The 144,179-nt window shown below is 44.8% G+C and overlaps 3 protein-coding genes and 1 pseudogene across 7 annotated transcripts in view; 2 read left to right on the top strand and 2 right to left on the bottom strand.

Annotated features, from left to right (window-relative positions):
• LOC126076066 (DNA dC->dU-editing enzyme APOBEC-3B-like) overlaps positions 1 to 8,788 on the bottom strand; it is a 16,162-nt gene extending 7,374 nt beyond the window's left edge. Inside the window, exons 1-5 of the mRNA XM_049884456.1 lie at positions 8,680 to 8,788; positions 5,491 to 5,647; positions 3,555 to 3,828; positions 2,978 to 3,092; positions 1,671 to 1,745 (exon numbers count right to left, since the gene is read on the bottom strand). Of these exons, the coding sequence (XP_049740413.1) occupies positions 1,671 to 1,745; positions 2,978 to 3,092; positions 3,555 to 3,828; positions 5,491 to 5,647; positions 8,680 to 8,711 (653 nt within the window). The 5' untranslated portion in view covers positions 8,712 to 8,788. The remainder of the gene's footprint in view (positions 1 to 1,670; positions 1,746 to 2,977; positions 3,093 to 3,554; positions 3,829 to 5,490; positions 5,648 to 8,679) is intronic.
• Positions 8,789 to 37,576: 28,788 nt separating this feature from the next.
• Positions 37,577 to 42,545, top strand: LOC126076494 (DNA dC->dU-editing enzyme APOBEC-3G-like; annotated as a pseudogene).
• Positions 42,546 to 43,993: 1,448 nt separating this feature from the next.
• Positions 43,994 to 136,733, top strand: LOC126076067 (DNA dC->dU-editing enzyme APOBEC-3A-like). Of its 3 annotated transcripts, none has more exons than XM_049884458.1 (5): positions 43,994 to 44,181; positions 45,029 to 45,185; positions 135,633 to 135,897; positions 136,328 to 136,443; positions 136,704 to 136,733. In XM_049884458.1, exons 1-5 carry the CDS (start codon positions 44,144 to 44,146, stop codon positions 136,716 to 136,718), a joined length of 591 nt encoding a protein of 196 aa, XP_049740415.1. In that variant the 5' UTR covers positions 43,994 to 44,143; the 3' UTR covers positions 136,719 to 136,733. The 3 variants fall into 3 exon arrangements, with proteins under 3 accessions (XP_049740415.1, XP_049740416.1, XP_049740414.1); XM_049884459.1 differs by lacking the exons at positions 135,633 to 135,897; positions 136,328 to 136,443; positions 136,704 to 136,733 and adding exons at positions 46,816 to 47,080; positions 48,002 to 48,117; positions 48,377 to 48,555 and having other exon boundaries at positions 44,058 to 44,158; XM_049884457.1 differs by lacking the exons at positions 135,633 to 135,897; positions 136,328 to 136,443; positions 136,704 to 136,733 and adding exons at positions 46,816 to 47,080; positions 48,002 to 48,117; positions 48,377 to 48,555 and having other exon boundaries at positions 44,068 to 44,181.
• On the bottom strand, positions 60,337 to 69,901 carry LOC126076068 (DNA dC->dU-editing enzyme APOBEC-3G-like). 3 transcript variants are annotated; one of them, XM_049884461.1, is made up of 5 exons: positions 69,703 to 69,790; positions 68,112 to 68,184; positions 63,434 to 63,584; positions 61,609 to 61,891; positions 60,337 to 61,175 (listed from the first exon to the last, which is right to left on the bottom strand). In XM_049884461.1, exons 3-5 carry the CDS (start codon positions 63,578 to 63,580, stop codon positions 61,027 to 61,029), a joined length of 579 nt encoding a protein of 192 aa, XP_049740418.1. In that variant the 5' UTR covers positions 63,581 to 63,584; positions 68,112 to 68,184; positions 69,703 to 69,790; the 3' UTR covers positions 60,337 to 61,026. The 3 variants fall into 3 exon arrangements, with proteins under 3 accessions (XP_049740418.1, XP_049740419.1, XP_049740417.1); XM_049884462.1 differs by lacking the exon at positions 68,112 to 68,184 and having other exon boundaries at positions 61,609 to 61,732; positions 69,703 to 69,901; XM_049884460.1 differs by lacking the exon at positions 68,112 to 68,184 and having other exon boundaries at positions 69,703 to 69,801.
• Positions 136,734 to 144,179: the final 7,446 nt, after the last annotated feature.

The following is a 144,179-nucleotide window of genomic DNA, read 5'->3' as shown; positions in this document are numbered from 1 at the left end:
GGATGGCGCAGGACTGGGCAGTGTTTTGTTCTGTTGTGCATAGCGTCACTATGAGTTAGAACTGACTTGAAGGCACCTAACAACAACAACAACAGGACAATAGGACCTCTCAGGCCAGGATTTGAGGACCTGGACTTCAAATTTGCATCCAGAAAACTGTCTGCTTGCCTTGTGTTATGGATTGAATTGTGTCCCCCAGAATATGTGTTAGCTTGGTTAGGCCATTATTCCTGGTATTGTGTGGTTTCCTCCATTTCGTGATTGTAATTTTATGTTAAAGAGGATTACGGTGAGATTGTAACACCCTTACTAATGTCATATCCCTGATCCAATGTAAAGGAAGTTTCCCTGGGGTGTGGCCTGCACCAGCTTTTATCTTACTAGAGATAAAAGAAAGTGTAGGGAGCAGAGAGCAGGGGACCTCGTACCAGCAAGAAAGCAGTGTTGTGTGCAGAGGGCGTCCTTTGGACCCAGGGTTCCTGTGTGGAGAAGTTCCTAGTCTAAGGGAAGATTGATGACAAGGACCTTCCTCCAGAACCAACTGAGAGAGAAAGCCTTCCCATGGAGCTGATGCCCTGAATTTGGACTTCTGCCCTACTTTGCTGTGAGGAAATAAATTGCTCTTTGTTAAAGCCATCCACTTGTGGTACTTCTGTTATAGCAGCACCAGATCACTAAGACACCTTGTCACAGGTCAACCAAGGACCATCAGATACAAAACCCAGAGCATCTTTATCTAAAGGATGACTTCCTTAGCAGCCACCTCAGATTCGAGATTTCATGCATAGATGACTCCCAAATGAACCTTTCCCTGTCACTCCACTGATGTCCCTGCCCAACACATCCCACTGTGCCCAGGGGCCACGGGAGGGGCACTGGGGTTATAAGAGTTTTAACAGCTGAAATACGGAGAGGAGCTTAGAGGCTTCCTGTGCATGGCACCCTCTTTATCTCCATCTGTCCTAATGCTCCTGGGGCCACTGCTGATGGTAGATGCCAGAACAAGCTGTCCCCTGCTAGGAAGAGCATTCGGATCCACACAATGGGGTGCTGGTAAAAGTCACAGAGCTAAGACATCCCCCCGGCCTGAGAAGCAGGAAGGAGCCATGTGCTGTCCAGCTGAGAGAACGGAAGGTGTTATGGATGGAAATGTGTCCCCTGCCACCAAATATGTTTGGAATCTAAACCCCTATAATGGTGGCTGTAATGTAATCCAATCTAATGTAATCATCTTCCGTAAAGTAACCTAATGTGTATAATCAGTCAGTTGAGATGATGCCAGTGTAGGGTGGATCCTAAACCTAATCTCTTCTGAGTCGTATAAAGAGCAGCACAGACACAGGCAGACACAAAGTGGAACACAGACGCCATGAGAGGAGTGCCGCGGAACACCTGGGGCCATCGACAAGTTCCCTCATTTGGACTTTTAGCTTCCGAAACTGTGAGAAAACAAAATCCGGTTTTTAGAGCCACCCACTTGTGGTATTTGTATTACAGCAGCACTAGGTAACCAAGACAGAAGGTGAGACTGGAAATTTTGCTGGTGATTCTTGCAAGGAAAGTCATCAAGCGTGTGCCCTTTGAGACAGGGAGCATGGACATGTCCTGGGAGTGAAACTCACTGGGTTTGACAGGGCATCAGGGAGGTCTGTGTGGTACTTGAGACTGACCTTTCTCCTCGTCCATATTCTTGAGGCGGAAGAGTGCTTCCGAACTGGCCATTTTGACTCCTTGATTCTGATGACCTAGACAATCAAGTAATGTGTCACTCGGACATCTGTGCCCCACTGTGCCTCCCCCATTTGAGGAAATAGGGGAGCAGGGAGAAGTCGGGACAAATATGATGAAGTAGCTGGAGAGAACCACCTGGTCCTGCCCTTAGGCATTGTGTCCAGGGACCTGTCCAAACCGCAGTGGGTTCTGGGGACAGGGGTAAAGGGAGGAACAGCAGCTATGAGTGGGCCCCAAGATGTTCTCCAGCATGATTTTCCGCATTTATTCCAACCTGAATACCTTCCTTCTTCTATTTCCTTCTTCTGTGACTGCCTGCCTAGAATCACACCATATTAGGCTGAACTCTTGCTTCTTCTTGGTGCCAGTCATGTGATGGCAATGGTTGGGTGTCCCAGGGACCCTGTCTGGCACCTCTGAGCCTGGTTAACTTCCTCTCACCATGATCTCGCTGTATTTGCTTCTGTGGTCAAAAGAGTCAGGAGCTCACTTCCTGTTTTGCCTGGCCTGCCCCAGCTACCCTTTTGCTGCCCTGTCCCGGGGGTCCTTCAAATTTTTATTCTGTGTTTTGGAAAAGGTCTGATGGTCTCAGGCCTCATTTAACCCAATCCTACTTTTTTCTTAAAACATATTTAAATGTAAACTTAGCCATTAAGGTTTTCTTCCTCTCACTCTCCATCACCATCCCCAAGCCATATCCCATTACAGAGCTGCATGTCTGTGAGCAATTTGGGAGTGGGATAAAGGACGGGGAGAAGCAAGGGTTGGGGTATTGATGATGCACAGAGTGGAGGAGGATGGGATGGGGCCGGAGGATGCAAGAAGGCTCTGGAATGGTTGGCATGTCAGGGCCATGGCAAGAATAATATAGAAAGACAACACATGGACCCAGGCTCCGATCCCTCCCCTGCCCGCTCAGTCTTTTCCACCAAGGGTCCTTGTTCTCTGATGACTCAGTCCGTCTTGAAGGATGTTTCTCCAATTTTCCAATTTCCGTACTTACACATGTTCATGCCATTTGCTTTCAGTTTAACAACAATATTTGGGTAATATGCAAGATGGAAGGAGCCAGGGCAGGGGGCTCTGTGAGACCCTAGGAAGTGGAGGTGGTAGGAATTGAAGGAACTGGGGAGAGAGTTGGGGTGACAGCAGGCAGAGGGGAAAGCCTCAGAGACGTGAAAGAGAACGAGAGGGAGGGGCAGGAGATGAGCGGAGGGAGGGACATGGCCCAGAGGATGGCCCTCACCTGTGAATGTTCTTAAGCTCAGCGTTCCAGTCCTCAGAATTTTTATCCAGGTTCATCCAAGGCTGGAATGGCTTTTCCTCATGGTTCACAAAGTTTTCCCAACAATATTCAAAGTCTGAGATGAAAAACAAACAAACAAAAAAACCTGTTGCCGAGGGGCCCTGGTGGCGCAGTGGATAAGAACTTCGCTGCTAACCAAAAGGTTGGTTCAAACCCACCATGGGAGAAAGATGTGGCAGTCTGCTTCCCTAAGAATTACAGCCTTGGAAACCTGCTGGGGCGGTTCTACTGTGTCCTATAGGGTCACTATAAAGGTCTGAGATGAAAGAGGGGAGTGAAGAGTCAGCTCCCAGCAGGCCTTGCGACCCGACCCTCCCCTGCCTTCCTTGAGAACCAGGTCCTGTCTCAGCCTTCCCAGCTCCCTTCCCAGCTGGCACCCTAGGTCCATCCACTCCTTACTCTGGTCCCTCTGCTGCCCTGCCCCCGCCCCTCCCCAAGTGCATTTTCCTGCCCACCGCCCTAGGGCGCCTCTCACCTTTTTTTTTTTTTTTCTCTAGTGCCATCGAGTCGCTCTCACCTTTAAGAGACATGATTTTGACCTCCGCCCTTGCCTGCGACAGCCTGTGGAGCCCTCGTCTGTTCTCTAGTTTCTTGGAGAAGTAGAGGCGGGAGGCAAGGATGCGAAGCCTCACGGTGCCGTGTGACTTCAGGAAGTTGGCCACTTGGTCCGCGCAGCGGGAGCAGGGGCTCCAGGATATGTACCAGGTGACTTGGTAGCACTCTCCAAGGCGGAGTCGCTTGAAGAACCAAGCGAGGAAGACCAGTTCTGCATGGTGGCCTGGAGGCTGGTCCTTGGAGAGACAGTGAGGGACAGGGTGGGGGGGGCGGGGCTGGGAGATGAGTGGGTGGAGAAGCAGTGTGCTTGAGGGAGGGGATAAGTGGAGTGGGGAGAAGGGACCAGGACAGGAGCCCCGGGGGCATCTTAATTCATCCCTTCTTTCTTCCTTCTCCTCCCTCCTTCTCTGTATTCATCCCTTCCCACATTCATTAACTCATCCATTAATTCTCTCATTCATTCATTCAACAAGCATTCTGAGTTCCTGCTTGGGGCCAGACCCCAGGCCCAGGCTTGTTCTCTGCTTGCTGTCTGCTGGGGATGGCCACAGAGCTGCACTGTCCCATTAGGGCGCCACTAGCCACATGTGGCAGCTATTGAGCATTTGACACATGGCTCGTCTGAATGCAGAGGAGCGGTTAAGTGTAAAATATATACTGCTGTTTAAAGACTTAGTACAAAAAAAAAAGGATGTAAACTATCCCGTGAAGAATTTTCATATTAATTATAGGTTGAAATAATACTTTAAATATATTGGACTCACTAAATTACTGTCATTAATTTTATCTGTTTCCTTTTACTTTTTAGACTGGATACTGGAAAGTTTAAATTACATATATGACCCCCATTATGTTTCTAGGGGAAACCCTGGTGGGGTAATGGTTAAGTGGTACAGCTGCTAACCAAAGGGTTGGCAGTTCGAATCCGCCATGCGCTTCTTGAAAACTCTACGGAGCAGTTCTACTCTGTCCGCTAGGGTCACTATGAGTCGAAATCGACTCCATGGCAGCGGGTGGTGGTGCTGGTGGATGTTTCTAGGAGTCCCTGGTGATGCAAAAATGGTCAAGCACTTGACTACTAGCCAAAAGGTTAACATTCAAATCCACCCAGAGGCACCTTGGAAGACAGGCCTGGCAATCTGCTTCTGAGAGGTCACAGCCTTGAAAACCCTATGGAGCAGTTCTACTCTGCACACACAGTGTTGCCTGCAAGTCAACTCGGCACCTAACAACAACAACTGTCTTTCCACTGGATAGTGCAGCTATAGCGCAACCCCCAACCCCAGCCCACAAATGGCTTCCTCCCCCAAACGTGCTCTGCAAAGTCTCCAGTCTGGGTGGAGGTGAGAGGGCAGGTGTGTGCTGGGACACTTTGCAGTTGTTAGAGGTTGGTGCTGGGGGCTGCAGAGCGGTGGTCCCTGCTCCAGTGGCTGCTGACGCTCTAACAAGTGCGGTAGTGATCACCTTCTGTCCAGGCTCTGAGCAGGCTGTGGGGCAGGACAGGAGGGAGGTGTGGGGTCCTTGTCCGGGAGGGATCGGGGTGTGGTGAGGAGGGGCGGCCAGCTGGGCATGCAGCAGACTTTCCCCAAGTCTGTTAGAGGCAAAGCTCCATTACAAGGGTTTGTAGAAGAACTAGAAGACGCTTATGCTATGGTTTGCTGAACAAAGCCTTGGGTGATAAGTCAAACACCCTCTTTTATCAGGTGGCAGTAGAGGCAAGCAGGGACGTAGAGGGCCAAGGACTGAAGAAAATGTGGGAGGAAAAATATGCAATTGAGAAACCACCATCTGGCATTTTCCTTCTTTCTCTCTCTCTCTTTTTTTTTTTTTTCTTTTACTTTTCTCATTCTCAACTGGCTTAGCTCCTGCCTGGTGTGTGATTATAGTCTGGCAGATACCTGGTTTTGAAAAATCCCAGAGTCAGGGAAGTCAGGTGAGGGCAGAGTATTTGTTTTCACTTCGAAGCACAGGTAGGTGGAATTCCGGCCATCGGCTTTATGTAGGTTTTCAAACTCAGAAGTGAATGTATCTGGACATAAAGTCTTCATTGGCTTTCTGTGGGCAGAAGGAAGAAGCCTAAAATGCAGAGAGCTTTCCCTGGAGTTACTCCAGGCTGCTGTCTCCTGAACACACATCGTTGGACACACCTGGGGGCTGTGCCTGTGGCCACCCGTGAGTCCCCTAACTGCAGAATTTCCTGCTGCCTTTGAGGTCAGGAAGACAGGGAAGAGGAAAAGAAGGGGATGATGCCTAGGCTGCAGGAATGAGTGACCTCTCCCACCTTGGGCTCCAGGTCTGGTCTTTCCAATACGACACGCCCCCCCAACAACCTCCAGTTTTCCTGCCCACTCATCCCCCGACCCATGAGAAAAATGTAAAAGATTAACAAAAACCCCTTCACCCCAAAACAATGGCTTTGAACATTTCCATTCAATTCTTTCCAGGCTTCTCACCTATGCATTTTTTTTTTTTTAAGTTGGTTTAACACCTAGGCTCACAGAGCAATGGAGAGCACAAACTACTCTTCTAAGTGCTTTTACGTATATTGTTAGGGTAGATACAAATTGGAAAAAAAAAGAAAAGAAAAACAAAATTAATTTTCCCTGATTCGAAGGGGAAGGAGGTTTTTTCTATTTTTTTCTTCCCAAGAGCTTGTAAATTCTTTCTCTGCCACTCTTAAATGTGCATAAATCCTGGTAGAAGGCTAAACAAGCTTCTTGCCAGTTTTACAGCCCAGAAATATTACCTCAAGGACGTGGGAATCCTTTGAAATGTAACCATCGAGACAGATTACATCTGTCTTGTCTCCCTTCTTTTGTCACCTCTGTCTCCCATGTTTCATGGATGGGTAGGAGCCTAACATCCAGGGGCACCCTGCTCCAAGTCACAGAACTATCTCCTGTCTTACGGATATGAAAAGCTTATTTTTTCCCTTTGGATAAAGACAATTACCAAACACAGGCGGCTACCCCAACTACTAGACAAATTTAGGGTGCATTATGTTTGAGAAGGAGCCCTGGCGGTGCAATGGTTAAGAGTTCAGCTGCTAACCAAAAGGTCAGCAGTTTGAATCTACCATCTGCTCCTTGGAAACCCTATGGGCAGTTCTACTCTGTCCTATAGGGTTGCTATGAGTCAGAATTGATGGCAACTTTTTTTTTTCCGCCATATGTAAGAAATGGCGCCTTTAAATCTTACTTGAGAATAATTGTTTATCTTAAAATATGTATCAATGGACTTGCATTTACTGGGTTACAAAAACGGCAGGGGCGTAGTGAGGGTAAGGAGGACTCAGGGGTCATCTCTAAGTTGCAACCCCCTCCCCCAATTTCAAGATGAATAGACATTGATAGCCACGACCCATCAGAAGAAATGCCTTCCTCCCCTCTTGTCCAGCTGCCTCAGTCAGGCGCATTTCATATTTGTGGTGTGGCAGAATGTCATTCTGTACCTTGTCTGGGACCCCCTTGGACTTGTGCCCCAAGGTAAGTGTCCCCCTCTGCCTCCTGCCCTTGCTACGCCTGCTTCTGCTTCTACCATGCTTGAAGAAGGACTTTGGGTCATACAGGGTTAATAGAAACTGCTTGGTGGCGCCCCCTCTTCAAGTGGCGTCCAGGGCACGTGTCATACCTGCCACATCTTAGATAAACCCATTGCCTTCAAGTTGATTCCAACTCATAGCGACCCTATAGGACAGAGTTAAACAGCCCCATAGGGTTTCCAAGAAGCGGCTGGTGAATGTGAACTGCTGACCTTTTTGGTTAGCACGCCACAGCTCTTAACCACTGTGCCACCCAGCCTCTGAAAAAGGGTCAGATTCCTTTCTGTCTCTGTGATCTCTTTAGCGGATTGCCTGTGATACACTGTATTCTGGTTTAATGCTTATTCAAGAATTAAATGGTTTTCGTTCCCTTCTACCTTTTCTGGGTTGGAAGAGTAGATTTTGTTTTTAGTTATAATTTCCCCAACGATATGAACTCACTCAACCCTCCCCAAATCCTATGGAGCCATTCCCTCTTTATAGATGAGGCAGCGGAGGCCCCGAGACATGGGCAACCTGCTCAAGTCACAGAACTAGCAAAAGATGGAGCTGGGACCCTGTGTACAGCAACTGTGTTGTGTGATGGTGCAATTATGGAGGTGGCTTTCTTTTTTTACTTAATATTACAATGTGAGCCTTTTTCCTTATCATTACATTTTTCTTAAATTCCATTCTTAATTGCATAGTTATAGAACGGGAAGCGTGAGAGCTTACGTGGTAGACACGTTGGGAACCTTCTGCACCTGACTTTCTGCTGACAGTTGGGGTAGTCTCAGAAGAGGTGATTTATCTACTTGCCTAGAAGAGCTGGAAACCCTGGTAGTGTAGTGGTTAAGTGCTATGGCAGCTAACCAAGAGGTCAGCAGCTAGAATCCACCAGGTGCTTCTTGGAAACTCTATGGGGCAGTTTCTACTCTGTCCTATAGGGTCACTATGAGTCAGAATCGATGCTATGGCAGTGGGTTTGGGGTTTTTTTAGAAGAGCTATTCCCTCCTCCCCCACCCTCTACCAGCACCTGGTGTTTATAGCTGTGAAAATGTCACAGAAATGCACTCAAAGTGCTTTTGACAAAATCCACCAGTGCCTTCAGTCATCCTTTAGTCGCATTCTAAGTGTTCGCAGATCACAAGAACTTGAGAAAGGCGGGTAGAGAGGGCAGCCTGGCAGAGAGCCAGCCCCTGAAGGAGACAGTTAAGGCAGGGAGGGGTTGGCCCAGCCCTTGTGGACTTTCCGGCTGAGAGGCTTCTCAAAGAAAGATCAGGGCTGGCAGGGGGTGTTGGGAGAAGCATCTATTGAAATCAGCAGTGGGGGAATCCTCAGAGCTGGGCACAGACCCTACAGGGGAGTGAGTCCCTCAGAAAGGAGCTCAGAGAGGGACAGAGCTGAGTGCTGGGACTACGGGAGAAGGGGGGATAGGGAAGTGGAGGGAGGTCAGGAGGGTTGGGGGTGAGGGACAGAGGCAGGAGGAGGCCCTGGGCAGAGGTACAGCAGGAAGGAAGAGCCTGCAGCAGAGAGAGGGCCCAGGGGCAGGGCAGGCAGGGGTACCTGGTTCCTGGAGTCTGCGGTGAGCTGGACATGGGCCTGTCCCTCGGCGCTGGGCACTCCGACTCTAGTTCCCACTCACAGGGCTGCCTCTGGCCTCTGGAAAGCCCTTTATCTGTGAGTGTCCTTCCAGGTCATCTGAGCATTGGCCCCACCCCCTTCCTGCTTCAGGCCCTGGTGGGAGGGTACTGGGTAGTTTGCTTCCTCAAACTCAGATCTACTCTCCCTCAGGCCCTCAGGTTTGGTAGGGACTGCCCCCTCCCCTCACTGTGGAGAGGGCCGCCTCTGGGCAGCTGGACACAGTGGAGTTGCAAAAGGAAACAGAAAGTAAATGATGCCAGAGAGGGGGAGGTGGGCTCTGCTGTGCCGCCTCCAGACCCAGGGGGAAGAGAGCAGGGCAGAGAATCCGGTGCAAGGGCGGATTACCCAATAAGCAAGGTAAGCAAAGGCTTCTTTGTGCTTACTTACTAATCTGTAGTGAACAATTTCACATTTTTTCACCACCTCAAAGATTCTGTTTCTAGGTATGGCTGACATCAGCCTCTCCCAACCCCACAAAGATGTGGTGAAACCCATATGGTGAAATTGTTCACTACAGATTAGTACGTAAGCACAAGAAAGCCTGTGCTTACCTTGCTTATTGGGTAATCCACCCCAGCGCTGAGCTGTGCCTCCGCAGTTGTGCTCAGCACCTGCCTGTTGAATGAGTGGAAGTGATGGGGGTGGTGGGAAGAGCAGACAGCGAATCTTCCAGCACAGTGGAGGAGAATGGACTGGTGTGCTTTGAGCTTCTAATTCTGGGCCAGGTCCTTTGCATAAGCTCCCTCCTCTAACCTCCCAGCTACCTGAGGGCAATGGAGAGGGTTGACTCTCCAAGTGGTGTTGATGAGGATGCAGGCTCAGAGATGGCTAAGTGACTTCCCTAGGACCAAACCAAATAAACCAAACCTACTGCCGTCAAGTCAATTCTGACTCATAGTGACCCTAAAGGGGAGAGTAGAACTTCCACATAGAGTTTCCAAGGAGCAGCTGGTAGGTTCGAACTGCTGACCTTTTGGTTAGCAGCCGTAGCACTTAACCACTATGCTACCAGGTTTTCCAGCACACAGCTGTAAATGGCGGAGCTGGAATTAGAACACAACTCTGTTGAGCCAGGGCTGCTAACCAAAAGGTTGGCAGCTCAAAACCACCAGGTGCTTCTTGGAAACTCTACGGGGCAGTTCTACTCTGTCCTATAGGGTCGCTATGAGTTGGAATTGACCCGACGGCAACAGGTTTGTTTTTTGGTTTCCTTTTTGGGCTTTCTCCACAACACCAGCCTGCCTCTCCCTTTTCTGACCACAAAGTCAGGGGGGAGGAGACATCGGTCTTAAGAGGAGTGGGCTTGCTGCTCACACAGGCCTCCAAGTGTTGTTGGTTTCAACCACCCACTAACCTATTACTTTCAGGTTGATCCTGACTCATGGGACCCTATAGGACAGAGTAGAACTGCTCTGTAGGGTTTCTGAGGTAACGTTTACGGAAGCAGACTGCCACATCTTTCTCCCGCAGAGTGGCTGGTGGGCTCGAACCACCAAGTGCTTGGTTAACCGTGGAGTGTTTAACCACTGTGCCTGCAGGGCTCCTTAGTTTAGACTAAAGAAAAGTGAAACATACACTTGTCCCTACTGCCTTCACACATGCTTACATGCATGCACACACGTGCACAAACACGTGCACACTCATACATGCACAACATGCACGCACACGTATGTACATACTCAAACTTGCACAATACACACACATGCACACACGCACATGCTCACATGCAGTATACACACACACACACAAACACACATAGCTTTCTGATGGTCTAAGTCCCTCTAAGGATAAAACCCAGAATATTTGGAGGGATGGGTGTACAGTGTATCTTTCAAATAATATTCCTCAATATTTTGTCCCTCAAGAGGATTTCGTTCCAATTGGAGAAGTTGTGATCTCTGTGGAAGTTCTGGTAATGGCTGAAGGCGGAACCCTATAGTGAGGTTGACACATGGGTATTAGGGTGTGTAACAGCACCCCTGTCTGGTGGAAAGCTGCCCTACCACCGCAGACGGTAGATGCATACAGGTTGAATTCAGATAAAGTTTCTGTCGCCATTCAAAACAGATAGACAAAGGGTAACAACATCAATGGAAAATACATCCTTTCACTGACCAGAAACAGTTACTTCTTTGAAGAAAATATAATGATGGCCCTGGACCAAGAAGGCACCCCAAACCCGGAAATAAGGTGGCAGCCAAGCACAGTGGTTGAGAGATATCAGCTTTGAACCAGGCAGACCTGAGCTCTGCCCTGTCCTGTGTGACCTTGGGCGATTGACTTCTTGTCTCTGGGCCTCTAACATTCCTTATCTATAAATGCAAATAATAATACCAGTCTTATAGGGTTATTGGGAAGATACAGCCCAGTTGCCGTTGAGTTGATTCTGACTCATGGTGACCCCATGAGTGTCGGAGTAGAACTGTGCCCCATAGGGTTTTCAATGGCTGATTTTATAGAAGTAGATTGCCAGGCATTTCTTCCAAGGTGCCTTTGGGTGGATTCAAACTACCAACCCCTAGGTTAGCACCTCAGGGAGTGAATAGTTTGTACCATCCAGGGACTTCAGGAAGATACAATGTGATAATTTATGTAAAAACTTAGCACAGTACCTGAAATGTGAAAAGCTCTAAAGAAAGGTTAGTTATTATTATTAGTCACAGTATATTTTGTTTTTATTCATTCGAGTGGACCAACCAGCACAACCTGCCACGTATCTTCCAATGTGACCTTCCCAATTGACGTTCCCATTTGTAATTCCCTGTTTATTAATAAGGTTGCTTAGTTTTTTACATTTTGTTTCTTCTATTAATTGCCTGTTTTTCTACCAGCAGGTGTGGTTTCATTGCACTGCAAGATTCCCCCAGCACAATTGCTGTTCTCAGAAATTGATGGCGTATTATGAAGGCTTCTTAAGAGATGTTCAACCTTGGCCAGAGAGCCTAGCAGCAACGAACTGTGGGCTATATCACCAGGGGTGGGAATTGAAACGATTCAGGAAATACTGGGCTGAAACAGCTTTCTCATGTCACAGAAGTAGACCATGGGGAAGCCCTTCTTCCCAGGCCCAGGGTCTTCTCTAAAAGGTCCTATGTGTATCTCATGTGTCTGGAAGGCACAGAGAGGGAAAGACCAGCATTCTTAGTGAAGTCTTTCCCGGGTAAGTAGAGACAACCAAAAGAAAACAGCAGCAGCATCAGTTTAGTAATAGACGCATGCCCTTTCCCACCTTCTTCCTGCCCAAGCCTGTAGAGGAGGAAGATGCCTGATGAGGGAAGGAACAAGAGTCTACAAGAACACATCCCTCCCACTGCAAGGCCTCAGGCTAAGCCTGGCTGGGCTTGGTGGAGGGAAAGAAAATGAACGTTGAATGGGATATGTACTGAAGTGTTCAATTAGCCTGGACTTTTTGATACCCCAAAGTGACCAGGAAGTTACAAAATCTTCCCAAGATGTTCTTAAGGGATGGTGTTTTAATTATCTAGTACTGCTATGACAGAAATACCACAAGTAGATGGCTTTAACAGAGGTTTATTCTCTCACAGCCTAGGAGGCTAGAAGTCCAAATTCAGGGTGCCAGCTCCAGGGGAGGTCTTTCATGCTGTGTCGGTTCTGGGGGAAGGTCCTTGTCATCAATCTTCCCCTTGTCTGGGAGCTTCTCAGCACAGGGACCCTGGGTTCAAAGGATGTATGTTCCTGGCTCATCTTGTTTCCTGGTAATGAGATTCCCCAGGCTCTCTGCCTGCTTCTCTCTTTTATATCTCAAAAGAGATTAACTCAAGATACAACTTAATTTTGTAGATGGAGTCCTGCCTCATTAACATCATAGAGGTAGGATTTACAATGCATAGGAAAATCACATCAGGTGACAGAATGATGGACAATTACACCATACTGGGAATCATGGCCTAACCAAGTTGACACACAGTTTGGAGGGGACACAATTCAATCCATAACAGAGAGAAAAAGGAGTTACAGTGCAACACTACAGAAGCCAGTAAGTGGAGGAAACATAAAATCTTTCCATATTTGTACCCCATTGATTTCACACTGTCTTAGTTATCTGGGCTGCTATAACAGAAATACCACAAGTGGATGGCTTTAACAAACAGAAATTTATCCTCTCTTCAGAACCTGCTATACAGCCATGATAGTCAAAACAGCATGGTACTGTTATGACAGATACATAGATCAATGGAACAGAACTGAGAACCCAGACATAAATCCATCCACCTAAGGTCAGCTGATCTTTGACAAAGGACCAAAGTCCATTAAATGGGGAGAAGACAGTCTTTTAAATAAATAATGCTGCCAAAACTGGATGTCCACCTGTAAAAAAATGAAACAGGACCCATACCTCACACCATACGTAAAAACTAATTCAAAATAGATCTAAAACCTAAAATGATGAAGATCGTGGAAGAAAATATAGAGACAACACTAGAAGCTCAACTACATGGCACAAATAGAATACAAACCATAACTAACAATGCAAAAACACCAGAAGATAAACTAGATAACTGGGAGCTCCTAAAAATTAAACACTTATGCTTATCAAAAGACTTCCTCAAGTTGGCATCTCCTGTCTGGAGGGGGGATGGGAGGATAGAGAGAGTTGGAGGCTGGAAAAGGTTTCACGAAAGGAGAGACTGGAAGGGCTGACTCATTGGGGGAGAGCAAGTGGGAGTAAGGAGTAAGATGTATATTAACTTATATGTGACAGACTGACTTGATTTGTAAACGTTCACTTGAAGCTCAATAAAAGTTAATAAAAAAAAAAAAAAGACTTCCTCAAAAGAGTAAAAAGAGAATCTACAGAGTGGGAAAAATTTGTGGCTATGACATATCCAACAAGGGTCTAATCGCTAATACTTATAAAATACTTAAACATCTCAACAACCAAAAGACATATAGTCCAATTAAAAAATGGGCAATGGATATGAACAGACACTTCACCAAAGAAGACATTCAGGCAGATAGCAGGCACATGAAGAAATGCTCACAATCATTATCCATTGTTGTTTTAGGTGCCGTTGAGTTGATTCTGACTCATAGCGGCCTCATGCACAACAGAACAAAACACTGCCCAGTCCTGAGCCATCCTTACAATCATCGTTATGCTTGAGCTCACTGTTGCAGTCACTGTGTCAATCCACCTCGTTGAGGGTCTTCCTCTTTTCTGCTGACCCCGTGCTCTGCCAAGTATGATGTACTTCTCCAGGGACTGATTCCTTCTGACAACATGTCCAAAGTATGTAAGATGCAGTCTCACCATCCTTGCTTCTAAGGAGCATTCTGGTTGTACTTCTTCTAAGACAGATTTGTTCGTTCTTTTGGCAGTCCACGGTTTATTCAATATTTTTCGCCAACACCACAATTCAAAGGCGTCAATTCTTATTTGGTCTTCCTTATTCATTGTCCAGCTTTCACATGCATATGATGCGACTGAAAATACCATGGCTTGGGTCAGGCGCACCTTAGTCTTCAAGGTGACATCTTTGCTCTTCAACACTTTAAAGAGATCCTTTGCAGCAGATTTACTCAGTGCAATGCGTCTTTTGATTTCTTGACTGCTGCTTCCATGGCTGTTGATTGTGGATCCAGGTAAAATGAAATCCTTGACAACTTCAATCTTTTCTCCATTTATCATGATGTTGCTCATTAGTCCAGTTGTGAGGATTTTTACTTTCTTCATGTTGAGGTGCAATCCATACTGAAGGCTGTGGTCTATGATCTTCATTAGTAAGTGCTTCAAGTCCTCTTCACTTTCAGCAAGCAAGGTTGTGTCATCTGCATAGCGCTGGTTGTTAATGAGTCTTCCTCCAATCCTGATGCCCTGTTCTTCTTCATATAGTCCAGATTTTCAGATTATTTGCTCAGCATACAGATTGAATAGGTATGGTGAAAACAAGCCTGACGCACACCTTCCCTGATTTTAAACCAATCAGTATCCCCTTGTTCTGTCCAAACAACTGCCTCCTGATCTATGTAAAGGTTCCTCATGAGCACAATTAAGTGTTCTGGAATCCCCATTCTTCACAATGTTATCCAAAATTTGTTATGATCCACACAGTCGAATGCTTTTGCATAGTCAATTAAACACAGGTAAACATCCTTCTGGTATTCTCTGCTTTCAGCCAGGATCCATCTGACATCAGCAATGATATCCCCGGTTCCAAGTCCTCTTCTGAAACTGGCCTGAATTTCTGGCAGTTCCCTGTCGATATACTGCTGCAGCCGTTTTTGAATGATCTTCAGCAAAATTTTGCTTGCCTGTGACATTATGATATTGTTCTATAATTTCCACATTCAGTTGTATCACCTTTCTTGGGAATAGGCATAAATATGGATCTCTTCCAGTCAGTTGGCCAGGAAGCTGTCTTCCATATTTCTTGGCGTAGATGCGTGATCACCTCCAGTGCTGCATCTGTTTGTTGAAACATCTCACTTGATATTCCGTCAATTCCTGGAGCCTTGTTTTTCTCCAATGCCTTCAGAGCAGCTTGGACTTCTTCCTTCAGTACTATCAGTTCCTGATCATATGCCACCTCTTGAAATGGTTGAACATCGACTAATTCTTTCTGGTATAAGGACTCTGTGTATTTCTTCCATCTTCTTTTGATGCTTCCTGCGTCATTTAATATTTTCCCCATAGAATCCTTCACTGTTGAAACTTGAGGCTTCAGTTTTTTCTTCAGTTCTTTCAGCTTGAGAAACGCCGAGCATGTTCTTCCCTTTTGGTTTTCCATCTCCAGCTCTTTGCACATGTCATTATAATACTTTACTTTGTCTTCTGGAGAGGCCCTTTGAAATCTTCTGTTCAGTTCTTTTACTTCATCAATTCTTCCTTTTGCTTTAGCTGCTCGACATTCGAGAGCAAGTTTCAGAGTCTTCTCTGACATCCATCTTGGTCTTTTCTTTCTTTCCTGTCTTTCCAATAACCTCTTGCTTTCTTCATGGATGATGTCCTTGATGTCATTCCACAACTCGTCTGGTCACTGGTGTTCAACGCGTCAAATCTATTCTTCAGATGGTCTCTAAATTTAGGTGGGATGTACTCAAGGTCATATTTTGGCTCTCGTGGACTTGCTCTGATTTTCTTCAATTTCAGCTTGACTTTGCATATGAGCAATTGATGGTCTGTTCCACAGTCTGCCCCTGGACTTGTTCTGAATGATGATATTGAGCTTTTCCATCATCTCTTTCCACAGGTGTAGTCAATTTGATTTCTGTGTGTCCCATCTGGTGAGGTCCATGTGTATATAGTCCCCATTTATGTTGGTGAAAGAAGATATTTGCAATGAAGAAGTCGTTGGTCTTGGAAAATTCTATCATTTGATCTCTGGCATTGTTTCTATCACCAAGGCCGTATTCTCCAACTACTGATCCTTCTTCTTTGTTTCCGATTTTCACATTCCAATTGCCAGTAATTATCAATGCTTCTTGATTGCATGTTTGATCAATTTCAGACTGCAGCAGCTGATAAATATCTTCTATTTCTTCATCTTTGGCCCTAGTGGTTGGTGCATAAATTTGCATAATAGTCGTATTGACTGGTCTTCCTTGAAGGTGTATGGATATTATCCTATCATTGACAGCATTGTACTTCAGGATAGATCTTGAAACGTTCTTTTTGACGCTGAATGCAACACGATTCCTTTTCAAGTTGTCATTCCCAGCATAGTAGAATTATGATTGTCCAATTCAAAATGGCCAATACCAGCCCATTTCAGCTCACTAATACCTAGGATATCGATGTTTATGCAATGTTTATACATTTGCCATTAGAAAAATGGAAATCAAAACTACAATGAGACACCATCTCACCCTGAAATTACTGGCGCTAATTAAAAAAAAAAAAAAGAAAAGAAAATATCAAATGTTGAGAGGCTGTGGGGAGATCGGAACTCTTATGCGCTGCTGGTGGGAATATAAAGTGGTACAACCACTATGGAACATGATATGGCACCTCCTTAAAAAGCTAGAAATGTAAATATGATCCAGCAATTCCACTCCTGGGAAATAAGAGCTGTCACAAGAATAGGCATACGAACAACCATGTTAATTGCATTAAAGCAGAGGTCCTCAAGTTGTGGAAAATGCCACTGCCTCAAGCAGCTTACTGGGCCTGCCTCGCAACTTTGCTTTAGAATCTTAGCTCCTTTGCTGGGTCTGCCTCACAATTTTGCATTGGAATCCTAGCTTCTTTGCTTGGCCTGCCTCGCATCATTTTATTCGAATCCTAGCTCCTTTGCTTAGTCTGCTCCATAAATATCCTGGCGATGCATGAAGTTATATGTAAACCCCATTGCATCTGCGTAGTATGATTAAGAATGTTGCTGATGTAACTTGTATGAACTCCCTACTTGCAAACCCCTTAAAAATAACTTTTCCCCTCACCCTCAGGGAGCAGTGTTGGCAGCAGCAGCTCCAACTGTCTCCTTTAGTTGTACAATGACAGGAAGGTGCCTTTCTAGTCTCCCACCTCAGTCTCTCATTTATTGGCCAATACAAGTCATGCTGAGCCGAACCTAAGGTTTCCACCTGGTAACAGCATCATTATTTACGATAGCAAAAAGATCAAAATAAGCTAAATGCCCATCAACAGAAGAATGGATAAACAAACTATGGTACGTACACACAATGGAATACTACGCAATGATAAAGAGCAATGATGAATTTACAAAACACCTCACAACATGAATGAATCTGGAGAGCATTATGCTATGGAAATAAGTCAATCACAGAAGAACAAATATTATATGAGACCATTATTATAAAAACTCAAGAAAAGATTTACTTACAGAGAAAAACGATCTTTGATGGTTACGAGGAAAGGGAGGAGTGGGAAGGGGAAATCACGAACTAGATAGTAGAAAAGTGTTAACTTTGGTGAAGGGAAAGAACACACAATATAGGGGTAGTCGGCACAACTTGACCAGGGCAAAGTCATAGAAGCTTCCTAGACACATCCAAACACCTCGAGGGACCAAGTTACTGGGGCTGAGGGCTGGGGACCATGGTCTTGGGGGACATCTAGCTCCATTGGCATAACAGTTCATAAAGAAAATTTTCTACATCCTACTTTGGTGAGTAGCATCTGGAGTCTTAAAAGCTTGCAATCGGCCATCTAAGATACATCTATTAGTCCTATCCCGTCAGGAGCAAAGGAGAATGAAGAAAACCAAAGATACAAGGAAAATAGTAGTCCAAAGGACTAATGGACTACAAGAATCACAGCCTCCACCAACCTGAACCCAGAAGAACTAGATGGTACCCAGCTACCACCTCCAGCTGCTCTGACAGGGATCACAATAGAGGGTCCTGGACAGAGCAGGAAAAAAAAATGTAGAACAAAATTCAAATTCACAAAAAGAGACGAGACTTACTGGTCTAACAGACTGGAGGAACCCCCAAGACTATGGCCCTTGGACACCCTACTAATTCAGAGCTGAAGCCACTCCTGGAGTCCACCTTTCAGCCAAAGATTAGGCACGTCTATGAAACAAATGGTAACACACACGAGGAATGTGCTTCTTAATTCAATCAAGTTTATGAGACCAAATGGGCAACACCTGCCCAAAAGCAAAGACAAGAAGACAGGAAGGGACAGGAAAACTGCATGAATGGACATAGGGAACCTAAGGTGAAAAGGGGGAGAGTGCTTACACACTGCAGAGATTGCAACTAATGTCACAAAACTATTTGTGTATAAATTTTAGAATGAGAAAAAAAGAAAGAATTCTATTCTTTCACAGTTTAGGAGGCTAGAAGCCTGATTTCAGAGTGCCAGCTCTGGGGAAGGCTTTCTGTCTGTGTGGGCTCTGGAAGAAGTTCCTCACCTCCTTTCAACATCTGTGGGCCTGGAGTTCCTTGGAAATCTCCATGTGTCTTGGCATCAATCTTCCTCTGGGTCTAGGAGGTTCTCAGTGCAGGGACCCTGAGTTCAAAGGACAAACTCTGCTTTCAGCTCTTCTTTCTTGTTGGTAGTCAGGTCCCTATCCTCTGCTCACTTCTCGCTGCTTTTATTCTCTTGTAGGGCTGTGACTCAAGATACATTCCACTGTAATCCTACTTCATTAACATAACAAACATAACCTAATCTTCATTAATATGACCTAATCCTGTCTCATTAATGTAATGGACAGCTCACTCCCAAACTGGACCATAACCACAGACACAGAGGCTAGGATTTACGACACATCATAAAATGGAGGACAACTACACAATAATGAGAATCATGGCCTAGCCAAGTTGACACATATTTTGGGGGGACAGAATTCAATTCATGACACACACTGTCCAATAAACTGGCATCATAGCTTTCCAGATTTATTGCGATTCAGTTTTAAGAATTTTCTTTTAATTTCTGTAACCGTCATATTTCTTACTTCCCCTTCCCACAGGTAATGTTTGGCTGTATCTCTTCTCTCGTTTATAAGACTTTCCAAGTGCCGTTTATAATAACTGAAAATGAAACTCCCTTTGATCTTCTCAATTGATTCTGCTTTTTGGTTTTGTTTTCTTTTTCATAAACTTCTCTTTTTCTTCTTTTAAATTCCAGCCTTTTCCTGTTTTGGGCTCAACCTTGTGATTTTCTGCCTTTCCCATTCCGCTTGAGCTCACACCAGAATTTTCTATTGCTGGCTTCCAGTAATGAAGGCAAACCTAATGTCATAAGCCTCTGAAGTGACGTCTCAAGGCTGTGATTTTTTTATTTTTTTTTATTTTTAATAACTTTTATTAAGCTTCAAGTGAACGTTTACAAATCCAATCAGTCTGTCACATATAAGTTTACATACATCTCACTCCCTACTCCCACTTGCTCTGCCCCTCTTGAGTCAGCCCTTTCAGTCTCTCCTTTCTTGACAATTTTGCCGGCTTCCCACTCTCTCTCTATCCTCCCATCCCCCCTCCAGACAAGAGTTGCCAACACAATCTCAAGTGTCCACCTGATATAATTAGCTCACTCTTCATCAGCGTCTCTCTCCCACCCGCTGACCAGTCCCTTTCATGTCTGATGAGTTGTCTTCGGGGATGGTTCCTGTCCTGTGTCAACTGAAGATCTGGGGAGCATGGCCGCCGGGATTCCTCCAGTCTCAGTCAGACCATTAAGTTTGGTCTTTTTATGAGAATTTGGGGTCTGTATCCCACTGATCTCCTGCTCCCTCAGGGGTCCTCTGCTGTGCTCCCTGTCAGGGCAGTCATCGATTGTGGCCGGGCACCAACTAGTTCTTCTGGTCTCAGGATGATGTAGGTCTCTGGTTCATGTGGCCCTTTCTGTCTCTTGGGCTCTTAGTTGTCATGTGGCCTTGGTGTTCTTCATTTTCCTTTGCTCCAGGTGGGTTGAGACCAATTGATGCATCTTAGATGGCCGCTTGTTAGCATTTAAGACCCCAGACGCCACATTTCAAAGTGGGATGCAGAATGATTTCATAATAGAATTATTTTGCCAATTGACTTAGAAGTCCCCGCAAACCATGTTCCCCAGACCCCCGCCCTTGCTCCGTTGACCTTTGAAGCATTCATTTTATCCTGGAAACTTCTTTGCTTTTGGTCCAGTCCAATTGAGCTGACCTTCCATGTATTGAGTGTTGTCTTTCCCTTCACCTAAAGCATTTCTTATCTACTGATTAATCAGTAAAAAACCCTCTCCCACCCTCCCTCCCTCCCCGCCTCGTAACCACAAAAGTATGTGTTCTTCTCAGGTTTACTATTACTCAAGATCTTATAATAGTGGTCTTATACAATATTTGTCCTTTTGCCTCTGACTAATTTCGCTCAGCATAATGCCTTCCAGGTTCCTCCATGTTATGAAATGTTTCAGAGATTCAAGGCTGTGATTTTTAAATCAAGACCTACCCCCAGAAAAGGAGAAAATTCTTGATTTCTGGAACCCAGCAGCCAGGAACCTGTAACTGAGCATGTGTCTGCCCAGCCCTCCAGGGGGCACCAGGGCCCAAGTATGACTACCACCAACTGTTTGGGAAGAAATTTTGCAGATGGATGGGACTTCCAGAAGAGCAGCCTGAGAGTGGAGACTGCAGAAATTGGGACAAGGCTCAGGAGGATCTGGACATGTGAGGCCGTAGGAAAAGGGCAGATGTGGAGAGAGACCAGAGCTATGACTGAGATCCACTTGAGCTCTTTAGTGCCCTGACACAGCTCTCAACTCTCTTCCAGATCCTCTGCTTGTAATGTCAGCCTGCAATGACACTGTGGGCGACCCTTGCTTGGGCATGATGCAAACAAACAGTTCAGGAAGCATCTCAAAAGGCACAGGTGGAGCATATCAAATAAAACCCAGAAATAACTACTGCAGGTGTAGTGGTTAGAACATGAAAGCATATGTGCATGTTCTAAGCACCTCAAAAATAACACTCTTTGCTGAATCGCTAAAAGACACACCCGGTAATGACTCAGACTGAGAAATGATATAAGAATAGGTGGCCCAAAACCACCTCTGAGACCTCCACCTTGTAGCACCCTCCTGGATGGCTGGAGCCCTGCCCCATTCTCCACCCCTGTGTGGTTGACATTCCCCGGCTGCTTTACTCCAACTATCAGGTCCAACCCATATGCATGTGAAAGCTGGACTATGAATAATGAAGACCAAAGAAGAACTGATGCCTTTGAATTGTGGTGTTGCCAAAGAATATTGAATACACTATGGACTGTCACACCCACGTGTCTGTCGGTTTGTCGTACCGTGGGCACTTGCGTGTTGCTATGATGCTGGAAGCTACGCCACGGGTATTCAGATACCAGCAGGGTCACCCGTGGTGGACAGGTTTCAGCTGAGCTTCCAGACTAAGACAGACTAGGAAGAAGGGCCTGGCAGTTTATTTCTGAAAAGCATTAGCCAGTGAAAACCTTACGAATAGCAGTGGAACATTATCTGATATAGTGCTGGAAGATGAGGCCCCCCAGGTTGGAAGGCACTCAAAAGATGACCGGGAAAGAGCTGCCTTCTCAAAATAGAGTCAACCTCAATGACGTGGGTGGAGTAAAGCTTTCAGGACCTTCATTCACAGATGTGGCGTGACTCAAAACGAGAAGAAACAGCTGCAAATGTCCATTAATAATCAGAACCTGGAATGTAGGAAGTATGAATCTGGGAAAATTGGAAATCATCACAAATGAAATGGAAATCATAAACATTGGTATCCTAGGCATTAGTGAGCTGAAATGGACTGGTATCAGCCATTTTAAATTGGACGATCATATAGTCTACTATGCTGGGAATGACAACCTGAAGAGGAATGGTCAAAAAGAACGTTTCCTTGGTATTTTCAATCACATCATATGCATGTGAAAGCTGGACAATGAATAAGGAAGACCGAAGAAGAGTTGATGCCTTTGAATTGTGGTGTTGGCGAAGAATATTGAAAACGCCATGGCTTGGGATAGGCGCACCTTAGTCCTCAAGGTGACACCCTTGCTGTTCAACACTTTAAAGAGGTTTTTTGCAGCTGATTTGCCCAATGCAATGTGTCTTGATTTCTTGACTGCCGCTTCCATGGCTGTTGATTGTGGACCCAAATAAAATGAAATCCTTGACAACCTCAATGTTTTCTCCATGTATCATGATGTTGCTTATTGGTCCATTGGTGAGGATTTTTGTTTTCTTTATGTTGAGGTGTAATCCATACTGAAGGCTGTCGTATTTGATCTTCATCAGTAAGTGCTTCAAGTTCTTTTCACTTTCAGCAAGCAAGGTTGTGTCATCTGCATATTGCAGATTGTTAATGAGTCTTCCTCCAATCCTGATGCCACATTCTTCTTCATATAGTCCAGCTTCTCTTATTATTTGCTCAGCCTACAGATTGAATAGGTACAGTGAAAGGATACAATCCTGATACACACTTTTCCTGACTTTAAACCATGCAGTATCCCCTTGTTCTGTTCCAATGACTGCCACTTGATCCATGTACAGATTCCTCATGAGCACAATTAAGTGTTCTGGAATTCCCATTCTCTGCAATGTTATCCATAATTTGTTATGATCCACACAGTTAAATGCCTTAGCATAGTCAATAAAACACAGGTAAACATCTTTCTGGTATTCTTTGCTTTCAGCCAGGATCCATCTGACATCAGCAATGCTATCTCTGGTTCCACATCCTCTTCTGAATCCAGCTTGAATTTCTGGTAATTCCCTGTTGATGTACTACTGCAGCTGTTTGTGAATGATCTTCAGCAAAATTTTGCTTGCATGTGATATTAATGATATTGTTCAATAATTTCTGCATTTGGTTGGATGGCCTTTCTTGGGAATGGGCATAAATATGGCTGCCTTCCAGTCAGTCGGCCAAGTAGCTGTCTTCCAAATTTCTTGGCATAGCTAAGTGAGCATTCCCAGTGCTGTATCTGTTTGTTGGAATATCTCGGTTGGTATTCCGTCAATTACCGGAGCCTTGTTTTTCACCATTGCCTTCAGTGCAGCTTGGACTTCTTCTTTCAGTTCCTGATTGTATGTTACCTCCTGAAATGGCTGAAAGTTGACCAATTCTTTTTGGTGTAGTGACTCTGTGTATTCCTTCCATCTTCTTTTGATGCTTCCTGTGTCATTTAATATCTTCCTTGTAGAATCCTTCAGTATTGCAATTCAAGTGTTGATTTTTTTCTTCATCTTTCAGCTTGAGAAATGCTGAGTGTGTTCTGCCCTTTTCGTTTTCTATCTCCAGGTCTTTGCACATGTCATTATAATACTTTACTTTGTCTTTTCGAGCAGCCCTTTGAAATCTTCTGTTCGGCTCCTTTCTTCATTATTTCTTCTATTTACTTTAGCTACTCTACATTCAAAACAAGTTTCAGAGTCTCATCTGACATCCATTTAGGCCTTTTCTTTCTCTCCTCTCTTTTTAATGACCTCTTGCTTTCTTTGTGTATGATATCCTTGATGTCATTCCACAACTCATCTGGTCTTTGGTCATTAATGTTTAGTGGGTCAAATCTGTTCCTGAGATGGTCTCTAAATTCAGGTGGGATACTTTGGCTCTGGTGGACTTGTTCTAATTTTCTTTAGTTTCGTCTTGAACTTGCATGTGAATAATTGATTGTCTGATCTGCAGTTGGCCCCTGGTCTTGTTCTGACTGATGATATTGAGCTTCTCCATCGTCTCTTTCCACGGAGATAGTCGATTTGATCCCTGTGTATTCCATCTGGTGAGGTCCATGTGTATAGGCACCGTTTATGTTGGCGAAAAAAGGTTTTGCAATGAAGAAGTCATTGGACTTGGGAAATTCAATCATGTCCTCTCCAGCATGATTTCTATCACCAGGCCATATTTTCTGACTACTGATTCTCTTCTTTGTTTCCAACTTTTGCATTCCAATCACCAGTAATTATCAGCACATCCTGATTGCATGTTTGATCAATTTCAGACTACAGAAGTTGGTAAAAATCTTCAGTTTCCTAATCTTTGGCCTTAGTGGTTGGTGGGTAAATTTGAATAATAGCCGTATTAACTGGTCTTCTTTATAGGCATAATGGCTATTATCCTATCACTGACAGCATTGTACTTCAGCATAGATCTTGAAATGTTCTTTTTGAACATGGATGCAACGCCATTCTCCTTCAATTTTTCATTCCCATCTGTCTAGTTATCTAGTGCTGCTATAACAGAAATACCACAAGCGGATGGTTTAACAAACAAAAGTTTATTCTCTCACATTTAAAGAGGGTACCAGCTCTAGGGGAAGGTTTTCTCTCTCTGTCAGTTCTAGGGGAAGGTCCTTGTTATCAATCCTCCCCTGGTCTAGGAACTTGTCAGCTCAAGGACCCATGTCCAAAGAATGCACTGAACTTCTGGCACTTCTTTCTTGGTGGCATGAGCTCCCCCTGTCTCTCTGCTCACTTTTCTGTTTTAGGTCTCAAAACAGTTTTTCTCAAGATACAACTTAATCTTGTAGGTTTAGTCCTTTATCATTAACAAAACTACCTCTAATCCTGTCTCATTAACATCATAAAGGTAGGATTTATAACACATAGGAAAATCACATCAGATGACAAAATGGTAGAGAAATACACAGTACTGGGAATCATGGCCTAGCCAAGTTGATACACATTTTTTCAGGCCACGACTCAATCCGTAACATTCCTCCCTTTGGGCCCCCCAAAATTCATGTCCTTACCACATGTAAAAGAGATTCACCCCATCATATCACAGCAAATGTCTTAAATCAACTCCAAGTCTAAAACTAAAAAAATTCCTCTTCGTCCGTGATATCTAGACTACAAGTTATCTGCTTCCAAAGTACAATGGTGAATCAAACACAAGCAAGACATTTCCATTAAGAATTGAAGAAATTAGAGGAAAAGAAGGGACAACAGGTACAAGACAGCAGAACACATTATATTAGCTCTGAAGACTTGAAAGTAACCCTCTGTCCTTTGAGACCATTTAGGCAATGCCCCTGCCCCCCAGACTCTGTGTGTTGGCCATGCCCTTAGCCCTGGGCTTCAGCTTCACCTACCAGACCCACTGGAACAGCAACTCTACTCTCTTGCATTTGGGTTGCCCCATTCTCCTAGTCCATTGAGTGGCTTCCCTACCCTCTCGGCCTTGGCAGGTCATATTCTTCTGTCCCTTGGACATGGCAGCCCCATCACCTCAGCTTCGGGGAGTGGACATGGCCCCATCCTGCTGGCACTCGTGAAGGGCAGCCCCACACTCCAGAATGCATTGGTGAAGATCTGACTCTTTGAAACCTAGGAGACTGTAGTCTCCCTCTTTGAAGCTCCAGAGGCCATGGCTCTGCCCTTTGAGACCCCTGAGATCATGGCCTTACCTTTTGAGACTGAGGCAGCTCTGCTTCCTGTGACCCTTGTCTCTTCAGCTTCTGCTCCCTGGTTCCTTGGCCTCTAGGCCCCTAAGGTCTTGTCACTTCTGCCCTCCTGATGCAAGTGCTTCATAGCTCTTTAGCTCCACTGATAAATGCCTGGAGACATCCCACTCACCCAGGAAGCCTCTTGCACAAAGGCACTCAACTCTCTCACTCTGTGGGTCAGCTCCAGCACTGTTTAATGCTGGTATCTTGGTTCTGCCACTGCCAATTCTTTGCTGTTTCTTCTCGTGGTCTGTGCCATCTCCAGTGTAACAGCTCTTCTCACTTCCTTATGAATTCTCACCAGAATTGTCTTTGATGTCCATAATTCCACCAACAGTCTCTTCAAGACAATCTAGGCTTTTACTATCAGGCACTTTAAAATTCTTCTAGCCTCTACTCATTCACAGTTTCAGGAACTATTCCACATTGTATGCATCTGTTAGAGCAACACCCCACTCTTCCAGTACCAGATTATGTCTTAGACATCTAGTGTTGCTGTGACCGAAATACCCACAAGTGGATGGCTTTAACAGAGAGAAATTTATTCTCTCACAGGTTAGGAGTCTAGAAGTCCAATTTCTTCCGTTTTTAATGGAAATGTCTAGCTTGTGTCTGTTTCACCATTGTACTTTGGGAGCAGATAACTTATATTCCTGATTTCACAGAAGAAAAAGAATTTTTGAATTTTGGACTTGGAGTTGATTTAAGGCATTTGTTATGATATGATGGGGTGAATGTGTTTTACATGTGGCAACAACATGAATTTTGGGGGGCCAAAGGGAGGAATATTATGGATTGAATTGTGTCCCCCCAAAATGTGTAGCAACTTGGCTAGGCCATGATTCCCAGTATTGTGTTCTTGTTCACCATTTTGTCATTTGATATGACTTTTCTGTGTGTTGTAAATCCTATTTCTATGATGTTAATGAGGTGGGATTAGTGTCAGTTATGTTAATAAGGTAAGACTCAATTTACAAGATTAGGTTCCGTCTTAAATCAATATCTTTTGAGATATAAAAGACAGAAGCAAGCAGAAAGACAGGAGGACCTCATGCTACCAAGAAAACAGTGCTGGGCAGCAAAGTGCTTCCTTTGGATCCAACATTCCTGTGCTGAGAAGCTCCTAGATCGGGAAAGGTTGTTGACAAGTACCTTCCTCTAGAGCTGATAAACACAGACATCCTTCTCCTGGGACTGGAGCCCTGAATTCAGACTTCTAGCCTACTAGACTGTGAAAGAATAAACCTCTGTTTGTTAAAGCCATCCACTTGTGATATTTCTGTTGGAGCAGCACTAGATGACTAAGATAGCAGCCAAGCTCTCAATCACTACACCACCAGAGCTCCCAGTAACACCATAGACATAAAATATACAACACATAGGAAAATGATTTCTGATGACAAAATGGTGGACAATCACACAATACTGGAAATAATGGCCCAGCCAAATTATCAGACATTTTTGGGGGACACAATTCAATCCATAACGCTGGCATAGTAGACCACATGATTGTCTGATTCAAAATGGCCAATACCCACATGCACAATGGTCCACAGTCTTTGCATGCCTTTTACCCCTGCAGGGAATTTTGTGGCCCATTTCATCAGCTTAGGCCCTCGTTGTCATAGTGCAACAGTGTATGTGCCTGAGGCCTGACTTTAGCTGTGTGGCCGAGAGGCAGATTTTTGATGTTTGACGTTGCTAACCTATTAAGCGGGGTTCTCGCTGACCCATATCAGGGGCCTGAGGACTGGTGGTTCCACCTACTCCACCTAGCCACCTGTGACAGGGGTCCGAGGATAAGTGGTGCCTCCCAGTCCTTACAGCCAAAAGCACTGGGTGCCCATGGTCCAAATGCAGAGCCCACCCACCTGTGAGTTCTAAGGAACAGGGACACACTTTTCTCACAGACACTCGGGGGACAGTTGTCAGCCCCCTGCCTTGCTCAGAGTGTGATCCCCTGCTGCAGCCAGATACCCATGTGTACACCAATCACCCCTGCTCCTCTAAGACTGTAGGTGACAGCCTGTACCACACACTTAATGACTGGCTACCTGGACACCTGAGCTGAATCCATACAAAAAAAGTGAATGGAATCCTGGTTTCATATACCTGGTAACATCTCTAGCTATCGGGTGACAGGAAGTCAGAGCTTCAAAGGCACCAATAATCAAGCTATCTCACTTGAGCAGCCCATGTGGGCATATGAAAACAAAACAAAGCAAGAAGCAAGGGCATAGTAATCAAACATAAAATAAATTAATACAATAACTCATAGATGGCTTGGAGACAATAGTCAATATCAAATCACATAAAAAAGCAGACCATGATCACTACAACAAGTTCCCAAAACAAAGAATCAAGGAATCTTCCTGATGAAGAGGATTTCCTGTAATTACCAGAGGTAGAATACAAAAGCTTAATTTACAGAACTCTTCAAGAGATCAGGAAGGAGATCAGACAAAATGCAGAATGAACCAAGGAACACACAGATAAAGCAGTGGAGGAAATTAAGGAGGTTATTCAAGATAATAATGACAAATTCAATAGGCTGGAAAAAATCGATAGAGAGACAGCAAACAGAAATTCAGAAGATGAACAATAAAATTTCAGAATTAGACAACTCAATATAAAGTCAGAGGAAAAGAATTGAGGAAATGGAGGGCAGAATTAGTGAGATTGAAGAAAGAACAGTTGGTACTGTTATATTCAAAGAAAAACCAGACAAAAGAATTTTTAAAAAAATGAAGAAACTCTAAGAATCATTTGGGACTCTATCAAGGGAAATAACCTACAAGTGATCGGAATACCAGAAGAGGGGAGATAAGAGAAAATACAGAGAATTGTTGAAGATTTGTTGGCAGAAAACTTCCCTGATATCGTGAAAGATGAGAAGATATCTATCCAAGATGTTCATCGAACTCCACATAAGGTAGATCTTAAAAGAAAGCCACCAAGACATATTATAATCAAACTTGCCAAAACCAAAGATAAAGAGAGAATTATAAGAGCAGCGAGGAATAAACAAAAAGTCACCTACAAAGAAGAGCCAGTAAGAATAAGCTCGGACTACTTGGCAGAAACCATGCAGACAAGAAGGCAATGGGATGACATGTATAAATCCCTGAAGAAAAAAAAATTGCCTGCCAAGAATCATATACCAGCAAAACTGTCTCTCAAATATAAAGGTGAAATTAGGACATTTCCAGATAAACAGAAGTTTAGGGAATTTGCAAAAGCCAAACCAAAACTACAAGAAATACTAAAGGGAGTCCTCTGGTTAGAAAATCAATAACATCAGATAACAACCAAAGACTAGAACAAAGGACAGAGCAACCAGACATCAACCCAGATAGGGAATCACAAAAATAAATCAAGATTAAAAAAACTCTCAAAATAGGGAAACAACAATGTCATTCTGTAAAATACAACACCATTAAATCAATAAAGAGGGACTAAAAAGTGCAGTCATAGATCTTGCACATGGAGACAAAGTCAAGGCAATATAAAGAGATAAAAGTAAACTTAGAAAAATAGGGGTAAATATTAAGAAAACCACAAAGGAGACTAACAATTCCACTCATCAAAATAAAATATAAGAAAAACATAAAGACTCAGCAAAAAAAAAAAAAAAAAAAAATCAATAGCAATGAAGGAAAAAGACAAAATATAAAGAAACACTATTCAGCACAAAAAATTAAGTGGAAAAAAGAAACTGTCAACAGCATACCAAAAAAAGACATCAAAATGATAGGACTAAACTCATACCTATTCATAATTATGCTGAATGTAAATGGACTAAATGCACCAATAAAGAGACAGAGAATGGCAGAATGAATAAAAAAAAGATACATATATATGCTGCCTACAAGAGACACACCTTTGACTTAAACACACAAACTAAAACTCATATGATGGAAAAAACATATCAAGCAAACAACAGTCAAATAAAGAGCAGGAGTGGCAATATTAATTTCTGACAAAATAGACTTTAAAGTTTAATCCAGCACAAATGATAAGGAAGGAGACTATACAATGATTAAAGGGTCAATATACTAGGAAGATATAACCATAATAAATATTTACACACCTAATGACAGTGCTTCAAGACACATAAAACAAACTCTAACAGCATTGAAAAACGAGATAGACAGCTCCTCAATAATAGTAGGAGACTTCAACACACCACTTTTGGTGGAAGACAGAACATTCAGAAAGAAGCTCAGTAAAGACACGGACGATATAGATGCCACAATCAACCAACTTGATCTCATAGGTGTATACAGAACTCTCCAACCAACAGCAGCCAAGTATTCTTTCTTTTCCAACACACATGGAACATTCTCCAGAAAAGACTACATATTAGGTCATAAAAAAAGCCTTAACAGAATCCAAAACATAGAAATATTACAAAGCAGCTTTTCTGACCGTAAAGCCATAAAAATAGAAATTAATAACAGAAAAAGCAGGGAAAAGAAATCAAACACATGGAAACTGAACAACACTTTGCTCAAAAACCACTGGGTTATAGAAGGCATTAAGGATGGAGTAAAGAAATTCATAGAATCCAATGAGAATGAAAACACTTCCTATCAGAACCTTTGGGACACAGCTAAAGCAGTGCCCAGAGGTCAATTTGTAGCAATAAAAGTACACATCCAAAAAGAAGAAAGGTCCAGAATCAAGGAATTATGGCTACCACTTAAACAAATAGAAAGAGAGCAAAGAAAGAAACCCTCAGGGACCAGAAGAAAGCAAATAATAAAAATTGGAGCAGAATAATTGAATGAAATAGAGACCAGAAAAACAATTGAAAGGATTAAAAAGACCAAACACTCGTTCATTGAAAAGATCATCAAAATCAATAAACCGCTGGCCAAACTGACAAAATAAAAATGGAGAGGAAGCTAATAACCTGAATAAGAAATGAGATGGGCGATATCACAGCAGACCCAAAGGAAATTAAAAGAATCATGTCAGATTACTATGATAAATTGTACTCTAACAAATTTGAAAACCTAGAAAAAATGGAAGAATTTCTAGAAACACACTACCTACCTAAACCAACACAAACAGAAGTAGAACAACTAAATAAACCTGTAACAAAAGAAGAGATTGAAAAGGTAATTTAAAAACTCCCAACAAAAAAGAGCTCTGACCCTGATGGCTTCACTGGGGATCTCTACCAAACTTTCGGAGAAGAGTTAACACCACTACTACTAAAGGTATTTCAGAGCATAGAAAAAGATGGAAAACTCCCAAACTCATTCTATGAAGCCAGCATATCCCTGATACCAAAACCAGGTAAAGACATCACAAAAAAAGAAAATTACAGACCTATATCCCTCATGAACATAGATGCAAAAATCCTCAACAAAATTCTAGCCAATAGAATTCAACAAGATATCAAAAGAATAATTCACCATGACCAAGTGGGATTCGTACCTGGTATGCAGGGATGGTTCAATATTAGCAAAAAAAATTAATGTAATCCATCATATAAATAAAAGACAAGAACCACACTATCTTATCAATTGATGCAGAAAGACATTTGACAAAATCCAACACCCATTCATGAGAAAAACTCTCAGCAAAATAGGAATGGAAGGGCATTTATACAAAGCCAACAGCCAATATCATCCTAAATGGAGCGATTCTGAAAGCATTCCCCTTGAGAATGGGAAACTGGCAAGGATGCCCTTTATCCCCACTGTTACTCAAGATTGTGCTGGAGGTTGTAGCCAGAGCAATTAGGCTAGATAAAGAAATAAGAGCATCCAAATTGGTAAGGAAGAAGTCAAAGTATCTCTATTTGCAGATGACATGATCTTATACACAGAAAACCCTAAGGAATCCTCAAGAAAACTAATGAAACTAATAGAAGAGTTCAGCAGCGTATCAGGATACAAGATAAACACATAAAAATCAGTTGGATTCCTCTATACCAACAAAAAGAATATCGAAGAGGAAATCACCAAATCAATACCATTTACAGTAGCCCCCAAGAAGATAAAATACTTAGGAGTAAATCTTACCAGAGATGTAAAAGACCTGTACAAAGAAAACCACAAGACACTGCTGCAAGAAACCAAAAGAGACCTATATAAGTGGGAAAACATACCTTGCTCATGGATAGGAAGACTCAACATTGTGAAAATGACTATTTTACCTAAAGCAGCCTATAGATACAATGCAATTCCAATTCAAATTCCAACGACATTTTTTAATGAGATGCAGAAACAAATCACCAACTTCATATGGAAGAGTCCCCAGATAAGTAAAGCATTACTGAAAAAGAACAAAGTGGGAGGCCTCACTTTACCTGATTTTAGAACCTATTATACAGCCACAGTAGTCAAAACAGCCTGGTACTGGTACAACAACAGATACATAGACCAATGGAACAGAATTGAGAATCCAGATGAAAATCCATCCACCTATGAGCAGCTGATATTTGACAAAGGCCCAAAGTCAGTTAAATGGGAAAAAAACAGTCTCTTTAACAAATGATGCTGGCATAACTGGATATCTATCTGCAAAAAAATGAAACAAGACCCATACCTCACACCATGTACAAAAACTAACTCAAAATGGATCAAAGACCTAAATATAAAATCTAAAATGATAAAGATCATAGAAGAAAAAATAGGGACAATGCTAGAAGCCCTAATACATGGCATAAACAGTATATAGAATATTACTAACAATGCACAAACACCAGAAGAGAAACTAGATAACTGGGGGCTCCTAAAAATCAAACACTTTTGCTCATCCAAGGACTTCACCAAAAGAGTAAAAAGACTACCTACAGATTGGGAAAAAGTTTTTGCCTATGACAAATCCAATCAGCATCTGATCTCTAAAATCTACGTGATACTGCAAAAGTTCAACAACAAAAAAACAAATAACCCAATTAAGAAATGGGCAAAGAATATGAAGAGGCACTTAACCATAGAAGACATTCAGGTAGCTAACAGATACATGAGGAAACGCTTATGATCATTAGCCATTAGAGAAATGCTAATCAAAACTACAGTGAGATTCCATCTCCAACAAGGCTGGCATTAATCTAAAAAACACAAAATAATAAATGTTGGAGAGGTTATGGAGGCACTGGAACACTTATACACTGCTGGTGGGAATGTAAAATGGTACAACCACTTTGGAAGTTGATTTGACACTTCCTTTAAAAAGCTGGAAATAGAACTAACATAGGATACAGCAATCACCCTCCTTAGAATATATCCTAGAGGAATAAGAGCCTTCACAGGAATAAATATATGCACACCCGTTTTCACTGCAGCAGTGTTTACAATAGCAAAAAGATGGAAACAACCAAGATGCCCATCGACGGATGAATGGATAAACAAATTATGGCATAGTCACACAATGGAATACTACACGCCGATAAAGAACAATGATGAATCCATGAATCATAACATGCATGAATCTGGAAGGCATAATGCAGAGTGAAATTAGTCAGTCGCAAAAGGACAAATACTGTATGAGACCACTATTATAAAAACTCAAGAAAAAGTTTAAACACAGAAGAAAATATTCTTTGATGGTTATGAGGGTGGGGAGGGAGGGAGAGGGGTATTCACTAATTAGATAGCAGACAAGAACTATTTTAGGTGAAGGGAAAGACAGCACACAATACAGAGGAAGTCAGCACAACTGGACTAAACCAAAAGCAAAGAAGTTTCCTGAATACAACCAAATGCTTACAAGTGCAGAGTAGCAGGGACAGAGGCCTGGGGACCATGGTTTCAGTGGACATCTAGATCAACTGGTATAACAAAATGTATTAAGAAAATGCTCTGCATCCCACTTTGGTGAGTAGCATCTGGGGTCTTAAATGCTAGCAAGCTGCCATCTAAGATGCCTCAATTGGTCTCAGCCCACCTGGAGCAAAGGAGAATGAAGAACACCAAAGACACAAGGAAAATAAGAGCCCAAGATACAGAAAGGGCCACATAAATCAGAGAGTACATCAGGTTGAGACCAGAAGAACTAGATGGTGCCCGGCTACCACCAATGACTGCCCTGACAGGGAGCACGATAGAGAGCAAGTGACGGAGTAGGAGAGCAATGGGATGCAGACCTCAAATTCTAGTAAAAAGACCAGACTTAATGGTCTGACTGAGAGTGGAGGGACCCCAGAGGTCATGGCCTCCAGACTGTCTGTTAGCCCAAGACTAGAACCATTCCTGCAGCTAACTCTTCAGACAGGGATTGGACTGGATTATAAGACAGAAAATGATACTGGTGAGGGGTGAGTGACTTGGCTCAAGTAGACTCATGAGACTATACGGGCAGCTCCTGTCTGGAGGTGAGCTGGGGAGGCAGAGGAGGACTGGAGCTGGCTGAATGAACACAGGGAACACAGGGTGGGTGGGAGGAGTGTGCGGTCACATTAGGGAGAGAGCACCTAGGATTACATAGTAAGGTGTGTACGTTTTTTTAGGAGAGACTGACTTGATTTGTAAACTTTCACTTAAAGCACAATAAATTAAAAAAAATAAAAAGTGCCCAATACTGGTCCATTTCAGCTCGCTAATGCCTAGGATATCAATCTTTATACGTGCCATTTAATTTTTGACCACTTCCAATTTTCCTAGATTATTACTTTGTACATTCCATGTTCCAATTATTAATGGATGTTGGCAGCTGTTTCTTCTCATTTTGAGTCATGCCACATCAGCAAATGTGCACCTATCATCCAAAAAACCCCAAAGCTGATGTCATCGAGTAGATTCCGACTTAGCGATCCCACAGGACAGAGTAGAACTGGCCCAGGGGGTTTCCGGGAGCGCCTGGTGGGTTTGAACTGCTGACCTTTTTCGTTAGCAGCCATCCCATTTAACCACTACGCCACTAGGGTTTCCTGAAACTATCATAAAAAACCCAGTGCCGTCTGACCCAGCAATTCCACTCCTAGGTATGTACCCAAAAGAAAAGCGGGAAGGCGAACAAATACTTGTACACCAATGTTCATTGCAACACTATTCACAATAGCCAAAATGTGGAAGCAATTGAAATGCCCACCAACAGAGAAATGGATAAACATACATGTACACATGAATGGTGCACATATACATACATGGTACCTACATACAGTGGAGTATTACTCAACCGTAAAGAGAACTGAAGTTCTGATATGTGCTACAACATAAACGAACCTTGAAAACATTATGCTAAGTGAAATAAGTCAGCCATGAAAGACAAATATTGCCTGACCCCACTTATGTGGAATATCTACAATTGGCAAACATACAGAGAGCAAAGTGCATTGTGGTTACCACGGGTTAGAGAGAGGGGGAAAGCTGGAGCCACCGCCCAGGAGGCTCTGAGTGTCTGCGAACAGTGATGGGAAAATTTGGAAATGGATAGTGGTGATGGTTACGTAACATGATTGATGTAATTCATATCGCTGAATTGCACATGAAAAAAAATGGTCAAATGGCAAAGGTTTTGTTACATATATTTGTACCAAGATAAAAAAAAGTTCACTGAAGATGGGAAACCTTTACAAAGTGCTTCGCCCTGAGAAGGTCCGAAGGTGCACCTATACTTGTGGCACAGACACAGTGGCCCTCACACCCCCATGGTCCCTGTCCGTTCATGGCAGATTCCAAGTGTAGAGGCCAGAGGTTACTCGGCAGGCTGTCCTTGCCTCCCATCCACCTGTATAGCCTGGGGAGGTGTACTGACTAATTGACTGACCTCAGGGCCTGGGAGGAGTCGCAATGCCATGGTGCAGTGGGGCTGCAGGCCAACAGCCAGCCCCAGTCCACAGGACACAGGGAGATTGAAAGAGTCCCAGTTAGGAGACTGGAAAAGCCCCGAGAGTATGGCCCCTAAACACTCTTTAGCCGAGTAATGAAGTCACTCTTGAGGTTCACCCTTCAGTCAAAGATTAGACAGGCCCATAAAACAAAATGAGAGTAAAGGGGCACACGAGCCCTGGCGCAAGAACTGGAAGGCAGGAGGGGACAGGAAAGCTGGTAATAGGGAATTCAAGTTTGAGAAGTGTCGTGGGGTTGGTTGGTAACCAATGTCACAAAACAATCTGTGTACTAATTGTTTAATGAGAAGCTACTTGGTTCTGTAAACTTTCATCTGAAGTATAATTAAAAAAAAAACGAAACATAAAACAACAAACAAACCTCTGTGTTGCTGATAGTTCCCACCCTCAGGACGGTGAGTGACAGGGTAGGGTCTGAGGAGACTTCTCCCTGCACCAGGTGCCCAGGGTGGGGCAGTTGTGTTCTCTGGCAATATGTCCTTTTCTGGTGCATGGGGGGAGAGTGAGCAGGAGAGGGGGCTGATAGGAGGCCGGAGCAGGAGGCCAGAGACTAAGGGGGGCCAATTCCGTGGGGCCAACCCTGCAAACACCTTCCTTCCAGGCTGGTCCACCGAAGCTGGGAGAAGGGCGCAGGGAGGGTGTGGGGGCTCTGAAAGGAAGGTCCTGCTCCTTTGGGATGTCCTTATGTAGAGCACAGTGTTAGGGTCATGCTGAGCTGGGTTCACGCCACTCCACTCCACCTTGGCGACAAGGGCTTTCCCTTTCATTTCTCATTTGTCTCATGGCTATGAGATACCTCAGTCTCAAAGTTGCTTTTATAATAAAATCAGAAATTTCCCTCAAGGGCCAGGCATACAGGAAGAACTTCCCCACCCCCACCGTCCTCCACTTGGCTCCCAGCATCCAGCCTCAGTCACGTCATAGCTGGGGCTGGTGGTTCTGGGGATGCAGGGAAGGTCCTGCCTGGACGTGCCCTCCGGCGGCTCAAAGTCCTGTCCTGTTGGGTCTCCTCCAGGGGTGGACAGTGTCCCCTAACGCCCTGTTTGCAGAGCGCAGGTGTCAGGGCTAATCTTAGTGTTGGGAGCAGAACCCAGGAGACCATAGTTGAGTTGTGTGGCCATGAGGTCCTTCCATGTAGCAGACGTGAACTCAGTGGCTGGTGGCAGAGCAAAGGGCACTGCTCAGATGTGTCCTGGTGAGTGAAGCAGGGCCTACTGTCTCCCACTCAGCTGTTTGTTGGTCCCTCTGACACTGTACAGGCTCCTGGGAGTTGGAGGAGGAGCAGGAGGATGCAGGGCCCAGAATCAGAGAAGAAACTGAAGACATGGAGAGAAGCACAGCCCTGAGGTCCAGGGACCCCACCCTCCTGGTCTCTCTCCTCCTGGGGCTCCTCTGGGGCTTCCTCGGTGGGGACCCACTCCCCTCCCCTCGGGGGCTCCTCCCCTGACTCCTGGGCCTCATCCTCTCTTTTCCTCGCTCTCACTGGTCTGTTCTGGTCCAGCCATGACCTCCCTGTGATGTCACGTCATCGTCTCCAACCATGTCCTCAGCTCCTGGGTGGGACCCTGCGGAATCGTCCTCCGGCATTGCCCTCCAGCATTTCTGCTTCAGAAAGGCCTGGGAACGAGGGGAGCAAAGGCAAAATTTTATTTTTATTTTCAGCTTTATGATTGTTTTCATAAAGCATTATTTTCATAATTAGAAAAAAAACCCTTAAGGTTTTCAAAAAGAACACTCTGGCATTCTTTCCCCTGTTGGTCCCTCTCAGGAGTGTACTTGGCTCTGATGCACAGTCCAGCAAGGGTTAAATCTGCAGGCGAGGGACAGGAGCCCCATTGGGTCCACTTCCAACAGGGACTTGGGTCATCTGAAGCCAGGACAGTGCAGAATGTGAAGCCAGGAAGGGTGACCAACTCCACCCAGGGCCGGGGGTGTGGGGCTTATCAAAGTATCTGAGCACCTGCACCAATTCTTGGGAGCCTCCAACAAGGCCAAGGAGCCCCAAGGACTGGGATGACTTCCCCATGAGCATTCAAAAAGGGTTAGAGGCGGCTGGGTGTCCTCCAGCACAGTGAGCAAAAAAAAAAAAAAGGTGGAGGGGATGGAGCATGAAGGGGGAAGGGGGCCCAGAAGGAGCCTCTGAGTTGTGGTATTCTCCTGCCTTTTCCTAGAGACCTGATGGATGTAGTCACATTCCAGCTGAACTTTATAAATGATCTTTCAGTCCAAGGCCAGAAACAGGCCTACCTGTGCTATGAGGTAGAGCTCCTGGACTGCAACTCCAGGGTCCTACTGAATGACGATAGAGGCTTCCTGTGCAACCAGGTGACTGTCTCAGCCCAGCCAAAGCCAGGCAGGATCTGTCCCTATCCAGGGACATCGCTGGTAGAAGGTTCTCTTTTGTACTTGGGCTGTTCCACAGTTTCTCTCACCGTTGGACCCTGCAAGACTATCCTGGAATAGAGTGGAGATGGGATCTACTCAGGCATTGCGATTTGGTTGGCCTCAAGACACACATCGGCAACAAGTCACCATGCCCCAGGCCCAAAGTCACCCATGCTCCGTGTCTCACCCTATTCGCCTCGGAATGCCCCCAGGATGGATGGTATCAGAGTTGCAATAGACAACCGGGGCTCTCTGCGAACCTGCCCAGGACCCGTCATAACCCCAGTACTGCCCCCAGGTGGAGAGCAAAGAGCATCTTCACAACATTGAAATGTGGGCAAGAAGGGCCTGCAATGGTTCATATTCTGTGTTCACAAGGCCCAGGTTCCCAAATGTCTGTTTCCTGGTCTTGATCTTGGCAGAAGAGAAAGCCTGAGGCAGGTAGAGAGGAGGGAGGCGGCCCAGACGAGGGCAGAGCCCACAGTGCGGTGGGGTCAGGTGTCATCGTTATTTGTGGAGGAGCAGGGATGGGCCAGATGGAGGGACCCTGAAGCTGAGGGACATTCCTCCCAGGCCCCTGCAGGGATGGCCTCTGATTTGGAGGCTGAGTCTCTGCTGGTTCTGGCCCAGGTGCAGATGCTCCTTCTGGTAACATTGGGCTGAATCTGGGCCTTGCAGGACCCCACTCACTGCTGGGAGATTCCTTCAAGGGCCCTGGTCCCCACACCTGCCTCATCAGCTGCACTTGGTCCAGGGATGCCCCATGGCCCCTTCTCACCTCACCTGTGACACCCTTCACACTCCTCTATCATCTGTGCACTGTCGTAGTGGCCTGGCTGGGTCCCAGTCCCTGTTTGAAAATCCTTTCACTGCAGGTGGGACAAATCTCCCAATTTCTATCAGCACACCAATGACTCTGCTCCCATCACCCAGGCCCCCACCTTGGGGAGGGTCCTGCGGGGCCCCTGGTCCTCAGTGCTCCTGCACAGGGAGCTCTTTTGACAGAGTCCGTGTCACCCTTGGGCTCAGCACAGGTGAGGCCCAGAGTAGAAGCCTGTGGAATGATTGGTGTGAGCAGGTGGGGTGGTGGGTGGTGGCAGATGGCGGAGAGCAAATTCCCATGAAGGGAGCACACCCAGTTCGATGGCATTAGCCCAGTGACCTTGGGGCTCCACTGGCTTCCCCCCTCCTCCGTCCTCCAGCTCTTCATCTCCTTACTGCAGTATCAGGATGACAGGAAGGTCCATGAAGGCACTGGCCTTGGGTGCAAAATTAGAGGGAGCCCAGAAAAGTCAGTAATCAAGATGAATACTATTTTAATGCAAGATGAATATAATCAAAATTAAGCAAAAATCCCATGATGACCAAAATATACACATCTAGGTACAGAGACATCAGTAATAGTGATGTGCTGAGCCAAAACAGGCACAATAACACTGATTTGTCATTTCAACACTGCATTATGGTATTATTCACCCTGACGACTGTCCTGGTGGCACAGTGGTTAAGCATTTGGCTGCTAACAGAAAGGTTGGCAGTTCAAATCCTCCAGCCGATCCTTGGAAACCCTATGGGGCAGTTCTACTCTGTCCCACAGGGTCACTATGAGTCAGAGTCAACTCGACCGCACTAAGTTTGGTTTGAGTTACCACTCTCGAATTTTGTGCTAGAGACCTTGCTTCACTTGCCTCAACCTGTTCCCAGCCCTCCTCCTGCTCATAACAAAAAACCTAACACTTTTCTTTCTTTCTAGCTCAGAGTTATTTCTTCAGACAGGCTGTCATGCAGAGTTGTGCTTCCTGGACCAGGTTCCTTCTTGGCAGCTGGACCTGGTGTTGTGCTACAGGGTCACTTGGTTCATCTCCTGGAGCCCCGGCCCTGACTGTGCCCAGGAAGTGGCTGCCTTCCTGCGGGGGAACAGCCATGTGAGCCTGAGCATCTTTGCCTCCTGCATCTATGACTGTGTGGAAGGATATGAGGAGGGGCTGTGATCACTGCAGGGGGCCGGGCCCGCATCACCATCATGACCTCCACAGGTCAGCGTGCAACCCACAGAGGTGGGCAGGGAAAGGTTCATGAGAAGTTGCTAGAAGGGGTGGGCAGGAATTAGAATCCCTGGTGGAGAAACCATTGTTGCTGCCAGCAGAGCTGATGGGAGACTGAGGACAAGTCTTGGGAATCTAGAGGAAGAGAGCTCAGGGGAGGAGATGAGGTCCAGGGAAGAGAGGGAAGGTGGTTGGAAGGGGAAGAAGGATTTGGGGGCTTCCAAAAAGAATGAGATTCTGGCTGGATCCAATTTCAATCGGAAGAAAGGGTTTGAGGGGGAAGCTAAGTTCCTGGGGAGGGAAGAGAAAGTGGAAGATGGAATTGATGATGCAGAGAGCCTGTCCCTAAGACTCTTACACCTTTGTTGACCCCTGAGGCTGGAGGTGAGTTTATCTTCCTCCTCCCTCAGAGTTTGGGCACTGCTGGAAAACTATTGTGGACAACCAGGGAAGGTCCTTTGAGCCCTGGAATAGGCTGGATGAAAACAGTTCCTTGCCACGTGGGTTCCCAACCTGTCCACTGCCTCCATCAGGACCAGGGAGAGTCTCTATAGGAGGTGGTTGCAGGATGGGATCTCAAGTAACAACATCATCCAGGTGCGACATCCCATCACCTTGGTCACTTTCTGTTGTTAGAAGGAAGTCACAGGACCTGCCACACTCAAAGGGAAGGGACAACACAAGGTGTGAACCCAGTGGGAGAGTAACTGGGTCACCTGAGTCTGTCTGCCATCCTTCCCAATGGCTGGTGTGTGGTCTGCCCCTCCTGCCATCTGAGTCAGGAGAGCAGGTAGGGCTTCAGGAATAATGACAATGACAACAATGGCGATAATGACAACGATCATCGTAACTGCAATACAGCTTCTTGTGAGCAGAGGAGTTCACAGCTGACAGGGGCCAGAGCAGCTACTGGAGCGCTACCCTGTAGCTAGGAAGTGGACGCAAAGGCTTCAGAGCCTGGAGCCTGCAGTGACAGGGGATAGGGGAGGATCTCCAGCACCAGGCAGTGAGATATTCCCTCCTCTGATTCCTGGGCTGCCTCATCCCTGGCTCATCCTCCCTCTCTGAGGCTCCTACTCTGACTGCCTGCTGGGCCTCCACCACTCCCCTCACTGTGAGGTCCACAGCCCTGTGGCCACCCACCCCCTCTGCTCTCTCCGGGTCTTTCTTTCACCTCTGCCCTCCCCCTCACCTCCCTGTGGATGCTCTCTCACCTGCTGCCCCATCTGACTCCTCCTCACCTGGCTCCTGGCTGACTGCCTCCCCATGGACCCTCCTCCACCCTCTCCCCCAATGTCTCAGTAGCTGCATCAGTGTCTCCTGTGGAAAGCCTTCACGTGGACACTTTAGAGACAGAAAGAGCTGAGTTGGAACCTGGGCTCTGCTGCTTTTGCTGGGGACTTGGGCTGGTGACATCCTCTCTGGCCTCAGGCTCCTCATGTGTCACATGGAGACACTGATAGTGAGCGACCATGCAGGAGGGTGTGACAGTTAGATGACGATGTACCCAGGGTGTTGGGTGAATGGGATCTCAGCAGAGAGGTTACCACTGAGACCCAGACTGCAAGGAACCCAGGGAGAGGACAGGCGACCAGAGCTATGCCTGGCGGGGCGGGGGGGGGGAAGCCACCAAGAGGCAGAAGGAGGAGGGAGGCAGCTCCAGGAAATGACACAATAGTTGACAGAAAGGAACGTCCTCAGAATACCCCTGACACACCGAGGACCTACCACTGCTTGGCCTGAAAATCAGAAGATTTCCACATTTCTCATGGTGGGGGTGGGGGTGGGGGTGGGGGAGAGGTGCAGGAGGAAACTTGTCATCAAAACTGCCTCTTCGGTTTTGATTTCCTGGATCTGACCATAGTTCTGCTTCTGTCCCTGGAGCAAGTAACTAAAACATCAACAAGATGCTATTGTTTGGCTGAAAGGACCTACCTGGGGACAGGAAGGGCTACCCCAGGAGTGCAGACTCTGCTCTCTGCGCTGCTGGAGGGTGGGGTTCAGGGGAGATTCACCTCACTGTCCCCAGGGCCCCATCACAGAGCTTTGCCAGGTTGTGGGAGCCCCTTGGGGGCTGACAAGGAACTGACACTCCATGGGACACTGTGGAGACCCTGGTCTGGGACCATCAGCATGTTGTGCATCCTGGCTCCAGCAAGGGAGGGGACTTGCAGAGGTGGCAGAGCTGGGACCTCACACATAGAGCAGGACCCTGACTGCTGACTCTGTGGGTCAGCTTACCCAGCCCCTCTGCCTGGGGTCCTGCAGCCCTGTCTGTCTCTCTGGCCCCAGTTTGGTCACCTCTGGGCACTCCATTCTGTCCCCAGCGTCCTTACAGGGAGAGAGTAGATCCCAGGCAAAGCCTGCACCTGCTAAGGGGTTCTCGGCCTGGCTCCGGGAGGCAGGGACCACTCCCCTCCTGTCCCCACTGACCCTTTATGCAGCTATGGGGGAAAACTCCAGCAGGACATCAGAATTCTCATTCCCCAAGTTCTGGAAGCAAAGGTAGCAAAGGGGTGTGAGCTACTGAATTTCTTTCCTCTTTTCATTTTTAAGTAAGGGGCACACACTCACTCAGTGGTATGAGGGCTCAGTTTGGATGCAGAGTTAATCCCTGGGCTCCCTTTGTGCCTTTAGGAAAAGGTGTTCTCTCCTGGCACAAGGCAGCCCGGGAGGGGGCGGTGTTCACAGGACCACCATTGCCCCTAGAGAACTAGCTCTAGTGGATGGGGGATGGGAGAGGGAGTTCAGCCCTGCAGAAGGCCGCAGGTGAACTGGGAGCTCCCTGCGGCCTCAGGGTGTGGCCTTGTCACGTTGCTCATCATCGTGGGGCTCAATCTCAATGAAGATCTATCCACGCACCTCTGGTCACCTTGTGATGGCATGCGGATCCTGAGCCTGGACAGAGTCCCCGGTGCACCTCTGCCATGGGCAGGGTCCTCGCCTCCCTCTCTGTGTGGAGAGACCTACCCAGGTTCTCTTTCCATTGATAATGCAGGTGTGTAAGGTGTTATGGAGAAGGGAATTCTGGGCAATATCCCTGCCCTACTTGCTTCACACATTTTCTCAGGTCCTCTTTGTCATCCAGTTAGAAGGGTTACTGATGGGAAAATGTTAGATGCTCAAATCTCTAGTTCGTGGACCAGAAAGTGAAAAAAGCCCTGCCCCTCGGTGATGCTTTCCCAGCACACCTGAGCTGCAGGTGAGGACGTGAGGTCCTGGTGTGGGAGCCAGGACCTGGGCTGCCGAGTCTGGTCCCTCCCACTGCTCCTTGCACCCCTTCTTTCTGACCCCTGCCATCGTCCTCAGTCCACACACCAGGGCCCTGTCCATCGAGTCAACACATCTGGAGGGGCTGCCCTGTGCCAAGGGACAATCTGTGCGGGGTAGGTGGCAGGGTCCAGGGGAGGGCAGGAGCCTGGCTCTGCACTGCACATGGGGGCTGGGACAGGAATCCCTGCACCTCTGCTCCTGGCTCTGCACTGCACATGGGGGCTGAGACAGGAATCCCTGCACCTCTGCTGGCCTGGAGGGGAAGGAAAATTTGGAGGCCTTGGCCAGGGTGTGTGCTTTATTTACCTCCTGCCTCCATGTGCCCAGTGTGAGGCCCCAGGCGAGTCACATCATCCCTTGTATGTACCGTGGGTAAAAATACCCCTCTTTCTAGTTGGTATGTAATAAGATGGGTAACACATTGAGAAATTTCAGTACTTTTTTGTCCATTTCCCTTCCTGGAGCTGAGGTGAGCCCAACTGCCTGCTTCTCACACCAGATTCCCTGCACTAGGCACCCACTCCACAGGTCCTCTCAACCCAGCATCCCAGGTCCCTGGGACAGGGCACACCCTGTGCCGGTCACTGTGAGAGACCCCAGGGCCAGCTGCCCTGGAACCTACCTTTTGGCAGTGCTGTGCCCTGTGTCAGGGGCTGTGCCTCTGGCTGTGGCACCTGTCCACTCACCTGTCCTCTCAACACCCCTCTCTTTGGCCTCAGCTGCCCAGGGTCACCTCATCATATCTAGCCCACCTTCCCCATCATCAACCCACGTGCTCCAGGAAAGCTGTTGTCAGACTTGGGAAATCAAAACCAAAGTTTCCAGATGAGAACTCCAGGAACATGACAACTGGGCAGAGCAGCAGTTCCTTCTTCTGTGACACCAACATGGGTGGCATGAGTGTCCTGCGTCAGGGAGTGGGTGGCGACATCATCATGAAGTTAGCACTTTCAGGTTACTCTGTTGACATATAAGAGCATCCCAGGGAGGAGGACCACACGCTGGGAGCGGGAGGAAGCAGAAGACGCAGAACCCAGAACCGATGGAGGTGATGGAGGCAAGTGAAGCCCCAAGGAACAGGTACCCACCCTCCATGGCTCCTCTCTGCTCCTGAGCCTCCTCTTCCAAGCCTTCCCTGGTGGAGTCTCTTCGCCTCTCCTCTGGGTCTCCTGCTCTGGCTTCTGGGGGCTCGCCCCCTACTTTCCTTGTTCTATCTGTCCTGTCCTGGTCCAGCCATGATCTCCCTGCTGATACCATGTTGGCATCTCCAGCCCGACCCCAGCTCCTGGGCTGGACCCTGTGGAGTCATCCTGGGTGCCCTGTCTGTCCTCTGCTATCTGTGCCCCAAGGAAGCCCTGGCATTTCTGCTTTGGAAAAGCCCCTGAGCTTGGGCTAAGGATCTTTTTTTATATTCAGCATCATATTTTTGTTAAAGTGTTATTCCTAGAATTAGAGAAAAATCCCTAAAGTTATTTGAAAAGAATACCCTCTGGCATTCTCTTCCCCTCGGTGCTTTCTCTCAGGAGTGCATTTGGCCTGATACACAGTCCAGCAGAGGTTAACCCAAAGACAAGAACAAAGAGCCCCATTGGGTCAGCATCTAGCAGGGACACAGGCCAGGGATGTGAGCCCAGGGAAGGTGGCCAGTCCCACCACGGGGACGAGGTCTTCATCAGAGTGTCTGAGCACCTGCACTGACTCCTGGGGGGACCCCAGTAAGGCCAAGAAGCCCCAGTGAAAGGGCTGAATCCTCCATGAACCCCTCAGAATGGGTCAGAGGTAGGCTCGTTGGCCTCCAGTGCAGTGAGCAGAGGCCCTTCTCTGCAGGTCTGGCTGGGATGGGGAGGAGAGGGAGGGAAAGGAGCATAGAGGGTCCAGGAGGAGTCTCTGAATTGTGTTTTTTTGTTTTTTCCTGCTCTTGTTCTAGAGACCTGATGGCTAAAGGCATATTCCTGACTGACTTCACAAACGACCCTTCACAGTTTAGGGGGCTGAAAAGGACCTACCTGTGCTACGAAGTGGAGCTCCTGGATGGCAACTCCTGGGTCCCACTGGACAATGGCAGGGACTTCCTCTCTAATCAGGTGATGGTTCTAACCCAAAAACAACCAGGCAGGGCCCTTCCAAGACATTGATGGGCAGAAGGTTCTCAATGTACATGTGTGTCCCACAGAGGCTCGCTCACCTTTGGACCCCACCACCCCATGGGTCTGTCCTGGAGTTGGGTGGACATTGGATCTGCTGTGACAGACTTCAGGTCACACATTGGCAACAAGTCATCATGTCCCAGACCCAGGGTCACCCCATGCTCCAAGTCTCACTCCACTCCCCTCAAGATGCCCCCAGGGTGGATGGTATCAAGGGTGTAATAGACAACAGGAGCTCTCTGGACACCTGCCCAGGACCCATCATAACCCTACCACTGCTTCCAGGTGGAGAGCAAAGAGCATCTTCACAACATTGAAATGTGGGCAAGAAGGGGCTACAATGGCCAATATTCTGTGTTCACAAGGCCCAGGTTCCCAAATGTTTGTTTCCTGGGCTTGATTCTAGCAGAAGAGAGAGCCTGAGGCAGGAAGAGAGGAGGGAGGCAAGCCTGACCAGACAAAGCCCACAGTGTGGTGAAGTCAGGGGTCAACAGTATTTGGGAGATAGAAGGGATGGACCAGGCTCAAGGGTCCCAGAGTCTGAGGGACATTCCACTCTGGGCCTTGCCAGGACAGCCTCTGGCTCAGGAGGCTGAGTGTCTGTTGGTTCTGGTTCAAGTGCTGAGTCTTGGCCTGCCAGGACCTCACTCACTGCTGGGAGGTTCCTGCAAAGGCCCCGGTCCCCACACCTTCCTCATCAGCTGTACTTGGTGCAGGTACGCCCCAAGGCCCCTTCTTACCTCACCTGTGATACACCGTCACACTCGCCATAATCTCTGCACTGTGGTAGTGGCCTGACTAGGTCCCAGTTCCTGGTTGAAAATCCTTTCACTGCAGGTGGGACAAATCTCCCAATTTCCATCAGCACAAAATGACTCTGCTCCCATCACCCAAGCCGCCACCTTGGGGAGGGTCCTGCTGGGCCCCTGGTCCTCAGTCCTCCTGCTCAGGGAGCTTTTTGACAGAGTCCATGTCACCCTCGGGCTCAGCACAGGTGAGGCCCAGAGTAGAAGCTTGTGGAATGGTTGGTGTGTGAGCAGGTGGGGAGGCAGGTGGGTGGGGGATAGATGGAGGAGGGCAAATCCCCTGAAGGAAGCACACCCAGGTCAATGGCGTCAGCCCAGTGACCTTCAGGCTCCCCTCCCGGTACTTCCTCCTCCCTCCTCCAGCTCTTCATCTCCTCTTGCAGGGCCAAAACGACGAGAAGGCAGAGGAGGATACTATTTTAATGCAAGATAAATAATATTTTAATGCCACATTTAAATAATGAAAAGTAATGAAAACAATCTCATGATGAACAAAATACCCACATTCTAATTACAGACGGATCAGGAACAGTGGTGAGCGGAGCCATTTTGGAAGTGAAGCAAAATAAAAAGTCATCCGCACCGATCCTGTTCTCAATACCACATCACAGTACTATCTACCCTCATCGCTGTGGCTCGGTCCTTCCTCAGCTCCCTCTGATTTTGTGTTGCCACTTGCCTCATCCTAGTCCAGCCCTTGTCCCTGTTCACAAGTGACCTAACACTTTATTTTCTCTGTTCGGTCTGCTCCTGCTCCCCAGCCACGCCGCCATGCAGAGTTGTGCTTCCTGGACCGGGTTTCTTCTTGGCATCTGGACCTCACGAAGCGCTACAAGTTCACCTGGTTCCTTTCCTGGAGTCCCTGCCCTGACTGTGCCCAGAAAGTGGCTGCCTTCCTGGGGGGGAACAGCCACGTGAGCCTGAGCATCTTCGCCGCCCGCATCTATGATTGCTACTCGGGATATGAGGAGGGCCTGCGCTCACTGCAAGGGGCTGGGGCCCATGTGGCCATCATGACCTCCACGGGTGAGAGTGGAACCCATGTGGGGTGGAAGGAAGGTTGGAAAACGGCTGTGGGAAGTTGCTGGAAGGGATGGGAAGGATTTAGAATCCCTGGTGGAGAAGCCTTTGTTGCTGCCAGCAGAGGTGATGGGAGACTCAGGACAAGTCTTGGGAGTCTAATAGAAGAGAGAGCTCAGGGAAGGAGATGAGGCCCAGGGGATGGGAGGGAGGGAGGGTGGCTGGAAGTGGAAGGGCTTGGGGGCTTCCAGAAAGAAGGAGGCTCTGGCTGGGCTATATCCCAATTGGAAGAAAGAATTTGAGGGAGAAACTGAGTTCCTGAGGGAGAGAAGGAAGGAGAAAGTGGAAATGATGATGCAGAAAGTCTGTCCCTAAAAGTCATGTACCCTGAAGCCAACTCTTCAGACAAATACTAGACTGAACTATCAAACTTAAAATTTTTAGTACTTGTGAAGTGTGTGGGTCTTAGTTTAAGAAGATACACCAGACTAAATGGGCAGCTCCCGTCCGGAGGCGAGTTGAGAAGGCAGAAAGGGATAGGAGCTGGTTAGATGGACACGGGAAACCCGGGGTGGAAAGGAGGAGTGTTCTGTCACATTATAGGAATGGCAACCAGGGTCACATAAAAATATGTGTATACAGTTTTGTATGAGAAAATAACTTGAGCTGTAAACTTTCACCTAAAGCACAATTAAAAAAAAAAAAAAAGCAATACAGTCTCATTGCAGGAAATTTAGGGGAATAAAAGGAAAAAATAAAGGTAGAAATGGAGAAACAAAATGACCAACAGAGCCAAGCAGCCTATTTCCAGCTAATCCCAGACACAAGAATAAACGCTTATTGTATTGCAAAAAAAAAGAAGAAAGAATCATGCACCTTTGTTATCCTCTGAAGCTGGGAGTGACTTTATCTCCCTCTCCCCCTCAGAGTTTGAGCGCTGCTGGAGAACCTTTGTGGACAATGGTGGATGTCTTTTTGTGTCCTGGAATGGGCTGAATGAAAGCAGTCAGATGTTAAAGAGGAGACTGGAGAGCATTCTCCAGGTGAGAGCCCCCTCTCTCCCTTAGTCTTCTGTGTCCCTCTTTCTCCTCTCCTTCTCCTTGACTCAGAGCTTCCCTGTCCCCTGCTCCCTTGGGGGCATCCAGTACCTTCCCTTCTAGCCCTTCTCTCCAAGTCCCTCTGCTTCTCTCCTTCCACGTGTCCCTCCCCCACTCACTGTCCCCTGTCCCTTCTCTGTTCCTTCTTCTTTCTAACTTCCCCACTCTCCTGCTCCACTCAATTCCCTTTCTCTTTCTAAAACAGGGACAACTGAGAAGACACCCTTAGTGTCTACCAAGAAGGCTGGGAACCCTGTTGAACAAAGAAATGTAGTCAATTCCCTTCAGGAAATGTAATCACACAATTCGCCACAATCTCCAGATTGCTCCAAAGACAGCAGCAAAAGGCAAAGCGCACACAAGTATTAAAGTTTATTAAAATCACCACAGAATTACTTTTAATTCAAAATTTACTTTGTGTTTATCATTGATTATAATAATATTATAATCAATACTACCAGAATAAATTTCAATTTTTAATATGATAATTATTTAATTGGTTTTAAACCCAGAGAAGTAAAATGAACTACTAAGAGCCTTTCTGAAATTATTTTTTGCTTTGTAAGTATATCATGAATTCCAAATAGTTAAATCAACACTTGGAAAAATATAAACAACTTTCTTTTTGGTGGTGTGTCCTCGTGGGGCGGGGGGCGTGGTCATGCTAATTACCTCTGGTAGGAGTACAAATCAGCTGAGCTTTCAGGAGGGGATCCTAGAATTCAAACACCTAGACTCATGGACAACTTATCATACTGTTGGCCAGCACTGCTTTTGAAATGACAGGCCATTGGATAAGAAAAGAAAAAGGAGAGAGTCTAAGCATTGGAAAGCAGCCTGCAAGTGAACATGGGTCTATGAGAAAGTTCCTGTCTATATACATCAGTCTTTTATTGCTGAGTAACAAAGTACCCTCACAGACTTGCTAGCTAAAACAGCATACCTTCACCATCTTCCAGGTCCTGAGTCAGGCATTGGTGTAGCTGAGCTGGGTCCTTGAGGGGCTGCACTGACTGTGGTGGCCGGGCTGGACTCTCAGCTCCTGGGGTTGTTGGCAGAATTTGCTTCCTTGAGCTCTAGGACTTGAAGGCTTCAGTTCTTGGTGGCTGTTGGTGGCGGCCACCCTCAGTACCAAAGGCTGCCCACAGTGGAAGGTGTCTAGGTGCATCTGGGGAAGTTCTTTGAGGAAGTTCCTTTTTGTCAACTATTGTGGGCTCCCAACCTGTCCGCTGCCTCCATCAGCACTAGAGAGAGTCTCCAGAGGAGATGGTAGCAAGGGGGGATCTCACGTTGCATAACGTGATCCAGACTTGGTGTCCTATCACCTTTGTCACACCCTGTCTTTAGAAGGCAGTCACAGGTCCTGCCACTCTCAAGGGAGGGGACCACACAAGGTGTGACCACATGCAGGGAGAGTCACTGGGGTCACCTGAGTTTGTCCACCACACTCCCGTGAGGTCTGGTGTGTGGTCTGGCCATACTGCCACCTGCGACAGGAGAGAGGACAGTTAGGAATTCAGAAAAATGACAATGAGAACTATGATAGCGATTGGATAACGATAGTCGTGGTAACAATAGGGCTTCTTGTGTGCTTAGGAGCCCACAGCTGACACCACAGAAAGGCCTCACGGTGTCGCCCTACAGCTGGGAGGTGGACAAGGAGGCTTCAGAGTCAGGAACCAGCAGTGACACAGGACAGGGGAGGCCCTCGGACACAGGGCGCTGGAGCGTTCCCTCCTCTGATTCCTGGGCCACCTCAGCCCTGGTTCCTCCTCTTCTCTGAGGCTCCTTCTCTTACCCCTTGCTGGGGCCCCCAGCCCTTCCTTCACTTGGGGTCCCCAGTCCTATGGCCACTGCCCTCCTCTACTCTTTCCAGGTCCTTCTCTCACCTCTGTCTTCACCTCTGACTCCCTCACCTGCTGCCCCATCTGACTCCTCACCTGGTGCCTGGCTGACCTGCCTCCCGTGGACCCTTCCCCACTCTCCCTCTCCCAATGTCTCAGGAGCTGTATCAGTGTCTCCTGTGGAAAATTCTCACATGGACGCTTTAGAGCCAGAAAGACCTGGATTGGAACCTGGACTCTGCTGCTCCTTGCTGGGACCTTGGTCTAGTGACATCCTCTCTGGACCTCAGGGTTCTCACTGTCACATAGGGACAGTGATAATGACCTGCCATGTGGAAATGTGTAACAGTTAGATGACAACACAAGTGCCGAGTGTGCGGGACAATGACAGAGCAACAAGTACCCAAGAATGATATCGTTGCTATAAAATAGAGGGACACTGTCTTGATCAATAGCTGACTCATTCACAGATGATCCATCAGTCCCTTGGCACATGCGGACCCCCACCATCTGCAGCCAGGACCTGGGGTGTTGGGTGGAGAGGCAGAATAAGAGTCTCAGCAGAGAGGCTACGAATGAGACGCAGGACAGGAAGGAGCCCAGGGAGAGGACAGATGACCAGAGCTGTGCTCCAGGTGAAGGAGGGCAGTGGGGGCGGGGGGGGGCGGTGGTGGAGGAGTCACTCGGAGGCAGAGGGAGCCAGCTCCATGGGAGCCTGGGTTAGCAGGTAACGAAGCAGAGGACTCCAGGGCCAGGGCTGCAGAGAGTCATGACTGTGGCTCAGCTCTGTCTGTCCTCGTGCCTCCTGCACTGACTCCTGCGTCTGGGACGTGTGTCTTATCTGCTGATTACAGAGAGTGGCTGTGACCCCAGGATGTCCCCGGTGGCCTCAGGAGCCATGTATATGTGCAAAGACGGGGCCTCAGGCAAGGCTGTCACACACGCGCATTCAAATACAGTCACACGCACACACATAGGCTCACTCACAAGGATACTCACAGTCACGCACACTGACACACTCAAACACACTCAGACACACTCACACAATGACACAATAGTTGACAAAAAGGAACCCCCTCAGGGTATAACAGACACACCCAGATGCCTACCACTGCTCTGCCCGAAATCAGAGGATTTCCACATTTCCCGTGGAGTGGGGAGTGGAGTGCGGGGAAGAAGCTAGTCATCAAAACCGCCTTTGGTTTTGGTTTCCTAGGTCTGACAAATGCCCTGCCTTCGTCTCTGGCAGCAAGTGACCAAAACATCCACAAGATGCAGTCACTTTGGGCAAAGGGACTAGCCTAGGGACAGCAGGGGCCTGCCCCAGGATAGTAAACCCCACCCTCTGTGCTGTGAAAAGGGTCAGGTTCCAGATGGACCCACCCCTGTGTCCACAGGGCCCCGTCACGAGGCTGATGAGGACCTGACACATGGGACACTGGGGAGACCTTGGTCTGGGAGCAGCAGCCTGTCGTCCATCCCAGCTTCAGGGAGGGAGGGGACTGCAGGGGTGGCAGAGTTGGGACCTCACACAGAGAGCACAGGGCCATGAGTGTGGATGCTGTGGACAGCCATCTGGTCTCACGTGACCCGGGTTCAGCTGACTCCAGTTTGGTCTCCTCCAGGCACTCCATCCTGTCCCCAGTGTCCTTACAGAGGAGGGAGTAGATCACAGGCAAAGCCTGCACCTGATAAGGGGTTCTCTGCCCAGGACCAGCCTGGCTCCTGGAGGCAGGGACCACTCACCTCCTGTCCCCACTGACCGTTCGTGCAGCTCCGGTGGAAAACTCCAGAAGGACATTGGAATTTGCATTCCTCGTGTTCTGGGAGCAGGGGTGGGCGTGAATGGATGTCATTTTCTGTGAACAGATGAATTTCTTTCTACTTTTTGTTGTTAAGTAAGGGGCACACACTCACTCCGTGGTATGAGGGCTCAGTTTGGGCCCAGAGTTAATCCCTGGGCTCCCCTTGTGCCTTTAGGAAACTGTCTTAGGCTGGATTCTCTAGAGAAACAAAACCAGCAAAGGGTATAAATATATATACAGAGAGAGAGATTTATATCAAGGAAATGGCTCACTCGGTTGTAGAGGCTGGAATGTCCCAAGCCTGTGGATCAGGATAGAAGCAAGCCACCACGTCAGCTTATACTTGGATTCAGGCCACACGCCCAAGGAAAACCCCTTTCAACTGATTGGCTACTCACAGCAGAGCCCATCAAGGGAGTGATTACATAACAAATCTCAACAGGGAAGCAATCACGACATTATATGACTCCGAAAACACTGAGAATCACGGCCCAGCCAAGTTGATGCACAATCTTAACCATCACAGAAACTGTGTCCTCTCCTGGCAAAGGCAGCCCAGAAGGGCGCAGTGGTCAAGGAGCCGGGAAATCAAAACCAAAGCTTGCATATGAGGGAGAACTCCAGGAATGTGACCTTTGAGCAGAACAGAAGTTGCTTCTTTTTTGATCCCAACGTGGGTGGCATGAATGTCTTGAGTCATGACAAGGATGAGGACATAATCGCAGAGTTAGCTGCTTTTGGTTCACTCTGACAGTATATGAGCTTCCTGGGTGGTGAAGAGTATCCTGGGGAGGGGTTGGCTCACTAGAACAGAAGGAGGAACAAGAGGAGGGAGGAGATGGGGGCACATGGAGCCCCGAGGCCCAGGCACCCACCTTACCGGCCTCTCTGCTCCTGGGCCTCCCCTTCCAGGGCTTCCCTGGTGGGGTCCCACCACCTCCTTTGGGGGCTCCTGCTCTTGCTCCTGGGGCTCGTCCTCACCTCTCCTCGCTCTCACTGGCCTGTCCTGGTCCAGCCATGACCTCCTGTGATGCCACGTCCAGATCTTCAGCCCAACACCCAGCTCCTGGGGTGAACACTGCAGAGTTGTCCTTGGTCCCCACCTCCCGCCTCTGCTGTCTAGTCCCCAAGGAAGCCCCAGCATTTCCGCTGTGGGAGAGCCTCGGAGCTGGGACCAAGAGAACATTTTTATTTTCAACTTTATGATTATTTTATTAGAAAAAAAATTTCTTAAATTATTTAAAAAGAAAACTTTCTTTTCCCCTCAGTGGTCCCTATCCAGAGTGTATCTGGCCCTGATGCAGAATCTAGTATGAGTAAATCCCATAAACAAAAACAAAGTGCTGCATTGGTCTGTGTTCAGCAGGGACACGTGTCAACCAAACTCAGGAGAGGGAGCGAAGTGAGCCTGGGGAATGTAACCAGCCCCATCCCAAGTGAGTGTCTCATCAGAGTGTCTGAGCACCTGCACCAATTCCTGAAGGGACCTGGACAAGGCCAAGGAGCAGCAAAGACTGGGCTAACTTTCCCATGAGCCTCCCAGAAGGAGTCAGTGGTGAGGGTGGGGTGGTTTCCCGCACAGTGAGAAGAAGCCCCTTCTCTGCAGGTCTGGGAGGAATGGGGAGGAGGGGAAAGAGTGCAGGGTCAGGGAAGGGTCCAGGAGGAACCTCTGAATTGTGGTTTTCTCCTGTCTATGTCCCAGAGACCTGATGAATGAAGACACATTCCTGTGCTACTTCACAAATGGCCCTTTAGAACATTGGTGGTGCCATACTTACCTGTGCTATGAAGTACAGCTCCTAGGTGGCAACTCCAGGGTCCCACAGCACAAGGGCAGGGGCTTCCTATGCAATCAGGTGACTGTCCAGCCCAACTGCAGCCAGGCAAGATCCCCTGATCCGGGGTCATTTGTGGGTAGAAGGTTCTCTTTCCTACTTGGAATGTCCCACAAAGTTCCTTTCACCTTTGTCTCCTCTGGGCCTGCCCTGAAGATGGGCGGAGATGGGACCTCCGGTAGACTACGCTCTGTTATGGGCTTCCGATCACATGGCAGCAACAAGTCTTGATGTCCCAGGTCCAGAGTCACCCCCACGCTTTGGGCCTCAACCCACCCCCCTCGGGCTGCCCCCAGGATGGATGGTATCAGGGGTACAATACACTAAAAGTGGTTCTCTGAACACCTGCCCAGGACCCATCGTAACCCCAGCACTGCCTCCAAGTGGAGAACAAAGAGCATCTTCACAACATTGAAATGTGGGCAAGAAGGGCCTGCAGTGGTTCATCTTCTGTGTTCACAAGGCCCAGGTTCTCAAATGTCTATTTCCTGGTCTTCATCTTAGCAGAAGAGAAAGCCCAAGGCAGGTAGAGAGGAGGGAGGCAGCCCTGACCAGGGCAGAGTCCACAGTGCTGTCGGGTCAGGGGCCAACAGCATTTGGGGAGGAAAAGTATGGGCCAGATGGAGGGACCCTGAAACTGAGGGACATTCCTCCCAGGCCCCTGCAGGGACTGCCTTTGTTGGAAAGCTGACTTGGGAAGAAATGTCTTCAAGGATCTAGGCACGCAGTAGGAGCTTAGGCTGTGGATTCTCAGACCAGGCTTTCTCCACCTCCAGTCCTCCCAAGTCAGCTCTGCTTGGCTGTCAAGCACCCAGCCTCAGTTACATCACAGCCCCGGAGCTGACGGTTCTGGGGACACAGGGATGGTCCTCCTGGGATGTCCCTCTGGCAACTCATGGCCCTGTCCTTTGAGGTAGGATCCCATGGTATGGACCCTATCCTCTCACCGCCTGACTCTGTCTGCCCCCTTCAACCCGTCCAGAGCATATAGTTCAGCTTATTAAACATTACTCCCAGAGGGCCAGGCAGGCCCACTCTCAGAGCTGGGACACCAGCCTGAAGGGTGTTTTACTCATGCAGACCCCTCCCCTGCTACATCAGAAACTGTTGCTGTCAAGATGATTCTGACTCTAGCGACCCTATAGGACAGAATAGAACTGCCCCATATGGTTTCAGGAGGTGGCTGGTGGATTTGAACTGCCAACCTTTTTTGTTAGCAGCCAAGCTCTTAGCCACTATGCCACCAAGGCTCCTTCTGTCACATGTTGTTGTTGTTAGTTGCCATTGAGTCAGTTTCGACTCATAGCAACCCTATGTACAACAGAACGAAACACTGCCTGTTCGCGCACCATCCTCACAAACGTTATACTTGAGCTCATTGTTGCAGCCATGGTGTCAATCGATCTCCGTAAGGGTCTTCCTTTTTTTGTCTGACCCTCTACTTTACCAAGCATGATGTCCTTCTTCAGGGACTGATCCTTCCTGATAACATGTCCAAAATATGTGAGACAAAGCCTCACCACCTTTGCTTCTAAGGAGCATTCAGGCTGTCTTTCTTCCAAGACAGATTTGTTCATTTTTTTTGGCTGTTCATGGTATATTCAATATTCTTTGCAAACATCTTAATTCAAAGGCATTAATTCTTCGGCCTTCCTTACTCATTGTCCGGCTTTCACATGCATACGAGGCAACTGAAAACACCCTGGCTCTGGTCAGGCGCACCTTAGTCTTCGAGGTGACATCTCTGCTTTTTAACACTTGAAAGAGGTCTTTTGCAGCAGATTTAATCAACGCAGTGCATCCTTTGATTTCTTGACTGCTGCTTCCATGGTTGTTGATTGTGGATCCAAGTAAAATGAAATCCTTGACAACTTCAATCTTTTCTCCGCTTATCATGATGTTGCTTATTGGTTCAGTTGAGAGGATTTTCGTTTTCTTTACCTGCCACACAGAAAAATTAAATCCTGTGGCTTCCACCTGAGCAGAAGTCAGGGCTGTGTATGTCTGGAGTGACCCAGGCCAGCGACCTTTCCTCACAGTCCTTGTGGTTTGGGGTCTTTGTGCTTGTGCGGGTGTGAGTGTGTTTGCATGGTTGTGCTTCCAGCAGGGACAAGTGGGCCCGGTGTTTCTCTGGCAACTCTCCCTGGGCCACTCTGATCTTATGAAAGGCTTTGAGTCCTTGGGATGCATCCCAGACAGGAGGATCGCACCCTGGAACAGGAGGAGGACACAGTGTCCAGAGCCAAGAATCGAGGAAGAGACTAAAGGTATGGAGGAGATGCACCTGAGGCCCAGGGACCTCCAGCTGCTCTGCAGCAGTGACATTGCTTTTCCTCAGAGGGTTTCCCTGAATGTGACATCTTCCTGCTCTCCCCTGGGTCTTCTTCTTCCCCTGCCCCTCTCTCTGGGCATAGCTCCGGCCACTGTCCTCTCTCTGGACTTCTTCTCCCAGGAACTGACACCTCCCAGGGCACAGCCATGTCCACCGTGCTGAGGCCCCCAAACCCAACTGTCCTGTCTACCCTGCCAAGGTTTTCGTGTTGCACTTGACTCGTCGTTTCTCCTCCTCCCCTGCCCTTTCTGTTTCTAGGTCTTGTTTCCTATTTGAGAAGGCTTTCCAGCCCCCAGCCAGGATTTTGGGGTCCTGGTTGGTAAAGCAGAACGTCACTGAATGTGAGGGAAGTTCTTAATGAGATGGATTGACACAATAGCCAAAATAATGGACTCAAACATGCCGAGGATCACTAAGATGGCTCAGGACTGGGCAACGTTTTGTTCTGTTGTGCAAGGGGTCTCCATGTGGCAGATCCTCCTTGACAGCAAACAATAACAACTAGGACTAGACTCTTAGCGTCCCCCGTCTCATACGTTATGAGTAAACAAGATGCCTCATAAACCTTTGTGCACTGTAAATCTACATTCTCAGAGCGAGCTCAGATCGAAACAGGCTGAATTAGGTTCAAAAGCAATTTACTTTTATTTTACAGTAAATATCCTAATTTCTAGTTTTTTAAGGCTAGAAATATACTACACCTTGGAAGCGAGAATGGCGAGGCTTTGTCTCGTGTACTCTACATATATTATCAGTAGGGACCAGTCCCTGGAGAAGGACATCGTGCTTGGTAAGGCAGAGGTTCAGGGAAAAAGAGGAAGGCCCTCAATGAGACGGATTGACACAGTGGCTGTAACAAAGGGCTCAGACATAATAACGATTGTGAGAATGACGCTGGACTGGGCAGTATTTTGTTCTGGTGTTTACATGGGTTCTCTATGAGAGGAAACCGACTGGATGTCACTTAATAACAACTACATCTTACAATGACACTATCACTTGTGAGAGGAAAGGTCTTAAAATTTCCAGCAGGTTGGTGTCTCACCCCTAGAAGTTATACTGCTGAGTGCAAACCTCCATAACCATACCATGAAACTGTGGGTGGACAACTGTGCATACCTGTGCATGTCCAGTGACGGACAGGAGGTGCTCACGATCAACTACCATGAGCAGAAGGAGATCAAGACACTAAATTGGGCATGTTAGGAGGTTCTTCACCAATGACAAAATAACCTTCTTAAAGTATGCTAGAAATTCACATGGGTGAATTTTAACATATAGCCATGTATATTTCAACATGGGGTGCTTAAAAAAAAACAGATTTTCTAAAATCTCCAATTACATTTGTATTTTAGACTCACTTTTCGGTTGTATATCTCTGGCATTTATTTACATGTTTCTACATTTCTTTTTCTTCATAATAAGACACATCCTCCCACCATGAGGCCTTGGAGCATCAGATCATGGTAGATAGAGAGTTGCCTCTTCTGGAAAAACCCACGATTTCCATCTTGCTCTTCCTGGAAAGAGCCCCTTCCAGAACCTAGATCCAGAGCAGCACTACTGGGTTGCCTATTCCATCTGCAGGAGCCCCAGGAGAGGTGAATCCTTGGGACACACAGAGCCAAGGGCCTGCCAGTGTTTGCTGTGTAAATCTGTGCTACAGCCTGTTATGAAGAGGGTCCCAGGTAACTCAGAGCTGTGAGACTTTGCTAGGGTGGGGTGGGTAGAACGAGCTCCTGGAGGAGATGGCCCTGAACTCCGGGGGCAGATTTGGAGGGCAATGGGAATAGAGATCAGGGGAGGAGAGGTGATGCTGGAGAGGTGATGGAGGAGAGTGGGAAGAGGAGGAAGTACAACGAGACTTTGGGGGAGGGCCAGAGAAGGCTCCCAGTCCACCTTTGGAGACAGAGTCTAATGGCAATGGGGGGAAAATTTGGGGAGCAGCTAGGCCTTTGGGAGGGAAAAGGAAAGGGGAGGGTGTGTGTCAACTTGGCTGAGCCATGAAACTCAGGGGTTTGGTAGTTACGATGTGGTATGGCAGTCATATAATGATGGAACCACTTCCATGATGAGATCTGATACACTGTGATCCTCTCAATGATGGGATCTGCTGTGAGTAGCCAATCCGTTGAAATGGAGTTTGCTTGCAGGTCTAGCCTGCATCCAATGTAGGTGTACTTTCTGGCAAGGCTGGTAGGCATTTGCTTGCTCTGGATCCTGTAGCTGGCTCCTGTTCATCTGACCTCCAGTTCTTGGGACATGAGCTGGCAGCTTCCTTGTCAGTTTTGGGATTTGTCAGCCTCCTCAGTCTGTGAGCCTGTGGCCTATCAGCTTTCATGCTGATTTTGGGATTTGTTGGCCTCCACACCTGGGAGCCAGAGGCCTATTGTCTGACCTGCTGATATTGGGTCTGTCAGCTCCTGTAGCTGCATGAGTCAGAAGAAGCCTCCAGCCGGACCCACGCGGACTTGGGACTTTCCAGTTTGTACAACCACTTGAGCCATTTCCTTGATACAAATCTCTCTCTGTATACGTATATATATATATGTGTATACACACATAGACAGAGACACAGACACACAGATACACACACAGACACGTGTGTGTGCGTATATATATATATATATATGTATATATATAGATGCTTCACTGGTTTTTCTTCCCTAGAGACCTGGCCTAAGACACCTATCCAGCTTGTAACATTGTTTGCCTCTTTGTTAATTTTTGTCCCAGGCAGCAGCTACTTGATTTGGCTTTCAGTGTTCTTGAGAATGTCCTCCCATAGCCACTTCTCTGCCCTGAGAAAATTCCCAGTTACGTGAAACAAAGGCAGGTCCCTAGCATCAGTCCTTCAGGGAACCCAGACAGGTCAAAACAGAAAACCATAACTCCTTGAGAATAAGCTCCACTCTGCTCCCTCTGGGGCCAGGTACCCACACAAAGAATACAGACTGCCATCTTCAAGCTGCTGGGCCACCTAGGAGGGAGGTGAGGTGAAGCTAAGTTATGTCCAATGTTCAAATTCAAGCCATAAATTTGGCTAGACTCACTGTAACTTTGGGCATTCTCCAGGGCTGTTTTTCAAAGCAACACCAAATTTATGGTAAGTGTATTGGATAAAATAAGGTCTTTCACAAGAGTTAAAATACTCATGAACTCTGGAAGACATGCATTGAGCCCAAAAAAAGACTAGGTTATATCAGTTTGTCAAACTGAGTCTCTGACTCTGTAAATCAAAGTCAAACCAATCACAAAGAAAGAATTTCTCAAAGTACCCAATGAATTAGCTTTCCTTGCTTTGATAACCCCTCCCTCAATTAGAGATTTCTCACTTAACCAGTTGCTTGGAATTTCTTTGTTCACTTAACCAATCACTTAGATTTTCTTTGTTAGAGGGAATTTTACTCACTGCCTATATAACGTCCTCTCTCTTTGCAAACAGGGAGAGTGGTAGCAATAATGGGCCAAGCTTCTGAATACACAAAGCTAAAAACTCAGGCTATTCAGCATGACTGAAATGGCTAATCCCAGTTCTAAGTTGAAATTCCATTTTGAATTAAGCTACACCTAGGTTTGAGGCCTACCTCAGATGTTCTACAAAGACAATTTGGCTTCCTGTGAAAGCTTGACTGCTTGTGACCAAAACAGTGCAGAGATCAGTGCCTCAGCTTATATAAATAATCTTTCTATCTTCACTCCCACGTCCATCTTCACTACTCTCAGGCAATTCATCCAGTAAATGCCTAGGCTGTAATTCACTCCCTCCTAGCCAGATGGCTGATGTTTACATTTGAAAAGACTTCAGGTTGAAGCTGAGCTAATCTTCACTCCTTCCTAACCAAATGATCAACTTTTACATTTCAAGGACTTCAACTAGAGTTGACCAGTCTACAATCAGTCACTAATCCCCCATATCAAGAATATTTACACATTCTGCTCTAGAAATATTCCTTTAGTCAATTTATTTCGGAAAATAAGGGACTAATGTTAGGTTAGAAATTGATGTTAGGAAAGTCTGTATCTTGGCAAACCCTTGTGACTTTTTTCCCTCCTTCCCCTGTTTTTCCCCTGTAACCCCACCCCTGCCCCTCACCTTGATGTAAAAGTGTTTGCCTTCCTTGCTGTGACTGATAAATACCTCACAACTCTCCCTGGGTGTAGAGACACACTGCAGCATCTCACTTAGGCATCTGCGTGTGCTCTCCCACTTCAGGAAAAGAATTTTTTTTTTTTTTTGTCTTTATCCTTCAGCAAAATTTTTTGTTTTAATTTCTAGCAGAGAGTCAGTCTAGTGTTTTCACTAGGACACTTCTCTGCTAGCAGAATTAGCCACCTAATGAACATTTGTTTATAGGACTCTTAACTGTCTCTTTTTTTGGTGGGGTTTTGTTTTAATTCAACAGTTAAAACACCACAAAGCAGCCTTTCTCATGGATAAAATTAATTTGGTTGCTGTAACCTTTGAGTATCTTCCAGAGTTCCCATATGGTTGGTTCTGACAGTTTTTGAAGTTTTTTTGTTTGTTTGTTTTGTTTTTGGTGCTTTTGGGAAGGAAGAGCCCCTAGGGGTCCCTACTCCATCATTTTGCCTGAAGTCAATCTTGCCATGACGTTTTAAAGACATACATCCATTTTGAGTTCTGTGCATTTTATTGCTCTGTTTTGGTTAATCTGAAGATTGTGGCAAGCAGAGTGTTTACACTTCTTAAAAGAAGGCATTTACTTCCTCTGTTCAGCAGAGATCCCCTGCCACTGTTTGAGATACTGATGTCTGTCTTCTACCCTCCACCCACCTAGAAGGATAAGAATTTCTGCAATGAGTGGGAAAGTTTGAAGGAAAAAGCAGAGAAGAGAGTGGGAGACAGTAAAATCATAGATAAGAGAAAGGAAGGACACAAGGAAGGAGAAAAGCAGAGTGATTTCAAAAGAAGGGTCAGAAAGGAAGGTGCTGGATGCCCCTGTAGGGAGCAGGTAACCAAGAGGAGGCGCTGAGCAGAAGGAAAGGTAAGGCTCAAGGAGAGAAGGGAGAAGGTACAGTTAGGGGACCGGAGGAAAGTAGGAAACCCTTTGCTGGAGAATGCGTTGAAGCTGTTCTGACGTGAATTCACTGTATTCATTCAGCCTATACCAGGGCTTAAAGGGCAATAGCTGGTTGTCCACAAAGGCTCTCCAGCAGTACTCAAACTCTGAAACAAGAGAGGGGAGGAAAAGTCAAGTTCCACCTGTTCAAGGGCAACAAGGCTGTACAACTCTTAGGGATAGACCTTTTGCACCAGGATTTGTATCTCTTTCTTTCTCTTTCCCTCCCATAGGGATTTAGCTCCTTCACCAAACCCAAACTTTTTCTTCCAACTGGAACCTGATCCACTCAAAGCTCCTTCTTTTTGGAAGCATCCAAGTCGTTCTTGCACTTCCAACCACCCTCCCTCCATCCCCTGGACCACATCTACTCCCCTGAACTCTGTCTTCCACTAGACTCCCAAGGCTTGTCCTGATTCTGCTATCACCTCCAGCCACAGCAAACAGAGGCTTCTCCACCAGATATTTTAAATCTTGCCCACCCCTTCTAGTAGCTTCCTTTCCCAGGCTACTGCTCTCCCTCCATGGTCTCACTCTGACCTCTGCAGGTCATGATGGCGATGTAGGCCCCAGCATCATACAGTGAGCGCAGGCCTTCCTCATAACCTTCCAAGCAGTCATAGATTCGGGCAGCAAAGATGTTCAGGCTCACATGGCTATTCCTCTGCAGGAAGGAAGCCACTTTCTGTGCACAGTAAGGGCAAGGGCTCCAGGAGAGGAACCACGTGACCCTTAAGTGCTGCCCGGGGCACAGTTGCCAAGAAGAGATCCATTCCAGAAACCACAACTCTGCATGGCGGCGTAGCTGGGGATTAGGATGATACTGGGCATAGAGAAGAAAGAAGGGTTAGATCCCTTGCTGCGAACAGGGAGGAGGACCGGGAACAGGATGAGGCAAGTGAAACACTGGCCTTCAGCACAAAATTGGGGTAGGGGGCAAACCTCAGCAATCAGGGTAAATAATATTTTAATGCACTATATTGTATTGAAATATTACTTAGCTTGCATTAAAATATTATTCACCTTGATTACTGACTTTTCTGGCCCTCCTCTAATCTTGCACCCAAGGCCAGGGTCTTCACAAGCCTCCCTCTTATCCTGACCCTGCAGTGAGGAGAGAATGAGTTGGAGGAGGGAGGAGAGGGCGAGCCAGGTGAACACTAAGGTCATTGAGCTGTTGCCATTGAACTGGGTGAGCTTTCTTCACAGGGGGACTTACTCCTCCACCTGCCTATCCCCCACCCACCTACCACTCCACCTGCTCACACACCAGTCACTCCACAAGCTTTTACTCTGGGCCTGGCTTGTGTTGACTCTGAAGTGACACCAACTCTTTCAAAAGAGTCTGCCGAGCAGGAGGACTGAGGACAAGGGACCCCATAGGACCCTCCCCAAGGTGGGGGTTTTGGTGATGGGAAAGAGTCCTTGGCGTGCTGAAAGAAATTGGGAGATTTGCCCCAAACTGCAGTAAAAAGATTTTCAACCAGGGACTGGGATCCAGTCAAGCCACTAAGACCATGCAGAGACGAAGGGAAGTGTAAGGGGGTGTCACAGGTGATGTGAGAAGTGGCTGTGGGGTGGCCCTGCACCAAGTGTAGCTGATGAGGCAGGTGTGGGGACCAGTGCCCTTACCAGTACCTCTCAGGAGTGGTCTGGGTCCTACCAGGCCCAAAGTGAGCAGAAAGAACATGTGCAGCTAGAGCCAGAGCCAGCAGAGACTCAGCCTCCTGAGCCAGAAGGCATCCTGGGCAGGGGTCAGGGATGAATGTCCCTCACCTTCAGGGACTCTCGGCCTGGCCTGGCCTTGCTCCTCCCCGAATGCTTGATGACCCCTGACTCCTACCACATTGTAGGCACTACCCCTGATCAGGGCTGACCCCTTCCTCTCACCTGCTTCAGATCTCTGCCAAGATTAAGCCCAGAAGACAGGCATTTGGGAACCTGTGCCTTGTGAAAATCAGAATGTAAACTATTGCAGAGCCTTCTTTTTAACATTTCAGTTGGAAGCAAGGAGTTGGGTAACGATGGTTTTCAAGAACCACTTTTTGCAGCCCTAATACCACCTGTCCCAGGCACATCCGGAGGGGTGTGGGGTGAGACCTGGAGTGTGGCATGACTCTGAACATGGAACATGATGACTTGTTGCCAGTGTGTGGCCTGAAGCCAATCACAGAGTGTGGTCTAAAGCACATCCCATCTTGACCCAACTCCAGGACAAACCCACAGGACAGTGGGGTTCAAAGGTTAGAGAAACTTCGTGGGATGCAAAGAAAACCTTCTACCCACAAATGTTTCATAGTGAACATCAATGTTCCAGAGGAATTTAGGGAGGCCCTGCTGGCAGAGGTTGCACTGAGACACTCACCTGGTTGTACAGAAAGCCCTTGATCCAGTTCTGTGGGTTCCTGAAGTTGTCATTCATGAGCTGTACCTCATAGCACAAGTAAGTCTTCTTCCGCCCAGTGGTGAAAGGAAAATTTTTAAAGTTATAAATGAAAGTATGTCGATCCATGTATCTGTAAACAATGGAAGGGAGAAAACTCAATGCAGAGAGCTCTTTGATGGTGCCCCAGCCCTCCTTCTGCCCTTAGGTCTCCACCAGGGTGCCTGGTTCTTCCAGAGGAGGCACTCTTTCTCCCTGTGCAGGACCCATGAGTTCCCTCTCTGAAGTCTCTTGCAGCTCTGGCCTGAGGAGTCTCACCCAGGAAACAATTGAACCAATCATTCTTTTACTTTAATGTCTTGGGGTTTATTCATGTGTTCTATTTCCTTTAGTGTCATTTTTTATCATACGTTCTTCCTAGAAGAATTTTAATTTTGTATAATTTCCTGATTTAATATATAATATTTTGCTTTCTCTTTTTTCTTGCAGGGATTATTCATCCTTATTACCTTCTTCAAAATACTATCTTTTCCAAAAGAGAACAGGGGTGACCATACTGATACCAAACAAAATAGATTTTAAGTCAAAGTCTGTAATAAGAAATGAAGAAGGATGTTATTTAGTGATAAAAGGGTCAATTCACTAGGAAGATACAACAATTATAAATATATATGCACCTAATACGTGAAGCAAATACTGACAGAATGAAGGGGGTAATAGATGGCTCTACAATAATAGTTGGCGGCTTCATTATACCACTTTCAATATTGGAAAGGACATCTAGAAAGAATATTATTAAGGAAAGAGAGGACTTGAACTACATTATAAGCCAATTAGACCTAACAGATACATGTAGAACACTCTAGCCCAGAAGAGAAAAATAAACATTTTTCTCCAGTGCACGTGAGTCATTCTACAGGATGGACCATACGCTATGTCACAAAATAATCTCAGTAAATTTAAAAAGATTGAAATCGTACAAAGTATCTTCTCCAACCACAAGAGAATGAAATTAGAAATTAATAGGAATTGGAAAACACACAAATAAGTGGAAATTAAATAGCACACTATTAAACAACCAAAGGGTGAAGGAAGAAGAGAGAAATTAAAAAAAAAAAAAAAAACTTAGAGTTGAATGAAAATAAAAACACAACATACCAAAGCCTATGGGATGCAAGAAAGGCAGTGCTCAGATGGAAATTTATAATAATAGATGCCTACATTTAAAAAGAAGGAAGATCTCAAGTCAATAGCCTAACCCTACAACTTGAGGAAATAGAAAAACAAGGGCAAACTAAGCCTAAACCTACCAGAAGGAAAGAAATAACAAAGACCAGAGCAGAAATAGATGAAATAGAGGATAGAAAAACAACAGAGAGATTCAAGAAAACCAGAAGTTGTTTTTTTGAAAAGATGAATAAATCAACAAAACTTTACCTAGACTGTCAAAAAAAAAAAAAAAAAAGAGAAAGTTGGAGAAGATAGAAAAGACTGAAATAAGAAATGAAGGTGAGGACATTACAGGATTGGAATAAAATACTACGAAGATTTGTATGCCAAAAAACTAGATAACTTATATGCCATGGAAAAATTTCTAGGAACAAGTAATCTACCTAAATTGACTCAAGAAGACACAAAAAATCTCAACAGACTCATAAGCAGTGAAGAGATTGAAACAGTTATCAAAAACTTCCGAACTACAACAAAAAAAGTTCTGGACCAGCCTTCACTGAAGAATGCTACCAAACATTTAAAGAAGAGTTGACACCAATCCTGCTCAAACTCTTCCAAAAAAGTAGAGGAGAAAGAAACATTCCCTAATCCATTCAGTAAGGCTACCATAACCCTGATACCAAAGTTAGACAAAGATACCACAAGATAAGAAAACTACAGTCCAATATCCCTTATGAATGTAGATGCAAAAATGCTCAACAAATACTAGCCAACTGAATCCAAAAGCATATTAAAAGAATTAAATAACATGTCCAAGTGGTATTTATTCCACAAATGCAAGGAGGGTTGAATATTAGAAAAGCAACCAATGTAATATACCCCATCAAAAAAAACAAAGGAAAATAACCTCATGTTTACCTCAATTGATGCAGAAAAGGCATATGATAAAACCCAATATATTTTCTTGATAAAAACACTCAACAAGCTAGGAATACAAGAGAAATTCCTCAACATGATTTTGGGCATTTGTGAAAAACCAACAGCCAACGTTATACTCAACGTAGAAAGCCTGAGAGTTTCCCTTTAAAATCAGGAGCAAGACAAGGTTGCCAGTTCTCACTATTGCTATTCAGTATTGTACTGGAAGCCAGAGCAAGAAGGAAAGAAAAAAAAAAAAAGTACCCAGATTGGAAAGGAAAAAGTAATACTATCCTTATTCACAGATGACATTGTAAAATATAGTTATAAGTTTGGGTTTATGAAAACAGAAAGTTCTCTTATGTACAACACTAAAAGTCACCTTATTAAAAGTTAGAAACCTATGCGTTGTGTAATAAATATATATGTATATATAATTTTTGAAGCTTATAGTTATGCCTTAAATTATAAATTTTAAAAGCTTGTTTCACACAATCGTATTTAGGTGATCAGGTTCATTGAAACCCATTCTTTCAGAAAACAATTGAAGGCTAATGAACATGTCCTGTTTCCAAGACTCTGGAGGTCTTATAACCATGGATCGCTAATTTTGTGACTGTCTTGTTTCTATTTAAGCTTTGATAATATTTGAGTAAATACTGTTCTCTTATAAGATTCATGTATTTTCGCATACCAATCAGAATTTGTTCAAAGCTCCTGATAAAATTACATACATAGCCTGTTGAAAATCTTAATTAACTGAACACTGACTCGCTTGGTGACAATGTGTTGTCCAATTACAAATTGTCTATTATCTGTTAATTGTGTTCCGAGTTCATTATCTTTGACAACATGATCCTTTATGCAGAAAATCCCAGAGAATTCACAAGAAAGCTTCTAGAATAGAGGAATTCAGCAAAGTTGCAGAGTACAAAGACAACACGCAAAAATAAGTAGTGTTCGGCAGGCGGGGCAAGACGGCAAAGTGAGTGGACGCTCCCACGTACTCCACCGAACAACAAATAAAAACAAGCACAGACTGAGATCTCAGAACTCCAGACAACATGTTGTATTGGAGAGTTGAAATAATCCAGAAGCAGGGGAGAGGAGGAACGGGGCTGGCTCAGAAGTCAGGAGATCCTACCCACTAAGGTGAGGAGTACAGACTCAGTGCATCCATCTTGGGACAGGGCTGGGTAACACTCCAATCAAGGAGCAGGGAAAAGACGCTAATCTGGGGAAGCTCTAGCTTGATTTTTTTTTTTAAGGTGGCAAAAATTCGGCAGGGGATTTCACAGGCTGTGCAATTGAGAGGGGGTGAAGGTAGACTGTGGCACTGTGTGAGAGTGCTGTGGAATTACCTTGAGGCCCAAGACAGACAGGTACCGGAACTGGGAGGAACTGCAAGGGCAGCAGAGGGAGGGGAATATTTCAAACTGACAGGGACAAAGGAAACAGCCCATAGCAGGATAGCATGGGAGTGTCTGTGCAGGGGTGCCATTGAGGGAAAGACATAGAGAAGCCCACACCATAGCCACTTACAGCAGCATCTCTGAACAACTAACCACTCTCCTCCCGCACATATGTATTAAATTCCAGAAACCAAGCATACGGAATTCCTGAAGCAGTACTGAAAAAAAAATCTAAGGATAATAATGCCATCTAGTGATTCTCAGGAGAAGATATCAAGCCAGCTGCTGCTGGGTCATTCTGACTCATAGCAAACCGGCAGGGCTTGGAAGCTGCCCGTGGTGTTCCCAGGGCTCTGAGTGTTTGCAGAGGTGGCCTGCTGCATCTTTCTCCCATGGAACAGCTGGTGGGCACAGGCCCTGGCCTTCAGGTTGGCAGCTAACAAAATGGCCCCAGTTCAACAAAACTTAGAAAGCACATGATATCACAAGAGAAGAAGGAACAATCAAAAGCAAAATATGAAGAAGAGAAAATCTCTCCTATGGGAGTCAGAATAATGAAAGAATTGATAATTTTCAGACTATGGTCCTAAATATGTTTAAAGAAAGCAAAAAAGTACACGGGAAACAAATGGAGGAACAAAGTGAGAGACGTAACGAAGAAATTAAAAACATAAAAAAAAAAGAAAAAAACCCTAAGAGAATTGCTGGAACTGAAGAAAAAACATCTGAGTTAAAAAAATTTAAAAAAGCAAGAGAAACACTCAACAATAGAGTCAAACAGCCAAAAGATAGAATAAGTGAACCAGGAGACAAAAATAACTGAATTTATCAAGTCTCAAGGGAAACCAGAGGAAAGAACAAAAAGTGCGCAATCTGTTAATGGTGTTCTGAGTTGTTTATTTTTGACAACATGGGCCGATATATAGAAAATCCCAGAGAATTCACAAGAAAGCTTCTAAAATAAATTCAGCAAAGTTGAAGGGTACGAGGTCAACACACAAAAGTCATTTGGGTTCTATACACCAGCAATGATAAATCTGAAAAAGAACAGCAAAACGATTCCATTTACATTAACATCTAAACAAATAAAATACCTTGGAAAAAATTTAACCAGGCAGATTAATGAACTCATGCATGTAAATTGCCTAGAACAGTACCTAGTGCTGTGGCTGAAAGTATCCTCAGTTTGGGGCTGGGCTTCCTTCAGTGAAGCTGTCCAAGGTGTGTACCCTAATTTGAATCCATTGGAAATTAATCTTGGTTATGACACCCAGGCCCCAGGTTGAACCAGGGCCTTTATCGCATTCCCCCAAAACAAGCTCACCACACAAAGCAGAAATGAGCATTACCACCCCAACTGTTGTGCAGAGATATAGAGGGCCTTCCATGTCTAGGGCCAGCATTTTACTCCAAAATGCTTATGGTGTCTCTCCCCTATCTCCTTTGTCATCCACTAGCCATCTGATGTTTCTCTTTCAAGTCTCTCTCCTGGGCCACCAGACCCCTCCCACCCAGGCCACCCAATCCCAGACCTCTCCAAAAACACTAGTTCCAAGTCCACGGGTGTTCTCTATTGTCCATCTCCACTTCTTCATCTGTCTTAGTTATCTAGTGCCGTTGTAACAGAAATATCACAGTGCATGGTTTCAAAGAACAGAAATTTATTTTCTCAGAGTTTAGGAGGCTAGAAATCTGAATTCAGGGCACTGGCTCTAGGGGAAGGCTCTATCTCTGTTGGATCTGGGGAAAATCCTTGTCTCAGCTCCTGTAGCTCCAGTGTTCCTGGTGATCTCCACATATCATCAGTCTTTTCCCTGCTTATGATTGCTTCTCTCTGTGTCTAGTCTGCCCTTTATATATCTCAAAAGTTATTAGGTTTAAAACATATGATAATGATATGCCCTCATCAACAAAACAAAGAAAAACCCTATTTCCAAGTGGGATTACATCCACAGCTGTGGAGGTTAGAATTCCAACACATGTTTTGGTGGGGGGGGGGGACAGGGGAGGGGTTACAATACCATCCATAACACCATCTCTCTCTTGTCTAAGGTAGAGCCTTTTAGCCCTGCCAGGCTTCTCCACCCCATTGCCATACGCTGTTCCAATTTAGGACACTGAGGCTTTGTGGTGAGATCCCTGCTAAGAGGAGCCTTGTCAGAGGCTCCTAGGGAATGAAGAATAATAATTATTTTTCCTGCACATACAGGCACCTGACTCTATCTCACAGAGAGAAGCCCATTGTGAAGGGACAGGAGGGGGAAGAAGAGCCTCCAGGGGTCAGAAGAGGATGCTGCGGGGCAGGGAGACAGCATGACCACTGCACTGGGGACATGGACTTTCCTCCCTGTTTCTTACCCCACTGACTCCTGATGAAGGATTCTTCATCAGCCCCAGGGTCCCTTATCCTGACCTGAGATCTCTACCCTGACTGGGATCCATAGCCAGCTTCAGGGTCCTCTGCACCCCGACTGTGATCCACAGCTCACCTCAGGGTCATCTCTACCCCCACTGTATCCACAGCCGGCCTCAGGGTCCCTTAGGCTGACCTGGGGTCTCTACCCTGACTGTGATCCACAGCCAGCCTCAGGGTCCCTTACCCTGACCTAAGGTGTGTACCCCGACTGTGATCCACAGCTGGCCTCAGGGTTGTCTCGACCCCTAAGGTGATCTGCAACTGAGGTGATGTACAGTGACACAGATCAAGAATCGGGGAGCTCACCAACCGATGCATGAAAGCAGACTCACCAATGTCTGTTCTACTGGAAGCAGAAAACCTCCCGATCTGTCCTTCTCCACAAGTGGGTCTGTCTTAAGTTTCCCTTTCAGTTTCCTGATTCAAACTTCCTGCCTGTGAAGCTCTGGGGGAGTGGCTGTCACTCTCAGCGCCAGGAATGGACAGACAGGAAATGTCAGAGAAGAAATTGATTCTAAACAGTGCCTCCCTGTGGCATGGACGCTACCTCTCCCTCTCTTGAGAAGATGAAAGAGTGCTTGTCTTAGTCATCTAGTGCTGCTATAACGGAAATGCCACAAGTGGATGGCTTTAACAAAGAGAAGTTTATTCTCTCACAGTCCAGTAGGCTAGAAGTCCGAATTCAGGTGCCAGCTCCAGGGGAAGTCTCCACAAATGGAAGGAGAAGCTGAAAGTCCTGGATTCATGCTGGGGTGGAAGGACACAGAGAAATCAAGTTGAACAGTTAAGTGTGACCTTGAGGGGGAGAGAAGAGGCCCCTGAAAGAGAAAAGGAAAGTGAGGGATGAGGAGAGGAAGGCACAGGATGGAGGAGGAAGGTGAAACCCTGTGGGCAGATGGAGGTAAGCAAAGGGGTCTCAAGGGAGGACAGTGGGAGGGAGGGAAGGAGTGGGAAACTGAGGGAGAGGGGCACTGAGAGCAAAGAAGAGATCAAAAGGTGGAGTGAGCCTGAAGGAGAGGAGAGGAGAGGCTGCAAGGGGGTGTAGGCAGAGAGAGAGAGAGAGAGAGAGAGAGCAGAAAGGAGGGTCTCCCAAGAAAGGAGGGGAGAGCCAATGAAGGGGTAACATGAGAATGAGGGAGGTCTGAGGGGGCAGCTCTCATCTTACCCTTAGGATGCCTTGAAGCTCCTGGGAAATGATGTCCACGTTTGTATCTATTCCCACTCAGGGCTCAAAGGGCTTTCCCTGGCAGCTCATAAAGTTTTCCCAGCAGTCCACAAACTCTGTGTGAAAGAGCAGAGGGTCAGCTTCCAATGCAGGGGAATGGGCTGGACCTCTCTCCAGGTGGAAGTGTTACAAAGTCAGCTCTCCCTCACCCACTCCTGCCTCTCTCCAGCACCTCATTTTCCCCTGGAATGTCTTTTCCGACTGGACTCAGATTCCTGTCCCCGGTGCTGCTAATAGTGCTAAAGCTAGATCCTCCCCAATGGCTCCCAGCAGCCCTCCCAGCCTGAATACTCACCGTGGGGCTGGCCCAGGCCTCCTCATTGACACCCCTCAGGCCAGCTCACCCCCAGAAGTCATGACCCTGATTTGGGACCCAGCCTCCTGCAGGGCCCTCAGCCCCTGCTGATGCTCTTGTTTGTTGCTGTAATACGGGCGGGCTGCAAAGATCCTCGGGCTGATTTTGTGGTGCTCCTGCAGGACTGTGGTCACTTGCTGGGCACATTCAGCACAAGGGCTCCAGGAGATGTACCAGGTGACCTGGTACTGCCAATCTGCTTCCAGCTTCTCCTAAATGCTCCTGGAGGATAGGAACCAGATTCCTACATGGCAAAAACCCTGAAGGTAAAAGAGAAGGGATGACCAATAAGCAACATCATATTAATGGAGAAAAGGTTGAAGTTGTCAAGGATTTCTTTTTACTTGTATCCACAATCAACACCCATGAAAGCAGCAATCAAGAAATCAAACAGCGTATTGCAGTGGGCAAATCTGCTGCAAAAAACCTCTTTAAAGGGTTCAAAAGCAGAGACGTCACTTTGAGGACTAAAGTGTGCCTGACCCAAGTCATGGTATTTTCAATGATTTCACATGCATGTGAATGAATAAAGAAGGCTGAATAAGAATCGATGCCTTTTTGAATTATGGTGTTGTTGAGGAGCGTTGAATATATCATGGATTGCCAGAAGAATGAACAAATCTGTCTTGGAAGAAGTAAAAACACAGTGGTCCTTTGAAGAGAGGTTGGCAAGACTTTGTCTTACTTACTTTGGACATATCATCCGGAGGAATCAGTCCCTGGAAAAGGTGAAGTAGACAGTCAGTGAAAAAGAGAAAGACCCTCAAGGAGATGGATTGGCACAGTAGCTGCAACAATGGGCTCAAGCGTAGCAACAATTGTGAGAATGGTGCCGCACTGGGCATTGTTTTGTTCTGTTGTACATAGGATCACCACAAGTTGGAACCCACTTCACGGCACCTAACAACAACAACAACAAAGGAGAACGGAAGGTGAGGGGCTATAGGCTGAGTGATCATGCAGGCCAAATGGAGTCTACCATGCTCAACCTCTTCTCTCCCCAGGAGGAAGGCATGCGCATCCATCAGCCATTCATTTATTCCCTCATTCATTCCTCAAGCGTCCACTGTACACCTCCACAGAGTCATGACTGAACAAGAACTTGAGATGCAAGGATGGACCATGCCCCATCCTGCCTGCCCTCCAGGAGACCCCAGTCTGGGGAAGACAGACATGTACCACACTGACCCTCCCTCTCTGTGGTGCAATGGCTCGCTTTTGTGTGGCCTTTCTCACCTTTTAACTTCCACCCAGGTGACTGGGTGAGACTGCGCAAATAGGGTAATTGTGGCCCACCAAGGGGATTGGTCAGTTTTGCCCTCCCACTGGGCTTGAAATGAGCCTCCCCAGAGGTGGGAAAGAGAGGATCCTACCACCACCAAGGAAGAACAGCCAGGAGTGGAGAGTGTGTCCTTTGGACCCAGGATCCCTGTGCTGAGAAGCTTCTGGAACTTGGCGACAGAGAGAGAGCTCAAGAAGTGGTGGCAGAGAAAAAATGGCAAGAGACGGTGTGGTGCGCTTCCTGGGCTACAGAGGGTGAAAGCTGAGTGTCTTTGGGCAGGAGGCTTGCTGGTGGAGTAGAGTGCCCCTGGGCATTTTTTGCCAGAGCTGAAAGAGCTCTGTAACACGTGCCTGAGCAAGGCAGAGGCCAAGGGCCAGGGAGAGGTGTGCCTGTGCACACGGCTGGGAAGAGACTATACTGGTGGAAGAACTGTTTCCTGAGTGTTCCTGAACCTGAACTGTAACTTGTTACATCCCTAATAAATCCCATAATTGTGAGCATTGCCTGTGAGTTCTGTGTGACTATTGCAATGAATTATCAAACCCAGCAGAGAAGTAGAGAGCAACGTGGGAGGGATGGTTGGTGTCAGAATTGGTAAAGATGGTGGAAAGAGGGGACATGTCTGACCTCTGCCTCATAAGAATCAGCCTTGGGCTATTGATTTTGATTCGCTTTCCCCTTTGTAGGGTTGAAGGAGGTCACCACCCCCATACCGTCCATTCCTTTTGAAACCTGGTTGTGAAGGACATCCAGGTCAAGTAAGATGGGGGTGCTGCCTTCAGCCACTCCAGAAAGTAGCACAGGTAAGTTTTTTTCCACCTTTCTGCGCATTGTAGGTTTTCATAGTGAAATCTGAAGTCCTCTGGAGTCATCACGTATCTGGAGGGCACAGTGGGGATGAAAAATGAAAATGCCGAGAGTTCACGTGGGGTCTTTACGGGCCACATTCATCACTGAACCCCACCACCTGGGCCAGCCCCTGAAGCTTGTGTTTCCTTTGCTGGTGTCCTCCAGGTGGCTGTGCGTGGATCGAGGCTGGTTCACGTGGCCACATCTTGTTCTTACCTGTGCTGTGGTTGGGGCACAGTCACCCCTGAGGACCAGGGGCTGACTCCTCAGGCCTCTGCGTGAAGACCACCCCAGCCATCCCCATCATGACACTCAGTCCCTGTGTCTACTGGGCACCTCCCCAAGTGTCTCACAGGTACTTCGGTCTCCACAAGTTCAACCCTGGACCCCTCCTTCAGGAGGATCAGCTGGTGCCAACATGGGACCCTCCAACTGGGTAATTACTCTGAGCCAGGAATGGAAGGTGGGGCTGCATCAAGAGTAACAGGATCTTGGTGACACAGAGGGATTGGATCCAGAACACGTTTGGGGATCTGGTTTCAGGCTGAACTCCCTGCAGTCCCTGGTTTGTGTCCTATTCCTCACATGACTGGCACCCTGTCCTCATGGTCCAGGCCCCACATTCCCTGATGCACAGGAGTCAGGCAGTCGGGGTCCATGACACCTCTTGTACTCCCCTGCTGGAGGAAGTTCTCACAGAGAATTTGGCTACATGAGTCAAATCTTCACTGTCCAATAGTTCAAGGAAATGTTTTAGACCATCTGTCCAAAATGCTGAAGCATTTATAACACTTGAAAGTTGCAGCTTTGTCGACAATACCAAAAATTTGAAAACCACCAAGCAAGCCTCAAGTTGCAATAGTGAAAGATTCTATGGGGAAAATATTGAATGACAAAGAAAGTATCAAAAGAAGATGGAAGGAATACACAGACTCATTATACCAAAAAGAATTAGTCGATGTTCAACCATTTCAAGAGGTAGCATATGATCAGGAACCAATGGTACTGAAGGAAGAAGTCCAAGCTGCTCTGAAGTCATTGGTGAAAAAAAGCCTCCAGGAATTGATGGAATATCAGTTGAGCTATTTCAACAAACAGATGCAGCACTGGAGGTGCTCACTTGTCTATGCCAAGAAATATGGCAGACAGCTTCCTGGCCAACTGACTAGAAGAGATCCATATTTATGCCTATTCCCAAGAAAGGTGATCCAACCGAATGTGGAAATTATAGAGCAATATCATTAATGTCACACACAAGCAAAATTTTGCTGAAGATCATTCAAAAGCGGCTGCAGCAGTATATCGACAGGGAGCTGCCAGAAATTCAGGGCGGTTTCAGAAGAGGACATGGAGCCAGGGATATCACTGCTAATGTCAGATGGATCCTGGCTGAAAGCAGAGAATACCAGAAAGATGTTTACCTGTGTTTTATTGATTATGCAAAGGCATTTGACTGTGTGGATCATAAGAAACCATGGATAACACTGTGAAGAATGGGAATTCCAGAACACTTAATTGTGCTCATGAGGAACCTTTACATAGATCAAGAGGCAGTTGTTTGAACAGAACAAGGGGATACTGAGTGGTTTAAAGTCAGGAAAGGTGTGCATCAGGGTTGTCTCCCTTCACTATACCTATTCAATCTGTATGCTGAGCAAATAATCCGAGAAGTTGGCCTATATGAAGAAGAACGGGGCATCAGGATTGGAGGAAGACTCATTAACAACCTGTGTTATGCAGATGACACAACCTTGCTTCTTAAAAGAAGACTTGAAGCACTTACTGATGGAGATCAAAGACTACAGCCCTCAGTATGGATTACGCCTCAACATGAAGAAAACAAAAACTTCTCACAACTGGACCAATAAGCAACATAATGATAAATGGAGAAAAGATTGAAGTTGTCAAGGATTTCATTTTTTTGGATCCATGATCAACAGCCATGGAAGCAGCAGCCAAGAAATCAAACGACACATTGCGTTGGGTAAATCTGCTGCGAAGGCCCTCTTTAAAATGTTAAAAAGCAAAGATGTCACCTTGAAGACCAAGGTGCACCTGACCCAAGCCATGGTATTTTCAATCGCATCATATGCATGAGAAAGCTGGACAATGAATAAGGAAGACTGAAGAAGAATTGACGCCTTTGAATAGTGGTGTTGGCGAAGAATATTGAATATACCATGGAGTGCCTAAAGAACGAACAAATCTGTCTTGGAAGAAGTGCAGCCAGAATGCTCCTTAGAGGCAAGGATGGAGACTGTGTGTTACATACTTTGGACGTGTTATCAGGAGGGATCAGTCCCTGGGGAAGGACATCATGCTTGGCACAGTACAGGGTCAGCAGAAAAGAGGAAGACCCTCGGCGAGGTGGATTGACACAGTGGCTGCAACAATGAGCTCAAGCATAACAACGATTGTAAGGATGGCTCAGGATCAGGCAGTGTTTTGTTCTGTTGTGCATATGGTCTCTCTGAGTCGGAACCGACTCGACGGCACCTAAGAACAACAACAACATAAAAGTTTACATTCTATTCTGAAAATAATTAGAAGTCAGTGTGTGTGTGTGTGTGTGTCTGGGGTGGGGGTTGTCTAATCAGTACAGTAACATGACTTGGTTTCTGTTTTGAAGAATCGCCCAAACAGCTGAATGGAAAGGGAAGACAGAGAGGAGGTGGAAGACTGTCATGTATTTCCGGTGAGCGGTGATGGTTGTGGATGTAAAGGTGGATTGGGGGTGCGTCTTTGTTATCTAGTGCTGCTATAACAGAAATACCACAGTTGCATGGCTTTAACAAACAGGAAGTCATTGTCTCACATTTTAAGAGGCTACAAGTCTGAATTCAGGATGCCAGCTCTAGAGGAAGGCTTTCTCTGTCTGCTCTGGGGGAATATCTTTGTCTCCTTTCAACTTTTGTGGGCCTGGTGTTCCTTGATGATCTCCATGGGTCTTAGCATCAATCTTCCCCTGGTCTAGGAGGTTCTCAGCACAGGGACCTCAGTCCAAAGGATGTGCTCCACTCCCAGTTCTTCTTTCTTGGTGGTAGTGAGGTCCCCCTCCTCTCTGCTCACCACTCCTTTTATCTCTTGTGGGAAGAAAGGTGTGACTCAAGCAACGGTGTGATTTGATTAAAGGCATGAATTGTGTAAGGCAATGCACCTCGAGATACATCCCATCCTAATCCAGTCTTACAGAATGTTTCAGAATTTACAATGTATAAGACGGAGAATGTTGTTGTTAGATGCCATTGAGTTGGTTCCAACTCATAGAGACACTTTGTACCACAGAATGAAATACTGCTAGGTCCTGCGCCATCCTAACAATCATTGTTGTGCTTGGCCCCATTATTGCAGCCACTGTGTCAGTCCATCCTGTTGGGGATCTTCTTCTTTTTCTCTGATCCTCTTCTTTACCAAGCATGATGTCCTTCTCCAGAGACTGATTCCTCCTGATAACATGTCCCAAGTATGTGAGATGTACTCTTGCCATCCTTCCTTCTAAGGAGCACTCTGGTTGCACTTCTCCCGAGACAGATTTGTTCATTCTTTTGGCAGTCCATGGTGTAATCAATATTCTTCGCTAGCACCACAGTTCAGAGGCATCAATTCTTTGGTCTTCCTCATTCATCATCCAGCTTTGCTTTTAGCCAATGCCTTTAGTGCAGCTTGGAATTCTTCCAACAGTGACGTTGTTCCTGATCATATGAGGTGTAGAAAACACCATGGCTTAGGTCAGGTGCACCTTAGTCTTCAAGATGACATCTTTGCTTTTTAATACTTGAAAGAGATCTTTTGCAGCAGATTTACCCAATGCAATGTGTCTTTTGATTTTTTGACTGCTGCTGCCATGGGTATTGACTGTGGATACAAGTAAAATGAAATTCTTGACAACCTCAATCTTTTCTCCGTTTATCATGATGTTGCTTATTGGTCCGGTTGTGAGGATTTTTATTTTCTTTATGTTGAGGTGTAATCCATACTGAAGGCTATGGTCTTTGATTTTCATCAGTAAGTGCTTCAAGTCCTCTTCATTTTCACCAAGCAAGGTTGTGTCAACTGCATAATGCAGGTTGTTAATGAGTCTTCCTCCAATCGTGATGCCCTGTTCTTTTTCACAGTTCAGCTTCTTGGATTATTTGCTCAGCATACAGGTGGAATAGGTACAGTGAAAGAACACAACTCTGATGCACACCTTTCCTGACTTTAAACCAATCAGTATCCCCTTGTTCTGTCCAAACAACTGCCTCTTGGTACATGTACAGGTTCTCAGGAGCACAATTAAGTGTTCTGAAATTCCAATTCTCTGAAATGTATCCATAATTTGTTATGAACCACACAGCCGTATGCCTTTGCATAGTCAATAAAACATAGTTAAACATCTTTCTGGTATTGTCTGCTTTCAGCCAGGATCCATCTGACATCAGCAATGATATCTCTGGTACGTCCTGTTCTAAATCTGGTTTGAATTTCTGGCAGTTCCCTGTCAATATACTACTGCAGCCAATTTGAATGATCTTCAGCAAAATTTTTCTTGCATGTGATACTAATGATATTGCTCGATAATTTCCACATTCGGTTGGATCATCTTTCTTGGGAATAGCCATAAATACGGATCTCTCCCAGTTGGTTGGCCAGGTAGCTAGCTTCCAAATTTCTTGGCATAGGCAAGTGAGCACTTCCAGTGCTGCATCTGTTTGTTGAAACATCTTAGTTCGTATTCTGTCAATTCCTGGAGCCTTGCTTTTTGCCAATGCCTTCAGCGCTGCTTGAACTTCCTCCTTCAGTACCATCAGTTCCTGATCATATGCTGCCTCCCGAAATGGTTGAACATCAGCCAATTCTTTTTAGTATAGTGACTCTGTGTATTCCTTCCATCTTCTTTTGATGCTTTCTTCGTTGTTTAATATTTTCCCTGCAGAATCATTCACTATTGCAACTCGAGGCTTAAATTTTTTCTTCAGTTCTTTCGGCTTGAGAAATGCCAAGCGTGTTCTTCCCTTTTAGTTTTCTATCTCCAGCTCTTCACACATGCCATCATAGTAGTTTACTTTGTCTTCTGGTGCTGACCTTTGAAATATTCTGTTCTCTTCTAATCATTCCTTCCTTTTGGTTTAGTTACTTGACATTCAGGAGCAAGTTTCAGAATCTCTTCTGACATCCATTTTTGTTTTTTCTTTCTTTCCTGTCTTTTCAATGACCTTTTGCTTTCTTCATGTATGATGTCCTTGATGTCATTCCACAACTCATCTGGTCTTCAGTCATTAGTGTTCAACACATCAAATCTATTCTTGAGATAGTCTCTAAATTCAGGTGGGATATACTCAAGGTGGTACTTTGGCTCTCGTGCACTTGTTCTAATTTTCTTCAGTTTCAACTTGAACTTGCATATGAGCAATTTATGGTCTGTTCTGAAGTCGGCCACTGGCATTGTTCTGACTGATGATATTGAGCTTTTCCATTGTCCCTATCCACAGATGCAGTCAATTTGATTCCTGTGTATTCCATCTGGAGAGGACTACATGCATTAAAAAAAAAAAAAAAACCAGTATAGTCACCGTTTATGTTGGTGAAAAAGATGTTCGCAGTGAAGAAGCTGTTGGTCTTGCAAAAGTCTGTCATGCGATCATCTGCATTGCTTCTATCACCAAGGCCATGTTTTCCAACTACTGATCCTTCTTCTTTGTTTACAGCTTTTGGATTCCAGTCACGAGTGCTTATCAATGCATCCTGATTGCATGGAGAATAGTTATATAATATCACCGACTAGATGGCACCTAACAACAACATTACAAAATGGAAGAAAATTAATCAGATCACAAAATGGAGGATAATTATGACCTAGAATCATGACCTAGCCAAGTTGACACATATTTTTTGGGGTCACGATTCAATCTGTGACAGAGTGCACAGTGGAGATAAAGTTGGCTTGAATTAGTAACTGTTATGTATGTATGCTTTCTGTATGCTTTCAAATCACATCTGATTCTGTAATGCTCTTAAAACACATATGTACGATTCACTATACTTCACTAATGCTTTTTACACTATGATGTGTTTATAATGCTTTAAAACACCTATGTATAAGTCACTTACAATGTGATGTTCCAAATACAGAATTTCTGAACTTAGAATTACAAACATATATTTCTATAATGCCTTTAACCATTAACTATAAATCACTAGAAAGTTGTTCTAACCTTGAAAATAAGATAACAAAAGTATGTGAAGTAGGTCATAAATAACTTTCTGAAATGGAGCTGCATACCTGCATTCTCTGATAACAGAAGGTAACATCGATCGAACCTCTATAAATTAAAAAAGCATTAAATATGTCAACAAACATTTCCTGTAATTTTTCATTAGTTAACTTGGCCTTGAAACATGTAGTAAACAAGAATATAAATATGTTGTACAACAACTCCCTAATTGGCATTAAAACCTAATATAAATTAACAAAACATAAATATGCCATGCAATTCTTTAATTGGCAATAAAACATACCAATTATAGTTGAACATGACAGCACACAGGGTGTATAAACCCATGGATTTCTGCTCATTTTTGGAAAAGAAGACAGAAACAAAAGTTCTCTCTGACTCTCTGTCTGAAGACTGAGAAGCCTGCTGAGATACTGCTCTCCACAATCGATCTTGGGCCCTAGCTATGGGGGACCTCCGCTGAGTTCAAAGTGTAGTCAAGTCTCCTCTCTGAGACCACCCCTTAAAGGTAAAAGCCTGAAGTCTAAAGATTTGAACTCTAACATTTAAACTAACATTCTAATTGTTAATTCTGATTCTCCAATGCTAAATTAATGCTGTGAGGTCTTACTTATGTACCTTGCTATGACGACCTTGCAGTAAACTAAATAAGTTTATGCATGATGAACCCGAGCATTTCTTATTTATTCTTAAGATAAAATTCTCCAGGACAGTTATTAATCGGATATGGGAGAGATATGAAAGAAACGAAACAACTGGATGAATGATGGGGAAAGCTGATACAAGAAAGATTCAGGATTAAGGGCAAGACTTCTAATTTGGTTTTATCAGGGCTTGGCTGTCCAAACATCTTTTTTTTTCTTCCATTTTTCCGTTTAGTTTTAATCATATAGGTGAAAATGGCCATTACGCATCCCACAACAACCTTAAGTGTTCGAAGACACAGAGATGTCTGGATCACACTTGTAAATAATAACCGACTCCTGCACAGGGAACACTGCTGAGTGAGGGAAGTAGGACTGCACTGTGCCTCAGACCCCACCCAGAGTCCTGGGAGTTCAGGGACATCAAGGTATATTGGAAAAGTTAAACACAAGTCATAAAAAAATAGAGAGGAGCAGGCAAAATAGAGTAAATGAGACATTCTAGTGACATCATTCAGGGATAAAAATAAAAGTGCATTCTTCAAATGATATTCAGCATGCCCAGTGCCAATCCAACAGCTGCCTGTCCAGACTCAGAAGGAAAGTACGGAGGGTACATGCTGATAAATAGAAGAAAAGCATTTCAACTACAGTGAGAGCTAACTATGCTCTGAGAACCCGAAGTTTCTGATTTGTCATTGGATTCAATACTCATTTTCCAACAGTATCCAAGTGGATGTCTAGCATTATCAAAGTTGATTTGGGATTCATAGTCAAGTTGTACCTCACTTTCCTTTGCACAAACAACCCTGGATTAGTTCTCTGCATGTGTTCATCCTTAACCTGACCCTCTTGCACCCTAGAAGAAAGTCAACTGCTGGTGTATTTTAAGGCAGGATTCCTTATAGCTTCCAAGGTCCCCGTTTCACCCAGATAGAGGGAGATGGCAGTCTTGCCCCTTCACAGGGCAGTGTCCAAGCTCCCTATTGCAATGGGCTCAGGTGGACTCACAGGTCTCGCGGTAAGTCTCCCTGCAGTGCTTCCAGGCCCAGAAGACCCATGAAATGTTTGGCTGCAATAGCTTCTGTGGAACAAAGAACGTGGTTTGGCCTTTGTCTCTGGTTTCCTCAAAGTAACTCTAGGAATTTGACATCAATTGAGTTGCCATTACATGCAAATATAGTGGGAGCCCCAAAGACCACACCTGGCATTAACTCCAACAGTCAATGATACAATCAATGCATATTCATTATTTTGATCAAGCATACATGAGGTCCTAATCATTGGCCATGAAGAAGCCGGTAAAGGCCCAGGACACAGAAATTCCGTGGAGCTTCTGGGCTGATGATGCATGTGGGAGGATCACGCACCTCTGAGGACATATCCTCTCTGGCGACAGGAAGTTCCACTCAGCTGTGCATCTCTTCATGTATATCCTTTTTGTGTTTGTATTCTCTGCTAGATCAGAGATGGTCTTTTTCTAGGAGTTGGTGGGTCATTGCAACAAATTTCCAGACCAAAGGGAGTAGTGTGGCCTGCTGGTCTAAAGTGGGGGGAGTCATATGAACTCCCTAAGTTTTGACTCATCTGGAGTGAGGGGGGTCATGTGAACTCCCTAACTTGCAACTGGCACCCACTGACCTAGCCCTGGGTGAGACAAAGGACTGTATGGAGCAGCTGAGGTCTGGACTGACCAGGGAAGGGAAGTCAAGATTTCCCTGGACTGGTTTGATATGGCAAAGAACAAAATCTTGCACTCTGTTAGGAATGAAAGAAAAGGGCACTCATTGAGGAACAATAACAACTCACACATATGGCTCATTTGAAAGTGAGGTTGGGATTAATGATACCGTAGGGTATGAGGATGCGATTTAAAACAGGGATTGCTAAAGGCTCTAAATTCTCATGTCCAGATTGGGGAAGGGAATGACAAACCCAACATTCAGATTGTCAGCACTGGCTACTGATTTGGCCAGCTTATCAAATGCTTTTTCTAAGTGTTAAAAGAAATTATTAAGGAGAGAAGTATAAAACTTAATCTTCCATTATGAACAAACTACATCTACTCCTCACTTATTGACTATCTCCTTACCCAACATTTTGCATTTATGGCATTAGTAAAAAATCTACTATCCGACTATCTTGCACATTAATGACATATGTCTGGTAGTAATGAGCACTAAGGTGCAAGGAGAGATTGATGTTGGATGTGATGGTTAAGGTTATGTGTCAAATTTCCCAGGCCATGATTCTCAGTGGCTTAGCAGTTATATAACAATGTAATTTGGCAGTTATGTCATATGTTATTTAGCAGTTATTTAATGATATAGCCATCCTCCATTTTGTAATCTGATGTGGTCATCCTCCATTTTTGCATAATGCTAATTTTTGCATAACGACCTCGTCTTTGGAACCTAACCATGTCGATGAGTGAGGAGTGGATGTACTAGGGAAGAAGACCACAATAATGAAGCACAGTTAATAACATAAAAATAGCAACAATTATAAAGTCGAAACATTTCAGCAGTCTGCATGAAGCCTTGTTCCGTGATCTTGGGATCAGCTGTCTACTTCAAATGTCATCTGCTTCTGGCCATTAGGGCATTTAAAAATGTTTTCTTGTTTCTTCTGTCTGACCAAGGTGCGAAGGTGTAGAAATTTATATAAAAGGGGCAGCTAACAGAATAATTTGGCATCTAGAGTCTGCAATGTATAAACATATTTCCCTAAAGATATGCAAGTACTAACAAGAAAGCTTAAAATATGTCCATATTTTGGCATAACAGAACGGGAAAAAGTATTTCAAATATATTATCTCCTATTTCCATGTCAACTCGTCTGGTCTTCAGTCATTAGAGTTCAACGCGTCAAATTTATTTTCGAGATAGTCTCTTAATTCAGGTGGGATATACTCCAGAGAACTTGAAGCACTTACTGATGAAGATCAAAGACCACAGCCTTCAGTACGGATTACACCTCAACACAACATAAAGAAAACAAAAATCCTCACAACTGGACATCATGATAAGTGGAGAAAAGATTGATGTTGTCAAGGATTTCATTTTACTTGGATCCACAATCAACACCCATGGAAGCAGCAGTCAAGAAATCAAAAGATGCGTTGCATTGGACAAATCTTCTGCAAAAGACCTATTTAAAGTTGAAAAGCAAAGACGTCACCCTGAAGACTAAGGTGCGCCTGACCCAAGCCATGGATTGGAGGAAGACTCATTAACAACCTGCGTTATGCAGATGGCACAACCTTGCTTGCTGAAAATGAAGAGGACTTGAAGCACTTAGTAATGAAGATCAAAGACCACAGCCTTGAGTATGGATTGCACCTCAACATAAAGAAAACAAAAATCCTCACAACTGAACCAATAAGCAACATCATGATAAGTGGAGAAAAGATTGAAGTTGTCAAGGATTTCATTTTACTTGGATCCACAATCAACAGCCATGGAAGCAGCAGTCAAGAAATCAAAAGATGCATTGCATTGGGTAAATCTGCTGCAAAGGACCTCTTCAAAGTGTTGAAGAGCAAAGATGTCACCCTGAAGACTAAGGTGCGCCTGACCCAAACCATGGTATTTTCAATTGCATCGTATGCATGTGAAAGCTGGACAATGAATACGGAAGACCGAAGACGAGTTGACACCTTTGAACTGTGGTGTTGGCAAAGAATATTGAATATACCATGGACTGCCAAAAGAATGAACAAATGTGTCTTGGAAGAAGTGCAGCCAGAATGCTCCTTAGAGGCAAGGATGGCGAGACCGAGTGTTACATACTTCGGACGTGTTGTCAGGAGGGATCAGTCTCTGGAGAAGGATATCATGCTTGGCAGAGTACAGGGTCAGCGGAGAAGAGGAAGACCCTCAACGAGGTGGATTGACACAGTGGCTGGAACAATGAGCTCAAGCATAACAACGATTGTAAGGATGGCCCAGGACCGGGCAGTGTTTCATTCTGTTGTGCATATGGTCGCTATGAGTTGGAACCGACTGGACGGCACCTAACAACAGCAACAGCAATGAATTTTCCACTGATTCATAATGCTACATCTTTTGTTATATATATATATTATATATATTTTATATATATATGGCCATGGAAGCAGCAGTCAAGAAATCAAAGGACGCATTGCATTGGGTAAATCTGCTGCAAAGAACCTCTTTAAAGTGTTGAAGAGCAAAGATGTCACCCTGAAGACTAAGGTGCCCTTGACCCAAGCCATGGTATTTTCAATCACATCATATGCATGTGAAAGCTGGACCATGAATAAGGAAAAGGGAAGAAGAGTTGACGCCTTTGAATTGTGGTGTTGGTGAAGAATATCGAATATACCATGGACTGCCAAAAGAATGAACAGATCTTTCTTAGAAGAAGTACAACCAGAATGCTCCTTAGAAGCAAGGATGGTGAGAGTGCATCTTACATACTTTGGACATGTTGTCAGGAAAGATCAGTCCCTGGAGAAGACATCATACTTGGTAGAGCACAGGGTCAGGGGAAAAGTGGAAGACCCTCGACAAGGTAGATTGACACAGTGGCTGCAACAATGAGCTCAAGTGTAACAACGATTGTAAGGATGGCTCAGGACTGGGCAGTATTTCGTTCTGTTGTGGGTAGGATCACTATGAGTCGGAACCGGCTCGACGACACCTAACAACAATAACAACATATAGGGTTTAAATTTAAAATTTTAATGTATCCAAATATAAAATCTCTCCCTTCATGTGATGGTGTGATATAGATACTTAACTATATATACGTATATATATATATTTTTATATATATACGTATATATATATATATATATATATATGGAAACCCTGGTGGCGTAGTGGTTAAGTGCTACAGCTGTTAACCAAGAGGTCGACAGTTCGAACCCGTCAGGCGCTCCTCGGAAACTCTATGGGGCAGTTCTACTCTGTCCTATAGGGTCGCTGTGAGTTGGGATCGACTCGACGGCACTGGGTTTGGTGTTTTTTTTTTTATACACATTAAGACACCATAAACAATGAAACAGTCCACAACTGAAGAAAATATTTGCTATGTATACAACTTACAAATGACTAATACCCAGGATACATAAAACATATTCAAAAAATTCTATAAATCAATAAGAAAAAAATCGGTAATATAATAGTAAAATGAGCAAAAATATGAACAATTTTAAAAATAATAAAAAGGAAGAGCCAGAAACAGATGAAAATATGCTAAATTCACTAGAGATCAGCGGACTATAAATTAAAACCTCGGGAAAATACCATTTTACATACATCAGAGAGAAAAAATTAGTAAGTCTGGTAATGACAAGTATAGATGCGAATGTGGGTCACTAATAACCCTTATCATTTCTGGTGAAAGTGTAAATTGGAATTAGTGTTTGAAAGCAATTTAGTAATGACCAGTAAAGATGAAGAAGCATCTGACCGCCATCTCAAAAATTCCCTTCTAGGTGTCTTTCCAAGAGAAACTCACTCAAAGGTGCGCAAAGACATGTATGAGGAGGATCCCAGCAGCTCTGTCGGAAGAACGGAAAGATGGACACACTGTCCCTGAAAGAACTGTATCTACGCATGGAAACGTGGATGAATCTTAACAATATAACGGTGAGTGAAAAAGTAAGTAGCAAACAGACAATCACTAAAAGATATCACTGTGTAAATTACAAAAACTTGATAAGGTTACCATGTACTTTTAATGGAGACAGACATATGCAAGAAGTGAAACTAGAAATGTATGGACCAAGACAATAACACTAGTTTCAGGATAAGGTTACCTGTGGGAAGGGCAAGAGGGAGCAGGCCTGGAGAGAAACACATGGAAATGACACATCTGTGTCATTTTATATTTTTAGGAAAAGACATAGAGGGCAAGGGAGCAAATATGCCAATAAGTTTATAGACCTTAAATCTTAGAGATGAGCCTGTCGGTCCCTATTGTATCATTGTGTTATATTCAAATTTAAGAAGGAAGAAAAGGTCCCCTTCCAGACCCATGTCCTGGGGAACTGACTTCGTGACCAGGCAGGTGGCAGTGCATATCTCATGAGCATCTTGGCTCTCCTGGGAGGTCTCCTAAATCCTGGGACAGGGACACACAGTCTGTGTTTCTGGAGATGAGCTGAGTCTGGTGTCAGCACCATGCAACCTTGGTGCCTGCCCACCTCAGCCCTGGGCCCCTCTCCCAGGTCTCCACCTTACTGACACCCAGGTCCTTGAGTCTGGTGATGGTGACTTGGCTCACTTTGGGGAGATTATTCAATGGAGTTGTGGGTGAGACTTTAGAAGAATCCCAGACAGGGTCACAGACATGACAGCACAGGATTGCAAAGGGCTCAGCCCCTCCTGATGTCATCCCAACAGCAAACATACCTCCTGGAGAAATGAAGGGTGTTGCAAGGAGCAGATAAAAAAATTCACCAGAGATGGGACACCTTTACACAATGCGTTGGCCGGAGGACATCAGGAGGAGTACTGTGCTTGTGGCACACACGCTGATGTCACCAGCATCCACACAGACCCTGCCCCTCCATGGAAGACCCTAAGTCTGTGGAGGGCAGAGACGGCCTGGCTGACTGTCCTTGTCTGCCATTCAACTACTTAACCCAGAGCCGGTGTGTCCTCTGGACACCTGCAAGGAGTTAAATGACTGAGCTCAAGGCCTAGAAGGAGTCCCAGTGTACGGTGCAGTGGGACTTCATGACACAAAGCATACCTGGTCCCTGGGATGAAGGGAGAACAAAAGGGTCCCAGTCAGTTTATGGGGAATGACACCCTCCATTCCCAGTCATAAGAAGGACCTCATGAAGAACACAAAATCTCAGGTGTGGTTTCACAGGTTCTGCTTTCAATACTAAGATTAACTTTTGACATTTGAACTCTAGACAGAGAGGGAGGGAGAGAAAGAAGGAAGAAAAGAAAGAAAGGGAGAAAGAAAGAAGGAACTTCTCCATTCTGCTGAACGTTCCCACCGATAGGACAATGAGGGATGAGGTGGGCATGGGAAAACTCCACTCTCCCCTGGCACCCAGGATAGGGAAGGTGTGTTCTCTGGGGAACAGGCCCAGCTTCTCCTTGGTGATTTGCTCTCTCCCCGCATAAGGAAAGGGTGAGCGAGGGGGTGCTGAGATGAGTCTAGAGCAGGGGACAGGAACTGAGAAGGACTACCCCATGGGGCCAGCCCTGCAAATACCCTCCTCCCAGGGGGTCATCCCAGGGCAGCAAGTAGGGCCCAGGGAGGGTGTGAAGCTCTGCCAGTGAGGCCCTTGGTCAGTGAGGCTGGGACACAGGTCGTGCTCCTTTGGGGTGCCCTAATGTAGAGTACAGGTGTTAGGGCCACGCTGAGCTGGGTTCATAAGGCTCTGTCCCTGCCCTTGAAACAAAGGCTTTCCCGTCTGTCTCATGGCTATGAGAAGCCTCAGACTCAAGGTTGCGTTTACAATGAAATTGCTAACATTCCCTACGCTCACGTCCTGCCAACTCAGCTCCACTTGGCTCCCAGCATGCAGCCTGGGTCACGTGTACAAACTAGGCTGGGGGTCCTGGGGATGCAAGGATGGTTCTGCCAGCATGTCCCTCTGACAGCTCAGAGTCCTGTCCCGTGGGGTCACCTCTAGGGTGTGGACACTTGTCCCTAATGCTCTGTCTATAGAGCTCAGATATCAGAAGTTAACCTTCGTGTTGGCAGCAGAACCTGTTAAGGCACCCGAGATTTGTGTTCGTCACAAGGACCCTCTCATGCAGCAGATTTGAACCCAGTGAGTGAAGTGTGTCCTATTGAGTGAAGTGTGACACCAGATTTTGCCTAGTCAGCTGTTCATGGGGCCACTCTGAGAATATGTAAGGCTCCTTGGCCCTTGAATTGCACCTTGAAGCGGGAGGCCACACACTGTGAGCAGGAGGAGAAGCAGGAGGATGCAGAGTCCAGAACTGGTGGAAAATGAGAAGGAGAGGGAGGCAGGCACAGCACTGATGCCAGGCACCCCACTCTCTGCAGTCCCTCTGCTCCTGGGCCTCCTCCTCTGGGCTTCCTACTGTGACTCCTGGGGGCTCTCCTCTCCTCCTGGACTTCTCTCTGGTCCTAGGTGAAATAAAAGAAAGAACTATGTAAGTAGCTGAAGGGCCAGTAACTAGAAAAAAGGTCTGTGTAAGTGAAGAAAAGATGAAATACAGCTAGAGCAAGAATTTTTTAAAAAAGGTAAAATAAATAAAGAATTAAAAAGAGCCATCGAAGTGGTGGGATCATAGTCAGAAAGAAGAAGGATAATTTAAAATTAAAAAATTCAATAATATATGAAAATCAGGAATCAGATTCTGCCTCAGAAAATGAAAGAAATGTCTGAGACATGAAATTAAAGGCTAAATAGGTTAACTTTGCTACAGTAGCTTCAGATTCTTTATGACATTAAACTCAGAGTGACATGAGCAGTGTGATTACTAGAGGCAAAACAACAGACACAGAAATGTTGTTAGGTTCCATCTAGTCAGTTCTGACTCATAGCGACCCTATGTACAACAGAAAGAAACACTGCCTAGTCCTGTGCCATGCCCACAATCTTTATGCTTGAGCCCATTGTTGCAGCCACTGTGTCAATCCACCTCGTTGAGGGTCTTCCTCTTTTTTTATGACCCTCTACTTTACCAAGCGTGATGTCCTTCTCCAGGGACTGATCTCTCCTGACAACATGTCCAAAGTATGTAACACGCAGTCTCGCCATCCTTGCCTGTAAGGAGCACTCTAGCTGCACTTCTTCCAAGACATTTTTGTTCGTTCTTTTGGCAGTTCATGGTATATTCAATATTCTTCACCAACACCACAATTCAAAGGCGTCAACTCTTCTTCCCTCTTTCTTATTCATTGTCCAGCTTTCACATGCATATGATGTGATTGAAAACACCATGGCTTGGGTCAGGCCCACCTTAGTCTTCAGGGTGACATCTTTGCTCTTCAACACTTTAAAGAGGTTCTTTGCAGCAGATTTACCCAATGCAATGCATCCTTTGATTTCTTGACTACTGCTTCCATGGCTATATATATATATATAATAAAAGATGCAGCATTCTGAATCAGTGGAGAATTCATTGTTGTTGCTGTTGTTAGGTGCCGTCCAGTCGGTTCCAACTCATAGTGACCATATGCACAACAGAATGAAACACTGCCCGGTCCTGGGCCATCCTTACAATCGTTGTTATGCTTGAGCTCATTGTTCCAGCCACTGTGTCAATCCACCTCGTTGAGGGTCTTCCTTTTCTCCGCTGACCCTGTACTCTGCCAAGCGTGATGTCCTTCTCCAGAGACTGATCCCTCCTGACAACATGTCCGAAGTATGTAACACTCAGTCTCGCCATCCTTGCCTCTAAGGAGCATTCTGGCTGCACTTCTTCCAAGACACATTTGTTCATTCTTTTGGCAGTCCATGGTATATTCAATATTCTTCACCAACACCACAGTTCAAAGGTGTCAACTCTTCTTCGGTCTTCCGTATTCATTGTCCAGCTTTCACATGCATATGATGCAATTGAAAATACCATGGCTTGGGTCAAGGGCACCTTAGTCTTCAGGGTGACATCTTTGCTCTTCAACACTTTGAAGAGGTCCTTTGCAGCAGATTTACCCAATGCAATGTGTCTTTTGATTTCCTGACTGCTGCTTCCATGGCTGTTGATTGTGGATCCAAGTAAAATGAAATCCTTGACAACTTCAGTCTTTTCTCTGTTTATCATGATGTTGCTTATTGGTTCAGTTGTGAGGATTTTTGTTTTCTTTTTGTTGAGGTGCAATCCATACTCAAGGCTGTGGTCTTTGATCTTCATTAGTAAGTGCTTCAAGTCCTCTTCACCTTCAGCAAGCAAAGTTGTGCCATCTGCACAACGCAGGTTGTTAATGAGTCTTCCTTCAATCCTAATGCCCCATTCTTCTTCATATAGTCCAGCTTCTCGTATTATTTGTTCAGCATACAGATTGAATAGGTATGGTGAAAGAATACAACCCTGACGCACGCCTTTCCTGATTTTAAACCACTCGGTATTCCCTTGTTCTGTCCAAACAACTGCCTCTTGATCTATGTACAGGTTCCTCAGGAACACAATTAAGTGTTCTGGAATTCCCATTCTTCACAATGTTATCCATAGTTTGTTATGATCCACACAGCTGAATTCCTTTGCATAGTCAATAAAACACAGGTAAACATCCTTCTGATATTCTCTGCTTTCAGCCAGGATCCATCTGACATCAGCAATGATAACCCTGGTTCCACATCCTCTTCTGAAACCGACCTGAATTTCTGGCAGTTCCCTGTCGATATACTGCTGCAGCCATTTTTGAATGATCTTCAGCAAAATTTTGCTTGCATGTGATATTAATAATATTGTTCTATAATTTCCACATTCGGTTGGATCACCTTTCTTGGGAATAGGCATAAATATGGATCTCTCCCCTCACATGTCCGTCAGTTTGTCGTACTGTGGGGGCTTGCATGTTGCTGTGATTGTGGAAGCTATGCGACCGGTGTTCAGATATCAGCAGGGTCACCCATGGAGGACAGGTTTTACCTGAGCTTCCAGGCTAAGACAGACTAGGAAGAAGGACCCAGCAGTCTACTTCTGAAAAGCATTAGCCAGTGAAAACCTTATGAAAATTCATTAAATTGTTACAATTGACTCTCTATATTTAAAAATACATACAAGACACACACATACAGAGTCTATTTCTGAGTTCTTTGTTCTGTTCCATTTGTTTTTTTTTTTTTTTGTCTGTCCAAGGACCGCTGCCACAATCATTTCATTATAATGTTATTAGATTAAGTTTCAGTATCTGATATGGAGATTCCTCTTAGCTTCTCATCTTTCAAATTGTATTGACTCTTCTTTACCCTTTCTTGTTTTATATGAATTTAAGGACCATCTTTTTTTTTTTTAATTTTTATTGTTCTTTAAGTGAAAGTTTACAAATCAAGTCAGTCTCTCATACAAAAATTTATACACACCTTGCTATATGCTCCTAATTGCTCTCCGCCTAATGAGACAGTACACTCATTCCTTCCACTCTCTCTTTTCTAGTCCATTTGGCCTGCTTCTGACCCCCTCCACCCTCCCATCTCCCCTCCAGGCAGGAGATGCCAACATAGTCTCTTGTGTCTCCTTGATCCAAGAAGCTCCCTCTTCACCAGCATCATTTTCTATCCCATTGTCCAGTCCAATCCCTGCCTGAAGAGTTGGCTTTGGGAATGGTTCCTGCCTTGGGCCAACAGAAGGTCTGGGAACCATGACTTTCTGGGTCCTTCTAGTCTCAGTCAGACCATTACGTCTGATCTTTTTACGAGAATTTGGGATCTGCATCCCACTGCTCTCCTGCTCCCTCAGGGGTTCTTTGTTGTGTTCCCTGTCAGGGCAGTCATTGGTTGTAGCCAGACACCATCTAGTTCTTCTGGTTTCAGGCTGATATAGCCTCTGGTTTATGTGGCCCTTTCTGTCTCTTGGGCTCATAATTACCTTGTGTCTTTGGTGTTCTTCATTCTCCTTTGTTCCAGGTATGTCAAGACCAATTGGTGCAACTTAGATGGCCACTTGCTAGCGTTTAAGACCCCAGACGCCACTCTCCAAAGTGGGATGCAGAATGTTTTCTTAATAGATTTTATTATGCCAAGTGACTTAGATGTTCTCTGAAACCATGGTCCCCAAACCCCCGCCCCACTATGCTGGCCTTCAAAGCATTCAGTTTACTCAGGACACTTCTTTGCTTTTGGTTTAGTCCAGTTATGCTGACCTCTCCTGTATTGTGTGTGGTCTTTCCCTTCACCTAAAATAGTTCTTATCTACCATCTAATTAGTGAAAACTCTTCTCCCTCTCTCCCTCACTCCCCCCTCTTTTAACCATCAAAGAATATTTTCTTCACTGTTTAAACAATTTCTCGAGTTCTTATAATAATGGAAGGGCAAACATTTTCATTTTTGTTTTAGTCATCTACTGCTACTGTAACAGAAATACCACAAGTGAATGGCTTTAACAAATTTACTCTCTCACAGTCTAGTAGGCTAGAAGTCCAAATTCAGGGTGCCAGGCTACAGGGGAAAGCTTTCTCTGTCAGCTCTGTAGGAACGTCCTTGTCACCAATCTTCTCCTGCTCCAGGAGCTTCTCTGCGCAGGAACCCCGGGTCCAAAGGGTGCATTCATTCTGCTCCCGGTGCTGCTTTCTTGACGGTATGAAGTCCCCATGTCTTTCTGCTCACTTCTCTCTTTTGTATCTCAAAAGAGATTGGCTTAAGACACTATCTAATCTTACAGATCTTATCAGTATAACTGCCAATAATCCATCTCATTAACACCATAGTGATAGGATTTACAACACACAGGGAAATCACATCAGATGATAATCATACAATACTAGGAATCATGGCTTAGCCAAGTAGATAGATATTTTTGTGGGACACAATTCAATCCCTGACAATGTTCCATAAGAATATTATTGAAATATATATAAAATTTATATGTATATAAATTTATATACATATAAATTTTAGGGAAAACTGAAATTTTTTGACAATGAACCTTCTTATCCATGAACACGGTATCTCTCCCCTTCACTATAGGCCTTATTTTGTGTTTTTCAATAAATTTTCTATTTTATTTTATTTTCAGAAAGGTTTTGAAAATCTTTTCTTAGATTTATTTATGGTTAAAATTTTAGATATTGAAAATTCATCCCCTTTAACTACATTTTAATACTATTTATTACTAGTGTATGGAAACACTTTATTTTTCTATGTTGATCTTGGTTCTAGCAGCCTTGTTACTTCTAGTTGTGTTGTTATTTTCTAATCTTTACACTGTTTTTAATGTCTTAGGTCACTGGCTAGGAATCTAGGATAAAGTAGACTTGGACAGTTATAGGGGATATCCTTGTTCTCTTCCTCAGTTTAAAAAAAAAAAAAAGCTCCTAAGTCAGGGAGACAGAAAAGTATAAGCTCCTTACTCTTTACTTTTGCTCTGGCTAGAATGTTCATAAAATCACATTTTAATTATCATTGCTCATTACATTCACAAGTAACAGTGGTCTATAATTTCCCTTTCTTGTATTCTCCTTACCCAGTCTTAAAATCAAGATTATTCTATTATCACAAAATAAGCTGGGGAACTTTTCCTTTTTTCCTATCCCTGGGAAAGTATAAAATTTGGATCATGTGTTAATATCCCCTAAATGTTTATCCGTGCAATACCATTGATGATTTCTTTAATGGCTCAGAGTTTATACATGTATTCTATTTCTTTTAATATTATTTTTAGTACTATTTTTTTTTACAAAATGTTTAATCTTGTCTGATTTTCTGCTATATTGGCATAATTTGTTCAAAACATTCTCTTCTAACTTTATACCTCCACTGTTTCTGTAGATATGACAAATTTTTATTAAAAATGTTTTGCTTTTTTTTGCAGACATGAGTCATCATCATTAGTCTCTTCAAAATAGTATATTTAAATTTATTTTATATATATTTTTATTCTTTTTCTAACTTATTTAAATGAATATTTAAGCATTAATTACCAACCTTTCTTCTTTTTCTAATACATGTGTTTTTTTTTTTATTTTTATAGTGCTTTAAGTGAAAGTTTACGAATCAAGTCAGTCTCTCATACGAAAATTTATGCACACCTTGCTATATACTCCTAGCTGCTCTCCTCCTAATGAGACAGCACACTCCTTCTCTCCACTCTCTTCTTTTGTGTCCATTCAGCCAGCTTCTGACCCCCTCTGCCCTCTCATCTCCCCTGCAGACAAGAGCTGTCCACATAGTCTCATGTATCTATTTGATCCAAGAAGCTCACTCCTCACCAGTATCATTTTCTATCCCATAGTTCGGTCCAATCCCTGTATGAAGAGTTGGTTTTGGGAATGGTTCCTCTCTTGGCCTAACAGAAGGTCTGGGGACCCTGACCTCCAGGGTCCTTATAGTCTCAGTCAGACCATTAAGTCTTTTTCGTTTTTTTTTTAATGAGAATTTGAGGTCTGCATCCCACTCTTCTCTTGCTCCCTCGGGGGTTCTTTGTTGTGTTCCCTGTCGGTTGTAGCCGGGCACAATCTAGTTCTTCCGGTCTCAGGTTGATGTAGTCTCTGGTTTATGTGGCCCTTTCTAATACGTGCATTTAAGAACACAAAATTCTAAGTACAAGTTTAGCTACATGCCACAAGTTTTGATATGTGTTGTTTTCAAAATCATTGTTTTATCTTTGACTTATGTATCATTGGAAGGAGAGACTGTGCTATGCCAGGGCTGGGCATGGATTGTGATCCAGACTCCCTAGGTCTAATCTAATCACCCTTGGCCTCAAGTCCTCATCCATAAACAGGCTATGTCATTTTGGATCTCCAAGAAGAAGGTGCCAAAAGACTGAATTAGAGAAGCTTGAGGGAATTTAGAGATTTATGAAGGGAAAGTCCTGTGGAAGATAAAGAGAAGAGAAGGCAGAAAGAGGTGGAGAGAGCCTGGACCACGATGCAGGTCAGACACCTGAGAGATGAGGGAAAGGAATGAGGCCTGGGTAGGAAAAGATTCAGACTGTAGGGCAGCTCTGAGAAGGCTTGCATGGGTGTGGAAACCCCAGAGTACAGATGAGCTGTTAGAGGAGGCCCACATCAGGCCTGCTGTGCTCAATCACTGCTGGGAGCATCCCAGGGAGACAGAGTTGTGATCTGAGGCTGAGACAGAACTGAAGGTGTGGCAGCAGGAGGATGGCAGCCAACTGGGCTCCTCACAGTAGGTTCTCTCAAGGGAGATGAGCAGCACACCTTCCCCCGCAGCTGGGCATAATAATAAAACATATTCAATGGGTCCTTCTTTCATTCAACCAGTATGTAGTGAGCATCCACTGTGGACCAGGTTACTATGAAGATCAATGGGCTAATACGTGTAAAATGCCCAGAACAGTACCTGCTGTTGTGGCTGAAAGTATCCTGGGTTTAGAACTAGGCTTCCTTTTGTGACGCTGTCCAAGGTGTACCCGGTGATTTCAATCTTCAAAATTAATTTCTGCTATGATTCCTAGGGCCTTTATTACATCTCCCCAAAAGCAAGCCCAACACACAGAGCAGAAATAAGCAGTGTCCCCCAACTGTTGTGGAGAGATAGAGGCAGGGCTTTCATCTCTGGGGCCAGCATTTTATTCCAAAATGCCTATTGGCATCTGTCTTAGTTATCTAGTGCTGTAATAACAGAAATACTGCAAGTGGATGGCTTTAACAAAGAGAAATGTATTCTCTGACAGTTTAGGAGGCTAGAAGTCCATACTCATGGTACCAGCTCCCGGGGAAGGTTCTCTCTCTCTCTGATGGCTATGGGGGAAGATCCTTATCATCAATATTCCCCTGCTGTAGGAGCAGTGCAGGGACCCTGGGTCCAAAGGACATGCTCTGCTCCAGGAGCTGCTTTCTTGGTGGTATGAGGTCTCCATGTCTCTCTGCATGCTTCTCTTTTTAATATCTCCAAAGAGATTTTCTTAAGACTCAACCTAATCTCATAGACTGAGTCCTGCTCATTAGTATAACTGCCGATTATCCCACCTCATTAACATCATAGAGGTAGGATTTACAACATATAGGAAAATCATGTCAGATGACAAAATTGTGGACAACCACACAATGCTGGGAATCATGCCTAGCCAAGCTGACACACAATTCAATCCATAACAACACCTCTCCCCCATCTCCCTCCTCATTCAATGGTCATCTGGTCTTTCTCTTTCAAACGTCTCTCCTGGGCCTTCAGCCCCCTCCCACCCACCCCACTCAATCCCAGACCCCTCTCAGAGCACCAGCTCCAAGGCCTTGTGAGCTCTCCATTGTTTATCCACATCACTGTCTCTCTCTCTTTCTTGTCCAAGGCAGAACCATTAAACCCTGCCAGGCTCCTCCACTCCCAGTGCCATAAACTGTTCCAATTTAGGAAACTGAGAATTTGTCTGAGTAACCATGGATTCTTGCTAAAAGAAGCATCTTGGAGAATGATGAATAATATTTATTTTTCCTGCACACACATGTGCTTGCCTCTGTCTCACACAGAGAAGCTCAGTGTGAGGTGGCAGGAGGGGGAAAAGGAGCCCCGGGAGTCAGAAGAGGAAGTTGGGGGTGGGGAGACATGACCACTGCACTGGGGATGTAGGCTTTCCTCCCTCTGTTTCTTACCCCACTGTCTCTTGCTGTTCCCAGAGTCTGTATTCTCTGTGTTCCTTGAACTGAAAGTCTCTTATCCTGACCTGATCACAGATGGTGACACAGATCGGGGTTTGGGTTGCTCACCAGCTGATGCATCATAGCAGACTCACCTGTGTCTCCACCTGTCTGCTTTCCCAGAAGCAGGAAACCTCCAGATCTCTGCTGTTGCTCATTTGGGTCCATTTAAAGCCTCCCTCTCACTTTCTGTTTCCTGACTCAACAATTTCGTGCCTTTTTTGTGGGGGTAGAGGGGCTGTCACTCTGGGCCCCAGGGTTGGACTGAAAACTGCAGGTAAGGGCAACAGGGTGAATGTGTCAGAGGGTTCCACAAACCTGGGCTGTGAGTGGTTGTAGAACAGAAAGAAACCAAATTCTTCTTGTGGCCCTTGGAGGACTATGTGTTGAATTCAGTCTAAGGAACGCCTCCTTGGGGAGTTGGCCCCCACCCCTCTCTCTCAGGAAGGTTAGATAGTGCCTAAGGAAAAATATCTCCATAAGAACATTTAACTACCAACTGTCTAGGGCAGGGATATGGAATAAAGGGTAAGGAAAAACTCAAGAGTGCCTGCACAGGCAGAGAGATGACAGGACCAGGAGCCTGGGGGAGGAGGGAGCAGCAGGAGGAATCTATGGCTTATCACTTCCTCTGTCACAATTACATCCTGGTTTAGGTCCTGTTCCTCATGTGACTGGCGCCCTGTTCCCCAGGTCCAGGCCCTGTACACCATGATAAAGAGGGTGACGGTTATCGGGGTCCATAACATCTCTCACACCATCCTACTGGAGAAGGTTCTTATACGGAATTTTGGCTTGTTGTTGTTGTAAGGTACCATCCAGTCGGTTCCAACTTGTAGTGGTCCTATGTACAACAAAATGAAACACTGCCTAGCCCTGCACCATCCTCACAATCCTTGCTTTGTTTGAGCCCATTGTTGCAGCGACCATGTCAATCCATCTTGTTGAGGGTCTTCCTTTTTTTCTCTGACCCTCTACTCTACCAAGCATGATATCCTTCTCCAGGGAATGATCCCTCTCGACAACTTGTCCAAAGTATGTGAGATGTAATCTTCCAAGGAGCATTCTGGCTGTACTTCTTCCAACACGGATTTATTCATTCTTCTGGCACTCCATGGTATATTCAATATTCTTTGCCAACACCATAATTCAAAAGCATCAATTCTTCTTCCATCTTCCTTATTCACCATCTAGCTTTCGCATACATACGAGGTGATTGAAAACACCATGGCTTGGGCCAGGTGCACCTTAGTCCTTAAAGTGACATCTTTGCTTTTGAACACCTTAAACAGATCTTTTGTGGAAGATTTGCCCAGTGCAATGCGTCTTTTGATTTCTTGACTGCTGCTTCCATGGATGTTGATTGTGGATCCAAGTAGAATGAAATCTTTGACAACTTCAGTCTTTTCTCCATTTGTCATGATGTGGCTTATTGGTCCAGTTGCAAGGATTTTTGTTTTCTTTATGTTGAGGTGTAATCCATACTGAAGGCTGTGGTCTTTGATCTTCATCAGTACCCAGCCAAATCCTCTTCACTTTCAGCAAGGAAGGTTGTGTCATTCGCATAATAGAGGTTGTTAATGAGTCTTCCTCCAATCCTGATGCCCTGTTCTTCTTCATATAGTCATCTTCTCAGATTATTTGCTCAGCCTACAGACTGAATATGTATAGTGAAAGGATACAGCCCTCATGCACACCTTTCCTAACTTTAAACCACTCAGTATCCCCTGGTTCTGTGCAAACGACTGCCTCTTGGTCTATGTACAGGTTACTCATGAGCACAATTAAATGTTCTGAAATTCCCATTCTTCGAAATGTTATTCATAATTTGTTATGATTCACACAGTTGAATGCCTTTGCATAGTCAATACAACACAGGTAAACATCTTTCTTGTATTCTCTGCTTTCAGCCAGGATCCATCTGACATCAGCAATGATATCCCTTGTTTCACATACTCTTCTGAATCCAGCTTGAATTTCTCACAGTTCCCTGTCAATGCACTGCTGCAACCACTTTTAAGTGATCTTCAGCAAAATTTTACTTGCATGTGATATTAACTATATTGTTCAATGATTTCTGCATTCTGTTGGATCACCTTTCTTTGAAATAGGCATAAATATGGATCTTTTACAGTCAGTTGGCTAGGAAACTGTCTTCCAAATTTCTTGGCATAGATAAGTGAGCGCTTTCAGTGCTGCATGTGTTTATTTGAAACATCTAAATTGGTATTCTGTCAATTCCTAGAGCCATGTTTTTCACTAATGTCTTCAGTGTAGTTCGTACTTTTTCCTTCAGTACCATCAGTTCTTAATCATATGCTACCTCCTGAAACGGTTGAATGTCGACCAATTTAAATATTGCACTAAAATGTTATGCACCTTGCATTAAAATATTGTTCATCTTGATTACTGACTTTTCTGGCACCCTCTCTACTTTTGCACCTGAGGTAAGAGCCTTCACAGGCTTCTCCCTATTCCTAGCCCTAAAAGAGGAGATGAAGAGCTTGAGGAAGAGAAGGGGTAGGAAACCAAGGGTGCCCCAAGGTCATTGGACTGATGCCATTGACCTGGGTATGCTTCCTTCATGAGGATTTACCCCCCCACCCTCTACCCCCGCACACCTACCACTTCACCTGCTCACACACCAATCATCTCACAAGCTTCTACTCTGGGCCTCACCTGTGCTGAACCTAATGGTGACACCGACTCTGCCAAAAGAGCTCCCTGAGCAGGAGGACTGAGGACCAGGGGCCCCACAGGACACTCCTCGAGGTGGGGGCCTGGGAAATGGGAACAGAGTTGTTCTGTGCTGATGGAAATTGGGAGATTTTCCCACCTGCAGTAAAAGGATTTTCAACCAGAGACTGGGACCCAGTCAGGCCACTACCACAGTGCACAGATGATGGAGAGTGTGACTGGTGTCACAGGTGAGGTGAGAAGGGGCTATGGGCCATCCCTGGACCAAGTGCAGCTGATGAGTCAGGTGTGAGGACCAGGGCCCTTGCAAGGACCTCCCAGCAGTAGGTGGAATCCTGCCAGGTCCAGACTCATTCTGAAGTGACCAGAAGTAGCATCCACAGCTGGACCAGAGCCAACACTCAGTCTCCTGAGCCAGAGGGTGTCCCAGGAAGTGCCAGGGAGGAATGTCCCTCAGCTTCAGGGTCCCCACATCTGACCCATCCCTTCTCCTCCCCAAATGCTGTTAACCCCTGACCTCACCACACTGTGGGCTCTGCCCTGGTCAGGCCTGCCTCCCTCCTCTCCACCTCCATCAGGCTATCTCTTCTGCCAAGATTGAGCCCAGGAAATAGGCATTTGGGAACCTGGGCCTATGAACACAGAGTATTAACCAATGGAGGCTCTTCTTGCTCTTATTTCAATGTTGTAAAGATGCTCTTTGCTTTCTAACTGGAGACTGTGCTGGGGTTATGACAGCCCAGGCTCAGCCCAAAGTGACCAGAAGGCCCATCAGCACCTGGACCAGAACCAACAGAGACTCAGCTTCCTGAGCCAAAGGCCACCACAGGCAGGGGTGAGGGAGGGATGTCCCTCACTCCAGGGCCCCTCAGCCTGGCCTGTCCCTTTTCCTCCCCAAGTGCTGATAACCCCTGACTCCATCTCACCTGATCAGGGCTGCCTGTCTCTTTTCTAACTGCCTCAGGCTCTTTCTTCTGCCAACATGAAGCTCAGGCAATAGAGATTAGGGAACCTGTGTCTTGTGAACACAGAATATTAACCATTGCAGGCCCTTCTTGCCCACATTTCAATGTTGTGTAGATGCTCTTTGCTTTCCTGGAGGCAGTGGGTGGCGTTATGATGGGTACTGGGAAGCTGTGCAGAGAATCAGCTTTTCTCAGTTACAACCCTGATGCTATCAACTGTGGACTCATCGCTATGAGACCCAGACTGTGGAGTGACTCTGGGCCCAGGACATCATGACTTGTTGCCAGTGTGTGGCTGGAAGCCAATCACAGAACATTGTCTACAGCAGATCCCATCTCCACCTAACTCCAAGACAGGCCTGCAAGGACCAAAGGAGAGAGAAACTTTGAGGGATACATGTACATAGAGAACCTTCTACCTACAAATGTCTATGTGCTGGGAGGGTTGTGCCTACCTGAAGTAGGCTGGTGCAGTCACCTTGTTTTTCAGAAGCCCCTACCTCCCTCCAGCAGTACCCAGGAATTGTCATCTAAGATCTCCACTTCATAGCACAAGTAGGTCTCTTTCCAGTCATGGACTGAAGAGTCATTATTAAAGTTCAAATGGAATATGTCTTGATCCATCAGTTCTCTGGGACATAGACAGGAGAAAATTACAATTCAGAGGGCTTCTCCTGGATACCCCCTGGGCTCCCTCCATTTCACCCCCATCCCAGCCAGACCTGCAGAGAAGGGGCTTCTGCTTACTGTGCTGGAGGACACCAAGCCCCCCTCTGACCCTTTCTGGGTGGCTCATGGGGAAGTAAGCCCAGTCCTTGGGACTCTTTGGCCTCATCTGGGCCCTCCAGGAGTCAGTGTAGATGCTCAGATACTCTGATGAGACCCCTGCCCCGGGGTAGGTCTGATCACCTTCCCTGGGCTCACATCCCATCCTGTCCTGGTATGGTGCTGTGAATTACTTAATATGGCCCTTCTAGCCATAGTCTTTGTAACTCCCATCAAATGGCTGGGTAGAACTATGCAAATGACATGCTCATGGCCCACCAAAGTGATTGGGTAGCTTGTTAATAATGTGAATAAGGTGCATGGCAACCTTGTGGGGGTGGGATCATGCAAATAAGGTGTATGAAATGCTAATGAGGGAATGGTCACTTTTGCCATTCCACTAGGATTAAAAGAAAGTCAATTCCAGGGCACGATCAACAAGGAGAAGAGACAGGAGCGGAGAGTGTCCTTTGGACCCAGGATCTCTGCTCTGAGAAACTCCTTGACAAATGAGACTGAGAGACAGCTGTAACACTGGAGACGGCGAGAAGCAGCAGAAGAGAAATGGTGGCAGCAGAAGCAGGAGATCTGCAGAAGATGGCATGGTGGGTTTCCTGGCTCATAGAGTTAGATAGCTGAGTGCCTTTGGGCAGGAGGCTTGCTGGCAGAGTAGGGTGCCTCTGGACTCTTGGTAGATCTATATTTGCCTACCCATGGAGCTAGAACTGAGCGTCTTCGCGCTGAGTCTTACTGGTAGAGTGGGGTTCCTCTGGGCACTTATCGGCAGAGCTAAAAAAAGCTTTTTAGCAGTTGTCAGAGCAGAGGCCAGGACAAGAGGCCAAGGACTGGAGACTTGCCTGTGGCATGACTGAGAAGAGGCTGTCCCTATCGATGAACTGTATCCTGAGCATTCCTGAACCTGAACTGTAACCTGTTACTTCCCTCATAAACCCCATAACTGTGAGTATGGTCTGTGAGTTCTGTGTGGCCGTTGTAATGAATTATCCAACCCAGCAGAGAAGTAGAGAATGCCATGGGAGAGATGGCTGGTGTCTGATTTGGTAAAAAGTTTAGAGAGTGGAGGTATGTCTGACCTCTGCCTCATAGGAATTGGCCTTGGGTGGTTGATGCTAATAATGATTCTCCTTCCCCCTTGTGAAGTTAGAAGAGGTCAGATGCCTTTGCCATGCCATTTTTACAGTTGGAGGCAGAAGTGGTATTTGTTGAAATGGCTCTAGACTCATGGAAGCGCGAGACTTTGTAAGAGAAAGAATGAACAGGCATGGGAAGTAAAACTTTTGATTCTTAGATGGTTACTTTGGTTGTTATCTGTAGGGGCTGAAAGGAAAATGAGAGATGTTATGCTACAGCCAAGGGGAGAAAAGCTGCATCTGGAGTAGCTAGGGGAAAGGGCTAAGCTGGTTAAATGGGATGATTGATAGGTGGCCAAGGTCTTTGGTTCCACCCAGCCAGAGGTCTGAGGCCATATGCATATGAATGGGAAGATAGTCAAGGGGTGGAGAAGATGAAATTGGAATGTTTTTAAAAAGGGTTACATGTTTATTTGAATGTACTATGGATATTGAATATATCTCCTACCTAGTGTTGTAAAACAGACCTACATGTATCATAGATAACAGAGAGCGTTTAACTCTGCTTTCAGCTAATACTTCATTGGATATACTAAAAGGAGAGCTAGAATTTGTTCTAAAGAAACACAAGCTGTTGGTCTGAATACGATAGACCTGTGTATAGAATATTGGCTGCTTAGGTCAAAAACCTGAGTCCCACCCAAACTTAAAATACTTGATTGGATATACTAAAAGGGGAGCTAGAATTTGTTCTAAAGAAACACAAGCTGTTGATCTGAATACGATAGACCTGTGTATAGGATATTGGCTGCTTAGGTCAAAAACCTGAGTCCCACCCAAACTTAAAATACTTGATTGGATATACTAAAAGGAGAGCTAGAATTTGTTCTAAAGAAACACAAGCTGTTGGTCTGAATACGATAGACCTGTGTATAGGATATTGGCTGCTTAGGTCAAAAACCTGAGTCCCACCCAAACTTACAGAGCTAGGAAATTTGCATTTGAAAAGGCACACAAACTTACCCAGAACTGCTGAAAGAACAGCATATTTGCATTTGAAAGGAGGACCTACAGGAAAAAAACGACTTTTTTTTTTTTTTTAATTTCAAGCAAGCGGTTTGCCTTAGGGTGCATCAAGGCAGGAAAAGTCAGTGATCATCAGAAAAATCCCCTTCCAGGACTGCAAATTAAAGGGAGCTAGGAAGTAGACAGTCTGGTATGCTCACTTGTGGTGACCACTTGGGTCCATTTGATGAGTGGAAGTGGGGGAGGTGCAGCCATGAAGAGATGGGCTGATTTTGAACATATTCTACTGGCACCTGTTGATCTAGCCCACAGGGGCTAGGAATGAGAGAAAAAAAAAAAAAACTAGGAATGAGAGAGAGAGAAAAAAAGGGCTGGCTTATCTGAAGTGCAGGGTGTTGTGTGGACTCCTAAGCCTATGGGTAGTGCCTGTTGACCTAGCCCAAGGGGACTAGGGATGAGAGAGAGAGAGATGGAGCTGGCTGGTCTGAAGTGCTGGGAGGTGCATGGATTCCCAAGCCAAAGGCTGGTACCCACTGACCTAACTTGGATGGCTACAGACGAGCTGACCAGAACCTGACCCAATGAAAAGAGATGTTTGACACAGTGAGCTGGTGTAAATCGCTACAATTTGATGGCTTGCTGTGGACTGGACTTTGCTTATGAATGCAGAAATGCAGATGCTCAAAGTTCCAACCAGAACAGAAGATTCAAGTAACATGCTTGTCTCCTCAGAGTACTGGTTTGATTGGGACAGGCAATTAAACATTGGCTTTCTAAGATATGGGAAGATAAAAAAAGGCATGAAGTGTCTGGCTTATGTGCTTTGGTGGGTGTGCTTAGACTCAAAATGAGGGGGACAAGGGAGGATCTCCACTGAATAGATTCCTCTTTTTCTGATGGGTCTGGGGAAAAGAGAGTGGAGGAAGAAGCTGATACAGTTATGATTCAGCTGTGAGTAATGATTGTTAACAGGGTTAATTGTGATTGTAAAAACTGTAATTGGAACTGCTCTGATTGGCATCAGAACAGAAGGTCCCAAACAGAGTGGGAGAAAATTTGTAGGACAAATAATCGAATTCACAAAAAAGACCAGATTCACTGGTCTGACAGAGACTGGAGGAACCCCTGAGACTATGGCCCTAAGACACCCTTCTGAACTGGAACTGAAGCCGTTCCTGGAGACCACCTTTTAGCCAAACCATAGACAGACCCCTAAAATAAACAATAATACCCAAGGGGATCATGCTGTTTAGAAAATCAGTTATACAAGATCAAAAGGGCAACATTTGCCCAAAAGCAGACGTAAGAAGGCAGGAAGGGATAGAAAATCAGAATGAAAGGAAACAGGGAACGTAGGACAGAAATGGGGAGGGTGCTGACACATTATAGGGAATGAAAGCAATGTCATGGAACACTATGTACAAACTATTTCATGGGAAACTAATTTGCTTTATAAAATTTCACCTAACAAACAATATATATATTTTTTTAATCTATAATTTTAGAGGCCATAAGTGTGAAGAGTGGACTAAGGGGAGGGCACTGCTAGACTGGAGTACAGTGGCTGAACCTAAAGTCCCTTAAAGGTTTTATTATGCTGATACCTTGTGAGGCTCAAAGCAAGGGAATAATTTCTCTCATTGTTAAATTTTATCAGACTTCAGAAAGGGTGAAGTGAGATGGCTTTTGAAGAACCTGACCAGATCAGATGGATTATCTGCAGCATACTTGAGTGTCTGGTACCTGAGTAACCTCACTCTGAGGACTCTTTGCCCTACTGAAAGACCAATTATTAATGACTGTTTTGGACTGGTAAAATGATTTGGAGGGTGAAGTTAATCCTTCAAGTACTAAAGGGCCAATAGCTAGAAGAACCAGAGAATGGCCTGCAGTACAGTGAATTACTTAATATGACCCTTCTAGCCACAGTCTTTGTAATTCCCATCAAATGACTGGGAGGAGCTAGGCAAATGTGGTGCTTACGGCCCACCAAGGGGATTGGATAGCTTGCTATTAATGTAAATAAGGTGCATGACACCCTTCTGGGGATGAGATCTCACAAATAAGGTGTATAGAAGAACCCTAATGAGGGGATTGGTCAGTTTTGCCATCCCACTAGACTTAAAAGAGAGCCACTTCCAAAGCAGAAGGAGGACCTCAAGACCACCAAGAAGAAGAGATGAGAACAGAGTGTGTCATTTGGACCCAGGATCCCTGTGCCGAGAATCTTGACCCAGGAGACAGAGTGGGGGAGCTGTAACACCGGAGATGGCAAGAGTTGGTGAGAATCAGCAGCAGAAGCAGAAGAACAAGGAGACCAACAGGAAATGGCGCTGTAGGCTTCTTGACCCATGGAATGAGAAAACTGAGCACCTTTGGGCGGGAGGCTTGCAGGCAGAGTAAGGTGCTTCCAAACACTTGGTAGAGCTAGGTTTGCCAACCCACGTAGCTAGAGCTGAGCATTTTGGGCTTAGGCTTACTGGCAGAGTAGCGTGCCCCTGGGCACTTGCCAGCAGAGCTAAAACAGCTTTGTGACACTTGCTGGAATAGGACTGGCCAATGGTCCAAGGGCCGGAGACCTCCCTGTGGCACGGCTGAGAAGAGGCTTTCCTGATGGAAGAACTGTATCCTTAGTGTTCTTGAACCTGATTTCTAACCCATTACTTCCCTAATCATTGCTGTTACATCCTTGCTGATGTCAAATGGATCTCAACTGAGAGCAGAGAATATCAGAAAGATGTTTACCTGTGTTTTATTGACTATGAAAAGGCATTTGACTGTGTCTACCAAAACAAATTACGAATAACATTGCAAAGAATGGGAATTCCAGAACACTTAATTGTGCTTACGTGGAACCTGTACATAGATCAAGAGGCAGTAGTTCAAACAGAATGAGGGGATATTGCATGTTTTAAAATCAGGAAAGGTGTACACCAGGGTTGTATTTTTTCACTGTACTTATTCAATCTGTATGCTGAGCAAATAATCCAAAAAGCTGGACTGTATGAAGAAGAATTCAGCATCAGGATTGGAGGAAGACTTATTAACAACCTGGGATATGCAGATGACACAACATTGCTTGCTGAAAGTGAAGAGAATTTGAAGCACTTACTGGTAAAGATCAAAGACTACAGCCTTCAGTATAGATTACACCTCAACATAAAGAAAACAAAAAGCCTCGTAACTGGAACAAAGCATCGTAATAAAGAGAGAAAATATTGAACTTCTCGAGGATTTCATTTTACTCGTATCCACAATTAACACCCATGGAAGCAGTAATCAAGAACTCAAACGATGTGTTGCATTGGGCAAATCTGAGGCAAAAGATCTCTTTCAAGTGTTGAAAAGCAAAGATGTCACTCTGAAGACTAAGGTGTGCCTGAACCAAGCCATGGTATTTTCAATTGCCTCATATGCATGTGAAAGATGGACAATGAATAAGGAAGACCAAAGAAGAATAGATACCTTTGAATTATGGTGTTGGTGAAGAATATTGAATATACCATGAACTGCCAGAAAAATGAATAAATCTGTCTTGGAAGAAGTACTGCCAGAAAGCTCCTTGGAAGCAAGGATGGGGAGATGTCATCTCACATACTTTGGACATGTTATCAGGAGGGATCAGTCCCCAGAGAAGGACATTGTTATGGATTGAATTGTGTCCCCCCAAGAATGTGTGTCAACTTGGCTGGGCTATGATTCCCAGCAATGTGTGGTTGTCCATCATTTTGTGATCTGATATAATTGCCCTGTGTGTTGTAAATCCTAACCTCTATGATGTTAATGAGGCAGGATTAGAGACAATTATGTTAAGGACTATATCTCAGGATTAGGCTGTATTTTGAGTCACTCTCTTTTGAGATATAAAAGAAAGAATTGAACAGAGAGGAGAGGGACCTCGTGCCACCAAGAAAGAAGTGCCGTAAGCAGAGTGTGTCCTTTGTACTTGGGTCCCTGCACTGAGAAGCTCCTACACCAGGGAAATATTGATGACAAGTACCTTCCCTCAGAGTTGACAGAGAGAGAAAGCCTGTCCCTGGAGCTGGTGCCCTAAATTCGGACTTCTAGTCTAAACTGCGAGAGAATAAACTTCTGCTTGTTAAAGTCATCCACTTGTGGTATTTCTGTTGTAGCAGCACTTGATAACTAAGACAGACACCATGCTTGGTAAGGTAGAGGGTCAGTGAAAAACAGGAGGACCCTTAAAGAGATGGATTGACACCATAGCTGCACAAAGGGCTCAAACATTGCAATGATTTTGAGAGTGGCACAGGACTGGGCAGTGCTTCCTTCTGTTGTACTATGAGCTCGAACCGACTTGACGGCACCTGACAACAATTTCCCTAATAAACTCCATAATTGTGATTACGGTCTGTGAGTCCTGTGTGGCCATCGTAAGAAATTATCGAACCCAGCAGAGAAGTAGAGAGTGCTGTGTGAGGGATGGATGGTGTCAGAATTGGTAAAAAGGTTGGAGAGAGGAGGTATGTCTCAGCTCAGCTTCATAAGAGTCAACCTTGGGCTTGTTGTTGTTGTTAGGTGCCGTCGAGTCGGTTCTGACTCATAGAGATCCTGTGCACAACACAATGAAACACTGCCTGGTCCTGCGCCATCCTCACAATCGTTGTTATGCTTCAGCCCATTGTTGTAACCACTGTGTCAATCCACCTCGTTGAGGGTCTTCCTCTTTTCCACTGACCCTGTACTCTGCCAAGCATGATATCCTTCTCCAGAGACTGATCCCTCCTGACAACATGTCCAAACTATGTAAGACGCAGTCTCGCCATCCTTGCCTCTAAGGAGCATTCTGGCTGCACTTCTTCCAAGACAGATTTGTTCGTTCTTTTGGCAGTCCTTGGTATATTCAATATTCTTCGCCAACACCACAATTCAAAGGCGTCAACTCGTCTTCGGTCTTCCTTATTTATTGTCCAGCTTTCACATGCATATGATGCGATTGAAAATACCATGGCTTGGGTCAGGCGCACCTTAGTCCTCAGAGTGACACCTTTGCTTTCCAACACTTTGAAGAGGTCCTTTGCAGCAGATTTACCCAATGCAATGTGTCTTTTGATTTTCTGACTGCTGCTTCCATGGCTGTTGATTGTGGATCCAAGTAAAATGAAATCCTTGACAACGTCAATCTTTTCTCCTTTTAACATGATGTTGCTCATTGGTCTAGTTGTGAGGATTTTTGTTTTCTTCATTTTGACGTGCAATCCGTACGGAAGGCTGTGGTCTTTGATCTTCATAAGTAAGTGCCTCAAGTCCTCTTCACTTTCAGCGAGCAAGGTTGTGTCATCTGTATAACGCAGGTTGTTAATGAGTCTCCCTCCAATCTTGATGCCCCGTTCTTCTTCATATAGTCCAGCTTCTCGTATTATCTGTTCAGCATACAGATTGAATAGATATGGTGAAAGAATACAACCCTGACGCACGCCTTTCCTGACCTTCAACCAATCAGTATCCCCTTCTTCTGTCCGAACAACTGCCTCTTGATCTATGTAAAGGTTCCTCATGAGCACAATTCAGTGTTCTGGAATTCCCATTCTTCACAGTGTTATCCATGGTTTCTTATGATCCACACAGTCGAATGCCTTTGCATAGTCCATAAAACACAGGTAAACATCCTTCTGGTATTCTCTGCTTTCAGCCAGGATCCATCTGACATCGGCAATGATATCCCTGGTTCCACGTCCTCTTCTGAAACCGCCCTGAATTTCTGGCAGCTCCCTGTCGATATACTGCTGCAGCCGTTTTTGAATGATCTTCAGCAAAATTTTGCTTGCATGTGATATTAATAATATTGTTCTATAATTTCCACATTCGGTTGGATCACCTTTCTTGGGAATAGGCATAAATACGGATCTCTTCCAGTCAGTTGGCCAGGAAGCTGTCTTCCATATTTCTTGGCATAGACGAGTGAGCACCCCCAGCGCTGCATCTGTTTGTTGAAACATCTCAACTGATATTCCATTAATTCCTGGAGCCTTGTTTTTCGCCAATGCCTTCAGAGCGGCTTGGACTTCTTCCTTCAGTACCATCAGTTCCTGATCATATGCCACCTCTTGAAATGGTTGAATATCAACTAATTCTTTTTGGTATAATGACTCTGTGTATTCCTTCCATCTTCTTTTGATGCTTCCTGCATCATTTAATATTTTCCCCATGGAATCCTTCACTATTGCAACTCAAGGCTTGAATTTTTTCTTCAGTTCTTTCAGCTTAAGAAACATTGAACATGTTCTTCCCTTTTGGTTTTCCATCTCCAGCTCTTTGCACATGTCATTATAATACTTTACTTTGTCTTCTCAAGAGGCCCTTTGAAATCTTCTGTTCAGTTCTTTTACTTCATCAATTCTTCCTTTTGCTTTAGCTGCTCGACGCTCAAGAGCAAGTTTCAGAGTCTCCTCTGACATCCATCTTGGTCTTTTCTTTCTTTCCTGTCTTTCAATGACCTCTTGCTTTCTTCATGGATGATGTCCTTGATGTCATTCCACAATTCGTCTGGTCTTCAGTCACGGTGTTCAATGCATCTAATCTATTCTTCAGATGGTCTCTAAATTCAGGTGGGATATACTCAAGGTCATATTTTGGCTCTCGTGGACTTGCTGTGATTTTCTTCAGTTTCAGCTTGAACTTGCATATGAGCAGTTGATGGTCTGTTCCACAGTCGGCCCCTGGCCTTGTTCTGACTGATGAAGCCTTGGGCTGTTGATGCTAATAATGATTCTCCTTTTCCTCTGAGAAGTTAGAGGAGGTCTGACACCTCCACTGCCATTTTTACACATGGCTTCAGCTGACCCATTTCCAGGTGGAAGTGGACCCAGTGGGGCTGTTTTTTTCCTGTCTACTGGGTTAAACCATGCTGGACTGTGCATTGGGACAAAAAACACCATGAATGGGGCCACTGGGGAAAAAGAAAGTCAAAGATTTTTCTCTTCATATAATCTAAAAGATTTTTTTTTCTAATTATGGAAATAATACTTTATAAAAATATTTTTTTTCTAATTATGGAAATAATACTTTATAAAAACAATCATAGAGCTAAAAATAAAAACGCTCTCTCAGCCCCCAGTTCTAAGGCTTTTACAGCTGAGGTCGAGTGCTTCATTGGGAATCAGAGAGCAGAGAAAGTAGTGGGCACCAAGGGCAACTTCTCCGTGTTCAGCCCAGGAGCCAGGCATTGGGCTGGAGACCACAATGTGGAATCACAGGGAGTTTATGGCTGGACAAGGAAAGGGACAGTGAGAGCGAGAGGAGGAGAGGGCGAACCCCAGGAGTCAGGGCAGGATCCCCTGACAAGAAGATAGCTCTCCACCAGAGAAGCCCTAAGAGGAGGCCCAGGAGCAGAGGGGATGAGGAGGATGGTTACCCGGGCTTCAGGGCTGCACTTCCCTCCACATCTTTAGTTTCTTCTCCTGTTCTGGAGCCTGGATCCTCCTGCTTCTCTTCCCACTCATGGCATGTGTTCTTCCCCCTCGAGGTGCACTCCAAGGACCCAGGAGCCTGTACTATGTCAGAGTGACCCATGAACAGCTGAGCAGGAGATACTGGGCCCCACCTTTAACCACTGTGACTCACCTTAGCAGTGCCCTTTGCTCTGCCACCAGCTTCTGGTTTCACATTTGCTACATGGAGGGACCTCACGATAACACACACCTCACCTGTGGTTTCCCAGGTTCTGTTTCCAACACTAAGATTAACCTCTGACACCTGAGCTCTGCAGACAGGTTGTTAGAGGTCAGTGTCTACCCCTGGAGGAGACCCCACAGGACAGGACCCTGAGCTGCCAAAGGGCTCGTCCAAGCAGGACCTCCCTGTGTCCCCTGGACCCACAGCCCTAGGCTGTAACATGACTGTGACTGGATGCTAGGAGCCAAGTGAACTGACTTGGAGAACAACGTGTATGTGGGAGGAGAAAGTGCCTACTCTGTGCCTGGACCTTGACGCAAGTTCCGGATGTCATCATCATTGTAACCTTGAGACTAAGGATTCTCTCAGCCGCAACGCAGGTAAGAAAACAAAGTGAAAGCCCTTGTCTCAGTGGTGGGGGCAGACATGAGGGCAGAGCAGGATGAACCCAGCCCAGTGTGGCCCTAACATCTCTGCTCTATATTAGGAACCCCAAAGGAGCAGGACCTTCATCCCAGGCCAGGGTGACCCAGAGCCTTACTAGCCAACCCTGCACTCTCTCTGGGCACTTCTCCCTGTCCTGTGCTGACGTGCCTGGGCGAAGGGCGTTTGCAGGGTTGGCCCCATGGTGTTGCCCCCCCTCAGTCTCTGTCCTCCTGCTCTGGATCCTCTCAGCCACCCTCTCTTGCTTATCCCCTCCTCTCCCCATTTAGGCGGGGAGAGAAACACCTCGCTCCATGTCTCATGGGACTTTGGGTGGGAATCTTCAGCAAGATGGAGAGGTTTTGTTTTCACTTACATGCTCCTGATTGGGGATGGAAGGATGTCATTTCCCATAAACTGAGTGGGACACTTTTGTCCCCCTTTCATGGACCAGGGCTGACAGGTGACCTGGAGCTCCACTGCACTGTGGTACAACAACTTCTCCCTGACCCAGAGGTCAGTCAGTTAGCTCCATGCATGCATCCAGAGAACACGCTTCCTGCGGTTCTCTGGAACCTCAGGCTGTGTGTCCCTGTCCGGGGTGTGAGGAGGCCTCGAAGGAGCAGCAAGAGGGTCATGGAAGCTGCACTGCCACCCGTCTGGACAAGAAGTCAGTTCCTCAGGTCACATGTCTGGAAGGGCACATTTTCTTCCTTTTTAAACCCTAATATAACACGATTATACAATAGACACCCCTGGGCTCATCCCTAATATTCAAGGTCTATAAACTTATGGCCATGTTTTCTCAGAAGTCTCTCTTCCTCTCTATTTCTTTTCCTAAAAATACAGAACGACACAGAAGTATCACTGCTGTGCATTTGTCCCCATGTCTCCTCCTCTTGCCCTTCCCACGGGTAACCTTATCCTGAAATTAGTGTGTATCATCTTGGTCCGTGCTTTTCTAGTTTCACATACTGCGTATGTCTCTCTCCATAAAAATACATGGCAATGTTATCGAGTCTGTATAATTTATGTAGTGATATCTTTCAATGAGTATCTGTTTTGTTATTTGCTTTCTCATTCAACGTTATCTTATTAGAATTCAACCATGTTTCCATGCGTAAATCAAGTTCTTTAATTTTAATTGCTATATATCTTGCATTGTAAGAGGGAAGATGGTGCATTGACTTCATCTTCTGCTGGGGCTCAGGGAGAGCATGTCCACTTTTCTATTCTTCTGGACACAGTTTCTGGGATCTTCCATGCACATGTCTTCGTGCACCTGTGAGCAAGTTTCTCTTGGGAAGACACCTAGAAGGGAATTGTTGAGATTGGGGTCAGATGATTCTTCACCTTTACTTATCTTTTCATCTTTGTTTCTTTTAGTATTATCTAATTGCTTTCCAAACACTGATTCCAATTTACAGTCTCACCAGAAATGGTCAGAATTGTGTATCCACATCCTCACCGACACTTGTCATTACTAGACTTGCTGTTTCCATCCAATGGATGGAAACCTTCAGCAGATGTTTCACTGAGGTCTCAATTTATACTTCCCCAATTCCTAGTGAGTTTGAGCATCCTTTCTTGACCTACTTTTTTTTTTTTTATTAACTTTTATTAAGCTTCAAGTGAACGTTTACAAATCCAATCAGTCTGTCACATATAAGTTTACATACATCTCACTCCCTACTCCCACTTGCTCTCCCCCTCTTGAGTCAGCCCTTTCAGTCTCTCCTTTCGTGACAATTTTGCCGGCTTCTCTCTCTCTCTATCCTCCCATCCCCCCTCCAGACAAGAGTTGCCAACACAATCTCGAGTGTCCACCTGATATAATTAGCTCACTCTTCATCAGCGTCTCTCTCCCACCCGCTGACCAGTCCCTTTCATGTCTGATGAGTTGTCTTCGGGGATGGTTCCTGTCCTGTGCCAACAGAAGGTCTGGGGACCATGGCTGCCGGGATTCCTCTAGTCTCAGTCAGACCATTAAGTTTGGTCTTTTTATGAGAATTTGGGGTCTGCATCCCACTGATCTCCTGCTCCCTCAGGAGTTCTCTGTTGTGCTCCCTGACAGGGCAGTCATCGATTGTGGCCGGGCACCAACTAGTTCTTCTGGTCTCAGGATGATGTAGGTCTCTGGTTCATGTGGCCCTTTCTGTCTCTTGGGCTCTTAGTTGTCGTGTGGCCTTGGTGTTCTTCATTTTCCTTTGCTCCAGGTGGGTTGAGACCAATTGATGCATCTTAGATGGCCGCTTGTTGGCATTTAAGACCCCAGACGCCACATTTCAAAGTGGGATGCAGAATGATTTCATAATAGAATTATTTTGCCAATTGACTTAGAAGTCCCCGCAAACCATGTTCCCCAGACCCCCGCCCTTGCTCCGTTGACCTTTGAAGCATTCATTTTATCCCGGAAACTTCTTTGCTTTTGGTCCAGTCCAATTGAGCTGACCTTCCATGTATTGAGTGTTGTCTTTCCCTTCACCTAAAGCATTTCTTATCTACTGATTAATCAGTAAAAAACCCTCTCCCACCCTCCCTCCCTCCCCTCCTCGTGACCACAAAAGTATGTGTTCTTCTCAGGTTTACTATTACTCAAGATCTTATAATAGTGGTCTTATACAATATTTGTCCTTTTGCCTCTGACTAATTTCGCTCAGCATAATGCCTTCCAGGTTCCTCCATGTTATGAAATATTTCACAGATTCGTCACTGTTCTTTATCGATGCGTAGTATTCCATTGTGTGAATATACCACAATTTATTTACCCATTCATCCGTTGATGGACACCTTGGTTGCTTCCAACTTTTTGCTATTGTAAACAGAGCTGCAATAAACATGGGTGTGCATATATCTGTTTGTATGAAGGCTCTTGTATCTCTAGGGTATATTCCCAGGAGTGGGATTTCTGGGTTGTATGGTAGATCTATTTCTAAGTGTTTAAGATAACGCCAGATAGATTTCCAAAGTGGTTGTACCATTTTACATTCCCACCAGCAGTGTATAAGAGTTCCAATCTCTCCGCAGCCTCTCCAACATTTATTATTTTGTGTTTTTTGGATTAATGCCAGCCTTGCTGGTGTGAGATGGAATCTCATCGTAGTTTTAATTTGCATTTCTCTAATGGCTAATGATCGTGAGCATTTTCTCACGTATCTGTTGGCTGCCTGAATATCTTCTTTAGTGAAATGTGTGTTCATATCCTTTGCCCACTTTTTGATTGGGTTGTTTGTCTTTTTGTGGTTGAGTTTTGACAGAATCATGTGGATTTCAGAGATCAGGCGCTGGTCGGAGATGTCATAGCTGAAAATTCTTTCCCAGTCTGTAGGTGGTCTTTTTACTCTTTTGGTGAAGTCTCTAGATGAGCATAGGTGTTTGATTTTTAGGAGCTCCCAGTTATCGGGTTTCTCTTCATCATTTTTGGTAATGTTTTGTATTCTGTTTATGCCTTGTATTAGGGCTCCTAGGGTTTTCCCAATTTTTTCTTCCATGATCTTTATCGTTTTAGTCTTTATGTTTAGGTCTTTGATCCACTTGGAGTTAGTTTTTGTGCATGGTGTAAGGTATAGGTCCTGTTTCATTTTTTTGCAAATGAATATCCAGTTATGCCAGCACCATTTGTTAAAAAGGCTTTCTTTTCCCCAATTAATTGACACTGGTCCTTTGTCAAATATCAGCTGCTCATACGTGGATCGATTTATATCTGGGTTCTCAATTCTGTTCCATTGGTCTATGTGCCTGTTGTTGTACCAGTACCAGGCTGTTTTGACTACTGTGGCTGTATAATAGGTTCTGAAATCAGGTAAAGTGAGGCCTCCCACTTTCTTCTTCTTTTTCAGTAGTGCTTTGCTTATCCGGGGCTTCTTTCCCTTCCATATGAAATTGGTGATTTGTTTCTCTATCCCCTTAAAATATGACATTGGAATTTGGATCGGAAGTGCGTTATATGTATAAATGGCTTTTGGTAGAATAGACATTTTTACTATGTTAAGTCTTCCTATCCATGAGCAGGGTATGTTTTTCCACTTAAGTATGTCCTTTTGAATTTCTTGTAGTAGAGCTTTGTAGTTTTCTTTGTATAGGTCTTTTACATCCTTGGTAAGATTTACTCCTAAGTATCTTATCTTCTTGGGGGCTACTGTGAATGGTATTGATTTGGTTATTTCCTCTTCGGTGTTCTTTTTGTTGATGTAGAGGAACCCAAGCGATTTTTGTATGTTTATTTTATAACCTGAGACTCTGCCAAACTCTTCTATTAGTTTCAGTAGTTTTCTGGAGGATTCCTTAGGGTTTTCTGTGTATATAATCATGTCATCTGCAAATAGTGATAACTTTACTTCTTCCTTGCCAATCCGGATACCTTTTATTTCTTTGTCTAGCCTAATTGCCCTGGCTAGGACTTCCAGCACGATGTTGAATAAGAGTGGTGATAAAGGGTATCCTTGTCTGGTTCCCGTTCTCAAGGGAAATACTTTCAGGTTCTCTCCATTTAGAGTGATATTGGCTGTTGGCTTTGCATAGATGCCCTTTATTATGTTGAGGAATTTTCCTTCAATTCCTATTTTGGTAAGAGTTTTTATCATAAATGGGTGTTGGACTTTGTCAAATGCCTTTTCTGCATCAATTGATAAGATCGTGTGGTTTTTGTCTTTTGTTTTATTTATGTGATGGATTACATTAATGGTTTTTCTGATATTAAACCAGCCTTGCATACCTGGTATAAATCCCACTTGATCAGGGTGAATTATTTTTTTGATGTGTTGTTGGATTCTATTGGCTAGAATTTTGTTGAGGATTTTTGCATCTATGTTCATTAGAGATATAGGTTTATAATTTTCTTTTTTTTTAATGTCTTTATCTGGTTTTGGTATCAGGGAGATGGTGGCTTCATAGAATGAGTTGGGTAGTATTCCGTCATTTTCTATGCTTTGGAATACCTTCAGAAGTAGTGGTGTTAAATCTTCTCTGAAAGTTTTGTAGAACTCTGCAGTGAAGCCGTCCGGGCCAGGGCTTTTTTTTGTTGGGAGTTTTTTGATTACCGTTTCAATCTCTTTTTTTGTTATGGGTCTATTTAGTTGTTCTACTTCTGAATGTGTTAGTTTAGGTAGGTAGTGTTTTTCCAGGAATTCATCCATTTCTTCTAGGTTTGCAAATTTGTTAGAGTACAATTTTTCATAATAATCTGAAATGATTCTTTTAATTTCATTGGGTTCTGTTGTGATGTGGTCCTTCTCGTTTCTTATTCGGATTATTTTTTTCCTTTCCTGTATTTCTTTAGTCAGTCTGGCCAATGGTTTATCAATTTTGTTAATTTTTTCAAAGAACCAGCTTTTGGCTTTGTTAATTCTTTCAATTGTTTTTCTGTTCTCTAATTCATTTAGTTCAGCTCTAATTTTTATTATTTGTTTTCTTCTGGTGCCTGATGGATTCTTTTGTTGCTCACTTTCTATTTGTTCAAGTTGTAGGGACAGTTCTCTGATTTTGGCTCTTTCTTCTTTTTGTATGTGTGCATTTATCGATATAAATTGGCCTCTGAGCACTGCTTTTGCTGTGTCCCAGAGGTTTTGATAGGAAGTATTTTCATTCTCGTTGCTTTCTAAGAATTTCCTTATTCCCTCCTTGATGTCTTCTATAACCCAGTCTTTTTTCAGGAGGGTATTGTTCATTTTCCAAGTATTTGATTTCTTTTCCCTAGTTTTTCTGTTATTGATTTCTAGTTTTATTGCCTTGTGGTATGAGAAGATGCTTTGTAATATTTCGATGTTTTGGACTCTGCAGAGGTTTGTTTTATGACCTAATATGTGGTCTATTCTAGAGAATGTTCCATGTGCGCTAGAAAAAAAGTATATTTTGCAGCTGTTGGGTGGAGAGTTCTGTATAAGTCAATGAGGTCTTGACCTACTTTTTAATTAACTTTAAAATTGTCTATTTTTAACTTTTGTCCATTTTACTATTAGGTTGTTGGTCTTTTTCTCATTGACCTACAGGACTTTTTAATATCTTTTATGTATTTTTTTTTTAACCTGGATAGCAGTCCTTTGTAAGTTATATACATAGCAAATATTTGATTCCAGTTTGTGGCCTGTCTCATTATTTATGGTGTCTTAATGTGTACAGGTGTTTGAAATTTTGATGTATTCAAGTATAAAATCTTTCCCTTTGTGTAGTGGTGTGACATGTTGTTTTTGTTGTTAGATGCTATTGAGTCAATTTCCAACTCACAGAGACCCCATATGACAGAGTAGGACAGTCCCATAGGGTTTCCTAGGCTGTAATCTTTATGGGGAAACCCTGGTGGTGTAGTCATTAAGAGCTACAGCTGCTAACCAAAAGGCTGGCAGTTCAAATCCACCAGGCGCTCCTTGGAAACTCTATGGGGCAGTTCTACTCTGTACTTTACGGTCGCTATGAGTCGGAATCGATTCGATGGCAACAGGTACAGGTAACGGTAATCTTTACAAGAGCAGATCACCAGGTCTTTTCAAAGCAACAACCTTTCAGCTAGCAGCTGAGTAGTTCACCATTGCTCCACTAGGGCTCCACATGTATGTGTATATATATATATATATGTATTTGTAGATGCGTATGTATGTATGTTACGTATATACATTTTTCATGAATATTGCTAAATAAAAGATATAGCATTATAAATCAGTGGAAAATTAGTAGAATTTCATTATATTGTTACAACTGGATCTCTATATTTAAATAAAACACATACACAGTCTGTATCTGAACTCTCTGCTCTGTGTCATTTCTTTGTTTGTCAACCCAAGAGCTACTACCGCACCCATTTCATTATAATGTCGTTAGATTAAGTTTTATTACCTTGAAGAGAACTCCCTCTTATCTTCTTATTCTTCTAATTGTATTGAGTCTTCTTGGCCCTTTCTTGTTCCATATGAATTTAAGGACCAGCTTTTTCACGTTCAGTAAGAATCTTATTGAAATACATAGATCGATTTTAGGGAGAAATGACATCTTTTTGACATTGAATCTTCTGGCCCAGGCACATGGTTTATCTCTTCTTCAATACAGGCCTCATTTTATATTTTTCAATAATTTTTTAAGTTATTTTCAGAAAGGTCTTACAAATCTTGTTTATTTCTGGTTAAAATTTTGCATACTGTATATTCACCTACTTTCAATTAAATTTGAAAATTGCTTGTTACTAGTATGTGAAAACATTAGTCATTTTTCCATACTGGTCTTGGACCCAGCAACCTCATTATTTCTAGTAGTGTAGTAATTTCACACCACTTGTTTCTTTTTTTGTCTTGGGGCACTGGCTAGGAATATATGATGAGACTGAACAGGGCATAGGGCAGTTATAGGTCAAATTCTTGTTTCCTACCACAGTTTTAAAGAAAATACTTCTAAGACAGGGAAATAGAACATCATAAGCTCCTTATTATTTATTTCTTATCTAGCTACCATTTTCATTAAATCATGTTTTTGTTGGCATTTTTCATTATGTTCACAAGTGAGAATTGTCTATAATTTTCCTTTCTTGTATTCTCCTTACCTCACTTTAAAAATGAAGTTTATTCTACCTGCACTAAATGAGTTGAGGAAGTTTACCTATCACCTGGGAAAGTTTACAAAATTTGGATCATCAATTAAAACTTCCTGGATGTGCTAGTAATAAGGAGCCCAGGGTTAAGAAGGAAGGGTGTTGACATGTCATGGGGTTGTTAACCAATGTCATGGAACAATGTGTGTACTCTTTGATGAGAAACTAGTTTGTTCTGTAAACTTTCATCTAAAGTACAGTAAAAAAAAGTACAGAAAAAAAACTTCCTGGATGTTTATGTGTACAACGTAGTTAATGATTCCTTTACTTTAATGGCTTCATGTTTATTCATGTGCTTCATTTCTTTTAGTGTCATTTTTATCAGATTTTTTTATACAAAATTTTTTATTTTGTCTGATTTTCTAATTATTGGCATACTTTTATTCAAAATGTTTTCTTATAACTTTTACATCTCTACTGTTAAATATACAAGGAACTGCCAGAAGAATGAACAAATCTGTCTTGGAAGAAGTACAATCAGAATGCTCCTTAGAGGTAAGGATGGTGAGACTTCATCTCACTTACTTTGGACATGTTATCGGGAAGGACCAGTCCCTGGAGAAGGACATCATGCTTGGTAAAGTAGAGGGTCAGAAAAAAAGAGGAAGACCCTCAACAAGATGGATTGACACAGTGGCTACAACAATGGGCTAAAACATAGCAACAATGGTGAGGATGGCACAGAACCGGGCAACATTTCCTTCTGTTGTACATGGGGTTGTTATGAGTTGGAACCAACTCAATGGCACTAACAACAACTGCTCCTGTAATTATGACAACCGTCAGAGATTGAATTATGTCCCTCAAAAAATGTGTATATCAATTTGGTTAGGCCATGATTACCAATACTGTGTGCTTGGCCCCCATTTTGTGATTGTAATTTTATTCTGAGAGGATTAGGGTGGGATTGTTACACCACCCTTATTTAGGTCACCTCCCTGATCCAATGTAAAGGGGGTTTCCTTGGGGTGTGGGAGAGGGAAGCAAGCAGAGAATTGGGGACCTCTTACCACCAAGAAAGAAGCACCAGGAGCAGAGCGTGTCCTTTGGATACGGGTCCCTGTGCCTGAAAAGCTCCTTCACTAGGGGAAGACTGAGGAAAAGGACCTTCCTCCACACCTGACAGAGAGAGAAAGCCTTCCCCTGGAGATGACACCCTGAATTTGGACTTTTAGCCAACTTACTGTGAGAAAGTAACCCTGAATTTGGACTTCTAGCCAACTTACTGTGAGAAAGTAAGCTTCTCTTTGTTAAAGCCATCCACTTGCGGTATTTCTGTTATAGCAGCACTAGATGATAAAAACAACAACCATTTTATTTAAAAACTTTTACATTTTTCTTACAGAGACTATTCACCACTATAAGTATCTTCAAAATAAAATCTTTTGACTTTGTTTCATTCTTATATTCTACCTTTTTTCTAACTTCTTGAAATGAATATTTAAAATTCAATTATCAATCTTTTCTATTTTCTAATGTTGCCCCCTACGTGTCTCTCAGTTTGTCGTATTGTGGGGGCTTGCATGTTGCTGGAAGCTATGCGCAACTCAAAATGAGAAGAAATAGCATCAAACCTTCATTAATAATTAAAACCTGGAATATATGAAGTATGAATCTAGGAAAATTGGAAATCATCAAAAGTGAAATGGAATGCATAAACATTGATATCCTAGGCATTAGTGAACTGAAATGGACTGGTATTGGCCATTTTGAATTGGACAATCATATAGTCTACTATGAGGGGAATGACAACTGGAAGAGGAATGATGTTGCATTCATCGTCAAAAAGAACATTCCAAGATCTATCCTGAAGTACAACGCTATCAGTGATAGGATAATATCCATAAGTCTACAAGGAAGACCAGTTAATATGACTATTATTCAAATTCACTCACCAACCCCTAAGGCCAAAGATGAAGAAATAGAAGATTTTTATCAGCTACTGAGAACATCCAATCAGGATGCATTCATAATTACTGGTGATTTGAATGTGAAAGTTGGAAACAAAGAAGAAGGATCGGTAGTTGGAAAATATGGCCTTGGTGATAGAAACAATGCCGGAGATCGAAGGATAGAGTTTTGCAAGACCAACAACTTCTTCATTGCAAATACCTTCTTTCACCAACATAAATGGCAACTATACACATGGACCTCACCAGATGGAACACATAGGAATCGAATTGACTACATCTGTGGAAAGACACAATGGAAGAGCTCAATATTATGAGTCAGAACAAGGCCGGGGCCCACAGTGGAACAGACCATCAATTGCTCATATGCAACTTCAAGCTGAAACAAGAAAATCACAGCAAGTCCACGAGAGCCAAAATATGACCTTGAGTATATCCCACCTGAATTTAGAGACCATCTCAAGAATAGATTTTACCCATTGAACACTAGTGACCAAAGACCAGACAAGTTGTGGAATGACATCAAGGACATCATCCATGAAGAAAGCAAGAGGTCACTGAAAGACAGGAAAGAAAGAAAAGACCAAGATGGATGTCAGAGGAGACTCTGAAACTTGCTCACAAACATCAAGCTGCTAAAGCAAAAGGCAGAAATGATGAAGTAAAGGAGCTGAACAGAAGATTTCAAAGGACGGCTCGAGAAGACAAAGTAAAGTATTATAATGACATGTGCAAAGAGCTGGAGATAGAAAACCAAACGTGAAGAACACGTTTGGCATTTCTCAAGCTGAAAGAACTGAAGAAAAAATTCAAGCCTCGAGTTGCGATAGTGAAGGATTCCATGGGGAAATTATTAAACAACGCAGGAAGCATCAAAAGAAGATGGAAGGAATACACAGAGTCATTATACCAAAAAGAACTAGTCAGTGTTTGACTGTTTCAAGAGGTAACATATGATCAGGAACCCATGGTACTAAAGGAGGAAGTCCAAGCTGCTCTGAAGGCATTGGCAAAAAAAAAACGCTTCAGGAATCGACAGAGTATCAATTGAGATGTTTCAACAAACAGATGCAGCACTGGAGGTGCTCACTCGTCTATGCCAAGAAATATGGAAGACAGCTTCCTGGTCAACTGATTGGAAGAGATCCATATTTATGCCTATTCCCAAGAAAAGTGATCCAATGGAATGCAGAAATTATAGAACAATATCATTAATATCACATGCAAGGAAAATTTTGCTGAAAATCATTCAAAAACAGCTGCAGCAATATATCGACAGGGAACTGCCAGAAATTCAGGCTGGTTTCAGAAGAGGACATGGAGCCAGCGATATCATTGCTAATGTCAGATGGATCCTGGCTGAAAGCAGAGAATACCAGAAAGATGTTTACCTGTTTTTTATTGACTACGCAAAGGCATTCGACTGTGTGGATCATAACAAATTATGGATAACATTCCGAAGAATAGGAATTCCAGAACACTTAATTGTGCTCATGTGGGAGCTTTACATAGATCAAGAGGCAGTTGTTCGGACAGAACAAGGGGATACTGATTGGCTTAAAGTCAGGAAAGGTGTGTGTCCTTTCACCATACCTATTCAATCTGTATGCTGAGCAAATAATCCGAGAAGCTGGGCTATATGAAGAAGAACAGGGCATCAGGATTGGAGGAAGGCTCATTAACAACCTGTGTTATGCAGATGACACAACCTTGCTTGCTGAAAGTGAAGAGGACTTGAAGCACTTACTAATGAAGATCAAAGACCACAGCCTTCAGTATGGATTGCACCTCAACATAAAGAAAACAAAAACCCTCCCAAATGGACCAATGAGCAACATCATGATAAATGGAAAAAAGATTGAAATTGTCAAGGATTTCATTTTACTTGGGTCTACAATCAACAGCCACGGAAGCAGCAGTTAAGAAATCAAAAGACGCATTGCATTGGATAAATCTGCTGCAAAGGACCTCTTTAAAGTGCTGAAAAGCAAAGATTTCACCTTGAAGACTAAGGTGAGCCTGACCCAAGTCATAATATTTTCAACCACATCATATGTATGTGAAAGCTGGGCAATGAATAAGGAAGACTGAAGAAGAATTGATGCCTTTGAACTGTGGTGTTGGCAAAGAATATTGAATATACCATGGACTGCCAAAAGAACGAACAAATCTGTCTCGGAAGAAGTGCAACCAGAATACTCCTTAGGAGCAAGGATGGCAAGACTTAGTCTCATAGACTTTGGACATGTTTTCAGGAGGGATCAGTCCCTGCAGAAGGACATCAAGCTTGGCAAAGTACAGGGTCAGAGGAAAAAAGGAAGACCCTCAATGAGGTGGATTGATACAGCGGCTGCAACAATGAGCTCAAGCATAGCAACAATTGTAAGGATGGCCCAGGACTGGGCAGTGTTTCGTTCTGTTGTGCATAGGGTCACTATGAGTTGGAACCAACTTGACGGCACCTAACAACAACAATGTTGTTGCTAGGTCCTGTCAAGTTGGTTTTGATTCATAACAACACTAAGTACAACAGAACGGAACCCTGCCCAGTCCTGTGCCATCCTCACAACCATTCTTATGTTTGAGCCCATTGTTGCAGCCACTGTGTCAATCTAGCTTGCTGAGGGTCTTCTTTTTCACTGACCCTCTACTTTACCAAGCATGATATTCTTCTCCAGGGACTGGTCTCTCCTCTTAACATGTGCAAAATATGTGAAATGAAGTCTCTCTATCCTCGTGTCTAAGCAACATTCTGGTTGTGCTTCTTCCAAGACAGACTAGTTCGTTCTTTTGGTAGTCCATGGTATATTCACTATTCTTTGTCAACACATAATTCAAAAGCATCAATTCTTCTTCAGTTTTCCTTATTCACTGTCGTGCTTATGAGGTGACTGAAAATACCATGGCTTGGATCAGGCCTACCTTAGTCCTCACAGTGACATCTTTGCTTTTCAACACTTTAAAGAGGTCTTTTTCAGCAGAAATGCCCAGTGAAATATGCCGTTTGATTTCCTGGCCACTCCTTCCATAGGCGTTGATTGTGGATCCAAGTAAAATGAAATCCTTGACAACTTCAGTCTTTTCTCTGTTTATCATGATGTTGCTCATTGGTCCAGTTGAGGATTTTTGTTTCTTTATGTTGAGGTGTAATCCATACTGAAGGCTGTGGTCTTTGATCTTCATTAGTAAGTGCTTCAAGTCCTCTTCACTTTCAGCAAGCAAGGTTGTGTTATCTGCATAACGCAGGTTGTTAATGAGTCTTCCTCCAATCCTGATACCCCATTCTTCTTCATATGGTCCAGTTTCTCAGATTATTTGCTCAGCATACAGATTGAATAAGCATGGTCAAAGGGTAGAAACCTAACATCTATGTGCATTTAAGATCACAAAGTTTTCTCTAAGTACGAGTTTAGCTACATGCCACAAATTTTGATGTGTTGTTTTCAAAATCACCGAGTTCTAAATATTTCCAATGTTCATTTTTATTTTATCTTTGACACAAATAGTTTTTAAAGGAGAGGCTCCATGTCATACCAGGGAAGGGCATGGATCAGAAACCAGACATTCAGATTGGAATCCAGGCTCTGCCATGGACTAGCCATGTCCTTGGCCTCAAGTCCTCATGCTTAAAATGAGCTGTGTCAATTTGGGCCTCCCACAAGCAGGTATCAAAAGCCAGAATTAGAGGTACAAAAAATTTATAGAAAAAAAAAGCCTGTGAAAGATAAACTGGGGAGGAGGTGGGAGGAGGGGAGAGAGCTTGGGTCATGATATGGACCAGACACTTGAGAGATGATAGGAAAGGAAGGAGACCTGGTTAGGAAGAGACTCAGACTGCAGGGCCATTCTGAGAAAGGCTCAGGTGGGCGTGGAAAACCCCAGAGTACAGATGAGCTGTTAGAGGAGGCCCACCTCAGGCCCGCTGTGCTCAGTCATTGCTGGGAAGGTGTGGCAGTGGGAGGGTGACAGCCAACTGGGCTTCTCACTGTAGGTTCTCTCAAGGGAGATGAGAAGCATACCTTCCCCACACACCTGGGCTTAAAAAAAAAAAAAAAGAACAGGTTAAATTCTTTTATTCAACCAGTATGTAGTGAGAGTCTTCTGAGGACCAGGTTGCTATGAAGATTAGTGGGTTAATATCCGCAAAGTGCCCAGCCTGCTGCTGTAGCTGAAAGCGTCCTTGGTTTTGAAATGGGCTTCCTTTCATGATGCTCTCCAAGGTGTGTCCAATAATTTGAATCCATGGAAATCAGTTTTTGTTAAATCAGGCTCCAATTGTAAACAGGGCCTTTATCAAATTTCTCACAAAAAGGCCACCACACAAAGCACAAAGGAGCAGAACTACCCCGACTGTTGTGGAGAGATGCAGAGGGCCCTCAATCTCTGGGACCACCATTTTACTCCAAAATGCCTATGGCAACTCCCTCCTCATCCAGTAGCCATCTGGTCTTTCTCTTTGAAACTTCTTTGCTTGGCCAGCAGACCCCTGCCACCCATCCCATCCTGTCCCAGAGCCCTGCAAAAGCACAGGCTCTAAGACCTTATGAGCTCTCAACTGTCCACCCACTTCCCCATCTCCCACTCTTGTCTAAGGTAGAGCCATTTAGCCCTGCCAGGTTCCTTGAACCCCATTGCAATAAAGTGTTCCCTTTTAGGAAACTGAGGCTTTATGGTGAGATCCCTGCTAAGAGAAGCCTTGTCAGAAGGCTCATGGGGAAGGAGGAATAATTCTTTTTCCTACTCACATGGTCTCCTGCCTTTATTGCACATGGAGAAGCCTGGAGTGGACCAGCAGGAGGGAAAAGAGTAGCCTCCAGGGGTCGGAAGAGGAGGCTGCGACGTGGAAGGGGGCATAACCACTACACTGGGGACGTGTGCTTTCTACCTGTTTCATACCCGCATTAACTTCTGCTCTTCCCCTAGGGCCCTTCTTGGCCTCGGGATCCTGATCTGAGGTCTCTATGCCAACTGTGATCCACAGCTGGGGTGATGTGCCGACAGTGACATAGATCTGACGCAGGTCTGAACAGAGATCTCACCAGCTGATGCATCAAAGCAGACTCATCTGTGTCTCCAGCTGTCTGCTCTCCCGGAAGCCGGAAACTACCAGATCCCTGCTGCTCCCCGAGTGGGTCCATGGAAAGCCCCCCTTTCAGTTTCAGTTTCCTGGCTCAACGCAGTCACTTGGTTACCTGAAAATGACTGGTCTGCTGAGCTCTGGGGAGTGGCTGTCTTTCTGGGCAAGGGCAGGGCAGGGCACCAGAGTGACTATGGCAGAGGGAGACCTGGGCCGTAAGCATTTGTAAAGCAGCAAGAACCCAAATTCTTCGTGTGGCTGTCTCTGTAAGGTGTGCCGCCCTAGAAAATCAGCCTCACCCCTCTGCCTCAGGCAAGACAGGGCCCAAGGAGAAATATCTCAATATAATGATGTAGATACCACCTGCCAGGGCCAGAGACTTGGAATAAAGAGTAAGGAAGCACTCAAGGGTACCCCACAAGCAAAAAGAGGTGACAGGACCCATACCCTGAGTTTTTGGGGGGAAGCAGCACGAGGAACCCATGGCTTATTCCTTCCTCTGTCACAATTATTCCTCAGTCAGGGGATAAGAACTCCTCACAGTTCCTCTGCCCCTGAGATGGAACACTTTTAGGAACAGCTTCACCACTGGAGTGTCCTAAGAGCTCCTCTAAATAATCTCTTCAGTCATTTGATCCCCACCACCCATCTATCAGTTTGTCATACTGTGGTGGCTTGCATGTTACTGTGATGCTGGAAGCTATAGCTATGCCACTGGTATTTCATGAGTGATGTGGGGTCACTCATGGTGGACAGGTTTTAGTGGAGTTTCCAGACTAAGACTAGGAAGAAAGGCCTGACAATCTACTTCTGAAAATTAGCCAATGAAAACCTTACGGAAGAAACAGAACATTGTCCCATATACTGCTGGAAGATGAGCCCCTTGTGTTGCAAGGTACTCAAAATATGACTGTGGAAGATCTGCCTCCTCAAAGCAGAGTTGACCTTAAGGGCTTGGGAAGAACAAAGCCTTCCAGACCCTCATTTGCTGATGTGGCACTATTCAAAATAAGAAATTAAAGTGCTAAACACCCATTAGTTATTGTATGAAGTATGAATCAAGGAAAATTGGTAATTGTCAAAAATGAAATGGAATGCTTAAAGATTGATGTCCTAGGTGTTAGTGATCTGAAATGAACTGTTACCAGCTATTTTTGAATCTGACAATCATATGGTCCACTATGCTGGGAATGACAAATTGAAAAGGAATGACGTAGCATTCATCATTAAAAGAAAACTTGGAGATCTACCTAAAATACAACTTTGTCAGTGATAGGTTAAAATCCATACACTCACAAAGAAGACCAGTTAATATGAAATTATGCACCAATCACGAATGCCAATGGTGAAGAAATTAAGATGCATCGATAATTACTGGCAGCTGGAATGCAAAAATTGAAAACAAAGAAAAATCAGTAGTTGGAAAACACGGTCTTGGTGAGAGAAATGATGCTGGAGATCACGTGATAGAATTCTGCAAGACCAATGACTTATTCATTGAAAATACTTTTTTTCATTGACACAGTCGACATCTATACAAGTGGACCTTGCTGGATGGATTACACCAGAATCAATCGACTGTATCTGTAGTAGACAGATAATGGAGAAGTTCAATGTTATCAATCAAGACAAAGCCAGTAGTCGACTGTGGAACAGACCATCAATTGCCCATGCGAAAGTTCAAATTAAAGCTGAAGAAAATGAAAGCAAGTCCATAAGAGCCAAAGTGTGACTTTGAATACATAGCACCTGAATTTAGAGACCATCTGAAGAATAGATTTGATGCACTGAACACTAATGACTGAAGACCAGAAGGGTTGTGAACTGACATCAAGAACATCATACATGATGAAAGTTAAAGCGTCATTTAAAAGACAAGAAAAAAGGAAATGATCAAAATGAATGTCAGAAGAATCTCTGGAACTCTTAGGCACAGAGTAGCTAAAGCAAATGGAAGAAACGATGAAATAAAATAACTGAACAGAAGATTTCAAATGGTGGCTTGAAAAGACAAAGTAAAGTATTATTATGAAAAGTGCAAAGACCCTGGAAATAGGAAACCAAAAAGGAAGAACACACTCAGCATTTCTCAAGCTGAAAGAACTTAAATATTGAAGAATTCTATGGGCAAAAATTTGAATGACACAGAAAGCATAAGAAGAAGATAAAAGGAATATACACCGTCACTGTACCAAAAATAACGGGACAACAATCAACCTTTCAAGAGGTAGCATATGATCAAGAACCGTTGGTACTGAAGGAAAACGTTCAAGAGGCACTGAAGCATTGGGCCAAAACAAGTTCCCAGGAATTGACAGAATATTAATTGAGATGCTTCAATCAATGGATGCAGTGCTGGAAGTACTCACTCATCTATGTCAAGCAATTTGGAAGACAGTTTCCTGGCCAACCAACTGGAGGAGATACATATTCGTGCCCATTCCAAAGAAAGGTAACTAAATGGAACTTGGGGATTATTGGACAATATCATTAATATCACATACTAGCAAAATTGTGCTGAAGATAGTTCAAAAACACCTGCAGCCACACACCCACAGGGAACTGTCAGAAGTTCAAGCTAGTTTCCGAAGAGGACATGGGATGAGGGATATCATTGCTGATGTCAGATGGACCTTGGGACAAAGCATAGAATACCAGACAGTTGTTTGTTTGTGTTTATTGACTATGTACATCATAACAAATTATGGACAGCATTATGAAGAACGGGAATTCCAGAACATTTAATTGTGCTCACATGGAGTCTGTACATGGATCAAGAGGCAGTCGTTCAAATGAAATGGGGGACATTTCCTGGTCCAAAATGGGAAGAAGTGTGAGGCAGTTTGTATCCTTTCACCATATTTATTCAATCTCTGTGCTGAACAAATAATCCAAGAAGTAGGACTATATGAAGTACGGGGAATCAGGATTGTAGGAAGACTCATTAATCACCTGTGAAATGGTGACAAAACCTTGCTTTCTATAAATGAAGACGATTCGAAGCACTTACTGATGAAGATCAAAGACTGCAGTTTTCACTATAGGTTACACCTGAACATAAGGAAAACCAAAATCCTCGTGAATGGATCAATAAGCAACATCATGATAAATGGAGAAAATACTGAAGTTGTCAAGAATTTCTTTCTACTTGGATCAACAATCAACATTCATGGAAGCAAAAATCCAGACCTCAAACAACATATTGCAGTATGCAAATCAGCTGCAAAAGACCTCTTTGAAGTTCTAAAAAGCAAAGATGCCCCTTTGATGACCAAGGTGAGCCTGACACGACCCATAGTGTTTTCGATCACCTCATATGCCTGAGAAAGCTGGACAATTAATAAAGAAGACAAAAAAGGAATGATGCATCTGAATTGTGGTGTTGGCAGAGAATAAAGAATATACTATGGACCACCAGAAGAAAAAATAAGTCAGTCCTACCAGAAATAAAACCAGAATGCACCCTGGAAGTGAGAACGATGAGACTTTATTTTACTTACTTTGGACACCTCCTCAGGAAAAGCCAGCAGAGGGTCAGCAAAAACCAGGGTCACCTTCTAAATGATGTCGTTGTTGTTGTTAGGTGCTGGCTAGTAGGGTCCAACTCATAGCGACCCTATGTACAACAGAACAAAACACTGCTCATTCCTGTGCCATCCTCATGATCATTGCTATACTTGAGCCCATTGTTGCAGCCACTGTGTCAATCCATCTCATCAAGGATCTTCCTCTTTTTCACTGACCCTCTATCTACTCTACCAAGCATGATGTCCTTCTCCAGAGACTGATTCTTCCTGATAACATGTCCAAAGTATGTGAGATGAAGTCTCACCATCCTCGCTTCTAAGGAGCATTCTGGCTGTACATCTTCCAAGACAGATTTGTTTGTTCTTTCAGCAGGCCAGAGTGTGTGTATTCTATATTTTTGGCCAACACCATAATTCTAAGATGTCAATTTTTCTTCAGTCTTCCTTATTTATTCCCCAGCTTTCCCATGTATATGAGGCGATTGAAAAGACCAAGGCTTGGATCAGCCACATTTTAGTCTTTAAAGTGATATTTTTGCTTTTTAACACTCTAAAGATGTCTTTTACAGCAGATTTGCCGAATACAATATGTCATTTGATTTCTTCACTGCTGCCTCCATAGGCATTGATTATGGACCCAAGTAAAAGGAAACCCTTGAAAAGGTCAGTATTTTCTCCAATTGTCATGATGTTACTTATTGGTCCAGTTGTGAGGATTTTTGTCTTCTTTAAGTTGAGGTGTAGTCCATACCGAAGGTTGTGGTCTTTAATCTTCATCAGTAAGTGCTTCAAGTCGTCTTATTTTGGAAAGCAAGTTTTTGTCACCTATATTGCAGGTTGTTACTGAGTCTTCTTCCAATCCTGATGCCCCATTTCTTCATATAGTCCAGCTTCTCATATTATTTGCTGAGCATACAGATTAGATAAGTATGGTGAAAGGATACAGCTCTGCCACACACCTTTTCTGACTTTCAACCATGCAGTATCCCCTCATTCCATTCAAACAAATGGCTCTTGATCTATGTACAGCTTCCTCATGAGCACAATTAAGTGTTCTGGAATTCCCGTTGTTTGAACGTTATTAACAATTTGTTATGATTCACACAGTTGAATGCCTTTGCATAGTCAATAAAGCACAGGTAAACATCTTCCTGGTATTCTCTGCTTTCAGCCAGGATCCATCTGACATCAGCAATGATATTCCTAGTTCCATGTCCTCTTCTGAATCTGGCTTGAATTTCTGGCAGTTCCCTGTTGATATACTGCTGCAGCCACTTTTGAATGATCTTCAGCAAAAATTTTACTCCTGTGTGATATTAATGATAATGTTTGATCATTTCCACTTTCGGTTGGACCATCTTTCTTTGGAATAGGCGTAGATATGAAACTCTTCCATTTGGTTGGCCAGGTAGCTGTCTTCCACATTTCTTGGCATAGACTAATGAGTACTTCCAGTGCTGCATTTGCTTGTTGAAACATTTCAATTGGTATTCTGTCAGTTCCTGGAGCCTTGTTTTTTTGCCAGTGCCTTCAGAGCAGCTTGGACTTCTTCCTTCAGTATCATCAGGTCCCGATCATATGCTACCTCCTGAAATGGTTGAACATCAACCAGTTCTTTTTGGTACAGTGACTCTGTGTGTTCCTTCCATCTTCTTTTGATGCTTCTTGCATTGTTTCATACTTTTCCTGTAGAATCCTTTGCTATTGCAACTCGGGCTTGAATTTTTTCTTTAGTTCTTTCAGCTTGAGAAATGCTGAGCATGTTATTCCCTTTTGGTTTTCTAACTTCAAGTCTTTGCACATGTCATCATAAATCTTTACTTGTCTTCTCGAGCTGCCCTTGGAAATCTTCAGTTCAGCTCTTTTACTTTATCATTTCTTCTGTTTGCTTTAGCTACTCAACATTCAAGAGCAAGTTTCAGAGTCTCTTCTGATATCCATTTTAGTCCATTCTTTCTTTCCTGTCTTTTTTAATGACCTCTTGTTGTCTTCACGTAATGACATCCTTTATGTCATTCCACAGTTCATCTGATCTTCAGTTATTAGTCTTCAATGTGTCAAGTCTATTCTTGAGATGGTCTCTAAATTCAAGTGAGATATACTCAAGGTGGTACTTTGGCTTTCATGGAATTGTTCTAATTTTCTTCAGCTTCAATATGAACTTGCACATGAACAATTGATGGTCTCTTCCTCAGTCAGCTCCTAGCCTTGTTCTGATCAATGACATTGAGTTTTTACATTGTCTCTTTCCACCAAAAAAAAAAAAAAAAACCCATTGCCATCAAGTTGATTCCAACTCATAGCGGCCCTATAGGACAGATTAGAACTACCCCACAGAGTTTCCAAGGAGAGCCTGGCAGATTCGAACTGCCAACCTTTTGGTTAGCAGCCGTAACACTTACCTACTATACCACCAGGTTTCCTCTCTTTCCACAGATGTAGTCAATTTGATTCCTATGTATCTGGCAATGTCCACATGTATAGTCTCTGTTTATATTGTTGAAAAAAGGTTTTTGCAACGAAGAAGTCACTGGTCTTGCAAAATTCTATCACGCGATCTCTAGCATCATTTTTATCACCAAGCCCATATTTTCCAGCTACTCATCCTTCTTCTGTTTTCAACTTTAATTCCAATCACCAGTAAGTATCAATGCATCCTGACAGCATGTTCTATCAGTTTCAGACTGCAGAAGTTGGTAAAAATCTTCAATTTCTTCATCTTTGGCCTTAGTGGTTGGTGCATAAACTTCCGTAATAGTCATATTACCTGGTCTTCCTAGTAGGCGTATGGATATTATCCTATCACCGACAGCGCTGTACTTCAGGATAGATCTTGAAATGTTCTTTTTGACAAAAAATGCAACACCATTCCTTTTCAAGTTGATGACAATATGACGATATGATTGTATGATTCAAAATGGCCAATACCAGTCCTTTTCAGCTCACTAATGCCTAGAATATCAATAAGATAGATTGACACAATTGCCCCAGTAATGGGCTTAAATATATCAATGATTATGAAGGTGGCGCAGGACTGGACAACATTTCATTCTGTTATCTATAAGGTCACCATGAGTCAGAGCCGACTGAACTGCAACTAACAATAATAGCACCATTTAACACACTGGGAAAGACATCATTACCTTCTGACCAACACTCTTTGGTTCCTTTTATTCCTACAGGGAGAACTAAATTCTGCTGAGGGCAGTGATAGTCCAGCTGAAATGACTCATTCCCCAGCTTCGATTCAGCTGGCAAGGACACGGCCACTGGAAAGGCATCCATAGAGCCTGGACTCTCTCCTCTGGGTCTACTGTTAGCATGTTGACACAAATCATGACTTGTCCTTAAGACAATTAGAGGGAAGAAGAAAAGGGGATGTACAGACCAGGGTGTCAAAGAGACAGAAAGAGGCTGCATTAATTTCCTGTTGCTGCGGTAACAAATTACCACTAATTTAGTGTTTAAAACAACACAGTTTATTAACTTATAATTTCGTAAGTTACAAGTCCAATACGACAAGTCATTACCTCCTAAAACCCCTGTCAAGTGAGAGTAATCATATCTCTCTCAACTTTGCACTTGAAATACCGAGGGGTGAGTTCGTCCTCCACCCCTGACCATTTCTGTCTTTTTCCACCTTGATCAGGCCCTGTATCCCAAATAGACACATCTGGGCCAGAGCCTACCTTGTCCAATATGGGACAACTGCTTTCCAGGGGTGAAGGTGGGTCTGCAGCCAGAGCCTGAAAAAATAAACAGAAACTTACCTATGGATCATCACAGCATCATACACTGTTGTTTATAAGCAGAAAACAGGTTGGGCAACAACTTGTCCATTTCCGACAGCTCATGAGTCACAACCATCCTCTCAGTGGCCCTGAGTGCGGACTAGGGTAGGTGTGGCTCTGTCTCATCAGAAGGGTTGTGGGAACACTGTGACCATATATTAGGACGCTAGGACTTTGAAGAACATCCTGAGAAGGGGAGAGCAGCTGTAAGCAGGCAGAAGCACGAGGAGGGGAGCCCAGTACCAAAGAAGGAGATGGAGGCAGGCGCAGAACCGAGGCCCAGGTACCCCACCCTCCCAGCCCCTCTGCTCCTGGGCCTCCCGCTCCAGGTCTTCGCTGATGGGGACCCACCTCCTCCCCTTTGGGGACTCCTGATCTGGCTCCTGGGGCTTGTTCTTTCCTCTCTTTGGCCATCTCTTCCTGATGTCTTCTCGACATATCCAGCCCGACCCCCAGCTCCTGGGCTGGACACTGCAGAGTCGCCTTTGGTGCCTCCCTCCTTCCTCTGCTCTCCAGTCTCCGAGGAAGCCCTGGACTTTCTACTCTGGAAAAGTCCCTGAGCTGGGAGCTAAGAGATCATTTTATCCTCAGCTGTATGATTTTTTTCAGTAGGGCCTTTTTTATATAATAATTAAAAAAATTAAGTTATTTGGGGGAGAGAAAACTGTCTGGCATTCTTTTTCCGCAGTGGTCCCTCCAAAGAGTGTATTTGGCCCCAGTGCACAGTCCAGCAGGTGCTAACCCCATAGTCAAGAGCAAAGAGCCCCACTGGGTCCACTTCCAGCAGGGACACAGTCAGCCAAGGCCGGGACTGGGCAGGATGTGAACCCAGGGAAGGCAACCAGCCTCGCCATGGAGCAGGGGGCCCTCATCAGAGTGTCTGATCACCTGCATTGGCTCCTGGGGGACCCCAACAAGGCCAAGGAGCCCCAAGGATGGGCTGACTGTCCCATGAGCTCCCAGAAGGGGTCAGAGAGGGGAGCTTGGTGGCCTCCAGCACAGTGAACAGAAGCCCCTTCTCTGCAGGTCCTGGAGGGATAAGGATGAGACGGGGAAGTGGGGGGTATCCAGAAGAAGCCTTCTGAATTGTGGTTTTCTCTTGTCTGTGTCCCAGAGACCTGATGGATCAAAACATATTCCGCTTCAACTTTATTAATGACGCTTCCGTCCGTGGCCAGAAACAGACCTACCTGTGCTATGAGGTGGAGCTCCTAGATGGCAACTCCTGGGTCCCGTTGGATGAGGGCAGGGGCTTCCTCCTTAATCAGGTGAGGGTTCCAACCCAAAAGCAGCCAGGTAGGGCCTTCCTGAATCAAAAGACATTGATGGGCAGAAGGTTCTGTGTGTACATGTGTGTCCCACAGAGGCTTGCTCACCTTTGGAACCCACTACCCTGCAAGTCTGTCCTCGAGTTGAGTGGAGGTGGGATCCGTGGTGACTGGCTTCAGGTCACACATTGGTAGCAAGTCACCATGTCCCAGCCCAGAGTCACCCCATGCTCCGGGTCTCACCCCACTCCTCTGGAGATGCCCCCAGGATGGATGGTTTCAGGGTTGCAATAGACAAAATGTTTTCTCTGCACACCTGCCCAGGACCCGTCATAACCCCACTCACTGCCTCCAGGTGGAGCGCAAAGAGCATCTTCACAACATTGAAATGTAGGGAAAAAGGGCTTGCAGTGGTTAATATTCTGTGTTCACAAGGTCCGGGTTCCCAAATGCCTGTTTCCTGGGCTCAATTTTGGCAGAAGAGAGAGCCTGAAGCAGGTAGAGAGGAGGGAGGCAGCCCTGACCAGGGCAGAGGCCACAGTGCAGTGAGGTCAGGGGTCAACAACATTTGGGAGTGGGAAGGGGTGGCCAGGATCAGGGGTCCTGGAGTCCCACAGACATTCCTTTCTGGGCCTTTCCCATAACAGCCTCTGGCTCAAGAGGCTGAGTGGCTGGCTGTTGGCTGTGAGTCCAGGTGCAGATGCTACTTCTGGTCACTCTGGGCTGAGCCTGGGCCTGGCAGGACTCCACCCACTGCTAGGAGGTCCCTGCAAGGGTGCTGGTCCCCACACCTGCCTCATCAGCTGCACTTGGTAAAGGCACACCCTGTGGCCCCTTCTCACCTCACCTGTGACACCCGGTCGTACTCCTCTATTGTCTGTGCACTATTTTAGTGGCCTGACTGGATTCCAGTCCCTGCTTGAAAATCTTTTCACTGCAGTTGCGGCAAATCTCCCAATTTCTATCAGCACAGAAAGGCTCTGCTCCCATCACCCAGGTCCCCATCTTGGTGAGGGTCCTACCAGGCCCCCTGGGCCTCAGTCCTCCTGCACAGCGAGCTCTTTTGACAGAGTCTGTATCGCCCTTGGGCTCAGCACAGGTGAGGCCCAGAGTAGGAGCTCGTGGAATGATTGGTGTGTGAGCAGGTGGGGAGACAGGTCCGTGGGTGATAGATGAAGGAGGGCAAATCCCCTGAAGGAAGCACACCCAGGTCAACGTTGTCAGCCAAATGACCTTCGGGCTCCCCCTGTATCTCCCCTCCCTCCTCTAGCTCTTCATCTCCTTCTGCAGGGCCAGGACAAGGGGGAGGCAGAGGAGGCCCTTGCCTAGGGTGCAAAATAGAGGGGGGCCAGAAAAGTCAGTAAGCAAGATGAATACTATTTTAGTGCAAGATAAATAATATTTTAATGCCACATTTAAGTAATGAAAGCAATCTCATGATGAACAAAATAACCACACTCTAATTACAGACAGATCAGGAACAGCGCTGAGCGGAACTATTTTGGAAGTGAAGCAAAATAAAAAGTCATCCGCACCGATCCTGTTCTCAATACTGCATCACAGTACTATCTACCCTCATCGCTGTGGCTCGGTCCTTCCTCAGCTCCCTCTGATTTTGCGTTGCCACTTGCCTCATCCTAGTCCAGCCCTTGTCCCTGTTCACAAGTGACCTAACACTTTATTTTCTCTGTTCGGTCTGCTCCTGCTCCCCAGCCACGCCGCCATGCAGAGTTGTGCTTCCTGGACCGGGTTTCTTCTTGGCATCTGGACCCCACGAAGCACTACAAATTCACCTGGTTCCTTTCCTGGAGTCCCTGCCGTAACTGTGCCCAGGAAGTGGTTGCCTTCCTGGGGGGGAATAGCCACGTGAGCCTGAGCATCTTTGCCCCCCGAATCTATGATTACTACTCGGGATATGAGGAGGGCCTGCGCTCACTGCGGGGGGCCGGGGCCCATGTGGCCATCATGACCTCTACAGGTGAGAGTGGAACCCATGTGGGGTGGAAGGAAGGTTGGAAAAGGGCTGTGGGAAGTTGCTAGAAGAGATGGGAAGTATTTAGAATTCTTAGTCGAGAAGCCTTTGTTGCTGCCAGCAGAGGTGATGGAAGACTCCAGGACAAGTCTTGGGAGTCTAGTGGAAGAGAGAGCTCAGAGGAGATGAGGTCTAGGGGATGGGAGGGAGGGTGGCTGGTAGTGGAAGAAGGATTTGGGAGTTTTGAGAAAGAAGGAGGTTCTGGCTGGGTTATATCCTAGTTGGAAGAAAGAATTGGAAGGAGAAGCTCAGTTCCCGGGGGAGGGAAAGTGAAAGAGGAAGAAGGAAATTATGATGCAGAAATTCTGTCCCTAAGAGTGTTACACCTTTTTGCCCCCAAGGCTGGTGTTGAGTTTATTTTCCTCTCTCCACCCAGAGTTTGAGCATTGCTGGAGAACCTTTGTAGACAACCGTGGATATCCCTTTGTGCCCTGGAATAGGCTGGATGAAAACAGCCAAACCATATCGAGGAGGCTGCAGAGTATTCTCCAGGTGCGAGCCCTCCCTCTCCCCTGGTGCTCTCTGTTCCCCTCTCTCCTCTCCCTCCCCTCTGCTCAGAGTCTCTTCTGTCTGTGCCTTGGGGGCATCCAGCACCTTCTCTTCCAGTCCTTCTTTCCAAGTCCCTCTGCTCCTCTCACTCCATGTGTCCCTCCGTCCACTTCTCTCTCTTTCATTGTCCCCCATCCCTTCTGTGTTTCTTACTTCGAACTGGCACACTCCCCTGCTCCATTCAATTCCCTTTCTCTTTCTAGAATGGAAACAACTGAGAGAACGGCTTTAGTATCTCCAAGGAGCTGGGAACCTGTGTTGAACAGCAGAAATGTAATCAATTACCTTCAAGAAACATAATTACACCGTTCTCCAAAATCTCCGGCTTGCTTACAATAGACCACCAAAAGACAATGAGTGCATAAGTGCTAGAATTCTTTAAAATCCAAGCAGAATTACATTTTATTTAAAATGTATTTCAGGTTCCAATTATATAGCAGTCAAGTACTACCAAATAATTTTCCATTTTTTATGCAATAATTATTTAATTGGTTTTAAATCTAGAGCATTAAAATGAACTACCGAGAACCTTCTTGAATTCTTTTGCTTTGTAAATATATCATGAATTCCAAACAGTTAAATAAATTCTTGCAAACACATAAATGGTTTTCTTTTTGGTTATGTGTCTGTCCTCATGTGGGGCAATGGTCATGCTAATTCCCTCTGGTAAAAACCCAAATCAGCTACACCTTTCAGGAGAAGAACCTAGAATTCACAAACTTACACTCATTGACAACTGTTAGCCAGAACTGTTTTTGAAATAGGAGACCATGCAATAAGAAAAGAAAAAGAAGTGATTCTAAATATTTGAAAGTTGCATGCAAATCTGCAGTTGTAGACGGAAGGAAATTACACCAGTGCTCACACAATTCCTAACCGTCGCAAATGGCCTGCACTGTTAATCTAAAGGTTGGCGGTTTGAACCCTGCCAGTGGTCCCGTGGAAGAAAAGATGTGGTGATCTCCTGTAATGATTAAAGCCAAGAAAACCCTATAGAGCAGTTCAACTTTGTAACACATGGTGTCACCATGAGTCAGAATCAAATTGACAGCAATTAACAACAAAAACAGCTGAGAGGAAACTGAGCGAGTGAGGTGGCTTCCTTGCAGGCTTTTCCTTTATAATCATCCCTGTCCTGCCCCACCCATTGGAGGCACCTAAGGCTACTCCCTCTCCTCTTATCCCCACACATATCTCTTGTGATTGTTAAGGTTGTGTGTCAACTGGGCTGGGCCATGATTCTCAGTCCTTTGGCAGTCATGTGATGTTGTGATCACTTCCATGATGAGATTTGATGTAATGTGATCGCTTCCATGATAGGATCTGCTGTGAGTAGCTAATCAGCTGAAAGGGAGTTTCCTTAGGTGTGTGGCCTGCATCTGAATATAAGTGGACTTCCTGGCAAGGCTCGTGGGTCCGGCAGCTGGCTCCTGTTTGTCTGACCACTAGTTCTTGGGACTTGAGCTAGCAGCTTACCTATGGTCTCGCCCGCCGATCTTGGGATTCATCAATCTTCCAGCCTTCGAGCAAGGTTCCCACTCTCTGACCTGCTGGTCTTGGGCTTGCCAGCTCCTGGGGCTACACGAATCAGGGGATGCCTCTATCCTGACCGACAGACTTTGGACTTAAGTCCCAGTGAGCCCCAAAAGGTGAAGTACAAAGTGTGACCCAGGAGGAGGTATGCTACACTCCAAAAGAGCTGCTTGGCTTTTTTAATATGAACAAACAAAAACCTGAGGAATATGTGTGGGAATGGCTATTAAGGGTATGGGATAATGGTGCAAGGAACATAAAAATCGATCACCAAAAAACCAAACCCAGTGCCGTCGAGTTGATTCCAACTCACAGCAGTCTGAGTTTATTGATATGGGCCCACTAAGACGTGTCTGTCAGTTTGTCTTACTGTGGGGGCTTGTTCGTTGCCATGATGCCAGCAATATTCAAATACCAGCAAGGTTATCCATGGTGGACAGGTTTCAGGTGAGCTTTCAGACCAAGACAGACTAGGAAGAACGACACAGCAGTCTACTTCTGAAAAGATTTAGCCAGTGAAAACCTTATGAATAGCAGCAGAACATTGTTTGATACAGTGTCAGAACATAAGCCCCTCAGGTTGGAAGGTACTGAAAATATGACTGGGGAAGAGCTGCCTCCTCAAAGTAGAGTTGACCTTAATGACATGGATGGAATAAAGCTTTTGGGACCTTCATTTGCTGATGTGGCATGACTCAAAATGAGAAGAAACAGCTGCAAACATCCGTTAATAATCAGAACGTGGAATGTACCGAGTATGAATCCAGAAAAATTGGAAGTTGTCAAAAATGAAATGGAATGCATGAACACTGATATCCAAGAAGCACCTGGTGGATCTGAACTACCAACTTTTGGTTAGCAGCCATAGCACTTAGCCACTATGCCACCAGGGTTTCCTGATCCTAGGCATTACTGGACTGACATGGACTGGTATTAGTCATTTTGAATTGGACAATCATACGGTCTATTATGCAGGGAATGACAACCTGAAGAGGAATGGCACTGCATTCATCGACAAAAAAGACGTTTCAAGATCCATCCTGAAGTACAGTGCTGTCAGCGATGGGATAATATCCATACGTCTACAAGGAAGACGGGTTAATATGGCTGCTATTCAAATTTACGCACCAACCATTAAGGCCAAAGAAGAAGAAATTGAAGACTTTTACCAATTTCTGCAGTCTGAAATTGATAGAACATGTAATCAGGATGCATTGATAACTACTGGTGAGTGATTGGAATGCAAAAGTTGGGAACAAAGAAGGATTGGTAGTTGGAAAATATGGGCTTGGTGATAGAAACTATGCCAGAGATCTCATGATAGACTTTTGCAAGACCAAGGACTTCTTCACCGCAGGTACCTTTTTTCACCAACATAAACGGCGACTATACACATTGACTTCACCAAATGAAATACACAGGAATCAAATCGACTACATCTGTGAGAAGAGACAATGGAAAAACTCAATATCACTGTCAGAACAAGGCCAGAGGCTGACTGAGGAACAGACCACCAGTTGCTCATATCCAAGTTCAAGATGAAACTGAAGAAAATTAGAACAAGTCAATGAGAGCCAAAGTATGACCTTGAGTATATCCCACCTGAATTTAGAGATCAACTCAAGAATAGATTTGACGCGTTGAACACTAATGACTGAAGACCAGATGAGCTGTGGAATGACATCAAGGACATCATACATGAAGAAAGCAAAAGGTCATTAAAAAGACAGGAAAGAAAGAAAAGACCAAAATGGATGCCAGAAGAAACTCAGAAACGTGCTCTTGAATATCGAGTAGCTAAAGTGAAAGGAAGAAATGATGGAGTAAAAGAGTTGAACAGAAGATTTCCAAGGGTGGCTCAAGAAGACAAAGTAAAGTATTATAATGACATGTGCAAAGAGCTGGAGATGGAAAACCAAAAGGGAAGAACATGCTCAATGTTTCTCAAGCTGAAAGAACTGAAGAAAAAATTCAAGCCTCGAGTTGCAATATAGAAGGTTCTGTGGGAAAAATATTAAAAGACTCAGGACACATCAAAAGAAGATGGAAGGAATATACAAAGTCACTATGCCAAAAAGAATTGGTCATCATTCAACCATTTCAGGAGGTACCATATGATAAGGAACCAATGGTACTGAAGGAAGAAATCCAAGCTGCACGGAAGACATTGGAGAAAAACGAGGCTCCAGGAATTGACAGAATACCAACTGAGATGTTTCAACAAATTAATACAGTGTTGGAAGTACTCATTTGTCAATGCCAAGAAATTTGGAAGACAGCTACCTGGCCAACCCACTGGAAGAAATTTATATTTATGCCTATTCTCAAGAAAGGTGATCCAACTGAATGCGGAAATTATTGAACAATATCATTAGCATCATATGCAAGTAAAAGTTTCCTGAAGATCACTCAAAAGCCGCTGCAGCAGTATATCAACAGGGAACCTCCAGAAATTCAGGCCAGATCCAGAAGAAGATATGGAACCAGAGATATCATTGCTAATGTCAGATGGATCCTGGCTGAAAACAGAGAATACCAGAAAGATGTTTACCTGTGTTTTATTGACTATGCAAAGGCATTCAGCTGTGTGGATCATAACAAATTATGGATAACATTGCAAAGAATGGGAATTCCAGAACACTTAATTGTGCTCCTGAGAAACCTATACATAGACCAAGAGGTGGTCATTCAAAGAGAACAATGGAATACTAAGCGGTTTAAAGTCAGAAAAGGTGTGCGTCAGGGTTGTATCCTTTCACCATACCTATTCAATCTGTATGCTGAGCAAATAATCCAAGAAGCTGGAGCACATGAAGAAGAATGGGGCATCAATATTGGAGGAAGACTCATTAACAACCTGCGTTATGCAGATAACACAACCCTGATTGCTGAAAGTGAAGAGGACTTGAAGCACTTACTAATGAAGATCAAAGACCACAGTCTTCAGTATGGATTACACCTCAACATAAAGAAGACAAAAATCCTCACAGCCAGACCAATAAGGAAACCCTGGTGGCGTAGTGGTTAAGTGCTGAGGCTGCTAACCAAAAGGTTGGCAGTTCAAATCCACCAGGCACTCCTTGGAAACTCTATGGGGCAGTTCTACTCTGTGCTATAGGGTCTCTATGAGTGGGAATTGATTCTGTGGCAACGGGTTTGATTTTGGTTTTCTTGGACCAATAAGCAACGTCATGATAAACAGAGATAAGGTTGACGTTGTCAAGGATTTCTTTTTACTTGGATCCACAATCAACACCCATGGAAGCAGCAGTCAAGAAATCAAAAGATGCATTGTGTTGGGCAAATCTATCGTAAAAGAATTCTTTAAAGTGTTAAGCAAACATGTCACCTTGAAGACTAAGGTGAGCCAGACCCAAGCCATGGTGTTTTCAGTTGCCTTCTATGCATGTGAAAGCTGGACAATGAATAAGGAAGATCAAAGAAGAATTGATGCCTTTGAATTGTGGTGTTGGCAAAGAATATTGAATATACCATGGACTGCCAAAAGAATGAACCAATCTGTCTTGGAAGGAGTACAAGCAGAATGCTCCTTAGAAGCAAGGATGGCAAGATTATGTCTTATGTGTCTTGGACATGTTGTCAGGAGGGACCATTCCCTGGAGAAGGACATCATGGTTGGTAAAGTAGAGGGTCAACGAAAAAGAGGAAGTCTCTCCATGAGATCAAGTGACACAGTGGCTGCAACAATGGGCTTAAGCATACCAACTATTGTGAGAATGGCACAGGATGGGGCATGGTTTCATTCTGTCATACACAGGGTTGCTATGAGTCAGAAGTGACTGAATGGCACCTAAGGACAATAAAGCACAGATTCTTCATTCAGTGTTTCAGCTCAAGAAGTTAGGAAAGAATCTCATAGTTTATTTAGTTGGTTGGCTGAAGCATGGATTACACAGTGGCCTGCAATAAGTCAAGTTGAAGTATCAGACCTGCCTTGGTATACTGTAGAAGAAGGTATCCAAAGGCTTAGGAAAACTGGCATGCTAGACTGGATTTATCAGGGTAGAACCACAGACCCACACATGGAGTGCCCAGAGGACACACCATTTACCACAACAGTGAGGAACAAATTTGTGAAGGGAGCGCCAGCATCCTTGAAGATTGTTGTGATTGCTATTTTGTGTAAGTCAGACTTGACAGGAGAAGCTGCCCTAACTGAATGAAGACACCTGACTACAGTGGGGCTGATTAGACCCCATGGTAGCAGAGGCCAAGTGGCGGCACTCAGTTGACAAAAACAAGGTGAATGGGTTACTGTAATGGACAGCAGAGTCAAAGCAGTAATCAGAAGAGTCTCACTCATATGGACTTATGGCATTGGCTACTGAGCCACGGTGTCCCTAGCAGTGAAACAGGAAATCTACTAGATATTTACTTGATCTATACAAGCGGATGAATTCTAGGTCAAGTGAACATCAGTCTCGAGTGAGTTTAAAGACCCACAACCCGTTGAATGTTTGTTATGAGGTTTAAATGAGATAATGCTCCTAAGTTGCAGCACCAGGAGCTGCTCCATTAGTGCTATTACCCACCCCCGTTCTCCCACCCCCATTTCCATGAAGTTTCATCCCTAATAAGCAGGGAGCATAACCAGAATGCTCCTTAGAAGCAAGGATGGTGAGACTTCATCTCACATACTTTGGACATGTTATCAGGAGGGATCAGTCCCTGAAGAAGGATATCATGCTTGGTAGAGTAGGGGGTCAGTGAAGAAGAGGAAGACCCTCAGTGAGATGGGCTGACACAGTGGCTGCAACAATGGACTCAAGCATAACAACTACTGTGAGAACGGAGCAGGACCAGGCAGCGTCTCATTCTGTTGTACGTCGGGTTGCTGAGTAGGAACCGACTCGACAGCACCTAACAACAACAACAACACATGCCCTGACTCCAGAGTGCTACTAACCCATTTGGCACCTTTGTGACAGAGTAAAGTACTTCTCCCTCTGAGCAGACACAGCCCCACACCAGGGCCCAAGGGGACAAGTGTCATTGGGCTGCAGCCCCCACTCTCCCATCGGCGGCCTCCTTGTACAGTGCCAGGCTGAGCAACTGTATAGGACAGCCCTGTTACGGCACGCACTCTGACAACAATTCCAGAAGTTACAACCAACTCCTCAGCCCGTGACAGCCCTCAGGACAAACCTCTTACTACCACCTGTGCCATATCCCATCTCCCACCTGCTCACTGGCCTCACCATCCTGGGACCATGCCCTCACTTCCCCCCCATCCCCGACTCAGGTAGAAACATCTCCCTCAGCTGTTTGAGAAAATGTCAGCACAGGTAGACCTATAGGAAGAGTGGTATTGCTGTTGGGCTTCTCCCATCTTCCTGCCAGGTTATGGCCTTCTTGAAGTGCAGGATGGAGTCCAGGTCATTTGTGACACCAGGACCTTGCATATGTATGTTGCATAAGTAAGTGACTGAAGGAACCGGTGAGCATCTAAGTGGGCGATGGAGGAGAGATCCAGAGCTCAGGCATCTGGGTGCTGGTGCTGATGCTGGTGAAGGAAGATGCATTAGTTAAGGAACGAATATACCCCCAAATTGCAGTGGTATTACACAAAGGATGCCTGGTTTTCCCTCACACAACAGTCTCATGGGGGTGATCTGAAGCAACAGGTGGGAAGCTCCTTCTGAAAGTGAATCAAGACCCTGGGCTCCCAGAGGCCTTTGCACACAGTTGATGGAAGGGGAAGGAGACTGGAGAAGCCCCACCAACTTTTATCATTACTTCTGCTCATATTCCATTGGCAAGGATGGGTCACATGGCCACACCAAGATGTAAGGGGCTGGCCATGATGGGAAATAGAGTCCTAGCACAGCAACTATTCCGACAACACCCCACGCTGTGGAAGGGGAGCCGGGAGGTTTGGCTAATAGTTAGCCACCCTTGCCACAGAAGACGAGCAGAATCAGCATAAGCTGTTATCCAGCATGAGTTAGGGGCATTCTTGCTCTATAAGAAATTTGTTGTGGTGTCCCTTCTCCAGGAAGCCTTTCTTGAATTCTCCCAGGCCAGGCAATTCTGTTCCAGCCATGCCCAGTGCTCTCATTTGCCCCCAGTGAACCAAACATTTTGAAAGACTCTCCCATTTGGATAAAATCAACCCTCACTCTTGG

This window comes from Elephas maximus, chromosome 4 (genome assembly GCF_024166365.1).
Source record: "Elephas maximus indicus isolate mEleMax1 chromosome 4, mEleMax1 primary haplotype, whole genome shotgun sequence".
Lineage (NCBI taxonomy): Eukaryota > Metazoa > Chordata > Mammalia > Proboscidea > Elephantidae > Elephas > Elephas maximus.
The sequence above is the reverse complement of the archived record's forward strand: the minus strand, read 5'-3'. Positions and strand labels throughout refer to the sequence as shown.

Coding starts and splice junctions, on each gene's coding strand:
- LOC126076067 (XM_049884457.1), top strand. CDS start 44,144: ATGGAGGTGATGGAGGCAAGTGAAGCCCCAAGGAACAG. Junction 44,182..45,028: donor AGTGAAGCCCCAAGGAACAG/GTACCCACCCTC, acceptor CTCTTGTTCTAG/AGACCTGATGGCTAAAGGCA. Junction 45,186..46,815: donor GGGACTTCCTCTCTAATCAG/GTGATGGTTCTA, acceptor CCTGCTCCCCAG/CCACGCCGCCATGCAGAGTT.
- LOC126076068 (XM_049884460.1), bottom strand. CDS start 63,580: ATGGATCGACATACTTTCATTTATAACTTTAAAAATTTTCCTTTCACC. Junction 61,892..63,433: donor AGGGCTTTCTGTACAACCAG/GTGAGTGTCTCA, acceptor CTCTATGCCCAG/TATCATCCTAATCCCCAGCT. Junction 61,176..61,608: donor CGCCATCATGACCTGCAGAG/GTCAGAGTGAGA, acceptor CTCTTGTTTCAG/AGTTTGAGTACTGCTGGAGA.